Source organism: Pristis pectinata, chromosome 4 (assembly GCF_009764475.1).
Source record: "Pristis pectinata isolate sPriPec2 chromosome 4, sPriPec2.1.pri, whole genome shotgun sequence".
In the NCBI taxonomy this organism is placed as follows: domain Eukaryota; kingdom Metazoa; phylum Chordata; class Chondrichthyes; order Rhinopristiformes; family Pristidae; genus Pristis; species Pristis pectinata.
The window spans coordinates 89,118,908-89,263,086 of record NC_067408.1 but is presented as its reverse complement, the minus strand read 5'-3'; the positions used below and the strand labels follow the sequence as shown (position 1 = coordinate 89,263,086).

At 40.7% G+C, this 144,179-nt stretch overlaps 1 long non-coding RNA gene across 4 annotated transcripts; it reads right to left on the bottom strand.

Moving 5' to 3' along the window:
- Positions 1–27,655: 27,655 nt before the first annotated feature.
- LOC127569968 (uncharacterized) lies at positions 27,656–105,354 on the bottom strand. Of its 4 annotated transcripts, none has more exons than XR_007956277.1 (7): positions 105,248–105,354; positions 74,869–74,951; positions 73,359–73,438; positions 63,197–63,271; positions 44,874–44,980; positions 30,236–30,346; positions 27,656–28,401 (listed from the first exon to the last, which is right to left on the bottom strand). It is a non-coding gene; the product is annotated as an uncharacterized LOC127569968 (long non-coding RNA). The 4 variants fall into 4 exon arrangements; XR_007956276.1 differs by lacking the exons at positions 27,656–28,401; positions 30,236–30,346 and adding exons at positions 33,478–35,884; positions 40,826–40,971; XR_007956278.1 differs by lacking the exons at positions 27,656–28,401; positions 30,236–30,346 and adding an exon at positions 33,478–35,884.
- Between the last annotated feature and the right edge of the window lie 38,825 nt (positions 105,355–144,179).

Below are 144,179 nucleotides of genomic sequence, written 5' to 3'. Positions count from 1 at the left end.
GAAGTGACTGCGGCCAAGAGGGAAGAGAATACGTTGCTGTCCAGATTAGCAGCAGTAGAACAATAGTTGGGCAGCTCATGTCGCTGGATGATAAAGGAGACGGGTTGGAGGGGAAGCTGTATTAAAATTAGTGGTAAGATCAAGAAGGATGGATTGTACACCCGAGAGACAGTGTGCTTTGGGAACATCAACTATCAGTGTTAGGAAGCCGAAAGAATTTGACCACAGACCTGAAAGGAATGTCAGACTGAATAGTTTAGAATGTCACTTGGAAATAGGAGTGGCTCAATGTTGAAGAAGTGCATGAAGACAACAAGGGAGGAGGACAGCAAATGAAAATCAAACAAACTGCAGATGCCGGACATCTGAAGTAAAGCAGAAAATACAGAAGACACAAAGCAGGTCGAGCGGCATCTGTGGAAAGAGAAACAAAGTAAATGTTTCAGGTCCGACAGGCAGCATCTGTGGGAAGGCTCAAGTTGTGTAGCAGGAAGAGGAGTTGTGAGGAGGAATAAACTGAATGGGATCTAGGGAGTGTAGGTGAGTCATATAGACAGAATAAACTGTACTGGGTGGGGGCAGAACTACCTAATGTAGGATCTGGGTTCTCTGATTGACAGTGAGATGGGATTCACACAGACTTCCAAAACTGCAAAACAGACACAACCGCTTATTATAGGTGGCTCCACAGTTATTGCTACTGGAAGTTTCTAAAAACAGCTAACAATTCAAAGCACACTATGTGACATGGTACCTACAGAGGCAGCAGTTTTACAACAACCGTACAACCAAACCAGCACATATACCCATTGAAAAGCTGCAAGAATGTAGCCTCAAATGTGTCAAGATTGGAAGGAGCAGGGGAGAAGATCAGACTGAGAAGAAGGTGATTGTAGTTTTAACCTTGCTCCTCAAATCTTAAGGGATTTCTGGCATTGGATTTTTAAGTCCAGGATAGAAGTGATGTGGCAGATAGGTTAAAAGTCAGCCAATCATGGTAAAAAGTAACTTGGAATTGCCTGCTGCAGAATTAGATTTTATTTTATGCAACTTACCAGAAAACAGGTTGTGGAAGAAGTATTGCAGCTGCATCTGAGGCACAATTTAGGGTGTGAAGCCTGAAAGAACCACAGATTTGCGTCATCCTAATTCTCAACTCTACTTGTATTTTCCAGTGGTAGAAAAAGCAAGGCCGAAAGCCCATTTTTAGAAGGTTTTCAAAATCCTTTCAGAAATGCCTTTTAATTATACTTTTGTGTTAAGGTGAATTTTAGAGACTGAACGCTTATGTTTTTTAACAAAACATCAACTATAAATGAGATATGAATAGAGGATTTGACTTAATGACTGACTTCTTTGTAAATATTTCCTGAACTGTGTTTAATTCATTTATTTCTCTTGGATTCAAGCACAGATCCTGTGTCTGAAAGGACAGTATTCTGACTCACCGTATCAATCAATGCCAAGGGTAATCTGTGATAGCACTATATCCTTTCATAATGTTTAAAGAAATATTCACAAAAGCAAAAGTCGGTTGAGTTCAAGGGATTATATGAATTTCCCAAAAATCTTTACAGTCTCATGAGCATGAGGATCTCTACTAAACATATAGTTAACTACAGAATAGGGGAGGTATTTTGGGGCTAAAATCTCTTCAACCTTATGGCACACACAATATTACACCTCCTCCCTTCCATAACACCTTCTCAAATGGCCAGAAATTCAACCAGGATCTGGCTAAGTCAGGCCCAAAGCCTGAATCCCAGAGTCTGTGGTCTACATGGAACAGCAACCTGGTTAGGGAAGCAGAGGGTCCTGGAAAATGCAAACCTTTTCATGTATTTCAAAATTATTTACAAGTAATTACTTTAGTTTTTTAAATTGTAGTCTCATTATTTTGTCCACCTTCTGAGTTAGATGATGGATAACCTGGTGTAAAAAGTAAAACATCCTTTCCTGATCAGCCAATGCTGTTTCTAAAGCAGAAAAACATGCCCTGGTATCAGCTGGCAATCCAATGCTCAAAAACTGCACTGCAGCCCAGATGATGCCACTTGGTTAATGTCTGATACACTGTGCTCTTGAAAATCACCGTATCTGTGTGTGCATCTTGTAATCACAGCTCTTATGCAAGAATCATGCAACTTGTGAAATTCAGCTAACACATATCAAATGCCATGTGTGTCACCAAGCTCTACTGAGTGCAGCCGAGTACAGTGATTGCCTCAGGGCTGCCAGGAGGCTGGTGGAGAATATCATTGTATGCTGATGTCTGCACCACTCCAGGTGTCCAGTGGTGCTTTCTAAAGGGGGGCACACTGGGTCCTTAAGATCATAACCTCCACATCTAAAATGGGACTACCATCATCCATACAATGGCCAATCCCAGTACAGGTTAGTCCTGGAAGTCTTGAATTTCATGATTTCTTTAACCACGACAGACTCAGTGGTTGTGTTACCTCTATTTGTCTAGCTATCTGGGTCCAAAATTGATTCAAAAATAATTTCTTTAACAATGAGGTATCAGATAATCTTTGACTTTGGTAAATCAATGTTGCCACATGGAGCACTATCACAAAGTCACAGTGAGAGGCAGTGGGCGGAGAGGTTCTAATATCCTGAAAGAGGCCAAAACTTTCAGCTCCATGATGACAACATTTCTCCCTGGACTGGACAGACAATAGATTGTGTATCTGCTGTGACTCAGATCGTTCAGCTGCTCTCAAAGCCTCTGGATCCTTTACTTTAAAACTTTATTTATACAGCACGGTAAGAGGCCCTTCCAGCCCAATAAGCCCGCACCGCCCAATTACACCCATGTTAACCTACTAACCCATATGTCTTTGGAATGTGGAAGGAAACCGGAGCACCCAGAGGAAACCCACGCAGTCACGGGGAGAACGTATAAACCCCTTACAGACAGCGGTGGGAATTGAATCCCGATCGCTGGCACTGTAATAGCTTTACGCTAACCGCTACACTACCGTATCGACCCAACCCAACCCAATTCTGATCATCAGTTAATACATGAGAGTACTCTGCTTCCCAGCAGCAACACTATGGTCCCAGGTGGCATCCTTTATAGTCACCTGCTGGTGACAATAAGAACTGCTGAATAGAACAGTGAGAGTACGGTGAAACACAAAGACTTTGGATGTTCTCTCTCTGTGACTTAATGAAGCAGGAACCTGATCCATCAGGTACTGCCCCATGGGAATGTCCAGGCTGCCCACCACTGAGGTGCTCACCACTTTTGTACTGAAAATAATGCCCTTGTATCTCCACAAGAAGTCAAAGTGAGAGGTTGGAGGTGGACATCATGATCCTCCCCAACCCTTGTATCTTGTCAGACAGGCCAGACAAAGCACCAAGCATTTCCAGATGCATCCACATGGGAAGCAACATTTTAATATGTGCTTCTCCATTGTTGTCCTGACCCATGTAAGGCAGAACCCTCACTGACTGTTAAAGAGGAGCTACAATGTTGGGAGGCAGGAACAGTTGCTGAATGCAAACAGAAAATGCCAGGAGTACTCAGCAGGTCGGGCAGCATCTGTGGAAGGAAAAAAAAGTTAACATTTCAGTTTGAAGACCCATCATCAAAAATGAGAAAAAGAGAAAGGCTGTGCCCAAGACTTTCTTTCTTCCTCAGTTCTGATGAAGGGCCTTCGACCTGAAACGTTAATTGTTTTTCTTTCCACAGCTGCTGCCCGACCTGCTGAGAGTTTTCAGCAATTTCTGTTTTTATTTCAGATGTCCGGTTTTTTTTGATTCTCAGGTTTTAAATGCAGTACTGCGCAACCCTCAGGCACCTCAGTCCCTTTCCCAGAACATTCCCACTGGTTGTGATGGGTTAAATTGATCCTTCAGTATCCGTTCTAGTTTTCAGTGAGATGAACATCTGGAACCTGTTTTTCTAGGAAAATTGGGCAGGGAAGTGCAGTAAAAATGTGTAACCTCTCCCTCTAGGCAGCTGGCACACAAGTTTCCCAACCCTTTGATCTAATTGCAAACTGCTCAAGCCAAGCGTCTCTCCACGTTAAGTACATGTTTCTTACCCAGCCGGTATAACCACAGCAATGCCAGTCTTTGGATGGAGTTGATGGTGCCAGACATGTTGACAGACCTCCCTTCCCTCCTCCATTGCAGAGGGGTATTCCTGTGCAGGGTCGAAGTGGAGTATGGGTTTATCCTGCACAGGTGGTATCTCTAGAGATTCTAAAATAAAAAGGATAAAAAAATCGGACACCTTACACTTTTAATGATACAGAAGGAGGCCTTTTCACCCATGCTGGCTCCCAAGAGATCACTCCTATTAGTCCCATTCCCCTTCTTCCTATTTCCCTGTATCCCTGCAACATATTCTCTCTCACATGCCCATCAGCTCTCCTCTGTTTCTTTCTAACATTAACCTAAGCAACAATTTATAAGTGCCAACTAACCTACCAGCAAGTCTTTGGGATCTAGGAGAAAACTGGAGCACCCGGAGGAAGCTCACGAGGTCGTCAAGATGACGTGCAAACTCCACACAGATCCCTGGAGCTGTGAAACAGCAGCAGTAACTGCTGCAACATGGTGCCACACTTTCCTGGTAATGGTGAGTGCACGGTATTATCAGGCAGAGTGGCCAGCACGCATGCAGATACCCACACACTCATTGGTCTGCAGGAAGGAAGCATAGAAATAGCTCAGGAGATCCTTGCTTAATATATGAAGAGCATTTGATGTCTCTGGGCCTGTACACAGAGTTCAGAAGGATGGGTGGGGGGGGGGGGGGGGGGGATCTGATTGAAACCTACCAGATACTGAAAGACCTGGATAGAGTGGATGTGGAAAGGATGTTTCCGTTAGTAGGTCAGTCTAGGATCTGAGGATACAGTCTCAGAATAAAGGAATGTCCCTTTAAAACTGAGATGAGGAGGAATTTCTTCAGCCAGAGGATGGTGAATCTGTGGAATTCATTGTCACAAGAGGGCTGTGGAGGCCAAGTCTTTGGGTGTACTTAAGACAGAGATTGATAAGTTCTCGATCAGTAAGGGGGTTAAGGGTTACGTGGAGAAGGCGGGACAATGGGGTTGGAAAAAATCAGCCATGAATGAATGGTGGAGCAGACTCGATGGGCTGAATGGCCTAATTCTGCTCCGATATCTTATGGTCTTATGGTGTACTTCATACACCCATCACAACTTCATCCTTGGTTACGATTACAGCCTGAGTTACCCAGGTGGCTGTAAGGAGGAAGCTGGTGGGAAAAGGAATGTACAGTTAATGTTGAAGGAAGGGAAGAAACCATTGGAAATGCAGCAAAGATGATTAAGACTTTGTTAATTCATAGGGCCAAATTAACACACTAATTATATGAAACAATAGCACAATTCGGAATATGTAGGAGAAATAAATTATTGAACAATATGATAAGTGAAAACTGATGAGAAGTATTCTGAGATTTTGTCAAACTTAACTCAAAAGCACTACAGATGTCATCTTGCAACATGTACAATGTAGCAGAATCTAATTAATGAGTATAAATCTCATGCATTTTTTACCAGACACAACTGCGATGGCAGAGATTCAGTGCTGAATTCCTGTTTATTTTGGTTGGCCACACGCTCTGTTAATCAGTGATTTAATCTATGGCGTGAAGATTGTTTAATAGACTTTAATCCCACCAGAGTAGAGTTCCCAGGACCTCCACAAATGATTCTGCTGAGGCCATGCATCTCTTTATCTGCACACTAAGCGGCATCGTTTACTCAGGAGTGCCCAGAGAAAACAAAAATTGAGGAGTTGCTTTGACTCAGGACATGGTTGGGGAGAGTGGAGTTCAGACAGCAACCTCCTCTGAGATTCACTTTAACATTTAATTGCTGCCTGTTGTGTCCTGTCTCAGACCTGTGTGATATTAGGACTGGTGGGTGGAGCAAACACTGCGAGGGATGCACGAGGAACCCTTTGCAATGTTCAGCCTGTACCCGTCCTGAGCGCTGTAAAGGCTGCTACCAGGTTTTGCTGCAATGTTTGACTTTATGTAAGTATTCCCACTGGCAGAAATGGACCTTGACCTTAAAATGTAAAGCAGAGCTGGAGCAGCTGCCCTCACTGACTGTAAAAGGGGAGTTACAATGTTGGGAGGCAGGAATAGCATCTGAATACAGAATTGTGCCCTCTGGCACCTCCAGTTTAGGGTTCTTCTGCCACTGGAGAGGGAGGGCCAGGGTCAGGCGAGAAAGCCCCTTAAGTATTGTAAATACGGGATTGGGGTAGCCCCCCAGGGACCCACACGAGTGGCATCGGTGCTGTGTTTTTTTATATAAAAAGGTAGCACTAATGATGGATCTGTACACGAATGTAAAGGTTTGCACTGTTTTATTGTTGTATATAGTTTGTTTTTTATGATGAATAAAGTTTATTTTGGAATAAAAAAAAGTACATTCCCATCAGCTGTGATGGGTTAAGTTGCTCCTGTAGTATCCATTTCAGTTTTCACTGAGATGAACATCTGGAACCTGTTTGTTGGGGAAAATTGGGCACTGAAGTGTCCCTCCCTAAAGCTCTCTCCTCTCTTTTCTCATTACGACACTCCTTAAGATCTACCTCTTTTGATCACCTCCTGATAATATCACATGGCATAGAAACAGGGCCTTCACTCCACCAAAACATCAACCACTCATCTACACTGATCCCATTTTTTTAAATTCTCCCCACATTTCTGCATCACTGGGTAGAAACCCACAGGGAGAAGGTTAAACTCCACACAGACACAGTGGAGGTCAGGATCGAACCCAGGCCACCAGAACTGTTAGGTGGTAGCTCTACTAGCTGTGCTACAGTGCAGCTCATATGGCACAACGTCAGATTTTGTCTGATGTTGGTCTTGTCAAAATCTGTATAAATGGGGACTGTTGTTGATTTAGATGTGATTCAATTTCTCAGCCAGAATTCCAGAAGTATTTGTAATGTTTTGCAAGCATTGTGAAAGCTTGCTAGTCCACTGGGATATTCCTCTGTTTGAACAGAAGGACAGGCAATGAAAATTTATTATTATCATGCGTGAAGATGTGTGTGAGTCATAGAGATAACAGAATTCAGTTAGAAAGCACACTGCGCCAAATCAAACTAACCTTCAAAGACCTGATCACTATCTGGCATTCCATTTGTCCCAGACCTGACTTCTTGTGCTCTGTGGAACAAAGCTGCTGTATCACCCTTTTAGATTTAGAAAAAAATGAGCAAAATGCTGACTTTATACCAAAGCACATTTATGTTTTTATTAATTTGTGAGAGTAAAACACAATACAGGTGACTCCAGTCTGTAAGAATCACTTTCCACCCATGTCAAAAATATGGAATTCCTATCGCTTTAATGTGAGATACCAATCTAAGACTGAATATAAGTAAGTTACTCATGTTGAACATTATAGGCTGGAATGGCAATCTCTTATATCCCTCCTTTTTTGGTAAACATTAGTTCAGAGGGTAACATGTTTTAACAGTGTATAGTCTCCTGAAGTGTTTGACATGTGCTTTGGAAGAAAGAATAGCTGGATTAACTCCATTGCTTTCTTTCCAATGTCATTCTTACATGAAGGCATGCACTGGTTGCTTCCACAGATGTTGTACAATATTTTGCTCCTTTGACCATTCTGCATGTTTGAAACCAGACAGGGAGACTATTCAATCATGAGATATTTCTGCCAATCTGCCATCTATAGTGTACAAGGATTTTCATCAGATACCACTGAATAACATCTGACTAGGATTCATAACAAATTTATTCTCCTTGTTGGTTACCATCAGATGGTAAACCAAGATATCAATGCAGACTGGCAATCAAGCCAATCACTGTCAGAATAAAGGTGCTCCTCAATGAAAGACAGATTATAATATGGATAACAAAACCAATGGAATCTGAACTCTAGAAATTGATCTCGTGTGCCTGTATCTTTATGTGCAAATTGTATTAAGAACTAATGTCTGCTTCGCTAGCAGAAATTGGAGCAATATTGTGAAATGCACAGCCTTCATTTTTAACTTACAGTAAAACAAGGAGAAAATCCCACAGCAAACCAGCTTTGTTACTCAAATTAAAGAGTCCTGCTGGAACACTAATGTTCTGGTCCACAGACTCTGCCTCAATCATTGTTTTCTGCTGCAGTTTTGTCCACAGGCATCACCTGCAAAAATCACAGCATCTCTGTACAAGCACCTAAGTGCAAGATGTTGTGATCACTGGCCTCTTGATATCCAGTGTCTTGCAATAGCTTGGAACCATTTATACACAAGGCCCTTTGGGCCAGACCATTGTGTGGAGGGAGCCCATCCAGTGTTCCCCTGTTCACTAAAATGGCAGCCTTTATTCTGGCAGCCACGGGGAGTGTTCATTAAGGATCTGACTCATCCAGTGGTTAACATGGGAACGATGCAGCAATTGCAGGATCTGCAGTAATTGCACGATCTGCAGTGAGCTGCTACTGGCAAATTTTCTTACTATTGATTTTAACATGTTTTTGTGGAAGGACTAAAAATTGTTGATGGTTTTCACCATCACTGCATAGGAATCATTGTATCATAATCACAGTATCACTGGCAAAGGCTAATGTTATACACTTCACTATGATCTAAGACTCATGATTGCCTTTGATGAGCAGATGAGGGAGTCCATGGCAATATTGAACAGGAAAGGTGAGAGAGGAGTACCCTGTTTCACTTCCTTCTTGATTGGAATAGTGTCGCGAACTTTTTGCCCAGCCTTTATAAACCATGGCTGTGCCATAGTACAGGTCTTCTGCAATGCTTTTCTTCCAGTAAATAATCTATCTTGTGGACAAGCTACATGAAGATTTTTCCAAAAGGAAATATTTCTTACATATTGCTACATTGTTGTATACATACACTTGAGAGAAGGAAGAAAATGGTATTTGAAATTAGCTTAGTCACCATTCAAATGTTGGTTGATATGTTCTGTAATTTCTTTTTGATTTTTAAATGTTCACTGAGAAAAGTTTGTGATATTTCTTCCTTATTAATGGGTTTTGCCACTTTTTGGTTCAGACAAATTTTGGTTTAGACACATTTTGCCAATGTTAATTGATTGCTAATTTAATCAATTAATGACAACTAGAGCATTTGTGATTTGTCACCCGACATAATTGTGATGCCTTTGAAAAAGTGTTGAATGGGAGGAACACCATTGATGCAAGAAGGATAGGAGTTATAACTAGTAGGTTTGAGTGGTATTGTGGTCTCAGCAAATTGTCTTTTGACCCCTGCAACATAGGGAACAGCTAATAAATCTGAATCCCTGTTTGATTTCCCATCCATTGCAGACTTCTAGTCCCTATTCAGCATTGATAAGTTTCAGCAAGAGTGGGGTTTGGATGATGTTTTTGAGGCTCCGGAGTTAAAATTGGCCTACCCTCTTACCAGAGAACAGTATAGAGCCTGCCGTTCATCTGCCAACTCCTGCTGGATTTTCACTCCTTACTTGCAAGTGCTGTCATAAATAGAGGGAACTTTCTTCACAAGCTCGGTTGAACAAAGAACCAAATGAAGAGCTGTGCCATTTGTTGGAAGGACACTTGCTGCTAATACGGACAATAGATCTGGCACAGCCAGTGGAAGTTTTAGTCAGCTGTGGATTCATTCCAACTTTACCTCCTTCCCGATATGTTATCATTTAATCTTATAAGGATGGTGCTTGCATTCACTTCTTCCAGTACCATTGTCATCAAACAAGAAGTCTTAATTTTGTACTGTTACTTATTGCTTCATAACACACTCCCTGTGGATTTAATCACAATATATAAATGTCATTAGATATAGAACATAATGACATAATTATGTGCATAAAAGGCATTAGCACCATGTGATGGAATGCCTTGCCAATAAGCTAGAGTGAAGTGTACACCCTTGTTTTGATGCTCCTATCTTCAGCTTAGAGTTTGCTGCCAGTTCAGTGTCGTAGAAAATGCATCCCAAAAATATAACATTCCTCATTTAGCTCTGGCAAAAGCTACTACTGGTTAGAAATGTCTTCTGAGGCTTTCAAAATGCATCCAGAATTTCTTCCCCTGTTACAGCACTTTAATTGGCCCATTCTTTTAAAAACCATTTGAATGGAGCTTTCTATTCCCTTGACTAGAATATTCCATTTATTTGCCAAAACTTCCAACTGGATCTGGGAAAAATTATGTAAGTGGGCTAACTCATGAAATTTGAGTGATATTGATATATTGCTGTAGTGAATTGTTTAGAGAAAGGGTGGAAAAAACATTCAATAGTATTAGCAGCTCCACCATATCACAAGATAAGTACCTACTCTTTTTGCTTGATCTCAAATGCTCCCCTTTTGATATCTCATCATCTTTCTCAATTATGGCTTTTTCTGGAAATAAATCTAGGACTTGAGATTCCTCTTTTTATTGATGGGGATATGATCCATTTGTAATCATAGTTTGCAATTTACTACTTAAATGAGTATAACAAAAGATTTGCCTTTGCACAACTTTTGAGTCTCAAGGTGTCCAAAAGAAATTTAAAATCAATGAAGTATTTTTTGAAGTTTTTTTCACTGTTTCATTTAAGGAAATGTGACAGGCAAAATGTGCACAGAAGCTCCCACATGAAAGCAGGGTAAAATGCACTGACTCAACGATATAACAAATTGACTGCTATCAAATGGGAAGATTTTCTAGGCAAATATGTTTTTGTGACATTATGGGATGAAAATCAGCCAGGACACTTGATAGATATTCCCCATCCTTCTACAAAATGTGCCATGGGATCTCTTAGGCTAATTTGAGAGGTCAATCCTGCCCGTTGTTTAAGGTCTCATCTAAAATACATCACCTCCATTGCAGCACTGATGGAGTGCAACACTTGGGTAAGATATTAGTAGCATTTAAAACAGAATCTAACAAAGAATTTGCAGCCAATGAGGTACTTTTTGAAGTACTGTAATGTAGCAAATGTTGGAGCCAATTTGTGCACGGCATGGTGATAACAAACCATTAAGATTGAGGGGTAAGTATTGGTCAGTGCTCCTTATAACCTTTGACCTCTTCCTCAGTGTCATAGGATCCAAGAGAGAAAATGAGGCCTTGGCTTAACATTTCACCCAAAAGTGAGCTTCTCCAACAACGTTATATTTTCTCAGCACTGACTTAGAATGTTAGCCTGGAATTTTGTGCTCAAGTCTCTGGAAAGTTACTTGAACCCTGAACCTTCTGACTCAAAGGCTGGAGTGCTGCCAGATGAATCACAGACAAGGGTTGCTGTTGATTCATGTGCAACTTTTTGTGAATCTAGCTGTACAGTTCCATTGTGTTGTAAAATGTATTGGATGTGCACTTCCATAACTCAAGTAGTTTCCCAGTTCGGAAAAATTGTCTTCAACCTGAAATGTTAATTATATTTTTCTTTCCACAGACACTGCCTGACCTGATAAGTATTTTGAGCATTTCTTGTTTTTATAACTCAAGTAATCTTCAGCTAGAAGACAGACCAATGTCTAACCATTGTTTGTTTAAACTTGTTGCCAGATGTTCTGTTCCTAGGTTCGACTGTTCAGCAATACTAACGCTCAGCATGATAAAGTAATGTGTGGAGAATAAGCCAGCATTGCTTTCAGTCATTGTGATACTGCAGTAAGTTCAGTAACATTGTGTTCATGTTCTGGAGATTGATGAAACTGTGACTTAACTAGAGGCAGTGCTGGTTGGTTATGATGGTGGTGTATAGACCTGTTTTAAACATCAACAATTGTGCTAGGAAACGTGCCTTGATTTTTTTTGCCCTTTTTCCAAATTCTGTATTTTTTATCTTTGTAGTCAGACCTGTGGTAACATTGAACGTGCTTGCAGGTCTCTGAGGTAGTCTGAAAGGGAGAGAACTACTTAAAAAATACAAAAATAATGCATGATACTACTATAAAACAATGAGTCGGGATATATTTTGACCCCATTAAAATATTCACTCTCCAGACTATCAGAGCACCTTGGTTTGGGATCTATAGGATACAATGCAATTACTCACCCAACTCATCAATAACACCTCCTACACCCATATTCTTTCCATCTATTAGGACCATGAAGCAGGCACCTGAGAAGAGTACCATCTGGAAGTTCATGTTAGGGAGGCATAGACTGAATTGGAGTGAGAAAGTGGAGGGTGGGGAGAGATCTAATGTGTATAAAGTAATGAGAGGATTAGACAAAGCAAACAGGTAGAACCTATTACCCTTTACAGAAGAGTTAATAAGTAGAGGTCACAGGTCTAGGTAATGGGTGGATGGATTAGAAAGGAATTGGGAATTTATTTTTCCAAGTAAAGACTGGTGTTTATCTGAAACTCATTGCCAGAAAGAGTGGTGGAAGTAGAAACACTCATCATATTAAAATTATGCCTGGATGAGCAATGAGCACTTTAACCTAAAGAGCTGTGGATTATGATCAGGGAAGTAGGATTCCTCAAAATGCCCTCTTCATCTGGATGGACACAATGTGCCAAAATGGCCTCTTCTGTGCCATAAGTTCCCATGACTTCCAACCATTCAGCATTTTGACACTTTTGTTTTCTACCATCAGATCAAAATCCTGGAACTTATAACAATACAGCGAATATCTTTATCACAGCAATGCCAACATCTGATAAAGAATCTCACCTCAGCACGTACAGTTGCACTGATTTCAGTGCAACTTTTCACATGTGGGTGAGTGCAGCCAGCAGCCATGTTTAGTGCTGGTGAACAAAATCATATTCCTTTCCTATTTGCTTCCTAAATCAAACAATAGACATTCCCTGCCCCTTACTCTAGCCTCTTGGCTGCTTTCCTTCCTCGAGAAAAAGGATTTACCCTTTATCGGGAGGAAATGAAATTAATGATAAATAAGATGGTCTCAGCTCAGTTTGAGGTGATCTTTGCCAATTTAAGGGGATTCCACGGACGTCTCTTTGATATTATTGCATGAGACTAATATGACTGCCATGGAATTTTAGCCTAGTGAACTCCGATACCCAAAGGTAAAACAGCATACTACATCAGGAACAGCGTACTATCAAGTCAAACACATCAAAAATAGCACACAGGATTGTCAAGGCACTCAGTGGTGTACAGTTTACTCAAGGAGTGTAAGGCTGGTATCACAGGTCACTTTGTAGAAATTGTCCTTTTCACAGGATGGTGCATTTTACAGTTATAGACCCAGTTCTTTTACAAGTTTTTTTACATTCTTGCAAAACAGATCTTACTGTGTAGTGTTTTCTTCAATGACCAGTTCAGACATTTCTGGACCATTCTCCTAAGTGTGCTAATTGGCCATCCTCATCTTGCTTTGCTGATCTCCACCCCCCCCCCCCCCTCCCCCCATGATTATTCACTTGTTTTCTTTTAAATATAATTGATGTTGAATTTATCTGTTCAGTTTGAAAGTGAAAAAAATTCAAAACAGTGCCTGTGAACTTGTGGCTATAGCTGTTTGTACTTTGTCTTGAAAGGATCGCCTCTGGTCTCTAGGGACAAGGACTTTCTCTGTGCACCAAAACCAGAAGCAAATTTACAATCTTATCATGTTCACTGATTATTTTGTTACATGTAGCACTCAGAAGCTCCACACAAGTGCAAAATTATGTTTTGGATACATGACAATATAAATTCTTGAGTTAAATCCAATGTTTATTGTGTTCTTTCTTTCCATTGTTTACATTTTTTATCCTAAGGAATAATTGTAAATTAATGACCATTTCTAGTCATTTTGGCAGTTATCTAATGGTTGTTGTTATGATAGAAAACAAATGCAATGCAGCTGAACCTGTGGTCACCGTTGAGGACGTAAGATCAGTCTTCCGGAGAGTGAACACGAGGAAAGCATCTGGCCCAGATGGTGTCCCTGGCCGTGTGCTCAGATCTTGTGCTGATCAGCTGGCAGATGTATTTGCAGACATATTTAACCTCTTCCTGCTTCATTCTCAGGTTCCCACTTGTTTTAAGAAGACCACTATCATGCCGGTACCGAAGAAAAGCAAGGTAACATGCCTCAATGACTACCAACCAGTGGCTCTGACATCCACCATCATGAAGTGCTTTGAGAGGCTGGCCATGGCACGCATCAACTCCAGCCTCCCAGACAATCTTGACCCACTGCAATTCGCCTGTCGCCGAAACAGGTCTACAGCGGACATCATCTCCCTGGCCCTACACTCAGCTCTGGAGCATCTGGACAGTAAAGACACCTACGTTAGACTTTTGTTTATTGACTACAGCTCTGCCTTCAATACAATAATCCCAAGCAAACTTGTCACCAAACTTCAAGACCTGGGACTCAACACCTCAATCCGTAACTGGATCCTTGACTTTCTAACCAACAGACCGCAATCAGTGAGAATAGGCAGCAATACCTCCGGCACGATTATTCTCAACACTGGTGCCCCACAAGGCTGTGTCCTCAGCCCTCTACTCTACTCCCTATACACTCACTACTGCGTGGCCAGTTTCTGCTCTAACTCCATCTACAAGTTTGCAGATGATACCACCGTTGTAGATGGTATCTCAAACAGCGATGAGTCGGAGAACAGGAAGGAGATAGAGAGCATAGTGGCATGGTGTCATGACAACAACCTTTCCCTCAATGTCAACAAAACAAAAGAGCTAGTCATTGACTTCAGGAAAGGGGGCGGTGTACATGCACCTGTCTACATCAACAGTGCTGAGGTTGAGAGGGTTGAGAGCTTAAAGTTCCTGGGCATGAACATCACCAATAGCCTGTCCTGGTCAAATCACATAGATACCATGGCCAAAAAGCTCACCAGCGTCTCTACTTCCTCAGGGGGCGAAAGAAATTCAGATTGTCCCCTTTGACACTCACCAACTTTTATCGATGCACCATAGAAACATCCTATCTGGATGTATCATGGCTTGGTATGGCAACTGCTCTGCCCAGGACCGTAAGAAACTGCAGAGAGTTGTGGACACAGCCCAGTGCATCATGGACACCAGCCTCCCTTCCTTGGACTCTGTCTTCACCTCTTGCTGTCTTGGTGAAGCAGCCAGCATAAACAAAGACCCCACCGGGTCATTCTCTCTTCTCTCCTCTTCCATCAGGTAGAAGATACAGGAGCCTGAGGGCACGTACCACCAGACTTAAGGACAGCTTCTACCCCACCGTGATAAGACTATTGAACGGTACCCTTATACGATGAGATGGACTATCACCTCATGATCTACCTTGTTGTGACCTTGCACCTTATTGCACTGCACTTTCTCTGTAGCTGTGACACTTTACTCTGTACTGTTATTGTTCTTACTTGTACTACATCAATGCATTCTGTACTAACCCAATGTAACTGCACTGTGTAATGAATTGACCTGTAGAATCGGTATGCAAGACAAGTTTTTCACTATACCTCAGTACAAGTGACAATAACATACCAATACCAAGAAGTTTAAAGTGTTTTCCAGAGTAAAGGCTGCAGCGGTTCAATTTTTTTCAGTAACTTGCAGATTTAATAATTCCTGTTTCTGTTTATTAACGATAAGGACAAAAGATCTGATCAATATTCAAAACAGACCTTTCTGATGAATCTAAGTTGCAAATGATTTCCTTGTTGCGTGTGACTGCCAGAGAAAATATTAAGCTACTTCAGTTCTGCTGCTGAGATCATCCAATGGCATTCTTTGGGAGTTTGGGGAGGGGAGGGGAGGGGTGGGGAAGGGATAAGTTTGAAACAATTTAAGAACTAAGCAGACGCGATTTAAAAGCTATCACAAAACACACATACTTAAGGAATGCAATAAAAATAATAGTCATGGTGATCAGTTGCACTTTCACACAGAGTTAAGAGTATTTGATCAGTTTGTTATCATAAAGAGGTAAAACAGGTCTCACTTCATCATGGACATAGAACAGTGAAACACAAGACTCGCATCTGTCTTTATGAACTCAAAAAAGGAAATATGGACTGTTTACAAGGCTTGGAGCAGTTTCTGAGATAATTTTTATGGAAAGAAATATTACTTGGTACAAACCCAAATTGTTTTGCTGCCATTGAACTGCAGGAGGGAACTGTACTTTTATTAGATCATCATAAATACTCTGGCTCCACTCAGTTAAGCCTGAACTAAACTGAATTTTGGTGGTCTGTCATTCCAAGTGTGGAGTGTGAGTATTCTGGTTCATATTATTTTGAGGAAACAGATCATGAAACATTTCACTTCAGTTATTATATTGTTCTCCAAAAAAGGTCACAAAAAATATTTAGCAGAGTTACATCTTCATCTCTCCTAGCTGCAGCACAACAGTGTTAATGTTCCTCTGGTCCCACATCTCCTTGCAGCCTTGCTCCATCTTATCTCCATGACTCCTCCAGTTCCACAGTGTTCTAAGATCTCTGTGCTCTTCCATTTCTGGTCTCTGAAACATTTACTGTTTTAATTAAGATAAGATATCTTTATTAGTCACATGTACGTCGAAACACACAGTGAAATACATCTTTTTGCGTAGTGTTCTGGGGGCAGCCCGCAAGTATCGCCACATTTTCCGGCACCAACATAGCATGCCCACGACTTCCCAACCTGTACATCTTTGGAATGTGAGAGGAAACCGGAGCACCCGGAGGAAACCGATACAGACACGGGGAGAATGTACAAACTCCTTACAGACAGTGCACTCATTTTTTGCCAAGATGCATTTTCAAACCTGCCTCTTTAACCAAGCACCTGATCATCTATCCTGATATCCCTTTATGTCTTAAATTTTCTTTGATTACCTTTCCATGCAGGTCCTTGGGATCGACACAGCACCAGCAGCCTAAGGACTAATTGCCTCAGGGGGCAGCCTCGGAGGTGAAATCCGGAGCACAGTTAGAGCTACAAGCCTGGAAAAGGTTAGCCTGGTTCCGGAATTACATGGGGAGCAAATACAAGGGACAGGCTGAGTCAAGCGTGATCTGGCCCATAATGCTTCATGACATTTAGTCACATTTCATTCATATTGAGTACCTGAAATCAGAAACTGGTCCATTTCTTTGCAGTGGCTCCGTGAATCAGACAGATCTCAGTTCTAAACCCATCTTCGCTCTGTTGGAATTTAAAAGCTTTGGACAAAGTGATTCTAATCAGAGTATCAGTAACTTGCTTTGTTTATCTTATCCTGTAACAGAATCCATTCCTTCTGAAGAAAGTTTATCTTCCCACAAGAAAATGCTTACGTCAAAAGTGCTGTTACCAGAAATTTTCTGCTCCAGCTAACTGATCCCAGACTGATCCAGAGAGAGAAATTGTTTGAGTCATGTACTTTGAAAACCACAGCCACAAACTATGAAAGTCAGCTCAGTAATTTTTAAATATTCCACATTAGTACTTACAATGAGATGATGCAAGGGCCCTTTCAGACAAAGCTTGTGCATTCGACCTGAAGAGGAAAGAGAAACAACTTGCACTTCTCGGAAACATAATTGTATCCCTTTTCCATTCTTAAATGCTGTTTACTCTGATCAGAATGAAAAGAGGTTTACTCTGCATTTTCTGCAACTTCACACTGCATTTTTATACTATTTTTCATATCTTCTTAAGATATAGGAGAAGGCAATTCAACCCACTGAGTTTACGCTGGCTCTAAGAACATTCCCATCAATCCCATTCTCCTACTTATTTCTCTGTAACCTATTCTCTTTCCTATGCTAATTAACCACCTGAGTCTCCTCCCACCCATCTACTCTGGGGGCAATTTGCCCACCAACCAGCATATCTTTGGGATATAGGAAGAATCCGGAGCACCTGGAGGAAACCCACTTGGTCATAGCAAGAACATGAAAACTCCACCCAGAGAGCACCCAAGGTTAGGACTGAACCTGGGATGAAGGAGCTGCGCAGCAGCAGTATTAACTACTGAGTCACCTGAGCAAATAAGAGCAAAACGTTTTCTAAATGGGACGCACTCAGCCACTGTGCACCAGTGGTGAGGAAATGAATATTTAAGATGATGGATGGAGAACCAGGTGGGCTGGATGGTGATGTTCTTGAGTGTTGTGGATTTGACCCTCAATGTTGAAATGAAAGGAATCAATAATTCAGTGACAGCTTTTGAGACTGTGCTGCATCAACCTCAACATACAATTAATTGATCTACTCTCCATCATGACAACTGTATAGAACCTCTTCCATTTACTTTGTTCTTCACAATTATATTTTTTAATGTTCATTTTAAGTAACTTTATTTCTATTGAGGAGATTCAATGGGAATTAATTAGCTGCCTCCAATCATCCTGTTCTCCAAGGGTTCAAGAGAGCAGTTACTATGGCATTGAACTCAATATGCCTTTTGGTGTAATAAACTTGGAGTAGATAACTAGGAAAGCCCAGCCCATTAGCAACCTTTACTTGCTCAGTATTGATGCTGATCAATCATCTGTGATGATAAATATGAAAAACCAAAATCGTGAAGCTGAAGATAATTACACCGCAGAGCACAGTAGAATTCAGTCCCCATTTTAATGTAATGCATTTTGTCCTTGTTTTAATATTTTGATATTAATTGTGGTTAAATAACAAAAGTGACAACAATCTACTGAGAATCTGGGTCAAGTAGAATCAGCTGAAACACAAAGTGTTTCCCTGCAGTTAGGTAATAAGGAGATGTAAAGCTCAGGGCTATGACTGGTGGGAGGATCAAATACCATATGAAACACTTACATTGACAGTTTCTATAATAAATGAAAACAAAGGAATGTGGAACGTAAAGAAGGCACTAGAGCAGGGTTCATTGTAGAACTTGTTCACCTGTTAAATGGCAGGGTCAGTGCTAAAAGTTGTTGGCATCCTGAGAAGATTTCCAGACCAAGTTCTTATAATTCTGAAGGTATGGCTCATTAAACAGAAGTATAGGTGAATTTATTGCCAACAATGCAAATTAATTAATGTAGCATTTAACACAGACACTTAATGATACCATTATACTATAATGAGTGTTTACATAATGTGAAGTGGTAATAATGCAATTGATGGATTAGAGAATACTGTTTGCATTACATGGGCTGCAATGGTTAGAAAGCGATCGCGATCAGGAAAACGTGCTTAAGTCTCTGCTTCAAAGGCAACTACAGCCTGTTCTGCTATAATCCAACTTTCTATAACATGAGGTTTCTTAAAACTGTAATTACCGTGTTATAGCAGAACAATCTGTATTCTTTTTTGTCTTGTTTCTCCTACCTTTATGATATAAAATAATCATTCCTCCAGAGCATGGGTGTGAAGATTGAAGATGTTTTTCAAAGATGCTAATTTATTCATCTCCCAAGATCTGCAAGTCACTGTGAGGTCAGCATTTATTGCTTATCCTGAATTGCCCCTGAGAAGTGGTGGTGAACTGCCTTCTTGAATCACTGCATGAGTGATGAAGGTATTCCCACAGAGCTATTCAGTTAAGAGTTCCAGGACTCAGATGCAACAATAATGAAGGAAAAGCAATGTATTGTCAAATAAAGTCGGTGCAAGTTGGAGAGGTACCTACAGGTGATGGTGTTCCCATGAATCCCAAACTTTTGTTGTTCCTCACAGCACAGCCTGCGGGTTTGGCAGATGCTGTTGGAGTAGCCAAGTACCTGTATTGTATTTTGTTGAGGGCACATACACTACAGCCACTGTGCAACAGTGATGAATGTTTAGAATGTTTAAACTCACTCTTGTTGCCTAGAGGTTGTTGAGTGAATGTTACTTGCCATTTATCAGTTCACTTCTGAGTCTTGTCTTGGTCTTGCTGCATGCAAGCATTTTCTTAGAGGTTTTGAAAGGAATTGAACATTATGCAATCATCAGCAAACATCCCCAGTTCTGATCTTATGATGGAAGGTCATTGTGAAGCACCTGAGGATAGTTGGACCTGGAGCACTGCCCTGATGATCTCCCATCTTAGGGGTGGGATAATTGACATCCAACAGCCACACGCTCAACCATCTTCCTTTGTGCAAGGTGTGATTCCAGCCTTTGGTGTGTTTTCCCCTTAACACCCATTGACCTCAGTTTTACCAAGTTTCCTTCATATAACCTATTTTTATCATAATGCACCATTTTGCAAAATAAAGATCCTGCAATGAGCAAGGGCTGGAAAAACAAAAGTATCCAGCAAGATTCCTGTGTGTGTGCAGACTTTGAGCATGGTTGAGGTGTGGTTTATTAGCCAGCCTTTCTGAACAAATTCCATGGGACTGTATCTCAACAAGGAGACAGGAAAAGAAAATTTGCTAAAAAAAAGTATTAAATTTGTAAGTTATTCTATATTGCAGGGCTTTTTTTGTCCTCTGAGTTTTACTCAACAACAAATTTAAGTGGGAAATGTAATCATTCATTTAGTGGTTTAATCTTAAAAGAATAAAACAGAAGTATTGGACATATTGGACATATGTTATCTACAAAAGTGATTAGATTTCAAAAACATGCTGCAGTTTCAAGTTGACACTTGGCAGTGGATAAGCCACATTTAGTGTACTTAGCATTCAAAAGCAGATATTTAGAGAACATTTCGTGCTTGGCTTGAATTCTCTATACCAGTGTTATGCTTGGATCAAGTTAACTACATAATGGGTGAATGGAGATGTGGTTGATGTACTGGAATTCTGCACTTGCATCAGAGTTATGCTTGGACTGACTAAGGGTTTACTTGGAAATGACTGTACCACAGTCTCAACAGAAAATCAAACACTTAGATCTCCATGTAAATTGAAATCTATTGATTGTAGATGATTGCAAATCCTATTTTTGGTTTCTTTAAAAGTTCTTACAAACTATTACTGCTTCAAAACTGTTCCCCTTATTTTTGAAGTCGAGTGTATAACAGTTTTCATTGTGTAGATTTGCGTAAGTCCTGATGCTTTGATGAAAGTGTGGAATCTGATGTAGGTCATTTCTCACAGATTTAACCACGTTCCTTTTTACATCTTTAGCCTGCAGCAAAATCCAAAGAAATGACAGTAAACGAACTAATGTACAGGTTCACTTCCTACAGAACTAAAGATTATATTCCTATTTTTCCAGAGATTTTATTCCCATATTCCTGTTACTATCTCCCCACTAAACAGCAACCCTCAGCACTGCAGTTCTAAAGGCAGTTTTACTCTGCTGCAGAATATTTCATAAAATGGAAAGCTATTTTTATTAAAATAAAATCTGTCATTAATTAACTTTGAAATGGTCCTGTGACTGTTATTTTGAAATATAAGAAAATAATGATCTTCCTATCTTAAATCTGACAGATTATTCCCTGCAGGTACTGATTAAAAATTTATCTAAGGTGGAAGATCTGTGGTTCTGGTGAACAACTACTGAAGTGAGACATTGATGTCAATGATGCTCAGCACCTTCAGGAAAACAGGCTAGCAAGTTTGGGACTTTGGTAAGACTGTGAGTGCTGCAGACAGAGACTCCAAATGAAATTCCGTTGCTGTCTAAATAGTCCTCTTTGTCAGATTAGTAAAACCAAGTCTCTGTACATATCCTGAGTTTTAGTTGTTTTCAGACAGAAGCTTTCTCCTAACAAGAAAATGATATCATGACAAATTCCAAATAGATCCCTGGATGTTAGTGGTGTGCTTGGGCTTTATCTGTAGGAAGTGCTGGTAGGCTGATTGATAAATCATCCCTTACTGTAGGTTAATGGCAAAAGAAGAATCAAAGGAGAGCTGATGGACTCGTGTGAGAGAGAATAGGTTGCAACGGAAGGAGAAGGTGAATGAGACTAATGGGAGCGATCCATTGGGAATGGGACTTATCAGAGTGATCCCCTGGGAAAGGCCTTCTTCTGTGTCATTATAAGAAGCCAAGATTGCATATAAGATAAGATCTTTATTAGTCACATGTACATCGAAACACACAGTGAAATGCATCTTTTGTGTAGATTGTTCTGGGGGCAGCCTGCAAGTGTCACCATGCTTCCGGTGCCAGCATAGCATGCCCACAACTTCCTAACCCATACGTCTTTGGAATGTGGGAGGAAACCGGAGCACCCAGAGGACACCCACGCAGACACGGGGAGAACGTACAAACTCCCTACAGACAGTGGCCAGAATTGAACCCGGGTCGCTGGCGCTGTAATAGCGTTATGCTAACAGCTACACTACCGTGCCTGCCCGAGTGATCACCCATGTAATCACCCATGAGTGATGATTTCACATTTATTATCTTCACTGTTAGATGGTCAATACTTCATTTGTTTTGCAGGTGTGATTCTGTTTCATGTTGATGTAAAAATAACATAGAATAAAATTAACAGCCTTAATTTTCACCTGGGAAATAATTCCAGCAAACAAGTCAGGAAGACAGAAGATTTGTTATAACTCATCTCTTAGTTAGCAATATTTGCACATTTGCCTTTGATCAGTGATTGTAAGTTCAAGCCCCACGCCAAGGATTTGAATAGTTAGTGCTGACTGAAGATTCAGTCCAGGCCTACCTCTTTCAAAGTCCTGTGAGAGAGCTGGGATGTAGCAGGTCCTTGGGATACATTCGCTTCAAGATCACCAACTTCCCTAATGTTAATTTGTGACTAATACGTAGTTTCTTCAGTTCCTCATTCTTGCTAGACCCCTGGTTTTCTATTATTTCTGTCAGAGTGTCTGTGTCCCCTTCCATGCCCCGCAACCTCTCTTAATTCCTCCACCCTCCACAATGGACCATGCAATCCCATGCTTTGGTCCACCAGGTATCTCGGTTTAATGTGTTCACAGAGCTGTGAACAATTTCTAGCTCCTGGTTTTGGGTAAGATGTAGATCCATCGCCCTTTATGTCTAATCAGATCATCATGGGCATTACCCAAAGAACAGCAGAGGAGTTCATCCACTATCCTGTCCTGGCCTTCCCCCTCAGATAACACTGCCAACAGCAAGTCAACGTCAGTTTTCTCACTGCTGTTTGTGGGACCTTGATGTGTCTTTGCCACAACATGACATTGACGACTGAAGTCACTCTCTGGCTGTGCAGATGTCCTGAGAACAGGAAAACTCCATAGAGATACAAGTTCTATCTTTGCCATGCTGTCCTGTGATTTGCATGGTCCCACCATTCAGGTGATTGAGAGGAACTATTTCCAGTTTTGTCCAGACGTGATGGTGTCCAGGGCTTGCATAAGGACTCCTTCAGACTGAGGGCTCAAATCAGAGACTACAAAAAGTCCAAAAATGTGAATTTCAGATTTCTTACTTTGTGACCTGGCAGATCTGTGGACTTTGTTTATCCCATATCCATTTGGCCATGGTCATTATGAACTGGTCACAGGACTGCAGTATGTTGTATTTCCTCCCTTCTCTGGTCAGAATCATACCAGGTTGTGTGGTTGGTCGTAGGTACAACTAAGACACCCCAACCACTGGGAATGCCAACCCTCATCAGGGGGATTCCTGGAGCTTTCATCATCTCTAATCAGTCCAACCATTTATACTTACTCTTTCTCCTCCTTTCTCCAATGGTTTTATATCTAAAGGACGGAAAATGAATAAAACACAAAACCTCTTCAAGCAGCTCTTTGATTTTCCTCCCAGCTGTGCCCAGGAGGTTATCCTTTAACTCCGGACTACACTGGAGAACGGCCATTCTTGGACTTCAGGCAGCATTCTTTGTCCCTGTCCGTTGCCAGGGCAAAAAAAGTCCCCAAAAGCTCAGCTCCTTCTTGTTTAAATTAGCCCAGCCTTGTAGAACCTATAAGAACAAGTTTAACTCCATTCCTCAAAAACTGGTGAGGTTGCTCTGAGTGGGACATAAAGCTAAAAATCTGACATAGGAAACCAGTGATAGGTGAGTCCAGGTGAGAGGGGGATGGTAAGTGGGTGGGGGAGAGGGGGAAGATGTAATAAGCTGAGAGGTGATAGGTAGAAGAGGCAAAGGGCTGAAGAAGAAGGAATCCGGAAGGAGAGGGCAATGGACCATGGAGTAAAGGATGGAGGAGGGGAGATGGGCAGGTCATCAAGGCAGGGGAAGGGAGCCACAGGAATAAGGGAAGACAAAGGGGTTGGTGAGGGGCGGGGGGGAGAAAAAGGAGGGGTGGGGTTCCCGGAAGTGAGAGAAATCGATGTTGAGGCTGTCAGGTTGGAGACTTCCAAGGCGGAATATGAGGTTTTATTCCTCCAAACTGTGTCTGGCCTCAATGTGGCAGTAGAGGAGGCCATGGATAGACATGTCGGTATGAGAGTGGGATGTGGAATTGAAGTGAATGGCCAGCGGGAGCTCCTGGCTGTTGTTGAAACAACACTGCTGTTTCGTGATTTCAGAACAGCAACTTAGCTCCTTAAACGACTCACTCCCCACCTCTGAGCTAATATTAGCTGAAGTGCCATGTTAGGTGTTGCATTTGCTTGGTCTCATGTTAATATGCTTTAAAATTGACATTGTCATTCCAGCGATCAGAATTATTTTTGCTCAGCAGTGGGTGAACAAGAAGCCAAACAACAACAGTGACTGAGAGGTCTTTAAGAATCAAACATAGCCCAGGCACATTTTAAATATAAAGTCACGCATAAACCAATGTTAAACTCTTTATTCTCACAGAGATTTTTATTTCCCAGAATACTGTTGATTTAATTTGAATTATTTTTCTGGTGTATATTTTTGAAATCATTGTTTCTAACAAATACAAGCATGATGAAGCCAAAAGATTCTTCCATAGCTCAAAGTCAGTCTTAAGTGCCTGCCTGTATATAATATTGTTTGTCATGTTTTTCATTAAATGCATATCTTTCGGTCTGCCTAAAATAGTCTGCTTAAAGTAGTAATATCGCCAATGTTATGGAACTTGAATCAAATAAGAGGTTACGAATGATTATTACTATTTACTTTATCATTTATTATACTGAACATTTGGTTTATCAGTAAGCATTTATAAATATTAAAAGAAAACCTTGCAGTCATCAGTAATTCTACTCCTTGTATATGACCACAAAACAGTGGAAAGCAGAGCAATGCAAATCACCGCTGATACAACGAAGCAAAAAATACTACTATGTGAAGCTGAAACAGCTTCTATGATGAACAGTAGTGGTTACCAAGAAGTAATTTCAAGGTTAGAACATAATTCTGTGGCTCAGGTGACATTATAAACTAATTATGTGTTGCTTTGATGGTTTATGAAATCATTTAATCTCCACAAGACCTAAGTGCTTTATAATCACTGCCAGGCCTTTGCTATTCTTGATATACTGTAGCTCAGGGCCAAAGAAGAACTAACATTTTCCAAGATTTTCCAATATTCTAGCAGAACAGAAATTGCCTTTTAACTTTATATTTCTTTTGTGCATCTTTCAGGACAATCTAAAATAGCTATTATGATAACAGAAAGGAAAATATAAATTTTAATTTCTTAATCAAACTCATCGGCAGTAAACGCAGTCTTTAAGAGCTGGAAAGCTATAGAAAGCAATAGAATATAACATTTTTGTTCTAACCAACTCCCTTCATTTGTTTCACATCCAAAACATGCTTATGTTGGCATACAGCAACAGCCAAGTGAAGTAATGCAAACACTTGCCAATTGGAACGCAAAACATCAGTGTACTGTGTTTAAAGCAGATGTTGACATAAAACCCAGTTGCCAGCTCCCTCACCATGGTAAATGCAATTTTGGACAATTGAGCCGTTTTGGAAGTATAAAGTTTAAAACATTTTCTGCTCCGATGAACAGAAGATATTTTGTCCATCGATATTTTTAATGTAACCATCCAGTTACTTCCTTTTAAAATATGTTTGTTATAAAATTTCTATTGACTTTCAAGGCACGTATGAGGCATGTAAAGTTTTAAGTTGCCGCAATGAATCAAAAAAATACTTTGGCAATTGCATTCAAAGAACAGATTTGGTAGGGTTTTTTTGTATCTTCTAGATAACAATGGCAATGGGAAAGAGCAGCTGAAGAGAACAAAGGAGTGGAGCTTGTATTGTACATAGTCATGTTTTTAGTTAAGTAACCTGAGTGAAGTGCCAAAGCCACAAACATCGAAGCAAAACTTAAGATAAGTTAAAGCAAGTAATTTGACACCAGCAGTTTTAAGCTTCAAATTCTTGAGGAAAGGAAACTGGAAAAATATTATGGTCCAGAAATCCATACACACGGTACTGTTATTTTCCATGCCAGGCTATTGGAAACAGGTTATTTCTGGAATGGAGCAGGATTGCAACGATTTCTGGCTCCAGAAGTTTTGCTGAGCACATTCACTCATATTTATCAAGTGATTTTCAGAGCAGACCACTACAAGGATGATGTGCTTTTCCTGGGAAAGTGGGTCACTTTGTTCTGAGGTGCACCTGTCATTGGGCGTGCTCAGAACAACTACTTTTTAAATATCATTGCTGCCTGAACAGGTCCCACAACTGGGAAACCACTCAGGTAAGTTCCCTTAACATACCTCCTCCCTTTCAGGACTCCCCATTCCCATGTCACCAATATTCCTCCCCTCCTATCCAACTGGTTGAATCACAACTAACAATCTGCTGGAGGAACTCAGCGGGTCAGGCAGCATCTGAATCACAATCACCCCGGCTTTCTTATTGTCCTCTACTTCCTTAAAAGACTTTTTGAGAAAATTTGCTATGTCCCCGGTGACTCATACCAATTTTTACAAATGCACGATTGAAAGTATCCTATCTGGATACATTACAGCTTGGTATAGCAACTGCTCTGTCCAAGACCACAAGAAATTGCAGAGAGTTGTGAACGCAGCCCAGTCGATCATGTAAACCAGCCTCCCCTCCATTGACTCCATCTACACTTCCCACTGCCTCAGGAGAGCCACCAGCATAATCAAAGGCCCACTCACCCCGGTCATTCTCTCTTCTCCCCCTTCCCATCAGGCAGAAAATACGAAAGCTTGAAAGCACATACCGCCAGGTTAAAGGACAGCTTCTATCCTGTTGTTGTCAGACTCTTAAATGGACCTCTCATACGCTTTCATATGAATTCTTGATCACCCAATCTACCTTGTCATGACCCTTGCACTTTTATTTATTTACCTGCACTGCACTTTCTCTGTAGCTGCAACATTATATTCTTCATTCTGCTTTCTTTTTACTACCTCGATGTAGTTATTTATGGCATGATCTGCCTGGATGGCATGCAAATAAATGCTTTTCACTATATTTCAATTCACTTGACAATAATAAACCATTAATAATAATAAACCAATAATAAACCGTGAAATCTGCCCACAGCTCCCTGATTGCCCGCTGAGTCCTCAAGTATTCCCTGACTGTCCCCGCTCCCAATCACCAGCACCAACTTCACAATAACCCCTGACTGACCTCAACTGCTCCTGACTTCCTGTTCACCTTCTGACCCCATGAAAACCCCCAAGATCTGCCCCTGCCCCCAATTCCCCAGCCCCCTGGCACTGCCTAGGTGCAGACACTCCAGTCATCTCCAGCCCTAGTCCTCACCCAACCCCTGACATTGGCCATGATTCAACCACCTGAGCTGATCTCTGGCTGAGATCTGATCCCTGAGCCCTGACTGCTACTTCCCACTTCCCATTCACCCTTGCTCCAGGCCACACTCTGCAGTGGTGTGAAAGGAAGCATGTAGGGGCTATTCAGTAGCCCCTGGTGCCTTTGTTGCTGAATTTTTGTGTCACTAGCCTACAACCAAACAGCACACAGTAGACCGTACACAATCAGTACTGGTATTGGTATTAGTTTATTATTGTCACTTGTACCGAGATACAGTGAGAAACTTGTCTTGCATACCGTTCGTACAGATCAGTTCATTACACAGTGCATTGAGGTAGGACAGGGTAAAAGCAATAACAGAATACAGAGTAAAGTGTCACAGCTACAGAGGAAGTACATTGCAGGTAGACAATAAGGTGCAAGGTCAAACAAGGTAGATTGTGAGGTCAAGAGTCCATCTCATCGTATAAGGGAACTGTTCAATAGTCTTATCACTGTGGGACAGAAGCTGTCCTTGAACCTGGTGGTATGTGCCCTCAGGGTCCTGTAACTTCTGCCTGATGGGAGAGGAGAGAAGATTGAATGTCCCGGGTGGGTGGGGTCTTTGATTATGCTGGCTGCGTCACCAAGGCAGCGAGAGGTATAGACAGAGTCCATGGAGGGGAGGCTTGTTTCCGTGATGCACTGGGCTGTATCCACAACTCTCTGCAGTTTCTTGTGGTCCTGGGCAGAGCAGTTGCCGTACCAAGCCGTGATGCATCCAGCTAGGATGCTTTCTATGGTGCATCGATAAAAGTTGATGAGTGTGAAAGGGGACGTGCCAAATTTCTTTAGCCTCCTGAGGAAGTAGAAGCACTGGTGAGCTTTCTTGGCTGTGGCATCTATGTGGTTGGACCAGGACAGTCTATTGGTAATGTTCACTCCTAGGAACTTGCACCTGACACATCGACCTTGGCGTCAGGGAAAATCTAGATCGTCGTACTCTGAGGCTCTAGGGAGTAAGGGATTAGAAAAATAAGTATGTATATGTATCTTTTAATTTCTGCTTCCATTTAAGGTACACATTGTTAATATTGTTCTTTTTAAAAAAAATTACGTCTATTAAAATTTCCTCCCCACATATTCCAATTTGCTCAAAGCAAACAAGGGAAACTCAGAGCTGAGAAGGGGGAATGTGAATTCGAAAGCAAGGAATGTGGTTGGAAGACTGTCAGACGGAATTGGCCAGTGACATGTGAGGGGTGCCTGTGAAGAGAAGCTGAATTTTCAGTTTTTATCCCTCCTCAGGTCAGAGATGACAATTGATCACTGAATCTGGGAAACAGCCTTTAAATCTGTCTGCTCTGCCCACCTGCTATAAAAATCCTTGGTGTCAGCTATATAGTGGTGTGAAGCATTCAATGTTTCCATGGTGATAATGTATTTTGCAATATATTGCCCAAGGTGTTCCTGCTGATGTTGACCCCTAACATTGGGAGGCCAGTTGCATGAATTAAGTGTTGGCGTACATTTCTGAACACTGCAGTTGTCTATACCCAGATTCCAAACAGGTCAGGCTCCAAAATTCTCAGGAGAACGGAATTAGACAAGTGAACGTGCATATGTATCTGTTAATTTCTGCTTGTGTTTAGGGTGCAGTTCTGGTAAATATCACTCTTCTTGTAATTAATATCAAAATTTTGTCAACACAGGGTCCAATTAACTCAAGGCAAAATGACAATATCAGACCTGTAGAGACAGGGAAAGTTTTTTCCATCAAGGGATCTGCACTGGGTGATGGGCCAGATCAGCCTGCCCAGACCCAAAGCCCCTACACTTCTGTTCTCGCAGGGCTGATCTTGCTGACTCTCCACACCCATGAGTGAGGAAGGTACTCCTCAAATGAGGTACCACTCCAGGTGTGACCTTGGCAGGTCTTGATAGTAGGCAAGAGCTGGGGGAAGAAATTTGCCCCACCTTAAGTTCAGAGACATTTAAAAACTATTGATAAGATAAGATTTCTTTATTAGCCACATGTACATCGAAACACACAGTGAAATACATCTTTTGTGTAGAGTGTTCTGGGGGCAACCCGCAAGTGTCGCCACGCTTCCAGTGCCATTGATGTAAATAATTTTAAACATATTATCAATATTTAAAAATATTTAAAAGTTAAAATGAATAAAGTTAATTGAAAACATGCATGTAAAGCCATATAGAAATAATTAAAGACTTTAAACTAAATTAAATTAAACCAATAATTTGTCTTCAAGTCGGCTAGCCAAGGCTCCAGATTGAAATCAGTGGGCTGTCAGATTCTGCAGCAGATGTGATTGATGGAGGATCTGAAGGCTAATTCTCCAACACAACATGGCTCCACTTGTCACTTGCAAAGTAACGAATTTTGACGTTTAATGGTTCAGATGTGCAAGCCTGTAACTTACTGAACTTTAAATGGCTGAACAGAACCTCCAATCACAGCCAGCAGGATTTGCTGAAAGCTTAGTTGCTTCAGCAGATCACGATTTAGAAAGGCATAAGCCATCCCCTTTAATTCATATATTGAACATTTCCTGCAGTTATTAAGCAGTTCTCAGCCTTCCCGAGGGTAATAAGAGGTGAAGGGCAATAAAGGTTGAATAAAGGGCAGAATTACCACATCTCGAAAATAAAATAGGAACATGGGTCATGGAAACAGTCTACAAGTCCAAGGGGGCAGAAACTCAATTTCTTTACATACCATTTTAATCATTTTTGAACAATTTTAATGGTTTTGCAAAATACTCTGACTTCTCACACAGAGACTTGCCTGTAAATGCAGCTGGTGTTTAATTACTGTTCCTTACCTATGGTCTCACAATATTCAGTGATACCTAATCAAGTTGATTTGCAACATAAGCAATGAACTTTAATGCTGATCTCTAGACCCTCTGGAGGATCTGCTGTTTAAATGCAGCCTGAAACAATAATAATAAGATAAGATAAGATCTTTATTAGTCACATGTACATCGAAACACACAGTGAAATACAACTTTTGCGTAGTGATTTTGTTTTGGGGGGGCAGCCTGCAAATGTCGCCACACTTCTGGCGCCAACATAGCATGCCCATAACCTCCTAACCTGTACGTCTTTGGAATGTGGGAGGAAACCGGAGCACCCAGAGGAAACCCACACGGACACGGGGAGAACGTACAAACTCCTTACAGACAGTGGCCGGATTTGAACCCAGGTCGCTGGTGTTGTAAAGCATCATGCTAACCACTATGCTACCGTGCCTGCCATCTGCAGCTGACACGTAATTGAGGCAAGGGGGTACAGTAAAATGTGATGAAAAATGCAGAAGTTCACAGGAGATGTATTTGTGGGCTGGCAAGAGGGGCAGCTGGGTTGCCATGCATTTTGATGTACAAAACTATAAAACAATATGTTTTTGAAATAGTACTATGGGAAGCAAATTTACCTTAAATAGTAACATTTTAAAAGGAGTAGCAAACCCTATAAGCAGAGTTTGGAACCTAGGGAGTTGTAGGAATGTGAGATTCTTGACCACAACAGCTCCTGAGGTAAAGTCCATCAGTTATTTCAAAAGAGAATAATAATTTGTTGATGAATTTGATTATTATGAAACATGATAGGGCAAATGAACTTTGATTATGAGTTGTTCAGTGAAGCTTTATTTCTAAAACTGAGTTTGCATCTGCCTCATTCTGCCACCTACCTTAATGTTGACTCTCAAGATTGTTGTTACAAAAACATAAATATTGATGCAGGTGTAGGCCATTCAGCCCCTTGTTCCTTCTCTACCATTCAATAAGATCATGTGTTATTTTTTACCTCAGTGCCATTTTCCTGACCTATTTGCATATCCCTTGATTCCCTGAATAACCAAAAATCTACCAATCTCTTCCTTGCATGTATTCAGTAAATGACCCTCCACATTCCTCTTGCACAGAGAAATCCAAATATGCTAGAAACTGTCTCACTGAGGGCCTAAATAATTGTGGTAAAATGTCCTTGCTCTTGTCAAATCCTGTCCCAATAACATGCTCTTTGCCCTCCTATCTACTTTCTGTATCTGCACGTTAACTCTCTGTGATTCACTCTCTGCTCCCTCTGAACACCAAAACCTTTCAATCTATCAGCTTTCTCTCCTTCCACCAATGTAGCTTGAAGTTTCTATTGTAGAAAATAGCAGCAAACTCAGCACTTCAAGTGTGTCTGGAGCTGCACTCGTTTAAATAAGTGGAGAGTGTTCCAACGCACTCCTGATATATGCTGTGTATACAGTGCAAGGACTCTGGTTAGTGGGGGTCATTCTGCTCAGAACACACAATTATTATGCTGTCCTTTTGGCACAATATTTACTTGGCTGGTTTAGTTAAACTTCTGGTGAATTATGACCACTCTGAAAGTTGGTGGTGGAGGATTAGGTGATAGTATTGCTGTTGAATGTCAAGGTAGATGGTTAGACTATCTCCAGAGAAGTAGCAAATGGAATTGAACATAATCCACTCATCAGCAAACGTTCCACCTCTGACCTTCTGATGGAAAGTCATTGATGAAGCAGTTGGAGATGTTTGGGCTTAGGACACTCCCCTGAATTGATGCCCTGGAGCCGGGAGGACTGATCTCTGACAACCACAACCATCTTCCTTTGTGCAAGGTGTGACTCCAGCTGTTGCAGAGTTCTCTGTTGGATTCCGAATGGATCAAACTTCTTTGATGTTGCACCAGGTCAACTGTTGCCTTAATGCCAAGGGCAGTCATTCCCTAATTATCTCTGGTGTTCAGCTTTTGGTCTGGAACCAAGTTGTCCAAGTGAAGCCCAAAATTGTGAGCAGGTAATTAGTGAGTAAGTGATACTTGATAGCATTGTTGCAACAGCTTTTATTACGTTGCTTGTGATGGTGAAAAGGCAGATTGGCTGGCAATTGGTTTGGGTTTGTCTTACATTTTGTGGACAGGTCATCCTTGAACAATTTTTCATGTAGTCAGGTAGGTGCTACAGTTGTAGCACCTTGGCAAGAGGTGCAGTTGGTTCTGGGGTACAAATCCTCAATGCTATAGCCATTCACTTGTTTTCTTGGGCAGTCCATCAGATCAAGGATGCCTTACTTCCAATTTAGTTTTGAGGTGACTGATGAGGCCAATGTGGAAACTGCAGACTCTTCCACAGATTGCTTACTTATTATGACACAGAAGGAGGCCATTCAGTCCACTGGTCCTTGCCAGCTCCCAGCAGAGGAATCCCATTTCCCTCTCCCTATTTTGTTATTACTTATTCCCTCACACATGCCTATCAGCTCCCCTTTGATTCTTCACCACTTACCGACACTAAGGGGTAAGTTATTGGGGCCAATAAACAGGGCATTGCTAATAGGACTGACAGAAGGGTGGCTTGTGAGACGGTGTGCTCCATTTATGTTGGGCTTCCATTAGGGGAAAGGTGAATGGCAGATGGAACCAGAGGGAGGGAGGAGTGGGGGGAACCTGTGGGTGAACTGTGTGGGTAGTGGGTGGATGGAACTAGGAGGGGGAGGGGGATGAAGATGAGAGATGGGGGTAAATGTAAAATTAGTTTCTGTGATCTGTTTTAGTAATATTGGTTGAAGGGTTAAGTATTGGCTTTTACAGAAGGGAAAACTAGCTCTCTCTTTGAGAAGTGCTATGGGATCGTTTATGCCAACCTGGGGCATTGCATTAATGTCTCAGCAGAAAGACGGCACCTCTAACATCGCAGGACTCCCTCCGTACTTGGTCAAAGTGCCAGTTTAGATTATGTTCTGACTGGAATGAGACCTCAGCCTTCTGACTTAAAGGTAAAGGAGGCCATTATTTAGAGTTCACACTCCAGTGACTAATAATATTGAGCCGGCACATATTTTCTGGAATATTAGCATTATACTGGTGAATATGTTAAACAGAAATTGACTTTGGAAGGAAGAATTTCTGCAAAAGCAAGTTAATTTGCTGAGCACAACTTTAAGTAAGTAAGTAGCATGATTTCTCTTTCCATCAGATGTATTTTATTTCAATTTATGTCCATAATTACATTTCAATGTGAAAGAGGATTATAGTGTCTTGAATCTCCAGGTGAGTGCAACACGTGACTCTGAGAAGTAACTGAGAAACTGCTGAACATTACCTACAGTGCTTCAAAAAGAAAACAAACTTCAGATCTCTTTAGAGCTGAGGGTGTTTTGGGGGATGGAAACTTTTGTTGGCTGCCGTTCAGATGAGATTTATTTAATAGCTTCACTAAAATCTCGAGACTAATTCAAAAATGAATTATAAACAGCTGCTTGAGTTTTGCTAACTTGCTGCATCACATGGTTGTGGAAAGTTAATTCCTGATTCTGTCAAAGGCACCACATGTTGGAGCTTTATTTTTCATTGCAGCTTGACAACTCTTTATTTTACACATTTCAGCTTTCCAGATTAGAAAAAAGAATGAAATACCATGTTATTAATTTAAGAAATATTGATGCTTTTGCTTCTTCCTGTCAATATCTGAATGGGGAAAAGATTTCTATTAATGCTGTTTATGGCAGTCCCTGGGAACAATGTAGCAGTTACCTAGGGCTTGACGTCCCCTATCTTTTCTAGCTTTCACACTTGGCACCATCAGATCCTCAGGTAATTTGAATAAACTGTGTGGTGGATCCTGATTCCATGATGGAATACCAGCATTAGGGTTGGGCAGAGGTCAAAGGAAGATCGGGGGGGGGGGGGGGTGGGATCCTTCTGAGCAAACGTTAGAACTTACCTTTACCATTGCAGGCACAGCTATGTTTGAATAAATCTTTGAATCGCAGTGCAATAATTTGGTACTTTTACTTCCAGCATCCAGCTGTTAGACAACCGAACATGATTAAGGTGCACACAGTGTAGTTGGAGCATGAGGGAATCCAGCTCCATCTCAAGTGGTATCATCGCTGAAGCATCAGGCCCAAACACAGGCTCAAGTCTGCTGAATGGGACCTGCCTCCCCAGCTTTCTCACTCAGCACTGTAAGCAGAGCAAAACCATATTAATCCGAATAAACAAGGTTTTTCCTATCGTTCAGGCTACATGAGGGAAGGAGCAGCTCAAAAGAATTTCCCAGCCTTTGATCAAAGCTCAGTAACCATTCATTAAATACAAGCGGGCATTGTGTATGGTGCATAGTTGACAGCTGTTTGTTTTTCCACATGGTGTTCCTGTCACTCATTTTCTCATGCCTCTGTCCAGTACCGCACATGGTGAAAGGAGGTGTTTCTGATGCCTGGTAGCAGGGAAATACTGCTGGAAGCTGGTTACTGCTGTCTGGAGGATAGCATGAAGTTCACAACCTTTAGCATTCCTTTGTATGCATATGTGGTTGAACATGTTATATGGAAGAGAGCACTTTAAACAAAAATTAAAACACTATTTTTCAATTTATATAATGTGGATGTAGCTTACAGACATCGCTTCTTCCTGGGCAAGTAATCATAGAACCATAGAACCATAGAACAATACAGCACAATACAGGCCCTTCGGCCCACCACGTTGTGCTGACCTTTAAACCTCGCTTGAGACTATCTAACCTTTTCCTCCCACATATCCCCCTATTCTAAGTTCCTCCATATGCTTATCCAACAATCTCTTGAACTTGACCAGTGTACCTGCCTCCACCACCACCCCAGGTAGCGCATTCCATACACCAACCACTCTCTGGGTGAAAAACCTCCCTCTGATATCTCGCTTGAACTTCCCACTCATTACTTTAAAGCCATGCCCTCTTGTATTGAGCATTGGTGCCCTGGGAAAGAGGCGCTGGCTGTCTACTCTATCTATTCCTCTTAATATTTTGTACACAATATCATCAACAAGATCAAGTAGCACAAGTTGTAGAGATGGTTGATCTCAGAAAACGTCCGGCTTTCGGCAAAGTGCTTTAAAATATATTGAAATAATCTCATTATTTGTTGAGCAAACTGAGGTTTTGCTGATCGAAGAAGCAATGTCTCCCTCAAGTGGTCCAATGCTGAAGGTGCAGCAAATAGATAAAGATGTGTCAAACAAAACAGGATTCCATTTCAGCGGCTCCCGGTCAATAGGAAAGCAACAAAAGAAAAAGTACGATGTAAATATACCTAGAATTAGTTCAAGGCATTATTGGGAACAGCCTATGAGAGCTGTCATCTTCAGACTACCTAGAATCACCTCAAGACATGTTTGGCCAGGCTTGTGTGCAGTTTTCCCTTAGACAGGATTAATCTGTAACTCAGAGATCTCCATAGATGAGAAGAACATCTATTTGGAGATCACCTTTAATTACATGGTTTATAAAGCTACTGTGGAAGTAAACATAAAGTCAGCATTTCCCTTGGGTTGATCAAAGCTGCTGTTTGTACACATTTTTCAAGTTTTCACCATACTTCACACTGAGAATGTCTTCCAACTGCAGCTATAATTTGAAGTCTGGATTTAGAAGACTACAGCGGGTTTGGAGCAGAGGGGTACAGTATTATCTGCGAAAAATAAGAGTACACATCACTGAAGGTATGTTGAAGAAAGTAATTCAGATAGCATAATTCTTCTGGTCCAAATGTTTACCTTAAGTTTACCTTTCAGTTTTACCATACAAAGAATAACATTAATGAATAAATAAAACATTTTCAGACATTCCGTCATCTGCCGGGTGGAACATACCAATCTTTAGCACAGGAGGTTATAAGAAAGTTTCTAATGGTTTGAAACCAGACATTTTTTCAAAGCAGATGTGGAAGATTCTTGTATGAAATTGGCACCATAATATCCCCATAAATACTAGTGAGTAATTTCCCCTTGTCGGCATGAAGAACTCTCAAATAAAAACAGAAAATGCTAAAATACTTGGCTGCTAGTCAGATACTGTGTAATTGTTAACCTGTTTGGTTAAGTTCCCGTTTGGATTGGTTAGTATAAAAGGAGCAATGCTAAGTTTGTGCTGTGCTCCAAAGATCAGACAGCACCTTCCTGCAACAAGGTATATGGCTGGGGATCATTTGTAATACATTAGCCTGAGCACTTAAAGGTGAAAATATCTGGCTCCACCATCTCCAAGGCACAAGTCAGGAGCACAATGGAATATTCTGCGCATATCTGGTTGGGTGTAGTTCCAGGTACACTCAGCAAACCTGACACCATCCAGGACAAAGCAGTCTGTTTGAATGTCAACCCATCCAGCCACTGTACTTGACGGTGGCTAGTGAGACCAGGATCAGCTTGGTCAGGTTTGATGTTAAGAATATAAGAATATAACATGTAGGAGCAAGGGTAGGTCATAGAGTCCTTCAAGCCTTCCTCACCATTCAAGAAGATTATGGCTTATCACTTGATTTACCTCGGCTATGAATGTATCCAATGATTCAGCCTCCACAGCTGTCTGAGGTAGGGAATTTCAAAGATCTACATCCCATTAAGAGAAGAACTTGTTCATCATCTCCATCTTAAATGAGTATTCACTGTTTCTGAGTCTTTGCCCCCAGTAGTAGATTTCCACATGAGGAAACATCCCCTCAGAGTTTATCCTGTCAAGCCTCCTGTTTCAATAGGATCACATGTCATTGACAATTAATTTTGCTTGTCCATTTTTCTGGTATCTAGGAGTCACTGGTTAGGGCAGCATTTATCGTCCATCCTTAATTAAAGATGGTGGTGTGTCACCTTGAACAGCTGCAGTCCTGGTGAAGGTACTCCCACAGTGTTATTGGGGAGGAAGTTCTAGGATTTAGCCCCAGTGATGACAAAGGATCAGCAATAATGCGTGACTTGAAGGGGAACATGCAAATGGCGGTATTCCCATCACCTACTAATAGTTGCGGATTTGAGAGGTGCTGTCAAAATTGCCTAGGTGAGTAACTGAATTATATTTTGTGGATGGTACACACTCAAGCCACTGTGTGCAGGTTATGGAGAGAATTAATGCTTAGGTGGTAGGTGGGTGATGTTCGCATTATCCTGGATAGTGCCAATACTCTTGAGTGCTACTGGAGCTGCACTTAACTGGATAAGTGTAGAGTATTCCATCGCACTCCTTATATGTCTTGCAGACGGTGAAAAGGTTTTGGGAGGCCATACTGGCACAGCAAATTGGAGGAGAAGGGACACCTCGCCTCTCCACTCTCAGTCCTGATGCAGGGTTTCAACCCGAAACATCGACAGTTCCTTTCCTCCCACAGATGCCACTCGATGCCCTGAGTTCCTCCAGCAGATTGTTTGTTGCTTCAGATTCCAGCATCTGCAGTCCCTCATGTCTCTGCTTTGTTGGAGATAGTCATTGCCTGGCACTTTTTTGGCACGAATGTTACTTCCACTTATTAATCCATGCCTGAATTTTGTCCAGGTCTTACCGAATGCAGGCATGAGCTACTTCATTTGCTGAGGAGCAGTGATTGGAGTTGCACATTGTACAATCATTAATGAACATTCCCAGTCCTGATCTATAAAGCATTCAGACAAAGAGGACAAATCTGTGCTGACTTGCTGTATTGTTTGTAGGTTATAAAGGCTTCTCAAGCATAGATGATAACAGGACATTGTTGAAGGTTAATTTCCTGTTGCATAGAAGCCCAGGAGAGATTAAATCAGGCAGGTGAACCTAAACAAATTATTTCAATGGAAGTTTTGTCCTCCATGTGTGGACTGCAATAAAGCTTTTCATGATTCCTGGCTTATTCTTAGAGAACCACTTTCTAAATCAAAACACCATTGTCATCATTTCAGGGAAATGACATTTATAAACATATAAGAAAGATAATTGAACAACTCCCTGCGACCCTATACAATAAACTGGTGAATTGAACATGTCTTCTCACTGCAGCCTATCACTATTTCTATCACTTAGCACACTTTTAACCTCTTGCATGTGAAAAGTTTGTCACCTGTGACCCTGACCCCCTACTCCTCAATGTTGCTATGTCAGTGTGAATTAGTTGTGAGGTTTTCAGTTCGAATTTCCAGTCAGGGAAGTGACATTTATTTCAGCATAAGCAATCCTCCCTCACCTTAGAACATAGAACATAGAACAGTACAGCACAGAACAGGCCCTTCTGCCCACAATGTTGTGCGGACATAGCTAGTCCCTCCTACCCACAGAATACCCATATCCCTCTATTTTCCTCTCATCCATGTGCCCATCCAACTTCCTCTTAAAAGCCCACAATGAATTTGCCTCCACCACCCTATCAGGCCACGCATTCCAGGCATCCACCACTCTCTGAGTAAAAAAACGTACCCCCTCATGTCTGTTCTGAACCTACCCCCTCTCACCTTAAATGCACCTTCTCGGGTCAATAGAGAGTATGGGCAATAATGTGACCTTGCCAGTGCTATGTGTGACCTGAGAACAATTTAGAGAACAATGTGTTTGCCCATTAGATTCTGATCACTCAGTTGCTGATTAGACCTGATTGACGCTTCAGATGAACTTTGTGAGACCAGCACTTTGACTGGTGACTCTGATGACTGGACTGGACTGATTGCTGCTGTTTCTCAGTATTTCAGCATGTTTGCTGCACCCATACAGCTGCATCTTATCGTCACCCATCCACCATGTATTTGCAAGCTCAGTGCCCAGCACGGGCCTTCCCTTGGGTCTGCCAATGGATGTGCTGGTTGTGGAAAAGGAATAGGAATTCTACACGGAGAAAGAGGTGCATGTGCTTTGCACCTGAGGCACATGGGTCTCAGGAATGACACACTGTTACCCAAGCACAACAATCGGGCCATTCAACAGAAACCTGGCTAACCCCTTGCAGACACAAAACATTCTGCAGATGCTGGAATCTGGAGCAGTACACAAAAAGTGCTGGAGGAACTCAACGTCCATGGACGGGAATAAACAGTCGACGTTTTGGGCCGAGGTCCTTCATCAGGACTGGAAAGGAAGAGGACAGAAGCCAGAATAAGAAGGTGGGGGGCTAACCCCCTATGATTGAGTGAGGAAGGAGTCACTAAGTTATACTGCCCAACCACACCTGGCCTCCGTGTTTTCCCCGAGCATCAGAAATCCAAATATATTACCTGTTAAGCAGGTGACTGAACCTCCAAATGTTTAGACGTCCATGACTGCACCATTATAGGCGTAGTCTCGGACAGGTTTTGTGCGTACATTAACCATGCAGGATTTCAATTTGTCAACGTACAAATTATCTTAAGCTATTACAACAGACCAATTCAAAATACCCCAGCAGTGACCATGATGCTTTCATCTTGTGATAGTTCATTGTCGACTAAGTGAAGAAGGAGAAAGAGTTGATGAAGACCGCTGGGCTATTCAGAACCCCTACAAGTGGCAGGGAAAGTGGGCATCATTGGTCTGATGACAAGTATGACTGGTATAGATATAGCAGCACTCTCTAATGCCTTGACAGATCAGTTCTGTTTTTTGGTTGCTGTGTTACTTCGCCTGTGCTAGAGAGGAAACTCTTGCACCAGGATAAGCTGGAAGTTGAGCTTGTGGTCTTGGCTATTGAGAAGGAAGGAGAGGGGTCGTAGCCATGGTTGATGCACAGCTGGACAAGCTGGTGTTATCAAGAATCAACAGGATTTCCAGTTTCTGCATGAAAATTCCTTTGGCCCTCCCTGTGCTATATTCCCCCCGTAATATGTTCCCTCTCTTTTCAAAAGCATTCCCTTTTCCCAAGAGAATTAGGGAGGAAATTCCAAATCTGGAGTTATAACAGTCAATAGTGGATCAATAAAAAACTGCTGGAAGACTGATATCTCTGAGAGCAGTGGGGCAGCTGCAGGTTACAGGGATAAGTAGGGGTAAGGCCATGGAGGGCTGTGCAAATAATGTCAAGATTTTTAAATTGAAGTATTGCTTAATCACAATTCTCTGTAGATCAGCAAATATAGGGGTTGTGGATTAAAAGGATGGTGGAAGTTCAGAGTTTGGATTTTATATTGTACGTAAGTGTTACTGCACCTTTAAGACTTTGACACATTATTGGACGAGACCCTGCTGTTTCATTGAGAGTCACTGATGGGAGGCCAGTCAGAAGTATATTGGAATAATTAATTCTAGAGATAACAAAGGCGTGGATGAGCATTGCACTTGCCAAAGGGACAGAGTTGGGCAATGTCTCAGAGGTGAAGGTATGTGGTCCAAGTCAATCAGGAGATTGACTTAATAGATTAATTTAAAACATTAACTTGCTGTTAATTTATTGGGATTTATCTCTAACCATTTACTTTGCTTTAAGAAAAATGGGAAAACCATGTGTAGGATTCTTGCCTATCTTAGTAATAACCAGCATAAAGAAGGAAAGGTCATTTCACTCAACTATTGCAAGATTTTTTAAATATATTTCAGTCTGCCAAAACATCCACAAAGAATGTGGTTTGTTGCTCAAATGAAACCTCATTTACAGATAAAATACCCCCCTACTTTTGAATAGTATCTTTTACAAATTCTGAAACAATACCTTAAGCTTGCATTACAAAACCACAGAATGTATGTTGAATGTATTGTCAAATAAAGTCTTTGCAAAATCAGTTTCCATAGTTTCTTTCAGCTTCAACGTGGCCCAAGAGTTAGATGGTGGTTTTCAAGGCTTTATTGAAATATTTCCTGTGTATAACAACAAAAGCATTGTGCCTTTATATTTCTCAATATCTCTGGAGTGTTACCACTTGTTAAAGGGCCAGATTTTTTTTATAAGCTTGTTATTTAAACTTACTTCCATAACTGTACCAGTCTCCAGACTCCTGCATGAATCATTATGCTCTAAGCAAATTGCATGGATTGCTTCAGTCTGGCTATGTAGGATATGAACATCTGGAAATTTCCACAGTTTAACAACTAGGTGACACTTCATCAGTACAGCTGTTCTTTAGGGCCTAGTCTTCTGCCACTTAATGGTGGAAATACTGCAACTACTAAATAGTTTAACTGACTGAAAAAGAAAACACTAAGGAAAACAGAGAGGAGCAGAAGTTCCGGAAAAAGAAGTTGCAAACAAGTCAGACGTTCCAATTGGGGGGTGGGGAAAAGATCAAAATCTGCCTTCCTGACTGTCGATGTGAAGTGTTACATCAGCCCTATTGAGGATCATGTTGAGGTTAAATACAGGAAAAAGATGACCACATCCAGCTTGTATTCTTGGGAAACAGACTGTAAACCAGAGCTTAGGGTCTGCCCACAGTACACGGACTGAGCTCTGAGATGCTCAAGAACCAGAAGCAGAAGATTGTAAAAATCTGGGAGGGTCATAGGTCACAGAGATATGGAGGGCTGAGACCATGCACAGATCTGAAAAGAAGCATGAGGATTTTAAAGTTAGGGTGTTACTTAAATGGATAAGTTGTCAAGTACAAGGATGGTGGTTGAACAGGACTTGATGCAAGTAAGGACACAGGCAGCAGCCTTTTGAATGACTTTGAGTTTGTAGAAAGTGGAGTGAGGGAGGCCAAATGGGGGGTGTACTGGAACAGTCAAGTCCAGAGGAAGATAAGGCATGGATGATGAATCCACAGCGGATGAGTTGAGGCAGTGTGGAACGTTACAGTGGCAGAATTAAGTGATCTTGATGATGGAAGGGATATGATCTCTGAAGCTCAGCATTAACGAGCTCCTGGCCAACTTCCTGATCAGAATGGCAAGAACTTTGAAACATTTGCTCCTCTTTGGAGCCTGAGCTTCTGCGTTTCTGTTTCTACATCTCATCAGAGCAGGTTATGAAGGTTTTAAGGCTGCATTCATTTTTACTGATCAAACTAGAAACTATCTAGTTCTATCTGGAAACTTATTTGCCCATGAGGCTGCTAAACAAGATAGGAGCCTATGGTATTACAGGAGAGGGACTAGCATGGATAGAATATTGGCTGACTGGCAGAAGGCAAATAGTGGGAATAAAGGGGGCCTTTTCTGGTTGGCTTCTAGTGGTGTTCCGCAGGGGTTGGTGTTGGGTCCGCTACTTTCACGTTATATGTTAATTATCTGGATGACAGAATTGATGGCTTTGTGGTCGAGTTTGAGGATGATACAAATATAGGTGGAGGGGCAGGTGGTGTTGAGGAAGCAGGGAGTCTGCAGAAGGACTTGGACAGATTGGAAGAGTGGGCAGAGAAGTGGCAGATGGAATGCAGTGTAGGGAAGTGTATGGGCATGCACTTTGGTAGAAGGAATAAAGGCGTGGTCTATTTTCTAAACGGGGAGAAAATTCAGAAATCAGGGGTGCAAAGGGACTTGGGAGTCCTAGTGCAGGATTCCATAAAGGTTAATTTGCAGATTGAGTCAGTAGTAGGGAAGGCAAATGCAATGTTAGCATTCATTTTGAGAGGACTAGAATATAAAAGCAAGGATGTAATGCTGAGGCTTTATAAGGTGTTGGTCAGACCACATTGAGTATTATGAGCAGTTTTGGGCCCCATATCTAAAGAAGGATGTGCTGGCGTTGGAGAGGGTCCAGAGAAGGTTTATGAGAATGATCCCAGGGATGAAAAGGTTAATGTATGAGGAGCATTTGATGGCTCTGGGCCTGTGCTTGCTGGAGCTTAGAAGGATGAGGGAGGTGGGGGGGGAGGGATCTCATTGAAACCTACCAAATATTGAAAGGCCTGGATAGAGTGGACGTGGAGAGGATGTTTCCAGTAGTGGGAGAGTCTAGGACCAGAGGGCACTGCCTCAGAATAAAAAACGTCCCTTTGGAACAGAGATGAGGAGGAATTTCTTTACCTAGAGGGTGGTGAATCTGTGGAATTCATTGCTGCAGGTGGCTGTGGAGGCTAAGTCATTGGGTATATTTAAAGCAGAGGTTGATAGGTTCTTGATTAGTAAAGGTGTCAAAAGTTACGGGGAGAAGGCAGGAGAATGGGGTTGAGAGGGAAAAATAAATCAGCTATGATTGAATGGTGGAGCGATGGGCCAAATGGCCTAATTCTGCTCCTATATCTTGTGGTTTTATGGTCTTATCTTGAAATTAACTACTATTCCTCACAAGCAAATCATGACTGGCAATAATTGGTTTGTACAGATCATCATCACTGATTATTCACTATACTGTGAGACTTAATTTCACACATTGGCACTTTCAATTGTCTCAGACTTAATTCCATTCTCTTTCACAAGATACTGAGGTGGTGCAATCAATTCCTCATAACTTCCAGGACAGTGGTTAATGTATCCTCTTCAATCCTCCATCTCAATATTTGGAATTGTTTTAAGTGTCGGCTTATTTAAAGCATTCAATGAACTTTGATGGTTATGGTCAGATATAAATGCTTAACTGTTTGTGAATATCATATTGAGCTTTGAGGAGAATATGAACTTTGATGCATTTCTTTATGATTAAAGTTTGTTTTAAAAAATAGCCCACATGTGCAGATTGATTCCTGTTTGTACATTTTGGCACCATCTACACCATGTCCAGTGATGTTCTTCAAGTCTATTCCATGACAATCCACATTTCCTTTAAATTCTCACCATTGGCAGCTGTGCCTTCAGCAGCATTGACCCTTGTTTGGAAATATTTCCCTAAACTTTTCCACCTCTCTTCCTCCTTTAAGATGGTACTTTGATGCTGATCCATTTTATCCCAGTCTTACCGTCTGTGACTTATTGACAAAATGTAACTGATAACACTCCTCTGAAGTGCCTGGAACATTTTGTTGCATTTATGCTGGTATATAAACACACATTGTTATTATTGTTCTTGAATAAGCAAAACTCTTATCTCATACCAATGTTTAAACTGAAATCTATGACCATTAAAAATCTGCTATTCCTGTTAATAGTGCAAACTCTACAGATGATCCATATTAATCTTGATCAACACAAAGTCACTTCCATAGTTTAAAAAATTCAAGTCAGATTTCTTTCCCCAAATCTATTTTCTATTAATTTTATTCATGTATTAATGAGTTTCTGGAATAAATTTTGAGAAAATTCAGCTTTTGGCAACATGCTGCATGATTTCTGATTAGTGCCAAGAGCTACCATTCTGTGCTCAATCAATTAATGTAACAGGTTTCCCATATAGTGCCTTATCAAGTTTGCCCATATGACATTACTCCATTAAAATTCCAATCATCCTTTGAGATGTGTTCCATTAGATTCCAGCAATCTCGCGTCTTGCCTGAAACACAGATTACTGAAGCCCTTCAAGATTCTAAGCCATTTTGGAGTAGCCCAGGAATGAAGGTAGGAGACAGAACCTCTGGTTGGCTCCTCTGTTCAATGAAATCATGCTGGCTTGCACCTTTCCTCATCTCTTAATACTTTCAAGCACCCCCCCACCCCACCCCATCCCCACCCCCACCCCCACAAAAACAAAATCCTCGCAGCCTGTCGTTGCTGTTGGAATGAGCACACTTTAATGTGGATTGGCAAGTTGTACGACTTTATGTATTTAGGTATGCACCAGGTATAACACATTTTTTTAAAAAACCTTGTTCTCTCTTTTACTGTGGGCTGGACAGTGCTTTTGCATCTAACATCTCAGAGGAAGGATATTAGAAAATTAATTACTACACCTTGACAGAGCTTCAATTCATTCAATTTGAATTTTCTGGATTAGTTCTATCTCCCCAGGGTTAGATCCTGGTCTACAGTCAGCTGATTCTCTGCCGTGTCAGGAACTCTAATGAAAACAAATATTAAATTAAAATGTTTCAAAAACTATATTGCATATTCTAATTGAAATTCAACTTTCAGCCTCTGTTCACAGAGGTTGAACTTCATTAGCAACAAGGATTTGACTGATGTTATGGACATTTTTGTGTCAAAAATCTAAATATTAGTTGGGAAGAAGTTTGTGTGTTTAAGAGAATTTAAAGCTAAGTAAAAGCACATGAAATGTGCTGAGTTAATTTGTTGACTTTCCTTTTGTTGCATCTTCAATGATTGCTCATTTCCAACTTATTGTTACCTGATTCCTCATCAAATCACATTCCTTCCTTGTTATTGGATCCAATAAGGCAATAGATATCTTGGCAGTCAACCAGCCATTGTGGAAAGATAAAATGACTCGAAAATTTGCTGTCGCCAATATAGCTGAATAAAATCTCAGTAACACTAGTGTTGTTGCTTGGACTAAGTAGTGTTGTTTGGACTAAAAGCTTCAAACCTTGTTATTTTGGGGTAGATTGAATTGTAAAACTGATTCTGGTCATCGTGTATAAGAGTTCAAGTTCCTTTGGTAAATGCTGCAATTTAAAAAAAACTTTAAGAAGAGATTTCTTCCTAAATAACCTCATGTACTGCAATTATGCAAAACCCATTTGTCTTTTCAGAGGTCATTTAAAATCTCCAGCACCTGTGCTTTATTAAAGCCTTGAATTGACTAGAAGTGTTTTATAATGGTCTGGAGGCTTACTCACCAGCACAACACTAAACCAGCAAGGACAAGTAAGCTTGAGCAACATTGGGGGATTGGAATATTTGAGCAAATTGCTTTATGCGTTCAGCTCACATCATGTTACAATCTGGTAGTATATTAAATGATGATGACTGACAAACACCCAAGCTAAAAAATGAAACTATGCATCTGGTATAACTCTTTATCTAAACTTTAAACACAAAAATATCCAAAGGCTCATTCAGGTCAACTTTGGATGAAATAATCATTGATATCTTTCACTCGCGGACTGTGTTTGAAAAGACGGATCTATACTTAAAATATCATTGCAATCAGGGCAGTTTATGTATATCTCATTGCAGTGCTTAAGCTTGCACATTGAACAAACAAAAGTCTATACTTGCCGTTGTTGACACAGGGAAATGCCACTCGATATGACTCTTATAGCCAGTGAATTTACAGTCATTAGCTAGTTTTGCAAATGTTTTCTGGTAGGAAAATAAAATCTGCTTTCAGGTTCATCCAATATGATTGGTAAAGGGTGTTTAATCATGGTCCTCAGAAAGACACAAGATTCTTGAGTTCTGGGTGTACACGTAGGGGAGTCAGGGAAAGAAAGGGAACATTGATAATGGGGTCATCAAATGAAAATAGTACAGAAGGAGCCTGGGTGCAGGGGAACACCAGCGCCTTTAAGTTCGCACGTCATCCTGACTTGCCATTCCAGTACTACTGCTGGAGCTCTCAGAAGTATTGTGGGAGGACCTGCAGTGCATGACTGCAGAGATTCAAAAGAGCAGCTCACCACCACTTGCTCAAGGGCTTTTGGGGATGAACAGTAACTTGCCAGTGACATCCTCGCCACAGGAATGATTGAAAATTTAATGCAGCACTGAGATCCTAACTCTGTATTAGAGCAAAAGAGGCATCCGTTGAAGATTATGTTGAAGGGTTTAACAAACTTGGCAGAAGATCTTAAGTTTTCCAAATACTTTTCTTCTTAGAAATGCTGAAGATAATGTACGATCTATAAAAATACTCTACCAGCCTACAGAAAAACTACTTCAATACATGCAAGTCTGAACCTGAATCGTTGCAGTGCTTTGGTTTCACTTTGTGTAAATCAAGTGTGGTCTTAAAATGAGGCTTACAAGTGCCTGCTTTCCCTAGGTATTTTACAATTGTAAACTCAAGGTAGGTTTTACTGTAACTTAAGGTAGGTTGTGAGAGTGTCATTATAATTTGCTCTCCAAACATTTAAACTGTCGAGTGAGATGCTCTCCTCATGCAGAAAACCACACGTGCTTTTGGGCAGAAGAAAGAAAACTCCACTCAAGGTGTATAAACAAGGCAATAGCCAACTAGAAGCCAAGTCAGGACCTTGCAAGTCAGTGCTGGTGAAGTTTTGACAAAGGTGCTGGGATATGACATTGGGTACCTCTAGTGCTGACTTAATCATACGTTGCTGGGTCAGCCCTGTTCTTTGCCTGTTCTTTGTTGATTCATGTAGTGACCTTCTTCATATCTCATACTTTTTATGATATAAAGGCAACTTGACCCAAAAATTCTGTGCCAACTCTGAGTGGTCCCATGAATTCTGTTCCCCCGCTAATTCCCCTGCAGCCTAATTTTTCTCTCACATGTCCATAAATCTCCTGTCATCCACCTACAGTAGCAAATTAACCTACCAATCCACACATCTTTGTCATGTGGGAGGAATCCAGAGAAAACTGACAGTCATAGGGAGAACATGCAAATCCACACTGACAGCGCCCATTGACAGGATTGAACCTGGGTGGCTGGGGCTGTGAGATAGCAGCTCTAGGAGCTCCACTGTGTTTCCCACTTCCTCCTCCAGCGACTTTACAAGTGGTGCATCATGCAGCACGAGAGGACAACTCTTGGAGCTTTAGCCAGGTTGGATTGCAGAGCGTCACATGATTAATTGTTGTGCTCTTTGCAACAAACCCGCTGAACATTGAATAAAATCTTTTCTTTTCATAAAGAAAGTGGACCTGTGGAGTGGGAGGAAAAACATGGAGAAAACGGGATGCAACTCATGTTTTCCTATATTTTCAACAATTCCATACGCAGAACAAAACTATTCTGGATGCTGTCAGCCGTCCATGAGGAAGGGTGGAAGTCTCCTTGCTCGATATTTATAAGAGAAAATATCTCATTTCATAAAGAAAGTCAAAATAAAACATTGTGTCAAATCAGAGGCAGAAGTGGAGTCTAGAAAGGTGACGGTGAGGAAGAGCTGGCTTTATTTATTTTTTGGATGTGCCTTCCTCTTATAATTTCTTCCACTTATGGGCTTAATCTTCAGATGCAAAATTACAAATAAATTAAAATCAGGCATTGGGATTGGGACTATTCCTTCCAAAAAAAAACCATCATGAATGTCTGGAGTTTGTCTTTAAAATATTATGGTCGTTTCCTGTGTTGTGTTACAGATTAGGCTTTCCCACAAAATGTGGTCTTGGTTTGATTGCTGTTTCCAGAGGCAGACTGAACAAAGGGCAGGGTCTTGACATCTGCAAACATTTTTATGCTCTTCAAACTAAGGCCTTCTAGTGCTGGGGAATGGTACACTTCCTATTTCAAGGAACAAAGCCTGATCTATGCTTCTTGGGGGGGGGGGGGGTGGGAAAGAATGGGTAGGGTTCAAGATTTTTACATGGTGCAATTTAGGAATTTAATCTGAAATCAAATGTAACTTTAGGTTGTACTTAGTGCAAATCCATAAATATCTTCTGTGTTCTCTGTGAGTATAAGAGCATAGGCATGGAGGATGATGGTAAGCACAGTGGCTTCAAATCCTATGTAATGCATGTATTGACATCAGCCATGCAGCTATAAGGCCTGTCCAATAATGCTGGGTATTCACACTGAAGCACATCTTAAATGGCAAAGTGAGGTCTGCATTGGCATTAAAGGATCAATCTTCCTTGGTCCAAGTTGTCCACTAAGTACATGCTGTTCCCATCTTAATGAGAAGACAGGGCAGAAGACACAATTTGTGCAAGGGTTCCTGAAGTAACTGGAAGGTTGGCATTAAAAATGTCCTGTTCAAGTGGCTTGCAGCTAGTTTAGAATCCCTTTTTCTGAGTTCTGGGTGTATACGTAGGGGAGTCAGGGAAAGGGAAGGAACATTGATAATGGGGTCATCAAATGAAAATAGTACAGAAGGAGCTTGCCTCCCATCAGTGACAAAGTCATTTGAATCCCCATTGTTTGAAACCACCAGCACTGAACCCTGAGTCAATCATATACCTGAGCCCTTCACTCCAACACCCCCCTCCACAAGCCCCAAACACCCATTTGTTTTGCCCCCACCCCCTGTCAATGTTGTCCTTTTCCTTAATGCCCCAATTCCTTCTCACCTCGGCTCCAGGCCTGATTCTCTAGAAGCAGTACGGAGCCCAGCCAAGGAGAGATGCCCAACCACAGCAAAGTCTGGCAATATTTAAACATTGGGTGTGGTGCAAAACAAGCAGCTGACCTGCTATAAACCATTGACCACCCAGAAGGGATGATCACATTGTCTATTCATGGCTGGAGGTTGCATTTAAGCTTGTAGTTGTTTCTCAATATCTGATTCATTATCTGGCTCAGTTCTCTGTGTGTCTGGAGCAGGCCCAGTGGAAGTCATCATAACATAAGAATATAGGAAACAGGAGCATCCTAAGCTGGCTCCTTCATTCTACCTCAGCACCATTTTTTAGCGTTTTCACCATATCTCTTAATTCCTGTAATACTAAGAAATCTATCGACCTCTGTTTTAAATGACTGCAATGGCTGCACCTCTGCAGCCTCCCACGGTTCACCCCACTCTGAGTAGACAAATATTTCCGCATCTCAATCCCAACTGTGCACAATCAGAACGTGACATGTCAGAAGCAGCAACTATAATGGGTGTATATATGCACTAAAAAAATTACAGAAACAATTGATTTAATTTATTCCCAATCAAATTCCTCCTCCTCCTCCGTTATTCCCAATATGGTTAACAATATTGGTTAACAATTCATCCTCTCTGCAGTGCTTGATATCATCAAAAACACATCTTCTTCCACGTCCTCAGAATAACAAAGTGATACAGTGGTCATAATTACCAAAGCATAGCATTGCAAATCAGGAATTATGTGCCAACTCTCAGACAAAAGCTAAATAAGTGCATCTATTCACAGTAGCTGCTAAATGCTGCAGCTATTCATTATGTACAATAATGGCATGTTCACTTCATTTACTAGTTCAAGGGGAAGATGGACAAAATTAAATGTGGAATATAGATGAAGTTTGATATAATTTCTCTGGCTGACTGCACTAGTTAATCACTAAATTGCATAATTTAAACAGTTAGCATTTAACTAGGTCTTGATTCCTATTATTAATCTCTTTACACTTTTTTCCAATCGGTTTCCACCAGCATTAAACTGTAAGAGTTAGCGTAGCAGGAACAATTAATAAATACCATATCTTTATACTGTGCATTTAGTTCAATGTCTTTAGTGGGAAATAATTCCTGGGACAAAATTTCCTGCCCAATTGCTGAAGGGAACACCATATCAAAAACCAAAGCTCCATCTACTGGGCATTAATCATTGATAAATGTTGATAATTATTTGAAGTTTCCAAGGCAAAAAGTCCACAGTTCTTGAGTTCTCCCAGCTTGATTCCTCTTGATCTCAGCAAAAACATCACAGCCTTGGTTGGGACCTGGATTATGTCAAGACCAGGTTGTACCTTCTCAAAGGCAACAAAAGATTCACCACGATTTGGGATGCAGGATCTGGTGAATTAAGGAGTTTTTACTGGACATGAAGGAGGTTACTTGCCATATCCAGGTTCCATCCATTTATTTATAAACCATACGTTTCGCCACAGCTGTTCTACTCTGTGCAGTTCTGGACAGCATGCTTTAGAAAAATGTAAAGGTTCAGGAGAAGCCTCAGAAGAAATTTATCAGAATGATTCCAGAGATGAGAGAGACTTTAGATACATGAATAGATTTGAGATTCTGGGGTTGTCCTTCCTGGAAGAGGAGCGTGCAAAGATATTTGATAGAGCTATTTAAAATCGTAAAGTTGTGGACAGGATGGAGGGAGACTGTTGCAATCGGTGAAGGGGTAAGGAAGTAGGGGACATGGAATGAAGGTGATTGATAAAAGAACCAAAAGTGACTTATTTTTTAAACATTGAATATTTAGGTCATGTATTGCACTGCCTGGAATAATAGTGGAGGCAGATCCAACTGTTCAAAACTGAGTTGGGTAAGTGTTTGAAAGGAAATGATTTTCAGGGTTATGAGGAGGTGATGCTGGAGTGTACCTTGCTGCTTATATTGAACAGTAGAGACTTGACAGACCAAATGGCCTCATTCTGTGATTCTGTTGGGTAGGAGTTGAATGGACATATCTCCAATCTATCCCTCCTGCTCCTTTCCCTCTGTTCACTGCATTAGGGTCAATAGATTAAGCAGGGTTATTTCCATTTTTCTAAGGCCTTGAGCTACTTGTGGAAAGCAATATTAATTAAATTCATTAAATGAGTTATCTGCACGCTGCTTTAGATGCTTCATAAACATAATAAATGGGAGCTGGTCGAACATCAAACCCTGAGGCATGTAACTTGCTGTCTATAAAAATCAAAAATTCCAATTCCAAGTCTTCTTCCACCCTAAAGAGGCAGGGCTGATGGGACAAGCTCTCCAGCAAAGTTTCAGTCCCACTATTTCCCCATCCAGAGAGATGTTATTGTGCAGATGTAAATGCCATTCATAGGTGTAAAATGGAACCAAATGCCAGTCGATCAGCCTGCGGCAATGGCTGTTTGACAAACAGTTTCAAGAACATGCAGGCATTTCCTTAAAAAAAAAACTCTAATCTCAGGCTATCCTAGAACATCTTAATGAGAAGACAAGGCAGAAGACACAATTTGTGCAAAGGTTCCTAAAGTAACTGGAAGGTTGGCATTAAAAATGTCCCGTTCAAGTGGCTTGCAGCTAGTTTAGAATCCCTTTATCTGAATTCCATTCTGAGTTAATGTCTATTTTCTCAGTTATTAAAATGGTTGCAAAGTGTAATCAACTATTTTGTTTTAAAGTGATTTTCTGGTTAACTAGGAAACATAATAGAAGGTAAGATGACTGCAGACAAGATGTATCACAACAGAAATGAGGTCAAACTGTTCTGAATATTTTCAAAGTCACTAAAAATTCATAAAATTATACCACCATGCACATTAGAAAACTCTTCTGCAGAAGGAGATATTACTTTACCTGCAAAGGTGCCTCTGCTATTTAATGTAAGAAACGCTCTAATCACTCTGAAATCTTGGAAGTTTCATGGACCTTTAGCAAATGAGCAATATTTTCTACCTAGGACCTATCCAGTTAACAGAAGTTTCTACATCCTGCATTGCTCCTATAACTTTAAGCTGGGTGTATGAGCTAGATTATATTTTTTTTCAATAGGATAGAATGGAAAGAAATGCCTATTGGATGCATTCTGTTTGCCAACTTGGCTGAATTGATATTTTGAGGTCACTTCTGTTTTTAACTTCCAGGTTATGATATCAGATTTAGATCATTTTGGTCAGAAATGCTGCCATGGAACATGTAATTGCTAACAACCACCACACGGTGTCATGAGAAACTTTTTTAAATACTGTAACAAATAGTTTTATGAACTAGCTATTCAACTACGTTCCCACATCACCAACCCCTTCCCTTTCACACATTACAAACTCAACTATTTCTTTTTGTAAATTTTTAACATCAAGTAAAGAAGAATATACCCCCTAAGCGGATGAGCAAGACTTGTCATATCTATAAGTCCTACATGCTGAGATATTTCTCCCTATTATAAAGCTAAATGTCCCCAACCCAAGCTCTGCCACACCCAGCACTCTTTGCTAATTTAGAAGTTGACTGATGAGCCAATGCCAAGCCTTGTGACAACGCTATGTTGATTCATGCTCTTAATTTCTTTCTTCTTTTTGTAGAGAAGCCTCTCCCTTTCTCAGAATCTAATAGTCCTTCAGTTTATTCAGCTAACTATGAGACTTATTTGCATGGGAATCAATAAGAAAACAATAACCTTGACAGGAGTATCAATCTACTCATTCATAAAGCATTCTCATTTCCATTCATGTGCATTTACATTCATTGAAAGCATGGGCCTAAGTTCAAAGGCAGCACCTTGCCTCTGAGTCAGGAGGTTATAAGATCGAATCCTAAACCAGACCAAAAAGCTGGTTGAATAATCCAAGCACACTTGGAAACAGGACTGAGGGAGAACTAGACCATTGGAAGAGCTGTGTTTTTTTTTTGGAGGAATTTTTGAAGAGGTTTCATCTGCTCTCTCACATAAAAAGGTCAAATCTGCTATTTAGAATCAGAAATAGAGTTCTCTTGAGTATCCTGGCAAATACTTGTCCCTCAATTAATATCCCAAAAATAGACTGGAGGAGAAATCTATCTCTGTCACAAGCACTAGAGATACAGGAATATTGCAGGTTCTACTTACCTCCTCACACCAAATTCTATTGACTACTAACTGCCTCTGAACAGACTTGTCAGTCTAATTGAGACCCTAATTTTGAGAAAGCCCCCTGCCTCCTGTGTGGGCCAAATTCAAGTGCACCATATTTTGTATAAACAAGTCTTGGTACTAGCAATCCACCTGTACCTATCTGACAATGGTATTACAATAATGCCAACTCTCATACATTTTATATTCATCTCTTCACCTCACTTAAATCTGCTCTAAATTCATACATAGCTCCAAATTCCCATATATCACATTCTTCTCCATCTCTTTGCCCAAACTCAGATGTCAAATAATTGCCAGAAAACTGAAGCGTTTTACCATTGAATAACAACCTTCGGTTATCACGTTAACCATATTGAAAAGAATCTGAAGTGTCTACTGCAAATTGAATTGAATTTACACCAAAAACAAAAAAAACATTGTGTTTTTGTGGATTGCACAATGCCTAAAAATTGGATAGCATAGCACATTTCTTTTGGTTTAATGTGATGGTAAATCAACTTAACCTAGGCACTTGTGATCATATAAAGTCAAATTATCCCCAACATGAAATCTGGCCTGGCACAAAAATGCCTAACGCTCGGTTGGATGTGACTGAGAGTTCAGGCCTCTGTCACAAGTGATTTTTATCCAGTGGGGCTCTGACCAAAACAGTCACTGCACCACCTCATTAACACCGTATCGAAATATCTTTTGGAGGCACTGGAATGGTCCTCTAGAGGACTGAAGCAGATTGGTGTTATGTTTTGATGTTTGCACTGTTGCTTTTCTGAACTCATAACCTGCAAGTTGATTGAAAGTGAATATATTAATAGTCTAGTAAAAACTGATATGGTGGTTTTATTTTGTATTTGATAACAGATTTGGTTAAGTGATATAGAATCATGCAATGATACAGCACAAAAGGCAAGCATTTGACACATTATGCTTGTCATAGAGCAATCCAAATAAACCCCCACCCTTGCACATTCCCACTTACCTTGACAGCACCTTCCCTTCAAGTATTAGTTTAATTTTCATTTTGAAAATTACTACTGAATCTGCTCCTCCATCCTGTCAGGCAGTATCTTCCAGATTACAGCAACTCACTGAATTTATTTCCCTTATGTCACCTCTGGCTTTTTTTGTCAGTTAATGCCTTGGTTATCAATTTTCCTGTCACTGGGGAAAAAAAATCTCCTTATATACTTGATCACAGCCCTTTATGAATTTGCATTTCTCTGTTATCCTTAGCCTAAACATTATTGTTAAAAATTGACTTGAGTTCTGATGTCTTTTGAAATCGAAAGACAATGCTGTTCTAAACTCCTACTTTAAATGATGCTGCTTAGTGTTGAAAATGCTCTGTTTACATTGCATCTTTGAACAAAATTCAGGTAAGCAAGCTTCCTTGCAAGGAAATCTGTAATTTTATATATTTGCAAACAGAAATACACAACCTCTGAGATTCATGTCATCTCCTACTGCTTCTTCATCTCGAGGCTCCCTGATTGACTTAACAGTTAGAAATGGCTGTGTGATTGCAATGTATTTGCAACTCTGCTCTCAGTATAGGGGATTCAATTTCGCACAGGATTCCCTGTGGTCCACTGCAAGCCCAGATAGTTTTTAGAAATCTTCATGTTGTCTTTAGATTTCTCACAGAATAAATAGATTTATTACAGCACTGAAGGTGCTCATTCAATCCAACCAGAGTTTGCCAGTGTTTTATGAGATAAAAGTCCAGCTAGTTTCATTCCCTGCTTCTTTCTGTGTAGCCCTGTAATTTTCTTTCCTTAAAGTACCTATCCAATTCTTTTTTGAAAGCCACAATTAAATCCCCTTTCACCAACCTTTCACTCAGAGAATTCCAGGTCATAAGCAAGCTCTGCATTCTGTTGCCAATGGCTCTCTATTATTCTCCTTATTTATCCAGATCCTTCATGATATCTGACCCTTTAATCAGCTCTCCTCTCAACTTTGTGTGGAAATAATTCAACCAAACAACAAGTCCTCTACCTCAGAAGTTAATGCTGTTTTCTTCTCTATACCCATTGCTGAGAAGTTCCAGCACTTCCTGTTTTTATTCTGGATTTCCAGCATCTGCTGTATTTTATTCTAAACTATTAGGTCAAGTACATTGCAATCTCAATATGGAGTCCAAGATATACAGAGCTATTCCTCATTCCACTTTCTCAGGCTCACTGCACAGTTAAAGTGATTAGTTAAATCCTATTATATTGTTGTTCCAATGACCAATCATTTTTTAAGAATGTAGTGTAATGTGTTGGGATTCAAGGACATGTAGGACCATGCGGTCAAAGTGAAGCTGAATCCTGAATGTGAGTTCAGTCCTATATACAAGTATGTCCATAGTTCTTTACGATCGAAGGAACAGTGACAATCAACACTGGCAATATTTGAAGTGATTCTCTTATGTAAGAGCTCTCACATGAATGACAGTCCTAATGTTTCAACTGTATGCAGTATCTGAATTAAAGAATTCCTCTTTCCTTATTCAAGAGACAGTGAGTCATTCAGCACAGGAGCCTGACGAATTTCAGTTGAAATTAAAGCTTTATTGAGGCTGAATATGAAAGCTTTATTAGTGGTCCTTGAACTGATAGTTCCAGATCAGCTAAACTGTTGCTCCTTCCTTGCACTCTGTCATCCAAGACCCAGGAGCATGTTGTGATACATGGCTGATCATGCACTTGCAAAAATATTTGCTCATGTCCCATCTTGGCCCTCGGCCTGGGTTATATGAGTAAACTACATTGAATTGCTATTCCTGGAAGTTAGTCATCTGTGACAGTGGAAAACGTATGACTTTGATGAATCATTCATTTTTCCCCCATTTTTATAAAATAAAAATTAACTAGTTTAAAAGCGATACAGAAAGTTTGCTCAGAACTACCAATGTGAGTGTTCTGTCTAAGTAACTTGCCACTCAGCCAATTATTACCCATGCCCTTCAAAGAGCAGGATTGCAAGCAAAGGTTAAAGAAAATGTTACTGCTGGTACATTGCTGGAAATGCTATTTTCTAACAACAGTCTTATATTCCCAGCCTAATTGTTCCAAAGAGAAAGAACCTATTCCTTCATGATCCCTTGACCACACAACCACACACATATCAGAACAAATACCTGACTGACGGTTGGATATTTGTTCTCAGGGATTCTTTTGCACATTACTCTCCCTACAAAGTGCACTGGCCAAGAATTTCCTCTGCATGGCCCCTGCTTTTTCAGAGCTGCAAGACCCTCTACATCCCCAATATGGGAGGCAGTGGGAAATGTGCAGACTCATTATAAGACTGTTGTGCCCCACCTGCTGTACTGGAAAAAGGCACGACATTCAGTACCCATACCTGAAGGTTAGTTACCTCAATTGCAGCTGCTCTCTTTGGACATGCCAATGCCTTCCTTAAAGACCAAGTACAAGACAAAGTGCACATCTGGGTAAGGCCACATTTGGAATACCGTGTTCAGTTTTGGTCACCCTGCTGTAGGAAATATGCCGTTAAGCTGGAAAGAGTACAGAGGAGATTTACGAGGATGTTGCCAGGACTTGAGGGACTGAGTTGTGGAGAGAGGTTGTGCAAGTTGGGACTTCTTTTCATTGGAGCATAAAAGAATGAGGGCTGATCTTAGAGAAACAAAGGACTGCAGATGCTGGAATCTAGATGAAAAACACTATGCTGCTGGAGGAACTCAGTAGGCCAGGCAGCATCTGTGGAGAAAAGCAGGCAGTCGACATTTTGGGTCAGGACTGTTGATAGGAAAAGGGGAAGCCCAATATATAGGGCCCAATATATATCACCTGGTCAGTGCATTATGAGGCAAGTCACACAGATAATAACAAATTTGGTATACTTGGAACCTTGCAGTCTAATGGCATGAATATTGAATTCTCCCACTTTAGGTAATCCCCACCCCCCTTCCCCACAAACACCACCCCCCCCCCCCAACCTTGCTTCTTCTCTCCTTTCCTTTCCCAGCCGCCTCTTTTTTCCTCCTTACCTTTGACCCATCCCCCAGTGGATCTGCTCTCCCCTCCTCCCCCGCACCTGCCTGTCACTATCTCTTACCACCTTGTGCCCACCCCACTTCCCCTCTTTTGTCCACCTATCACTGCTCTGCTTTTCCCTCCATATATTGGGCTTCCCCTTTTCCTATCTTCAGTCCTGAAGAAGGGTCCTGACCCGAAACATTGACCGCCTGCTTTTCTCCGCGGATGCTGCCTGGCCTGCTGAGTTACTCCAGCATCATCGTGTTTTTCACCTAGATTCCAGCATCTGCAGTCCTTTGTTCCTCTTGGTATACAATCTTAACACAAGCAATAGGAGCCCAGTTTTCATTTTCAAGGCACCTAGTGCCTGATTCAGGTGGACACTCTGGCCACTTGTAAGATTCTCCTTTATTACCCAAAAAGGCTCGGATTTAACATAAGAAAGTCGAATCAGCCCCTTAATAAGATCACTGAATGGCAGAACAGGTTTGAGGGGATGAATAGCCTACTCCTGCTTCTACTTTTTATGTTCTAATGTTATGTCATTGCCTCTTCCTTATACTAACCTATATCCCTTATTTACATTAATAAGAGGTTGGCATTCTCCTGGCTAAGGTAGCTTTACAGATATAGCTAACGGCACGAAAGCCTCCAATTGCAATTTAACAAGGTAAGAAGATACTAACCTTGTTCTGAGCTCCTTATTCTTGTTGCTAGACTTCTCACATAGCCTTCATTTGTATGGGATTAGGGCTGGGCCCTAGTACTATTGATTTAGGATGTCTAATCTCTTGAGGGGAGAATATAAGGTGGACGCACCATACATTATTGCAACTTTATTTATATGGGTTAGAAGGTCTGCTTTCTACTTGCAGACTCCATCACCAGGGCAAATCTAGAAATCCCAAGGCAAGGCAAAAGGAGCATGTCTGTCTCTAACTTTTCCTGTATTTTGCATCCAATACTAAATCTTCCTTCATGGTAAGATGAAGGAAGTTGCTTCCTTACTGATCCTAAGTGATTGCTGAAGATAGTTGCTTAGGGAAGAGATTTTTGCAAATGGATATTTGATTTATTTGCTCTATTTGATTTAAATTTAATTTTTAAATTTTATCATTCCACCATGGTGCTTTGGCTCTGAGCAATGGAATTTTCTTAATCTCTCCACCTCTCCTTCTTTCTTTTTCAATGTTCCTTAAAAAATCAATCATTTTGACTAAGCTTTTAGTCATTTTGCCTGACATTTTCCCTGTGTCTTGGTGCCAAACTGTCAATGTGATAAAGGCACTATATAAATGTAGTTTGTTATTGTTTGCTGCTTCTTCCTGCTGCTATTTTCTCCAGCCAGAATGGAATTGCCAGAAGAAATCAGTTTGTTGCCAGCAGCCTGTTAAGTATCCAGAAAGTTGTATGGCCTCCACAAGCACTTTAAAATCACTGACATAGCAAAAAGACACAATTCAAAACAAGGAAAATATCTCCTGAATCTATGCTGTGCTTTCATTTTAAATTCAGCTCAAAATGGGTTCCTCATGATTTCCACCACCAGTTTTGGTATAAGAGTTGAGGAATTAGGGGTTGCAATGGGAGTAAAGCTGAAAATAGGTTTGAAGTCTTCATTGTATGATCTGACTCCAGTTGGCACCCTTTAATGAAGTTCCCACAGCAACAGTTTTTCAGACTGCAGGAATGTGTTGCCTAGCAATCAAAGGGTTTTTTTTATTCTAGAATGGAGAAATGAACAAACCACAATATCTGGACAAAATATTAACCGCATTTTAAAATCATTAAGGTACTAAAAAATTACAATCCAATACAAGAAACTTGATTTCTAAATCTTTGCCATTGTTTTACCCAGTAGCAGGTGAGGACCTAGTTAAATATTCCAGAAAGATCTTAATCCAAATAGAGGTAGAAAATTGCTCACTGCCAAATCAACAACTGTTGTCATATTATAGGCAAACACTAGACACAGAGCCTCACCCAGTATTGTGTTATTCTGCACAGGATTTAATTTACAAGTATTTAATATGAACTCCCTTCCGCAATATCCACTTTACCCCTAACCCTGACCTAAATTCATACCTTACATTCTTTAAGGGTGGGAAGTAGGAGGTTAATTTTCAGATTTTCTAATTCACTTGCTTCTACCAGGTTCTAATGGCATTGGCAGAACCTCATAATATTAGGGCTCTTGCATACAGCTAATCTCAACCAACATAGTTCTGGCTATATAGCCCTCATCCTGGCTGCCAGCAATTAGCTCGTGAGGCTTATCTTCAAATTATGATGAAAGACTCTGCTCTTCAAAGATTCTGGCAAGAACTGAAGAACTGCAGAAATCTGAGAATGATAGTGAAGTTGGAGATCATTTTTGTAAGAGAGGATGTATATAATTCCAGATTTTTTTCAGATGATTCATATGATGCCTACCCATCTGTCCCTATAGACGAAAGAGTCACAGGTCTGGTAAAAACTGTCATGGTAGTCTTGGTAAGGTGTTGCAGTGCATCTCGCAGATGCTGCACCCTGTGGTCACAACATGCTGCTCACAAAAGGAGCGAATATTTAGGCTGTGGAAAGGGCTGCTCAGTCTGGATGGTATTGAGCACTTTGAGTGTTGTTGAAGATTCACCCATCCCAGAATGTGGAATGTATTCCATTGCCTTGTAGGTGGTATGAAAGTTAGGGAATTCAGGAGGTGAGTCACTCACTTCAGCCTCACATCTGTTTTTATTTCTGTATTTGTCATGTAGCTGGTCCATTTGAATTTCTTGTCAAAGGTGATGCCCAGGAAGTTGTTGTAGGAAGACTTTTTAATGGTGAGGGTAAGTGATAAGACTTGTATTGGGTAGTCAAGTCAAATCAAATTTATTGTCATGTGCACAAGTGTGATGAGGTGCAGTACAATGAAAAACTTGCCTGTAGCAGCATCAGAGGCACATACAGTAGGTACAGACAACACACAGAGTATATATATATATAATTATACCATACAGTGTATGTATGTAATATATACATAAATTATACCATACAGTGAAAAAAGATAAGATAGACTGTGCAAACACAAAATCTTAGTGCAAAAAATTAAAGACACAATCAAAGACAAGTCCATGGTAGTGCAAAGAGTTGGTCCGTAGTGCTCCATTGCTGAGGGTTGTGTAGGTAGGTTCAAGAACCTGATGGTTGTAGGAAAGAAGTTGAATCTGGTGGTGTGGGACCTCAGACTTCTGTACTCCTGCCTGATGGTAACAGCGAGGAGAAAGCATGACCCGGATGGTGGGGATCCTTGATGATAGAAGCCACCTTCTTGAGGCAATGTCTACTGTAGATGCTGTCAATGGTGGGGAGGGCTGTGCCTGTGATGGACTGGGCTGTGATCACTACTCCCTGCAGCCTCTTGCATTCCTGTGCGTTGGAATTGCCATACCAGGATACTTTCAAAAATGCATCTATGGAAGTTAGAGTACTTGGTGACATGCTGAATATCGCTAAGCTTCTAAGAAAGTAGAGGTGCTGGCGTGCCTTCTTCGTAATTGCATCAATGTGCTGGGCTTAGGACAGGTCATCTGAGATGTTAGCGTCCAGGGTATGCCCAGTGATAGTAATTGGGTTGTGCATCTTTTATTTGCCACTTGTATGCTCATGCCTGAATGCTGTTGAGGTCTTGCTATCACAAGATCACAAGATCACAATATATTCAGGAATGGGTAACTTTATTACCTATAGAGCTATGAGTGGGCTGAACACAGTGCAATCATCAGAGAATATCCCCACCCTGACCATATGCTGTAGGGAAGGTCATTGATACAGGTGATTGAGCCAAGAACCCAGTCCTAAGTACCTTCTGCAGAGACGTCCTGGGGCTTAGATTATTAACCTCCAACAATTGTCTACCTTCGTTTTTTTTACTTGATTTCAGTTGGCTTCAAATTTACTTGGGCAGCTTAATGCCATGCACATTCTAAATTCTTTTACCCATACTCAAAGCAAGAGTATGGAGAAGAATTTGCTGAAAGGACTTGTAGGTGTTTGGTGAATAAATGCCACTTGATAGCTTTCCTGGTAACACCTTCCATTGTGATTCGACTGATGGGGTGATAATTAAAGTTGTTCCACAGTTTGACTATGGGACAATTTTCCACACTGTTGACTAGATGCCAATGTTTCAGCTGTACTAGAACGTCTTATCTAGGGACACAGCATAAGTTGTCAGCAGTATAGCAACTGTGCAATATTTGCCTCTTCCCACTTTGCCCACGGTTAAGCTATTAAATATATTTAAGGCTGAGATAGAGTTTGGGAGTACGGGAGAATCAAGCATTGCTAAGGTCAACAGTCAGAATGGCCATGATCTTGTCGAATGGTTGAGAGGCTATTTGACCTACAGCTTATTGATTTTATTTTATTTCCTCTTGTATTCCACATGAATACATTGTGGCATTGGCATTGCAACCCCTCGCTAAATTCTCCGATTATTCCTTTGGTAGCAAGTAGAGCTGGTAGTAGTGAAGGACAGAATTGACTACAGTAATTAATGTTTAATGAGCCAGGTATTCAAGTAATACTACACTTCCACCCCTGTAAGAACCACTAAAAGAGTTAATTTTTACCTTCACCATCATGTGAACTGAGGACTTGAGAATTTAGAGTGTTTGCTTTGCAAAAGTAGTCATGCAAAACCTCATCACAAACTCAAAGCAGACACGTTATAATTGTTTAAGTTTCCTCAAAAAACTATGCAGCTATTGAAGGGTTTGCTATTTATAAATATATTGCACTGTACAGTGCAACTCTATCAAAACAAAGTTTCTCAGACTTTCTTTTTATGTTTAGCTGGTAATTCCAATAAACAGAGGACATTGCAGCTCTAGGATTCCACTTTCCCTCGGATGTCAGGACAGGCACTTTCAATGCTGACCACAGTTAGATTTATCTAAAGCTCCCCAGAAGTGTAATTGCACTTAAGAAGTAATGATGGAATAGCGTCACATTTATAAGTCTTCTCAATGCAGCAAAAGTTGAAAGCAGACATTCTAAAATCTGACTGGACCACATCAAGTACTAACTGCTCAGTCTCTCCACTGCCGAAACTGTTTAGTTTCCAAAGATCATCCTGAGGAACCAAATCCCAACCTCCTTTCTCCACCGTCAATTGTTGTCTTCAGTCCTTCTTGTCCAACAGTAAAAGAAGCTTTGGGATTTCTTTGATGTCAATCTGTGTTTTGTGTGGAAATGTAGGCAGTTCTATGCATATGTCCACAAGAAACAGAGTGTAACTCCGCAGGTAATTACCATTCATTAGTCTACTTCTCAATCGTCAGCAAAATGTTGGAAGGTATAGTTGACTTGCTATCAAGCAGCACTTACTTACTAATAATCTGCTTAGTGGTGTTTAGTTTAGGTTCTATCAGGACCACTTGGCTCTGTACCTGATTATAGCCTTGGTCCAAACATGGACCAAGGAACTGAATTCCAGAGATGAGATGAGAGGAGAGTGACTGCCCTTTGACATCAAAGCAGCATTGACTGAGTGTACCAACAAGGAGCCCTGGTAAAACTGTAGCCAATGGGCATCAAGAAGAAAACACTCCACAGTCTGGAGTCATACTTGGAATAAAAGAAGTGTTTTGTGGTATTGGAAATCAGTCACTTCAGCCCAACTCATAGTGGAGGAGCTTCTCAGCACAGTGACCTCAGCCCAGCTGTCACGAGCTGCTTCATCAATGCCTGCCCTTCCATCATAAGGTTAGAAGTGGTGATGCTCTCTGATGAATGCACAATGTTTAATTCCATTCACAACCCCTGTGAAGATGAAGCAGCCCAGCTCCACATGTGGTAAATCTGGGCTCTGTTCAGTTGAGGTTAATAGGTACCATGTAACACACATGCCACTACTTTCAGACAATGAGCACCTCCAACAAAAAAGAAATAAATGTCCTCACATTTACCTTACAGCATTTTCCTCATTGTTGCTGGGTCCAATGTTGAAATTCCCAAAGCAAAATATTGCACATGCTGGAAGTCTGAAATGAAACAAAAAAATGTGGGAAATACTGAAATGTCTAAAAACCTCTGCAGGGAGAGAAACAGATTTAACGTTTCATCAGAGTGCCCTAATACTGAAACTTCCAACACAGGCACACTGAGGATGTACCATCAGTGAAACCTCTGTTGCAGTTCAAGGTGGCAATTCAGCACCACCTTCCCACAGGCGACGAATGCTGGCCTTGCTGGCCAAGGCACACTCGGTGAATGAGTAAGAATGGGGAACAAAAAGGCCCAAGCATTGCCAGGAATTGATCCTTGCCCTAACCTGTATATTTGGTGAGAACATCCAGCAGCTATTATGCATCTACAGGTAACTCATAGTTTGAGAAAGGCTAAGTAAAAATTACATGCCTCGTGATCCTGAGATGAGTTCTGGTAAGTTGCAAGGGTTGGTGATATAATGTGATGATAAATCACCAGAGTTATAGAATTATGGGGAGTACTCCTTTCTCCTGGCTCTATGGAAATGCTGTTCCTAACTTAATTCAAAATTTACCTTTAGCTGGAAACAATCAAGGTGATCAGTGATCGAAGAATCCTAAACTTGACATCTGTTGACAATTTTTCTCGGGGTGCTTTAACAGGAATTAATTCCAGTTGACAGGTTAATTAGCTACTGTAAATTTACTGCCATAGGTGGATGGCAGAAGAATCGTGGGAAGTTGTTGGCCATATGAGAGAGAATAGGTTGCAGTGAAATAAGTGGGGGAATGGGACCAATGGGTATGCTGTGAGAACCAGTATAAACCTAATGGGTCAAATGGGAAAACATGAATTATCATTTTCAAAGATGACTGGCAGTTATTTTGGTCACTACCAAGAAAATGATCCCCCATTTTTAGTAACACTTATTCAAATTCAGCATTGCCCTTTGCAGACATAAGTTGGGATGGGTTGTCCCTACTTAACACAACATAAACTGACACAATTTATACCAATCTCTCCCAATTTCATTTAGCAACTCAGACTCTAAACCATTCTAGTGTTTCCAATTTATATCAATTATGCTTAAACAACACACTGGGTTTTCGGAATCGCCACTTCTAATTCACAGCAAGAACCGGCTTGGATTCTACATCCAGGCTCTGCTTGGTTAACTAGGAGAGCAGCAGGGGACAGGGTGGGGCGGGAGGGGTCATTATTGACTTCAACATTTCTGGGCTAAGGAACATGCTTTAAAAATACTTGGAAAATCTGACTTCCGATCATTTTAAGGACAACCACTATAAAAACTACACGGACATAACTTCAGATGAGAACACAATGATGATGATGACTGCCTCAATCAAGAATGTGACCACACCAGCCATCTAGGCTCTGGCCTGATGAATGAGTGTGGTATGGAGGGCAGGGTTGGTGCCTGTGGAACCACATACCTGGATGAGTCAGTACCTTCCAGGCAGAAGTGGAGAGGTTGTTAGAACAAAAACAATGCTAATTTGCGAGAAACACCTGCTTAATACTTTCTCAGGGTCAGGCATTTGAATTGTACAGCACCAATACACCAGTAGAGGTTGCTGTTGGTGTTATACAGACCTTTAGCTTATCAATTGTCTAGAAGAAAGTGAATTTCACTTGAATTTAAATATATTAATCATATTTATTATATATTCAAAAATGGACCTGGAACTGACCAACTTTGCTAAGTAATTAGATACTTGTTCTGTAAACATGAGCACATCACTTAATGTCAAGTCACAATGAACAATGATTCTGTGGTACTCTGCCTGAGGAAAAACTATTTATGTGGGAGTTTTTGTGCTTCCCACAGGGATGAGTAAAAGGATATTTTATGTAATAAGTGGGTTGACATGGCAATGAAATCTTGCTTACCATGCACTGTTCCTGAAAGCCAGGTGAATTTTAACTTCCCATAAAATGCTTGTATAGCAATCAGCTTGTGGCTTTAGCCACAAATCCACTGGAAACCAGGAATTGCTTTGTTGAAACTGGTGTTTGAGAGGACCATGAAACTTAGGCGCTCTTGTGTAATTCAGGGTGAACTGGCCATTCCTTGAGGAAGTGTATGGCCATAAGGAATACAAAGACATGGCTGGTCTGAGGGATTGAGAAAAAAGGTGGAAAGGAGAGATTAGGATGTTGGTGTGTATGTTTAGGTCAGTGGCAGGTTGTCTCTGGTTTGTCTACAGTTTGCTCGAAAAAAAATTCACAAAGGGAATTGAAATGAACGTGAAGTCCCATGGACTTGACGGCTGAATGTGACAAATGATACACTTCCAATACAGGCTGAGTGCCCTACTTCCCTGAAGTACTGAGACCTTCATGGGGTTGAATTCTCCAGCTGTTTTCAGCATGTTACTTGTGTATAAGTAGTGCAGGAAAATTGAGTTCTGTGCTATTAAAACAATTCTGCTGGCACACATTGTTAAACTGTTCTGTAATCTGTGACTTCCAGCCAGTGTTGTGGTGACCCTGAGCTTCCTGGGTTCAAATGGGTCAATTAGAAGGAGGTACACAAGAGAGAACAGTTGGCAGGATCAGCCTATCAAAGTGTAGCAATATGTTCGAGTCTAAAGCGACTTTACCCACTGACATCTACAACCAAGAAACACTGTGTAACATCCTATCATTTGTACTTCTTAATGCTTCTGACAGGAGCAGCCCACAGGCAAGTTCTCAGATTCCTTACCACCTGCTGTCAGAGCTTCTTAGAAGTGATCTGACAGTCCTTATTGGTAAATGATTTTGTGTCATTGTACTGGAGAAAGCAGATGAGCAACACAGGATAAAGCTAAGCAGAATCAGGCACTATTTAAAGCAGACGCAATCCATCAGACATTCCCCCACCCCCCCCCCCCCCCCAATTACCCCAGCCCACACTACCTGCATCCACCATCACGATACACATCGAGTCTGCATAGCTTTCCTAAGGAGCTTTATAAATGGTGCAGGGGTTGGTGGTCTGGTGCCTTACCCTCTCCACAGCAAAGCTGAGTGTTTCTCCACACCACCTTTGAATGGTGGGGGGAGGGGGGTTGCTGAGTAAGTAAGTTTGAGAATCCCCTTTGCATATCCTACCTGTGATCATTTACATCACTTTATTCTGCAAGAAGATGGGGCAAACAATATCAATCCAACAGCTGAACTGTGTGTGCCATGGGATGGGAAGGATGAATTGAGAAAGGAAGGAGGGAGGGATGGGAAGGAGTATGGGAGCATTTGGGGGAATGAAGGTGATTAAAGGGGACCTGGAGAGCTAAAAGGCAAGATGTTCAGTTGTATTCAAACAGAATGCAATGTGATGGTTTAGTTGTGTCAATGTTGATTTAAGAAGGTCTGGTTCCCCAAGTGGTTATGGAATTTAAGGCCAGCGGGTAACTTTGTCTGCTCCAAGAAAATGAAAACATCTTCAGTATTTTCTGCAGAGTGAGGGGGTTGGATTATTCGAGGAACAGCTTCCCATCTTCGATGCAGCCATGATACAGCACCTTGGAAATCAATATTGAATCCAGTAACTTCAGATAACCAACCTTTTTTACTTGTGTTGGAACTGGGCAGCTCTGATGTAAGATCATTCAACAGTAATGTTAACTCACTTCTGGTCTCTCCGCAGATGCTGCCTGATCTACTGAGTGTTTGTGGCATTCTCCTCTGTTGCAGATTTCCAACAACTGCCAGTGTTTTGTATCTCACAGTTCCAGCACTTTTCCGCTCCCATTCATCTTTTTCATTTGCACCCCTCAGACAAACTAGCAGTAATTAACAAACATTCATCACCCTCCCTTACATGACATGAACTGCACTTGTGTCAGCTGGACTGTCTTGTTCACCACCCTATCACAGGCATGCCCTCTGCTCCATCCCACCCTGTATCTGCAGCATAAAACGTGCTTGTCTTCTCACCTTTCAAGTTCATTGATCTGAAGCTCTAGCCCTGTTTCTCTCTCCACAGTTACTGTCCGTCCTGCCGAGTATCACCAGGATCTTCTGTTTTTATTGCAGCATTTTGAAGCTGCATGGGTTTCCGTGCAGTTTGTAATTATGCTATATTACATGGGTATTTAAATGAGAGGAACAAGAAACCCAAGTGTGTCTCCATCTAAAAACTGCTGGTGGGAACAACACTTCTTCAAAGCGAAAATTCTCCTTTCCTCTACTGTAAAAAAAAATTTGAATCCTTCATTCATTACCCCACTGGTAGATTGATTAGAATTGTCAAGTTCAAATCTTCAACTTTGTTCCTATTCCTTTTCTTTCGTGTCAGTGAGAGGACAGGCTGAGGGGCCAGATGACCTACTCCTGTTCTTATTTTCTTGTGTGACTGCTCAAAGTGAAAATCTATGTTTAACTAGCTATACATTTCATTATCAGGCTTTCTCCTCTCCACCATTCGATAAGTTATCATTAAGGATGCCTAATCTTACTGAGGAAGCATTCCAAACTGGATTTAAGGCATCCTGGTAAAACTGAAGTCAATGGATCTCAAAGGGAAAACATTTCAGTGTTTGGAGACATCTCACACAAAGGAAAGATGGTTGTTGTTACCAGAGGACCATCATCCCTGCCCCAGCTGCAGAAGTTGCTCAGGGCAGTGCCCTAGGCCCAACCAGCTGTTCATCAATGCCCTTCCTTCCATCAGAAGGTCAGGAGTGGGGGCATTTATTGATAATTGCACAGTTCAATTTTCAATTCAAACCACAGTTTACAACTCCTCAGCAACTGAAGCAGTCCATTCCTGCATGCAACAAGACTGAGACAAGATACAGGCATGGGCTGATTAATGGCAAGTAACACTTGTGCCACAAATACACCAGGCAATGACCAACTCCAGCAAGAGTAAATCTAACCACCTATCCCTGACATTGAATGACATTACCATCACTGAGTCACCCACTACCAATATTGACCAGAAACTCAGCTGGATCATGACCATGGAACAGGTGAGGGTCTGGGTATCCTGTGGTGAGTGACTCGGATGAGACACCAGTCTTAGATGAGTATACCATAAACAATTGTCAAGAAGCTCACACCATCCAAGACAAAGCAGCCCAGCTTGACTGGTACCCCAATAATCTCCCTAAACATACATTCCTCCACCACCAGTGGCTGCAGTATGTACCATCTACAAAATGCACTGCATCAACTCACCCAGGCTACTCCAACCGCATTTTCCAAACCTGCAACCTCTCTCACACCAAGAAGAGTAAGGGCAGCAGGTATATGAGAACATCACCAATTGTAGGTTCCCTTCTAAAGTGCACACTGTCCTGACTTGGAAATTTATCGCCAGTCCTTCATCGTCATTGGAAATATACCCTGAAATTCCCTACCCAAAAGCACTCAGAGTATTTTCAGCAGAAAGACAATCTTAAGAAGGTGGCTCATTTCCTCAAGGGCAATTAGGAATGGACAATAAATGCTAGCCTTGCCAGCAATGCCCAGTTCCCCAAGATAATTTTTTTAAGAAAATCGACCACATTTCATGGTAAAAATGAATGCTACACTGGAGCAGTCTTCATTTAAGAAAGATCAATGTGAAATGTACCCTGAATTTCTTGTAAAGGCATAATAAAATAATATAAATTATATTGACATTCATGACAGAAAAAAATGAGTACATGCTTCTACTTTCTTCGTTTAAGCAAAACACCAGAGGAACTGAAGGAGGAGGTGAGTGACCAGACTATGGGTTACCTCAGCAATTTAAAATTTGGTATTAACTAGCTGCACTGTTACCACAGCAATTTCCTTTTGCACTGCTTGCCTTGGCTGCCCTAGGACACAGTGCAAAGTTAATCTTTTACTTCCATTCAGCAACAAAAAGCACAATGTTAAAATGTCACTTAGGCTCAATGGTAACACTCTTGCTTCTAAATTAGTTGGTTGTGGGTTCTTGCCTTAGCCCAGGACTAGATTACACAAATTAATCGGACACATCAATATTGCATTATCAGAAGTCTTTTGGATCAGATATTAAGTTGAGGCTTCATTTGTCTGTGCAGATAGATGTAAAAAAAACTTAGCTATTTTTACACTGCAAGGAATTCTCTGAATTTTCCAGGCCAATATTCTTCCTTCAACTCACACCACCAAACTAGGTTAACTGATTATTCATTTCTGTTCAAATTGTGTGCTAACTTACTGCTGTATCTGTAAGTGAATTGTAATTGTAGTTCAGAAAAAGTTCATTGCTTTAAAAATACTTCACATCCTGAAGATATGGGGAGAGCGTTGTGAGAATAAGATCATTTGTTTTCTTAGAAATATAGGCCTGAAAATTGTAACGTATCTGAAAATGTGTGTGGTGCAGGAAGCCCATGCTGGTCTTGAGGAAGACCCCAGGCAACAACATAATGCACATGGCTCCACACTTGGTAGACCAGGGCTTGCATGACAAAATGCACAGAATAACTTTTCCTCCACAACCATTGAGCATAGTAGGTAGTGGAGATTGTGAAGGAAGTGAACTGAAGGCTGGATTAGGGCAGTTAGTGTATGGAGATGATTGGAGGTTCCAGCAGACGGATATTTTGGGGTCATGGTGGGCAAGGTGAGGAGAGGATTACAGTGGTTGGGGCAAGATTGCAGGGGTAAGAAGGGTGAGAAGATTGTGCTGTGATGGCGATTGCCAAGCAGGGATCATGGGTCATTGGTGGCAAAGGGGAGTGGAGTCAGAAAACTTGAGGCAATCACTGACCTGGGTACAGATGTACATGGCAGCAGCCTCTGTAGGTGCAGGCCTTTTGCTAAAGCAGGCCTTAACCCTCTGTCTTATCTGCTTCAGTGTGCAAGGCCCATGCCATTCATGGTTCTTGTCTACACAATACAATTTCATCAAATGTATGACACTACTGTAGATGTCCAGCTCCTCTACGGATTTGCAGACTATAGGGCGAATGCGTACCTAATTTCAGGAAGTGAACCAAAGCCACACAACATGCCTGATTTAGCATTAAAATATTGTAAAATGTTCTCAAATATTTGGCCACTATATTCATAAAAAAGTAGTTGACAAATGTTACTTTGTTTTTCACCAATGACTAAAAGGATGACTGAAATCCATAATCATGCAATAATATTACATTGAACATGATGACTTTATAGTCTCATTTTCTAAAGTAAAATATAATTTGTCAAAAGTTTTCTCATACATACTTTTTTATTTTAAGTGCTGTTAATCCATTTGGTGTATGAAAGGTGTACGGTTTATTCATACAAACACCAATACTGCCTTCAAGGGACAATTCTCAAGCAACATGAAACACTGCATTGGAAGTTGTAGGGAAATATCAGTGATATGCCAATTGATCACATTTCTCTTGAGTACATATCAGCAAATTTATGATTCCTATGCAAATATGGAAGTGCTAAGTTTAGCAGCCAGTCTTACTCTGGAATCTACCTACTAAACCCAATTGTGGAGGTACTCCTTTAGCTTGAACACCCCAAAAAGAAGCTTACTTTCTCTTCTCAGAATGAATGTAATGATGCTCTTAATTCCTTGTTGCTTTACAAGTTTGGCAGAACCACGATTAGTAAATTTACCAAAAAATATTTCATTCTCATACAATATGATGTACAATAAATGGGTTTAATGTCAAAGTCCACTTAAAAAGATTCTTTTCTAAGGCCCTCATTAAAATTCTACTGTAAAACTGATGCCTTTAATTAGTAATTAAGTTTACTGATTCTCCTGACCACACTGCATGGAACGGTAAATAGACCACGTAACAGGAAAAATAGAATAATCAAGATTTAGAATTAGTTACAAACAACATTGTGGAAACAGGGCTCTTTACCTAGCTCAAGTGTGCTAATTTTTATTCTTCACATGTACAATGGTCCTAATGTTTTGTGCCTGCCTGTGCCCTTAACATTTTATGGAAAGGGTTATCTTTGTAAGTCCAGTGACCTTTTTCTTCCTTTACTACTCTTTTGAATGAGACATGGAAACCAATTAATGATGACCAAGCAGTCACTGAACCAATGCCATGCCTCAGTGTTACCAAAACCTTGAACTGGTACAACCTTCAGATTAAAGTTACAGCATCATAGAGTCATAGAGACTTACAGCATGGAAATAGATCATTCAGCCCACTATATCCACACCAACCTGTGGACACCCATCAGCACTAATTCCATCTCCCAGCACTTGGCCCATACCCTTCTATAGCTAAGCAATTCATGCTCATCTAGAAACTTCTTAAATGCTGTCAGAGACCCACTTTCCACCACTCTCTTGGGCAGTGCACTCCAGATACCCACCATCCTCTGGTTGAAAAAGGTCCCTCTAATATCCCCTCTAAATCTCTTCCCCTTATCGTAAATCTACGTCCTCTTGTTTTGTCTACCTTTAATATGGGAAAAGTTTCCTGCAGTTTCCCCTATCCATTCCCCTTATAATTTTATATACCTCAATCATGTCCCCTCTTAACCTCCAGGGAGCACAGATCTAGCTGCTCCAGTCTCTCCACATAACTAAAATGCTCCAATCCAGTCAACATCCTGGTGAATCTATTCTGCACCCTGTCTAGTGCTATCACATCCTTCCTATAATGTGGCGCCAGAACTGCACACCATACTCTTGTTGAGGCCTAACCAAAGTTTAAAAAAAATTAGAGCATAACCTCCCTGTTTTTGTATTCAATGCCCTGACTAACGAAGGCCAATGATCAAACAGAAAAAGCTGGAAATGTTCAACAGGTCAGGTAGCTTCTATGGAGAGAACTGATGATTTGATGAAAGGTCATTGACTTGAAATGTTAACTTTTTGTTCTTCTCTCTCCACGGTTGCCGATTCACCTGTTGAGTATTTCCAGTATTTTCTGTTTTGTATCCTATAAATTCCAATCCTGCTCCCTCTCAGCAAACGTTTGGACAAAGTCACTAAATATGACCTCAACCTTTTATGCTGAGATTCTGTTCTAGTTATTGACAACTAGCTGGGCAAAGACAATTCTTCCAGCCTCCAACTCCCACTTGTGATTTGTCAAATCGAAGCCCGTCCTTTTTCCATGGTTATAGTCTGAGGAGGAAGTCTGCCTTCATCTAGGTTGTTCCTGCCTCCTAATATTTTACAGTTCTGAATCAGGTTGTTCTTCTCTCCTTCAATCTTAACACCACTGAAAATATGATTCAGGGACCTGATGGTGACAGTGTGCTCTGCTGCGCTCCAGTGCTAGTCCCACTGGAGCTGTGGTTTTCCAGGGTGACCCAACCACCCATGCTGTCACAGAAGGAGTAGCTGCCAGTAATTTATTTTCCCTTTTATTTGTGGGCAGGGAGCCTCCACTGGTTCAGTCCCTTACTGAATATCCACAAACTAAAGACATTTGATTCTACTAGGTCCCTGCAGCTGACTGAGGATTCCTCCGGTCTCGCGCTTGAATTAACCTGGAATTTTGGCACCCAGAATTCATTATTTTCTGTACCCTTGTTAAAAGATCAATGACATTTGGAAGGCACATTACCCAAAAGTGTTTTATTTCCCCAATTCTGTATTGTGTCCCTTTCTAAAATAACATTTATTTGTATTTGTTTTTCATTATGCTGCTTACTAATGATTAAGAAAATTTCTCCTGCTTATTGTCCATAGTTCTTTAATCTTCATCTCTTTTAAACTTGTTAAAATTATCTTCAAATGGCTTTTCTTAGCCCGCTACTTAACTAGCTAATACTTCATTTTAGTCATAAACATTAGTTAGTTCAGCAGCAGGCTAAGAAAAGCCACTTTCAACATCTTAGGTACAGTTTGAAACAAATAACCTTATAATGTATACACAGCTTTGAAAGGCAGAATGAGGATCCAGTGCTTGCAGTAATTACAGATCGTATAAGAACGGCAATTACTCTGAACTGTGACACCATAAGGAGGCAGATTGCGTGCCATTTCAAGCCAACAGAAACTCTGCTTTATTTTGAAATAGTTTGCTTAAGGAGATTCTTAAACATGGTTTTGGGTTTCTTGGTGCAAAATAATGTGTAGATGCAAGAATAATGAAGAGGATGATTGCAGTCATGGGTTATAAGCATAAATCACTCAAAAGTCATTTGGTTATGTGACGTGGATACATAATCAGAGCATTCCACTTTCAAACTCACCCGAATCCATCAAAGGATATTTCTGGAGGTTTGTGAGAAGGAATTCATTCAGAATTAACTCATTGTTCACTATCTTCTTCCTATGGGTATAAATATTTCCCAATCAGCAGGTTATTGAACTCTGATCTTTATCATTTTGGTGTATAGCTTCTGCATGGATGAATTAGCAAAATGCAGATTTGCAGGGATTTTAGCACTTATTAACCAGGACCAAAAATCTGAATGATTGTACAAATGTAAATTTTACTTGCTTGTTGAGTTTCTTGCAGGTTTCAAGATTCTGGCAGGTGATCAGAAATTCCAGGAGCAGTTCTGCATAATTACACTCAAGAATCTTGGTTTTGTTTGTCTAAGAGTGATTTATACAACTGCTACCATCAAATCCTGAGCTAACAAATGGGAAATTGTTCAAACTTCCCTCACCTAGCTGCTATCCAGAACTTCTACTGGAACACACAGTGTCCCTGATGCCAAAAGAGGAAAGATAGTATTTGCCTCTGATGCCATAGTGGAGGGAGCCTCCTGACAAATTGTATCTGGTTCTGCACAATAACACTAGAGGCTGTTGGCATCCGTAGAACAGAACCTCGGTATCTGCAAGGAGGGGGGAGTATAAAGTGCAAGGTAATATCCATTCCAGACAAGAACAAGTGTAGCTATTTCTCTTTCAGGTTCAATAGCACCACCATCATTAGGATCATCAACATCTTGGGGCAGAAGCTCAACAAGACCTTTCCACCATTTACAAAGCTCATGGGAAAGCCTGATGCTGGCCTGAATGAGTGAAGCTAAAATAATAGTTTAAGAAGATTAGAACCATCCAGTATGGAGTGGTTTGCTTGATTTGTTGCCCGAGAGCTGGTTAAGTGTGAAATCTCACCAATGCATGATGCCTGGCTTGGACACATTTCAAGTCAACGTTCTTTCATTACCATTGGGCCAAACACTGGAACTAATCACTCAGCATTATTACAGAAGTATCATCACCTCAAGGACTGTGGCGGTTAAAGGAGGAGGCTCGGATCACTTTCTTGAGGCATCCAGGAATTGGCAATTATTAAGACACATGCTGAGAATGATGTTCTCATTTATTCAGAAATCTTCATTTGTTTTATTCCAAGTAATATCCTTAGAATGGACTTCCCCTTACTGTTTAACCAAGCATTTCAAGTGAGAAATAAAATATTAACCTTTCCACCATTGAATAAGTAAAAGATGAATTTATTTGAAAAGTACAAGCAACATGGGCTTTACGAGCAAGAGCTGTTCCACCATCTGCCAATTGACTATGATTGGAGTTTAATCAGGAAGGAGTTAACCTTTTACTTTCAATGGTGCAGGAGGATAAGACCTTAGCCTGTTTAGTGGGCTGTTTAAGCTTGCTGTGTGGATGTGTTGCCTTTGTGACTATGAAAGGAATTCACGGAATTACACACTGATTACTGTTTAGTGCTGGCATGGTGATATGGCTGTAAAGGTATGCATTCAAGCTAACAGAAACCCAGCCCACCTGAATGATCGAAACTACTCCCACGCATTTTTCACCTGTGAGTTACAGTCGTGGGAAACCCTCCAAGGCCTTAAGTTGCATAGCTGCTAAAAAAAAAGGAAGTTATACTTTCAGGGTAGTGCAGCTTTTTCACATGTTAAACAGACAAAACATTTTAAATGAACATTATTTGTGCATATTAATGAACATAAATACATGTTCCACATAGTTATTTTAAAAATTACTAATTACGAACAGAACAAAATCCATATACTTAAGGCTTTCTGTTGCATGAATCCACCAGCTTGACTTTCACTGGCCACAAACCCTCTTAAGGAAGAAGAGGGGAAGGTAACTGCACAGGTGGCTCTGCAGTGGGTGCCTGGCTCATTCAACCATAAGTCTGAAGCATTCCTTGCCTGCTCCTGATTAAGCAGCAGAAGTCATACCAAAAGGACATTATCAAGTTAAAAGAACTTAAATGTTAGCTGTATCTGTCTTCCTTCAGGAGGTGAGTTTCCAGGGTAGTCCTGGGTCCCCTTGCTAACTAATGAGAATCCTAACCTGCAGAAGGCAGGCTATTTAAAATATAATCATTTTTAAAAGTAAATACGGCCCAAGGCAGTCAGTTATTCTTAGTATCACCATCATAGCTAAGGCCTATCCCTGTAATCCACCTCTGACAACTACTAAACACTACTGACAAGTACTTTGTCACATCATAATCTCTATCAGATTTATTTACTGGGTGTTTTAATATATTCTGCTCCAACAATGGAAATATCGCTTGAACAAGTCAGTTGGAGGAGCAAACTATTCTTTCTCGAGTTCTGTCTTTAGGTAGTAAGTCAAGGTGCGTGGCAGCGGGTAACTCCTATAAATGCCAGCAGGACTTGTGCTTCAGGGAAACTGAGCAGTGTAGCACTAATAGTTAAATAATTATATCATTTGTTCCAATAAAGCATGCCCCACCCTAACCACATATGAATGGGTGTATCAAATATGCATGCCATGAATAGTTACCTTCCATCCACATAGACCTATGGTACTTTGTAAGATTCCCATGATTGTCCTTTATATATCAAGGTACACCATGTAACTATTTTCTTTCCCATTAACTAACTACCTTGTTACCTAACTTCATGTTGTCAGCTGCTACTTTGCACATTAAATCCTTCTATTTACTATACCTGCATGATTCATATTACAGCAACCACAGCCCCTATGGGTAGCAGATACATTGGCTTCCCTGTGGGCCCTCCTGTCACAGTCAGCTCCTGTGCCTCATTTTGTTAGATTGCACATGGAACCAATGGGGGAAAAGCCACGTGCAAAGGAGCCCCTCTTACTCCCTTTGAGGAAATGGCACAAGAGGCCTAAAGTGGTGAGACTGGATAGAAGGATGGAAGAGATAAAGTGGTTTTTAACAGAAGGTTACTTTCTAGGGAGACATTGGAAAATAGGTCAAGCAATTTTCAGCACAGGAAAGATTTAATAATCTTTTATACCAACCTAATGAATTTGTTTTCATTAAATTGTAGTACTGTCTGATAGTTTTGGCAAGTGAGGAATGATTATGAAAAGTGTTATAGTATCTCAGGATGACAGCAGTCAGCATTCTTTCACGTCACAACTAGAAAATTAAATGGGCAATGAAGGCAGATGGAAGATTGGATGGTGGAGAACATTGCTCACGTACTATTACCAAAGAAAAGCAACAAAGTGACAAGTATTAACAAAATGCATTTAGGGAAAGAAAATGTGGTTACACCATTTCCAGGCAGTGTTCTTGTAATTGGGTTGGTTCTGGACCTATGGGCAACACAAATTAAATGGTTATTAATACAGGAAGAGATGCAAAAGATGTATGAAAAGATTTGATTTCTTGAGGGCAGTTAGAGGAGATAACTATTTACACAGGGAGTGAGTGTGATAACTCTGGGAATGTCTGTTCCATGAGACTGCCCTTCAGTAGTTGTCAGAGGTGGACTACAGGGTTAATTGTCTCTTTTGTTTTCTGTACTCATTTCCTCTGTGTATCCTATGCAGAGTTTGCATTAGACTGCAAAGTTATGAAGAACGCAGAAATGATGGTGATGATGTGTGGCTCTTGCCTGTACTCACTGTGAGGCAACCTTTGACCAGGGGTCACAAACCGTGGCTGCAATAAGCTCGCTATACTTTCATTTTTTTTCCAGATTTAATGCAAGGGTGGGGATTTCATTGCTATCCAAAAAGTGAGCATTCTAAATTACAGTTAAAGTTCTCCATTGAAATACAAAACCTATAAACCTCAGCTGTTGAATTTATATTGAGGAAAATTAAGAAGTTTTTTGCTTCTAGCATGAACGAGTGAACAGTCCACCATCTCCAATTGGATCCCACCACCAGAAACATCTTCCCCTCCCCTCCCCTTTCCACATTCCGCAGGGGTCGCTCTCTCCGCATCTCCCTTGTCCGCTCATCCCTCCCCATCGATTCCCGCTCCAGGCACTTATCCCTGCAGCCATGCTAAGTGTCGCACCTACCCCTACACCTCCTGTCTCACCACCATTCAGGGCCCTAAACAGTCCTTCCAGGTGAAGCAGCACTTCACATGTGAATCCATTGGAGTCATTTATTGCCTCCAATGCTCCCGGTGCAGCCTCCTGTACATTGGTGAGACCCGACACAGATTGGGGCTCTGTCCATCGTAACAGCCAGAATCTCCCGGTGGCCAGCGATTTTAAATCCACTTCCCATTCCCACACTGACATGTCTGTCCACGGCCTCCTCTACTGCCAAGTTGAGGCTAAACACAGATTAGAGGAACAACACCTCATATTCCATTTTGGTAGTTTCCAACCTGACGCATCAACATTGATTCCTCTAACTTCCGGTAACCACTCCCCCTGTTTTTTTCTTTTTTTCTTTACTACCCCCACCTTCAGTTTTCCCTTATCCCTCTGGCCCCTTTACCCCTTCTCTTTCCCCTCCCCTGCCCTCCCGACCTGCCCCTCATCAACACTTTCCTCCCTCTGGTTCCCCACCTCCTTCCCTTTATTTCACAGTCCACTGTCCTCTCCTATCAGATTCCATCTTGTTCAACCCTTTGCCTCTTCCACCTATCTGCCCTCTCTGACCCCTGCTACTGGAAAACACCATTGAGAGCTGATAGTCAGGTCTGGATTACACGGTGCTGCACCTAGCATGTAAAACTTAATCCCACAATGCCCACTGTCATATTGAAATCTTCTGTTTCTTTATTACATTTACTTTTCAAATCACTTGAGTTTTAAACTGTTAGCCATCCATAATCTACACTCTAGATTACGTTCATAAGTGTGGGGAAATCGCCTTCATAGCCAGGCACACACACTAACCCAGTGTTTACAAAACACCTTAAGAAGCATTTCAATAACATTCAATATCCTTTAGACATTCAGAATTTCAAGAGGGCTGGAGCAAAAAAATCTGGTATGCACTGAATGCATAATTAGTTCAATCCTGATGCCAAACAAAATGCAAGCAAAAGTCAGTAAAGCAAAATAACAGAGTGCTCAGTAATTTGATAAACATTATTTGAGTAACTTTGAACCAGATAAGCTGACCTTTCCTGATGACGCAGTTGATTGTACCATTTCAAAGTTCATAGATGAAAGGCTTGAGCAGATAAGTTACCCACCCACAGATTACTCTGGTCATTTCGGTCTCTGTGATCTCTTCTGACTGCATCATAATAAAATGTACAAAGTCACGGTCATAAAATTCCAACAACTCTCTCTGACGACAAGTGCCAGGCTGTCCAAATTGTGCAGTGATCACTGCTGTTCCTAAGTGTAAAATATCTGGTTAAAACTATATTTGCTGCTCTCTGCAAGACAGCTCCAAAGAGTATACTAGAGTGTCACTGTGATTCAGTATTGTTCCTATTTGGTTTCTGTAATATAACAAACATTGTAACATTACCTCAATGAATAGTGTGCTCTCTTCAGGTTAAATCTTGCCAGAATCAAAGTGTGCAATACCAGGAATTGCTTCCATTGCTGCAATGCGGAACTGAATAATTAATTTCTTTCAATTTCATTTTTGGAATTTGAAAGACACAAGTTTTCTTAAAGCTGGAATTTAAGACTCAAGGGTCAGTTTTAATATGGGTCACGTTCGGGTCTGGTGGCAGAAACCTCCACAGAGACTTCAGCCTGAAGCCAGTAGGCCCAGGACATTGGCCAGATTTAAATACGACTGCGCTATCCTCCAAAGTAACATTAGGTCTGGGAGGAGGGAATAGAAACTGTGATCAGAGACCCAGAGTACCAGGGAGACGCGACAGTATTCCCCATTTTCGCAGGAGTACAGGGAGTTAATTTCTGCAGACAATACTGGCAAGTGGATGAGTAAGACAAAGTGTTGGGAATGCACAAGAACTGCTTGCAGGGTCCAGGTGAAGCACATCTGCTTCTGGTCATCAAAGAATCTGCAGGGAATGTGAATTTAAATACTTACTTTGGCCTTTCTGATGAGTCTCACCAGGTCTATTATTAGGTTTGGTTCCATAAGGGTCTCCTGGATTATTTAGTTAAAATAGAATGGGAGTGGCAATGATATCAGCAGGCCAAAACTTTTGAATGTGAAGTAGTTACTCACCTGACAAGGGCAAATAGCTCTATTTGTGCTTGCAGTGAGGGGTCAGGATGGTAGGAACAGGAAAGCGACATGAACACATGTCATCCCCAACTGCAAATCCCTCCCCAGACATCTTAACTCTCCATCTGCACAATTCCCTCACTGACAAATTATAGCTAAAGTTAGCTCTCCAGTTCCTTGTGCAAACCTTACCATTTCACTAGGTAATATAGCTGGGGACAATCTTCTACAGATGGGCATAGTGCTGGAAAAAATACAATATGATGTTAGGCCTCATGTTAAGGAATGACCCACACCTACTTCAGTCCTCCCTTTGGATTAAATGCAGCAGGTGTTCTGTCTTGATCCTCAGACTGTGGCTAAGCAGCACCCACTGACAAGGGCATGTTAAAAATTTTAACTGTTAAAATAAGCATTTCTGTGGAGCTATACAAAGGAGATGGTTGTGGATTTTAGAGTGGATCCCAGCATAGGATACACTCATAGAAACATTGTGGATTTCAAGTACTTCAAAGGCTGCATCACACTGTACGCAGTGGGATGATTCCACAAGATTCAGCTACATTCACCAGTCTGTGATTTTGAAACAATCCCTTGCCATTGTAATGCAGGACCTAAATGACATCCAAACTCTGACAAGTGCTAATTTCCGACAAGAAAATCTCAACAAGAGAAAAGTAATTCTTCTCCCTTTGATATTTAGCAACATAGTCATTTCCCATCAATATCTTAAAGTCACGATTAATTAGCAACTTAATTCAGCCAGCCATATCAATGCATTAATTACTGAAGAGAGGTAGACGTTAAGGAGTCTGTAATGAGTAGTACCTCAAAGCCTATCCAACAATTACAAACCTGAAGAAAGCAAGGTGATGGAGTGGTGAATCTCTAGAATTCTCGACTCAGGCAGATGTGGCAGCTTGATCACTAGAGGGATTTTAAGATAACTTTTTGAAAAATCATGGAATTCAGGGCTCTGGGGAACTGGCACAGCAGATGCCTGGAGCAGATCAGCAATGATCATATTGAATGGCGGGGCAGGCTTGAGGGACCAAGTGGCCTACTCCAGGTGTTCTTGTGTACTTACCTTTTGTTTGGATGGTTGGACCCATACAACTTAATGCATACATGATTATAAATAATATTCAAAATATATATAGGGAAAATTACTTCAATTGAAATTATAATTGCAGGATAACGTAACTGTTTTAAAGTTGTAATAGACAAATTTAGGATTCTTATATGGAAATTTTCCTTCAAAAAATCAAGTAGTGCAATCACTCAGTTAGAAATATACATGTGAAAGCATCCAGAACCCAGACCATTTGGAAGCTGTACTACCAAGATTTGGGGGTTATTCTGGACAATGAGCAATAATGGCCAAATTCAGGTACAATTCTATGATCTTATGTATCGCAGCAGTTGCAATGGCAACTTTTGCAGCAACTTCTTTAAAAAATGTTAAAGCATTTTATCAAGTAAGATTTTCGCATTTCCATTCTGCCCTACTGTTTCTCATCCAGCCTGCCATTAAGTACAGATTTCATTGTTTTATTTGTTATTGACAGAACAATGATGTTTCTAGACTTAGCATTATTGTAAATGTCTGGTGTTGTCTCTGATCTATTACCCAGTTGTTCCTTCTGGATGACAACCAGTTATCCCCCAGATATTCAGCATTGTCTCCTTCATCTGACCTGGGGAATTTGTTCCTTTTCTTAATAATTATTTCTGCTATACTGATAAAAAAAAGTCCTCTAAGATATATGGGCTGCTTTAAAACTTGAATAGCAAGTTAAAATTGATCACTTCACTGAGTTCAAAACTTATGGAAATTTTTCATTTTTCATTTAGGTAATCTGCAAATTTTGTTATTTGTATCCATCAGAATTTATCATTTTTCTTTTTTTTTACCATTAATTGACTTATTAATCTGTTTTAGAATATTCTAAATGAAGGAGGTATCAAATTCATTAGATCCAACAACATAATGTTCCAGACTTGTATCTGTATCAGGCCTAGAATCTAGTGTTGCTCTGCAATAGCAGTACAGCCTAACAATTCCTGTTCTTTAAATTTCTTTATGTCCATCTGCTGAGGGGCACCCAAGTACTTAGTAATAATGCAGCTTAAAAATTCAAATGTTCACTTCCAGGAAGAATGCACTTGCAGAGAGTAGAATCATTCACATTAGTTGAGCAAATGAAATTGGTTCCTGTTTTGGTGTTAAGCTTGTTCTGCACTAGCAGCAGATTTTCTGCTCCTGACTTTCCGCTGGGACAGGGGTGAACTTCTGGCAAGGTACTGAAAATGGCCTTTCCTATGAGTGCTTAAATTTGTTTTCCTATAATGCACAAACTTTACTTTGCAGAGCCACTTAGATCCTACCAGCCTGATCTAGAGTAAACATCTTCTTACACTGAAGGATCATTAAGTAAACATGTATTTTTGTTAAAGTTTTCCAAACAGTTTTCATTTGCTTGATTCAAAGAAATAAGTTCGGATGGGTTTGGAACTTGGCACTCCTTGACTGCTTTCCCAGCTCCAGGATATCCTCTTTTAGATAAGAGGAATAAAGACATTTATATAGTGGACATCTTCCGATCTTACATTGCATGAAAGAACAATTATTTTTTACTTTAGGATAGATTCCCTTTTTCTTCATCCCTGTCTAAAGATTACCAACTATATGTCTGGCCAATTCAATCTGATTTGGAATCAGTCTGGATAGCAATTGGACTCGGAATCAAATCAAAGTGCTTTGAATGAGAGACCATTCATCAAAGCAAGTTCGGTTTATTCCATTTTCAAAGAAAGGAAAATCAATGCCAAAATTTTCTTTGTTTGTGCTTATCAATTGTAGGCAGATGGGCTGGAAAATTCTGGTGTACTTTTTGTTTGCACATATATAAGGATTGGATGTTGCATTTAAACAGGAGTGGCCTTTCCCTTTTTGAAAGGTCATTTTTTACTTTTTTGATTTGCGTCAGCATTATGAAGATACAGTACAGATTAAACACCAAAACAAAGATTCCCTCCTCTCTGCATTCCAAATGTATCTTTTCAACAGTCTCATGATTGTCCTCCCCATGGTCCTTCAGTGTGTTACTTTACCATTTTCCATACCAGCATTATGTGGCATCTCTGAGTGATACTGTCATTCCTTCTTATTAGAGCAGGTTTGCTGTACCAAGTCCTTGGCCCCTTTATGGACATGTTTTATTTTGATTTCTTAAATCTTATCCAATTATAAAAATTGCAGTTTAATTCTGAAGTGAATTCAGTGAGACATCAAACAGTTATAGCACATTGGCTTAATGCATCCTTTGAAGTACCAATGTGAGTACTCTTTGTGCCTTTACAGAGAGGTGCTTGTAATTTTCCATGCTGAAAATCTTACCTATTTGTGAGATACCTTCCTTGGTGAAGTTACATTTACATTTGATTTCTTCATGTATCTTTTGATTTGGAAATAAATGTATGTGCATCTACTGTAATCAGTATGAACTCTATCTCATTGCTTGTTCACCTAAAATATTCTCCTAGTCTAAGGCCTTGGATAATTACCATACAAGAAACTCCTGAAATTTTAAGCTCTATGTTCAAGAAGTAATCTAATATATAAATAGATGTGAGGTTTCTAACTAATCTTATTTGAAACATTTTCACCAGTATTCCAGGGATGTGAAAATTGAGGAGTGGGGGTGTGGTTAACAGTGTACCGCAACTAGTCTGTCAAGTGATATGGAAAACTGATTTAAAGATAAAGCACGGAATTCCTCTAGTACAGTGGAAATAATGTGGAAAATTACAAGCATCTCTCAGCATAGGCACAAAGAGTACTCACATTGTACATCAAAGGATGCATTAAGCCAATGTGCTTTAAATGTTTGATGTTTCACTGAATTCACTTCATAATTAAACTGCAATTTTTATAATTGGATAAGATTTAAGACACCAAAATAAAACACGTCCATAGAGAGCCCAAGGACTTGGTAAAACAAAACTGCTCTAATTCAGAAGGAATGAGAGTATCACTCAGAGATGCCACATAATGACCAAGAATGTAACATGATGTCACATACTGACTAAGGAATTGATTGCGGATTACAGGAAGTCGGGAGAACACACACCAGTCCTCACTGAGGCAGCAGCGGTGGAAAGGATGAACAGCTTCGAGGTCCTGGGCGTCAACATCTCAGAGGATCTATTCTGGGCCCAACACATTGATGCAATCATGAAGAAGGCACACCAGCAGCTCGACTTCATTAGTTTGAGGAGACTTGGTACGTCATCTAAGACTCTTGCAAATTTCCACAGATGTATGGTGGAGAGCATTCTGACTGGTTGCATCACAGCCTGGTATGGAGGCTCCAATGTGCAGGATCGAAAGAGGCTGCAGAGGGTTCTAGGCACAGCCAGCTCCATCATGGGCACAACCCTCCCCGCCATCAGGGACATCTTCAAGATGCGGTGCCGCAAGAAGGCGGCATCCATCATTAAGGACCCTCACCATCTAGGACATGCCCTCTTCTCTTTACTACCTTCAGGGAGGAGGTACAAGACCATGAAGACCCACACTCAACATTTCAGGAACAGTTTCTTCCCCATCAGATTTCTGAATGGTCCATGAACCCTTGAACTCCACCTCAATATTCCTCTTTTGCACTATTTTGTTTATTTACTTTTGGTAACTTATAGTAATTTTTATGTCTTGCACTGTACTGCTGCTGCAAAACAACAAATTTCATGAAGTAGGTCAGTGACAATAAACCTGATTCTGATTCTAATGCTGGTACGGAAAATGGTAAAGTTACACACTGAAGGACCATGGGGAGGACAATCGTGAGACTAGTGAAAAGATACATTTGGAAAGCAGGAAGGAGGGAGTCTTTTTTCTTGTATTTAACCTGTATTGTATCTGATCTGACACTAGCTGCGATAGTACAAAACCCTTCCGTTTCCCAGCAATGACATTCACCATCTTGTAACATACAATGAAAAGTCATACTTTAAATAGCCCAAAATCAAAATGCAGCAGATGCTGGAAATCTGAAATCAAAGTAGAAAAAACAGCCCCTGTTGCAAGAGAAACAGAGTTAATGTTTCAGGTCAATGACTTTTGTTCAGAATTCCTGACATTCAAGAGACTGATGCAGGGTCATTAACTCTAAACCTTAACGTCTGAAGCACATTGATCCCACATTGATTGGTTTTCACAGAAGCAAAACAGAAATAAGCTACTTTTTCTGAAGGGGCTGGGGTGATGAAGGGGAGTGCAGGAAGGGAGTCACCCAGATCATTCCCTCACACATTTTGGTGCATGAATTAAAAGGAACTTAGATAGGGGGAGGAAGCCGTGGTAAGAAAAGAGGAGTCCAATAAAGATGTGAGGGAAGAATAACAAGGGAAGAGGAAGAAGGGAGGGAGTGAAGAGCGTAGGATGGTGAGGAAAAGGACAGTGAAGAGTGGAACTGATGCAGAGCAGAGTAATAAACTGGGGGCAGGTAACCACTTAGAAATTGTGAAAGAGTTAAAAAAGGAGGAAGATGAAAGGAAAGAGAAATTAAGCAAGAAGGGATAAGATATCCCTGTGCTCTTTGTTTTTTAATAATGTGGTTTTTAAGTGACTCATCAGACTCAGTTTTTTAGTGAGGTTTATTGTTAGCAGAATAAAGCAGATGACCAGGGTATCACCTTCCTTCGTATTGGTTTAGTTCATATTTGAAGGACTGCACAAATAAAGGACATAGGGATAAAGTCCTGAACACAAAGAAGTTTCATAATTAACACTGGGCCAACAACTGAGGCAATAGATTTAAACCTATTGTAGTCAATCTCCTCAGGAAGCAGGTGACAAGACGACAATAAAACCCTGATAATCCAGCATCCTATTGTTCGGAAATCCTGACAGTTTGTCATCTGGCTCACTCATTGGTTCAGGGAGTGAGCTCGGGATCCAGAGTACAAGCGGGGTGTGTGGCAAGAGCTGGGGATCCAGGGTACAGCTAGGACCAGGGTACGGACCATGGGCCAGGAGTGCAACTAGATCCGGACCCGGGGTTTGGAACATCAGGGTTCAGGAGCATGGGTAGGTTTGCAGCTGCAGTCCAGAGTGTTTGTATATTCCTGCTACCTTTAAACTTAACAGGTTCATTGGAAAATGTACTTTACTGCTGTGTAAGATATAAAAGAAGTGAAAATAAAGTAATATCCAATAGTCAAAAAAATCTGTTATTCCAGCATCACCAAAATCAAGAGGATGCTGGATTATTGAAATTTTACTGTATTAAGTACCTGATATACATATATTACAGAACTATAAATAATCTGAAGCAGACATGAATTCAAAACAATTTCTAATCTGAAAGTATTACTTCAGACTTTGGTAGAACATGTGGAGACAATGTTATCCACCTGACTATTTCTGCAGCAGTATCTCAGAGCTTGGAAAACATTTAATAAATATTTCAGGGATAATAGTCACTCCATTGTGCTTATTCTTTCACAGACCATTGACTATGAGCATCTTGCTCACAGCAGAGTAGCTCAATAGTTCAATGATGAAATAACTTTCTGTCAGGACACCAGCAAGAGTGCTAGCCAGAGATTTTCCTTATTACCCTCCACTCGTGTTAAATATAGTCTGGACTAAAACATAACTAAATCATAACTAAAACATCCAAAAATGCAGCTTTTCCCAGTTCAACTCAAAAAGAAATGATCCCTCCCAGGAGGTACTTGCAGTTTCTCTGTAGGATATGGTTTCACATTTATCAACTTATTTATCAACATTTATCGCATTATTAGAAGGCTGATGTTGAAGGCAATCTTTTTCTTTTTCAATCTTTTTATTGAATTTCAAATTAATTCAAATTGATGTACATAACATTAATAATTATACATATGATGCAAAGAGATTGGGATAACAATAATAACAGTTAATATTTATACTCACAAGGAGTAAAATATGTAATCCAGACCTCCCGCATTCTTGCTAAGTGTACATGATGGGAAAAAAAATTGAAAAGAAATTTGATTATATGAAAAAAAACCATGGCCATTTATCTGATTCCGCTAACCGTATGATTGCTTTTGTTACATTAATGGCCAAACGATCCATTTTGCTTAAATGGAAGGATCCAATACCCACTACTACTTTTCAATGGTTCTCTCAAACTATATCATGTTTAAACTTGGAAAAAATTAGGAGTGGTACTGTCGATCCTTCGCTTAAATTTGAGGATATTTGGAGTCCATTTATTCAATATTTTCACATGATGTAGATCCCCTTTCAATAACTTTCCAACTTGGAGGAACGGAGTTGAAGACATAATATTGCTCTGTTTCTACTGAGAAATTTTAGCCCAGTTTTTTTTTTCTTTTTTTTTGTTGTTTGTTTTTTTTGTTTAGTTTAGTTTATATTGTTTATAATTGTTCTTATTGATTTGTTTTTTTAAATTTATATAATAAATCTTTTTCTTTCCTTTCTTTTATATTATATTCATTTACTAAGAGATCATTGGATCTACAGATTTTTTTATGTTTTATTGTTCTTTATGACTATCTATGCTATGATTGTTATCCTGATCTCTTTGTATTACATGTATAAATATTGATGCTATATATCAATCTGTATTAATTTGAAAACTAATAAAAAGATTGAAAAAGAAAGAAAGAAAAAAAAACCAAATCAAAAAAAAGTATAATATTAAACAAAAGCAAACCAAAAACTTCAAAGAAAACAAAACTGGACTGATATTCCTTCGATTAAAAAAAAACACATTCTTACGTCGTCAGCTCTGCTCCTCTATATTCAAAGGTTATTGAAGGGGATGAGGGCAATCTTAATGGTATTTAGGATGGGTGTCATTTTTTGCAAATTAGGATTGATTCACAGTTAGAAGATGCAATGTAAGTACATTATTCATCCACCTCCTATTCTAATTTTCCCTTCGCTCTGAGCAAAACCCAATGGTATTATTCCCTCTGTTAACTTCCTATGTGGTGTATGTATTTGTTTGTGTCTCATGTACATTAGATATCCAATTGTTACTTCAAGTTTGGTACTGCCAAAAAAATTGTGCCATGTGTTTAGCTATTGCAACTTCTCTATTCAGTGAGAATCCCAATAAATAGACACGTTTCCTTGATGCTCCTGGTACAAGTGAATAATATACTCCACAATATGAGTACAAGATGAACTCAATTCACTAGGTCTCCTGAGCAGGACTGTTCCCCCCCACCCCCATAGCAGCTGTACTATTGTAACCTTAATATTGATTCAGCTGACTCTAAACAAGAACGTTCTAAAGGATGAAGAGGTATTATAAAGACATTAATATAGGAGAACCTATACTGCTAAACATAGCATATGAATTTGTACTAAAAAAATCTCCGTTCGATTAACATTCCAGTAAGAAGTTTGTTGTTATCAATATGATTTGAAAGAACAGCAGAAAGATCATCTGTCTATTCTGTGAATTTAACTGCAAAGTTAAATATGCTACTGTTAGACAGGGAACAAAATAATTCTTGCACATGATGCTCCATCAACTATCCATTTAGTTTCAATCAATCATAACTGCCTTTAGTTTATGTTCAATTACCTCCTGTTTAAACTGTGGCTTTCTGCTTTCAGGTGAACCTAAAAGATTCCTCTGTACTATTTTTAAACAGAACAATTATCGCCACAGTCAGCATCATTAAAACAGATAATGTGATCACCATCACCCTGCTGTTTGTGGGAGCTTACTTTGTCTACACTGACTTCTAGGTTTCCTTTATTAAAGTAGGGACTGTTCTCTAAAATCTGCTTCATTAGTAGTAATGCACTTAGTGAAAGATTGGACATAAAGGCAAGTCTTTCTTTTAATCAATTCATAATGAAGATTACTTGATCAAGCAGGCGATTGTTTGCTTCATTGCACCAGTCTACTGGAATGTGATCTGGAAGCCTGTTTCAAAAAAACATATCTAATTCATTTCTAAAGCTGAAACTGATGCAAGGTTCTGGTTGTGGTAGCTAATTTACTTTAAAATGTATTTATCTGATACAGCTAATGTCATTTGAGAAGGTAGTTTCTAAAAAACCAAATTGCTTCAAAATGGCTTGGAGATAAGTGAAACAACAGTACAGTTTGTAATTGATAAAGTGAAATCATTGATGACTTGTTCTTTTCTATTTTCCAGTTAGCTTAGTAATGTAAAATCTCTGCACAGTGAGCCTCTATTGTTTCATTTAGCAATTCTGTATTTTAATAGAACGCACAAGTTGCCCGGTTTACTGTACTGTGTTTATCGCAAGATAAGTAATATGGGTCAGTACTTCTTTTCATAGAAATCAGCACTTATTACTAAACTAATATACACAAACTCCATGACATATAATTGAACCAGCTTTTTGTAATATTGGATGGAATAACAGAGGAAACAGTTGAATTAGATGCAAAAGGCTCTATATCTTATTATTTAACTTTAATCCCTAATGCTAATTCCTATAACTGCATTAGAAAGTCTGGAATCTTAATTAGACTTTCTGGCAATTTTTATGGTTTTCGTTATGTGTTTTCTGTCATATAACATTTGCAAAGTATATATTTTTTGTGAATGAATGTTACAAGATAGTATTAGATAAATATACACCATCATACAAAGCTAACTATGCATAAATGAACAGAAGCCAAGAAAAATACAGATTCAATTAACTCATCATTGTACTGCAAAGTGGAATTTATCTCTAAACCATCCTATTATGTGATCAGCTCTGTCCAGTTTAGTTAATATACTCTTCTGGCATAGTTGACCTCTTCAGTTTTCTTTGTTTTTAAATTGAAAAAACAATGCATTTACTCCCTACACATTCAATAATAAGATTTGAATTGTGTAAATGGATTATGTTCTGCAGAGGGGCAAGAGATATCCCATTTCAAACGGGAGTGCGCCTATTTGTACTTATACACAACAATACTGGACATGAAAAGTGGTAGAACACATTAACAATGGGATGTTGTATCACATATCAGACAAACAGCTAATCCTTTAAGCAGCTATGCTGCTGGTCCTTCTATTAAACATCACCCCCTTTTCTATAAGTTGACTAAACTATGGCAAGTCAATCATGAAAAGACAAATCATTCTACCTTTTATACCATGTTTATGATTTGACTCATTTATAAGATTTTATTTAGTTAGCCTTCTTTATTAAATATCTTACAGCATTGCCATGTTTTTGAAGACAGAACTGTTTCCTTTGTAAACTTGCCATGCCCCATTTCCCTTCTGTTTGGTAGTACTAAGAATCAGTAATGCTCTATCACCGTGTGGTGAGGAAGACTTAATTAAACTTAGACATGTTACCACAGTAACATGTGAAAATAGTTTACTGGGAATCATTCATTTTGCCACTTCTATGAAATTATGAATGTTCAAAAGAATATACTATTCAGAGAGACAGTGAAAACAGATTTGTAGAACTTCATTGTCTAAAACTAATATTCTGCAACTTTGCAGCATTTTCATATGCGGAAATAGTTTACTGCAGGAAATCTAGTTTTCATGGATTTTATTAGATTAGGTCATACTACTCATTGACTTTTTGTTTTGAAGGACTTGTGAAACACCATGCAAACAATTGACGCATGATATTTTTGAGCATGCAATTAAATGTCGTCAACTGTATTTCAGAATTTGAGTTGTGAATGTTTATGTGTACAGTTTGTGTGTATATAAAACAGGAGGTAGAGGAATAGTTTTTCATCACTCCTGGTTATTACTGGTGTGACTAGAATGCAAATAAAAGTTGAGAATGATGTAAAGTTGGTTGTGACGTCTTGCTGACAGTTTTACAATATCTAAAGTCAGCTGAACTTGTTTAACAGCTTTTAAAGGATCACCTGATGGGAAAAAAAGCTTTGACAACACCTTTTGAATTTGGGCAATAATTCAATTTTTGCTGCTTTTACATCATGTTAAAATCATGCAGGTAATAAAGATTTATACTTTTCATGAAAACAGTGCGATTAAGGGAAACTTGAATACTGTTAGGTTTAAGTGTAGCGCAAGAAGATGTAAGATTAATTGAGCTTCTGAAGTTAACACAAAATTAGGGGTTCAGCCACAGCAATGCATTCACTGATGAATCTTGATGGGAATGAACAACCTTTTCACATCAAGTTGTTTGCTGCTGTCCATCCAACTTCTCTGCAGTTCAACAGTTTTCTACCATTTTCTACAGTTGAACATCAATGCCCAGAATTGGTCACCTACAGAACCATAAAATATTTCCAAATGCATACATTGTTAAATATTACTGCAACCCACAAAACATAACCAGCCTGTTATATGTTCTCAGCAGGCACTCAAAACTGAACACGACAGACTAGATGGAACTTAATCAATCTATTATTCACATTCATCTTTCCTCCCATACTGTGTGCCCCTGATGGGAAAAAACAAAATGCCATTGGTCTTTTTTTGTCTTTACCTAACTATGTTCCCATTTCTGGGAATCACATATTTGAAGCTCCAGTCATCTCTGTTCCTTCACACTCTTTGGTAGATTACCACTGAGAATATAACTTCATTCCTTGTTACTCCCAAATATATTATTTTATTCTTCCCCACATTAAATTGCATCACCCATCTACTTCGTAAACCAGTTTGAACATCTAAAATATTTTAAATTATTTGCTTCACCCCCTACCTTTGTTTGGTCAGCATTTTCAGATTGTGCTTCCAACACCCAAGAGAAAATTTATCTGTAGATTTGTTGACTACAGAAGCATTCTCAATACTAACCCAGGCATATCCATTTCCAATCCATTTGCAATCCAAACAACACCCAAACTCTTTGTGTACTGTACACCAATCAATTTTCCATCTATGCAGCTACGTATATTTAGTGTTGTACAAAAGGGGTAGTTTTGTTTTTAAACAGATCTCCTAACAAGTACCTTATCAAAACCTTCTGGGGACATGTATGCACTTCATCCCCTTTGGCTAGCACTTCTGTCAGGAATTCTAGTAAATTTGGCAGACGTCATCCTTAGGGAATCCATATTGACTCTCCTTCAATCACCATCATGTAACCTGGCACCAGGCCCTGGCTCTCCTTGGCAACTGCTCATCAGGAAAACAGAGTAAATGTGATTAACCAAGTTATTGATGGTCCCAGACATAAATTCTCCATTCTGGTAACCATGGCATTAATGGGAGAGCTGTAATAAATTATTTGAAAGGCTTATCCTTCAAAAGTGTTAACTGCACTGATGTTGATATACCGAGTGTAGATCAGGCAGATCAAAGCCAGCCACTAATCCTGTCATCAAATGCCATCACTCACCATTACTTCTGGGCCAAGTGAAAAAACAGGCGCAGTATTTCGTGATTGAACTACTTTATAGTGATACCATTTGGCAAGTAGATCTACTATATACATTGTCATTGGGTCAAATACAGCAAATTGCCATGACAGTGAAATTTCTGCTTTGAACTTTTCAATTCCAACTTTGATTTAGAAAAAGAATGTTCTTCTTTAAGGGACTCAATGGTCTGTTGAACTATACCCATTCTAACTCAACATTTTCAAGGGTAGGACACCAAAAGCTGCTCTACTTGGAGAAACTAGCAGTAGATAATGTTGGTCCGAGGAAGTGCATGATATAGTTTTCACATCTGATTAGAGAACCGATTGATTATTTTTCCTCAATGGAAATGATGCATAGGATTTGATGCAAAATCTATTAGCTTGTATTGGTGGATAATAGAAATGCAGAAATAAAATTGATACATTGACCAGCACTTGAATCAGCAAGGCATAGCAGGTAATGGACCAAGTGCTGTTAAATGGGTTTAGTTTGGGTGGGCCCTTGATATTCGCTATGGATTGCAAGTATGGGGCGTTGCACTTTGGATGATCAAATGTAAAGTGAAAGTACACTGTTATGGCAGGACATTCAACAGCATTGATGTACAGAGGGATCTTGGGGTCCAAGTCCATAGCTTCAGAAAGGGGCTGCATAAGTTGATAGGGTGGCAAAGATGGCATATGGCATGCTTGCCTTTATTGATCAAGGCACTGAGTTCAAGGGTCAGGAAGCTACTATATTGCAGTTTTATAAGGCTCTGGGTAGGCCACATCTGGAGTATTGCATTCATTTCTGGTCACCCTATTATAGGAAGGATGTGGAGACTTTGGAGAGGGTGAAGAAGGGGTTTACCAGAATGCTGCCTGGATCTGAGGGCATGTGCTATAAGAAGAGGTTGGACAAACTAGGATTGTTTTCTCTGGAATGCTGGAGGCTGAGGGGAGATAGAAGTTTACAAAATTATGAAAATGTCTAATACTAGAGGGCATGCATTTAATGTGAGGGGGGAAAGTTCAAAGGAGATGTGCAGGGCAATTTTTTTTACACAGAGAGTGGTGGGTGCCTGGAATGCACTGCCAGGGATGGTGGTGGAGGCAGATACGATACAGGCATTTAAGGTGTTCTTAGATAGGCACATGAATATGCAGATATTGGAGGGATAGGGACCACGTGCGGACAGAAGGGATTCATTTATTTAGGTATCATTAGCTTAATTGGTTCGGCACAACATTGCGGACTGAAGGGCCTGTTCCTTTGCTGTACTGTTCTATGTTCTATGTTCTACAAGGTGGGCCAAAGGGCCTGTTTCGGTGTTCTATGGCCTTTTAGAGAGTGAATGAAAATCTAAAAGCTCAGATGCCAGAAATCTGAAACAAAGACAGAAGATGCCGGTCAGCAGGTCAGGATACAACTGTAGAAAGAGAAGTAGAGCTAGAATTTCATCTCAAAGACCCTTCATCAGAATTGGGAAAGAAAGAAAAAAGTTTAGCTTTAAGTTGCAGGAAAGGTTGAGGAGGGATGGATAGGAAATAGGAAACATCTGTTAAAGGTTGAGGCCAGGGTTGCTCTGTGAATGAATTGTCAATGGGGTAATTAGGGGATGGCAAAAAAGTGTGATGTGTTGCCAATAGCAGGTCAGGATGTACTAATGGGGAGGAAGCAAACAAATCTGAGCCAATATCACAGCTGGATATCTTGAGCAAAAATGACTATTTCTGATAGAGAGACAGAAGGTGAGTTATCAGAAGTTGGGAAATTCGAGATTGAGTCCAGATGGAAGATGAGATGCTGCTGCTCAAATTTGCATTGGACCTCTTCTTTTGGAGAGGATTGGGTGCATAGAAGAGTAAAGGTACGCCTCACATTTTACTATTGATGTACAGAAGGTGAGAACTTCACTGGTAACATGAGGAACTCCTTTGCAGACAAAAGTAGAAAATGTAGATAACACCTTTAACATAATTCAAGGAATATGGCACCAGCATAAATGATATTGATTAAAGTACAAATTAACTAAAATACTTGCAAATATTAACTTGTTGGCATGAGTTTTCATGTTCAAAAGAACCGTTTATTGACCAACTTGGGATATTGTTCATTTTGAAATTTCCCAATATGTTTCACAATAAAGCTAAAGTGTGCCTCTGTAATATCTGCTGCAGTCAATATATATTGGTTATTTCATGGGTTGTTTCTGGGGCTTGAACAACTTTAAACGTGGAGTTTTCTAGTCAAGAAATAGAAATGCGTAGGTTTTCAAATCTGTCAACAATTGCATATTTTTTCCGAAGAGCTGCTTTGTCAATAAACAGTAATGATAGATTTTTTGAACTATTAAGAGCTCTAGATTTTCCCAGTAAGATATGGATACATATTCCCCTGATCACTATGGGCAAAAACATGCAGTGCAGGATAAAATGTTTTCCATAATTTATAGTCACATTGGTGTATTTCTCTCACATTAGTAATTGAATAAAAAATATTCTGAAAAATTACTGGAATAATCATGAAATCAAAATAAAAATCAGACTGAGAGAAAAAAAACCTCCATTCACCAAGCCAGCTCCATCCAAACTTGAAGTGTGATTATTCCACCAAGGATTTCCTTTCCAGACCTTGCAATGCTTGAGGCCACACTTACTCCCTTCCACAGAGGTAGCAATTTTCTCTAAAAATTGATGAAGATCTCCATACTGTTTGCATTGAATAATTTGTGCAAATGTTAGACACTCACTTGACAAAAGATAATCAGATTAACTACTGAAGAAATGCATGTGTAAAGGGTTGCAGAGGTTATAATGGAAAATGGTATCATTCAGAAACACCCTTCACTATGAAACTTGCCAGGAGGGGTGTGTTATGGTATCTGAACAGAGAAATTATATTAGTTTGCAGTTAGAGGATTTGAGGTGTATGTGATCTTTGAGGATATTCATTTTAAGACTATCCATCAGACAATGACTTACTCTAACACAAATGTCATGCTTCCACCCACACAGAAACCAAAAATCCATTATCAGTTTGAACCAACAGATGTAATTCAAATTGACAGAATCTATCCTTGCCAGTTTAGATAGATTGAGTGAGTTGGAAAAAGACTGGCAAATGGAGTTTAATGTGGGGAACTGTGAGGTCATGCACTTCAGTACTTTTGTTTAACACTGTTTACATCCTTGGTGGGGGGAAATCCCAGAGAAATTAATAATCATTAAGCACATTTGACATATAATTAGTATTGAAGAAAAACATGACAACATATCTGCTCACAGCAAGGTCCCACAAACAACAATTAGATAAATGGCCAGATAATAGGTTCTTACTAAGTGAGTTTTGATGGGCGATATGTATTGACCAAGACAGCAGGTGCTTTTGTTCAAGTAGTACAGAGGGCGCTTTTACCCCTATCTACAAGGGCAAATGTTTCTTCTGACTGATAGTAGTTCAACATTCCCTCCATACAGCTCTAAAGTGCCACCCCAATTTATATCCAGGACTGGGGTTTGATTCCACAACCTGTTAACTCAGAAGCAAGGATGTTATTAGCTGAGCCAAGATAAATGCCTATATTAGTCATCAGCACCACCCAAGAAGGGCTCTAAAATTTCCTCTCAGGTTGTAAAACTTAGCAGGTTACTATATGAGAAGATTTGTGGAATGAAAGGCACACTTGTTTTCTGTACAAGTTTGCAGCTCATCCTTGTGGAATCACAATTATCAGACAGGTATTTCACCTTAGAACTGAATTGCAAGTCCCTTCTTGAAGTTAGAGATGCTCTTGGGTGATTGTGTTGATATGGTATTACACTCACTGAGTTCTGTGACACATCACAAGTTGCAGCTTTTTCCAACACCTGTCTCCAAACCACAGGCATGTTAAACACCTACCCTCATGATCTTTCTATACCAACCCTTAACCCTTTCGCCGCACCTAAAATATAGAGTCCTTTCATAAGGACACCATTTAGAACAGGAAAATATGATACCAAAGACTTATCGTTTGATTTTATTTTTAAACATCTTTTGCCTTAATTTATCACTGGATAAGCAATAATTATTTGTGCTGAAATTTATTCCTGTTCAACACCAAAGATGCTATACAAAAGCTCAAGAACACATACAAGGACACAAGAAAGTTGGAGCAGGGGTAGACTATCACACCCTTCAAGCCTGCCCCACTATTCAATATGATCATGGCTGATCTATGCTGCTCTTCTGTGCTATTTCTCCATACCCCTCTATTCTTCAATCCATCAAATATTGATCCACCTCTAACTACTTGTTGGACCTGCCTGCTAGCTTTTTATGATTCATGCGCTAGAACACTTAGATCTCTCTGTACTCCACCCGCAGTCTCTCTCCATTTAGATAATAATCTACCTTTTGATTTCTCTTGCCAAAGTACATGATCTCATACTTCACCATATTAAATTCCATTCCCACTCTTTTGCCCACTCACTCAATCTATCTATATCCCATTGTAGAATCACAGTATCCTTACCACAACATGCCCTTCCACTTCTTCTTGAATCATCAGCGAATTTGGAAAACTTACATACTGTTCCTTCCTCCAGGTCATTAATGTAGATAGTGAACAACTGTGGGCTGGGAACTGATCCCTACGATACTCCACTGATTACCTCCTTCCATTCTGACAAGGACCCACTTGTTCCAACTCGCTGCTTTCTATGTGACACCCAGTTTTCAATCCATTCTAACACGCTTCCTCCAATACCATGGGCTTTTGATTTATGCACCAGCCTCCTATGTGGCACCTTGTCAAATGCCTTTTGGAAATCTAAATATACTACGTATACAGGTTCGTCTCTATCAACCCTCCTTGTAATGTACTCAAAGAATTTGAGCAGATTTGTCAAACATAATTTACCTTTCATAAAACCATGTTTAATTATATTCAACTTTCCTAAATGATTAGCTATTTCTTTGATTATTGATTCTAACATCTTGCCAACAATAGCTGTTAAACTAACTGGCCTGTAGTTCCCTGACTTCTGCCTTTCTCCTTTATTGAACAAGAGAGTGACATTTGCCGTTTTCCAATCTTCTGGTACTCTCCCAGAGTTTAGAGAGTTGTGAAAATTTTCAACCAATGGGTCCACTATCTCTGCAGCCACTTCCATTTAAACCCTAGTATGCACTCCATTGGGTCCTGGCAACTCGTCTGCCTTTAGCCCCCTGACTTTCTATAATACTTTATCACATGTGATTTGGATTTTTGTAAGTTCTACCTTGTTATTTGAAATTAACCCATATGATATCTTTGGGATATTAGCAATATCTTCCACAGTGAAGACTCATGCAAAATATTTATTTAACATATCTGCCATCTCTTTATTTGCTGTTATTAATTCACCAGCCTTGTTCTCCGAAGGCCCCATATTTACCTTAACTGCCTCTTCCTATTTATCTATCCATAGAATTTCTTACTGTTTGTTGTTTATACATGCAAGTTTTCTCTCAAAATTCTTGGGTGTTTTTTAGTCTTCTGCTGCTGGATCCTAAAACTTACCAATCTTCTGGTCTACCACTAGTACTTGCCACTTTGTATACCTCTGTTCTCAATTTAACATTATCCTTTACCTCCTTTGTTAACCATGGATTGTGCCTCTTTCTCATGGAATCCTTTTTAATTGGCTTAAACTGAAGCATTATAGACCAGTTGTTTGAATATCTGCCACTGGCCTTTCTCTCAGCTTGTTTACCCAGTCCACCTTAGACAACTCCTCCCTCACATCATTATAATTGTCCTTATTTAAATTGAAGACACAGGTTATAGCCCTATGGCAATCATCCTCAAACTACATTTGGAATTCTATTATATTGTGATCATTACCCCAAGGAAAGCTTTAACCACAAAATCCCTTATTAATCCTTCCTCATTACAAAGGACCAAATCTAAAATAGCATATTCCTGGGTAGGCTTGGCAATGTCCTGTTCTAAAGAGAAATCCCAAATGCTTCTATGATATCCTTGCCAGTTTGTCCATCCAATCAGCGTGTAGATTAAAATCTCCCATGATAATTGCAGTTCCCTTCAAACATGCCTTGGATATTTCCCCATTCATGCGCTCACCTATTGAGAGGTTATAAGGTTGCTTTAACCCTACCTCTGAAAGCCAGTGTTGAAAGCAGATAACTAGGGCATTTAAAAAGTGTTTACATAGTATACGATATTCAGAAAACTGACTGCGCAACAATATTTTGAGATTTACAATGGGCAGGCACGGTAGTGTAGCGGTTAGCGTAATGCTATTACAGCGTCAGCGACCCCGGTTCAATTCCTGCCATTGTCTCTAAGAAGTTTTTACGTTCTCCCCGGGTCTGCGTGGGTTTCCTGCGGGTGCTCCGGTTTCCTCCCACATTCCAAAGACGTACAGGTTACAAAGTCGTGGGTATGCTATGTTGGTGCCAGAAGTGTGGCAACACTTGCGGGCTGCCCCCAGAACACTCTACGCAAAAGATGCATTTCACTGTGTTTTTTGATGTACATGTGACTAATAAAGATATCTTATCTTAAATGCTGCCCAAAATCAACATCCAGGCCCAACTTGCTGCTGGAATAAAGTGACCTGAGGCTCTCTAGACGAAGCAGTCTCAATTATTTTAAGTGAAATTACAATTAAACATTTAGAAGATATTAGGGGAAGAATTTTATTCATCCCAAGGAATGATACAGACAGCGCAATGCACTGACCAGGTGAGACTACCCCTTGATGAGAATTCCCTGCCAGTTCACCAATGAAGAAGGAGTTTTGGGTAATTCATTAAAGGGACTCGGGAGTTGTGTGTTAATTGGTCACATTTAGATATAGGCCTGGTTCTTGAGAATTCATCTATGCTCAAATTCAGCCAAGGCTCAAAGCAAAAGCATATTGTTTTATTGAATTGGCCTTGCACACCAAAGACTTTTTCTTTACACACTGATTCAATGCAGAGTGTATGAAGGGTAATGGGTAGGTTGTGGAGGAAAGGGGCTTGGGATTTGGTATAGTCGAGAATTGGTAGGGAGTGAGAGATACCTGCTGGTGATCAGTGGTGGTGAAGACTTCCATCATGGGCTGGAGGGCAGGGGGAGTTGTGGGCGTTGATGAGTCATTGGCCTGTCACACTGTGGTCAGTGAATTGGTGTGGGGGTGTTTGAATTAAATGATTAAAAACATAATAAAAAATAACAAATGGAAGCTGGAGTAGGCCATTCAGACTTCATGATTTCTCAGCCATCCAATAAGATCATGGCTGATCTTTTACCTCAAATTTTCTATCTTTTTATCTTTTAGCTTTCTTTTTCTGTGGCAGTCAGTAGTCATAGCATGACAACTTGATTCCTATTCCTCTCCCTGAAGCATCTCTTTTCCCCAGTTTTCAATCCATGTCAGTATATTACCCACCGTTCCACCTGCTCCAATTTTGTTCAATAATCTCTTGCATGGCACCTTATTAAAGACTTTGTGAAAGTCCAAATACACCATATTATCTTGTTCACCCTTTTTTTACTCTCCTAGTTATAACCTCAACAAACTTCCATCAGATTTGTCGAACATGATTTCCCTTTCATAAATCCATCCCAAACCTATAACTATTTTCTAAATGCCCTGTTACTACTTCCTTACTAGATTCTGGCATTTTCCGCTCTACCGGTAAGGCTAGTTCCCAATCTCTTAATTTTTTTTCTTGGTGAAAACCTTCATCTGGCCCGTTTGCCACCAGTGTCTTTAGGGTCCCTAATTGAGTTTCTGTGTTGTCAGCACCACTCCCACCCAGCTACCTAGATCCTGGTCTAATTGCTTGTCTTCAATCCAGCCTTCTCCCACCTCCCCAGGACTGACCCCTAGAACTGGGTGATCCGTGGCTGGGAGCCATGGACTGTCAGATGATCATGGATGAAATAGGTGGTAATGTAAGGATCATGGACTTACTGGAAATGGGGGATTGGATTGGTGGGGATCTGGTAAGGAACATAAATTTAAGACCTCCTGTCTGAGTCATTCTCCCAGCTCCGGTCTGGCACATGCTCAGAGATGCCCCCCTTTAAATTGTGCTGCTATAGATTCAGGATGACACAGTGGTTCATCAAGTAGTGCTATTGCCTCACAGCTCCACAGACCCAGATTCAATCCTGACCTCTGATACAGTTTGCATGCAGTTTGCAAGCTCTCTCTGTGACCATGTGGGTTTCTTGCTGGTGCTCCACTTTCCTCTCACATCCCAAAGAGGAGATGGAAGTTTGATTGGCTACGGTAAATTACCCACCTTGTACAGCTAAATAGCAAAAGAACCAAAGGGAAGTGAATTGACGTGTGAGAGAGAATAAGTTGTTGGACCACAGGGAAGTGAGGAGTGGGGAAATGCGACTGATGGGATTGCCGTTCTGGGAACAGGCATGGACTCAATGGGTCAAATAGCCTCCTTCTACACCATACTAAATAAGTAAGCAGCACAATTAAGACCTTGTTAGGCTAAAAGTGCCAAACAAAGGATGCACTTCAGAACAACCTGATCTAATTCCTCCTGCCAATGCTGCAGACAAGAGCAAATGAAGTTGTTAAATGTATGTCTGATGGGGAAAGCTGCTGATCCCGACAAGTACAACTAGAAGTGTTCAGTGAAATTCTCCACTGTTGTGATTCCATTAGGAAACCATACTACTTGCATTCTTCTCCAGGAAACATCTACTTTCATACATGTAGTATTGAAAAAAATGGTGTTCTGTGATTGAATTTCTAAGCACATCTTTCTGAATCACTACAAAATTTGTAGTAGTGTGATGGTTAAGTGTTTCTCCTTTTAATGGTCATTAAGTGAAATCACAATTTACCTCTGTCCAAAATGTTTCTCCATGTTGTTCCACTACATTTAGGTGTGCTCTTGTAAATACATCATTTGAAAAGAATGTTGACTCTGAAACCTTCATTGGCACATGCAATTTTAAGGGTATGATATAATTCGACCAGAGCCTTTCTCAACCAATGGTTTACTACTAACTAACAGTTCAAAACATCATCATCAGCCCCTACATGTGGAGGTAAGTTTCTAGAGCAATGTTATAAAGTGTGTGATAAACTGAAGCATCAGAGACCACTTGCATCCCAAAACCACAGGCAAACCATGATCACCACTGTGTTGTCTGAGTGAGTAATACCGGAGCAACCTTATAGGAACACACTAGAGAAACCTTTGTGGACTGGAACTGACATCATGAGTTACTCCAACATCTGTTGTTTGAATATTTTTGATGTCTAAACATGTAAGTCACTGGTTTTGGTACTGCTGTTCAGTGTGACTGGCCTGGGAGATTGAAATTAAAGTGATCAGAGAATTCTCAAAGCAGATTTAATAAATTGTAACTTGAAGGTGCCGGTGAAATACTTGGTTGCTACAAACACTGGAGATTAGACAGAGGAAGGATTGTAAACAGAATATAAAATATTGAAGTCATTAACTCCTTAACAGTATTGTCTGGTACAATAATGTATGAACATTATACCACATGGTCTGCTTATTTCTTAAAGGTACCCTTCACTCACATTACATTGATTCTCTTTTAAAAAAGAAATAAATCCATACTAACCACTAATTATTATACATGGGTATTACAATCAGTTAAATTTTAAATACGTGTACACCATTAGAAATTCAATAACTCACAAATTCAATTGATGTTTTGATCTTTTTAACCACTGTGATCTCCTCCTCAGCAATGGCACATTTCTTGTCCCTGAAGTGTCCCCTTCAGTTCCCTCAATTCTGGTGTATCACCTCTCGCTGTAGACTTCCTGTCATTGTCAGGTTTCCAGTATCTCCTGGTCCATATCTTGCCCGGAGATGGCTGCATCATAGACCTCCTTCCTGAAACTTAAATCCATGCTTGCCCTGCTGCATTGTTCTTGACCACCATCCCCTTGGGCATCCTGTGCGTGCATCAGTTGATCTACATGAACCTTTCCACTTCTGTTGCTCATTTTTCACCATGTAGTCCCTGAGTGGGTGGATGGTGCCACATGCCACCACAATCCACCCATAGCACCACAAATGCTATCAACCACAAGCTTTTGAAATCAAATAGCCCCAAAAACGATGGTTGGAATCTCCTTTTCAATCTCTGGAGCTGAGGGTTGGGCATGTGCACAGAAACAGTAACTCACAGCCTGATTCCATCTCCTGGGTAACGACAGCACCTACCCAGTAGCTGGGAGCATCATATGACAGTCACAATAGCTTCTACATGTCGTATTGGACAAAGAAAGATTCAACCATAGAACCATAGAACCATACAGCACAAAGCAGTCCCTTCGGCCCACCATGTTGTGCCGTCCATCAAACCACCCTCACACTATCTAACCCTTTCCTCCCGCATGTCCCTCTATCTCACATTCCTCCATATGCCTATCCAACAAACTCACCACCAACTGGGTTGTTGGAGTTGTGAGGAACACTTCTACTAGCTGCACCACTGTGTAGACCTTGTACCAGACTGAATAACATTTCTCTGAGAAGCTGTAACACCTCCCCATACACCCGCAGAATGGTATTGTGGCTCAGCTCTGGAGTTGTACTGTGTATTGTCCCTTCAATGAGTGATCCACACCTGTATCCATTGCCATTTTCCCTGGATGGCCATTCATTGTAATGAACATAGGCTGCCTCCATGGCAGTGAATATAATGATAATACTTTGGGCTGCCTGGTGTGTTTGCAGTACCTGCTTCTATGGAGCACTTTTCCATTGTCACTTTACATCTTTCAGGCCCTTGAGACCCAAGAATTTGCCGGCCAAGCTGCTTTTGGTAACCACGTGACACAACATTATGGACAAGAAAAGGGGGATAATGCCATTACAGTCCTTTTTTGCTTTCTCAACTCTTGCACTTCAGAAACCTATGTTCAAAGGGAACAGCCTCACGTTCTCATTTACACACTGGTCCCTGATCTCACCTCAGGGATATGCACTTACTTTGACCTATTGCTGACATTTTTGATGTTGCTGACAAAGTCCGTTACAGATTTCCTTGTTCCTTCTTCTCCCTCTCTTTTTGAACTGTACACTATTATCACTCTGTAAGCTTGCAGTTCCATAAATAAGATCAAACTAAAGTCCAGAGCGTCAGGGAAAGTTAGGGATGGGGTGTCCAAAACACCTTAAATTCTTCATTTCATTTCCACCTCCTAGACAAAGCATTTAAAATTCTTGGTTGGGTGTTCCTACTCTGCATTGCTCCAACTCATGACTGTTGCTCCTCCTTGAACTCGCTTTCCCTATCAGTGCTTATGACTTCAGCTCTCGGCATCTTCCTGGGGAACTTTTTACTGAAAACTCTCTGCCTCACCAGCAACTTCACCTTTCAGACTTTCCTCAAAATCTACATCTTTAACCTAAGCCTTCTGAAATCTCACAATGAAATTTAGAAATAGGGAACCAGATTATTTAGAATTATACCCAGCTCAAATCACAAGTAGCTTTGGAAATGAGGGTAGAATGCTGTGGGAGAACAAACACACAGATAAAAACTTCAGTTTATTAGAATTCAAGTTTATCATGAGATACAATCTGACTCTGCCAACTCAGACTCTGTATTGTTGCATTAAGTTCGAGAGATGAAAGTTAATGGAAGAAATGAGTGGGTGTGATGACCCTAAAATGATAAAGGGCCATCAACCTCAGAAGCTTTATTTCTTAGAAATGGAATATGTTTCAATGACATTTTCTTTCAAGGACACATTTTGCAGACACTTTTAACAAGATTGATAGAAATTTGCTGTTTCCACAGCTGCCTTCTGGGCTCTACAAGTTACCTTAGAGATGGTAAATGGTCTCTGTGATGCATATGTCAATTTTGTCAGACATTGTACTGGTCAGGCATTTGTAAATCAATAAATATCTACAGGAAGTAGGCTGAGCGAGCTAATTGGGAGGTCAATCGTTGTGCCACTTAAGTCTCCCACTCCAGCTGATGCCTTCACTTCTCTCCACACAGCTGAAAACATATCCAGCAGTTAGAACCATCAGGTCGACCACAACCTGTATCACTAGCGCTATTTAAACAGATCATCAACAACTTACAAGTTATTTGCAATTGACTTATCCGGCTGTTGGCACTGTTCTATCAATCTTTTTTCTTTTCAGTACTTGTTTCCAGCCATAAAGGTGTAGTACTTTCCCATGGTATGGTACCAGGCTGCACCAGCACCTGCATATCATTTTTCCTTTCCCAGACAAGCAAGTTTTTCATCATTATCTACTCCCAAGGCTATGGACTGGTACCCTTTTTCCTTTCTCAAAACATTCCCACATTCCAAGCTAACATCATTTTGTCTTATAACCACCATTTTGTGTCGCACACTTTTGCACATCCCAAGAAGGAATCAAATATGTCTTTTTCCTCACAATCAGTAAGTATATTTAAGCAAGTCTGTACTTGAAGAGCTTGACCTGCAGGTATGGTAGTGTAGCACGACACGGTGGGCCGAAGGGCCTGTTTTGTGCTGTATGGTTCTATGGTAGCGGTTAGCGTAACGCTATTACGGCGCCAGCGACCTGGGTTCAATTCCGGCCACTGTCTGTAAGGAGGTTGTACGTTCTTCCCGTGTCTGCATGGGTTTCCTCTGGGTGCTCCGGTTTCCTCCCATATTCCAAAGATGTACGGGTTAGGAAGTTGTGGGCATGCTATGTTGGCGCCGGAAGCGTGGTGACACTTGTGGGCTGTCCCCAGAACACTGTATGCAAAAGATGCATTTCACTGTGTGTTTCGATGTGCATGTGACTAATAAAGATATCTTATCTTATCTTATCTTACATAGAGTAGCATAGAGAGATGCTACCCAGAGACAGGCCCTTTGGGCCACAGAGTCCATACTGACCATCAACAACCCATTTACACTAATCCTACTTTAATCCCATTTTTTATTCTCCCCATATCCTCACCAAAACTCTGCAGACTCTACCACCCACCTACACACCAGGACCAATTAATTACCCTACCAAAGCACGTACCTTTGGATCGAGCCTGCAATCACAGGGAGAACAGACAGCAGCCAAGGTCAGGATTGAACCAGGTCTCTGGCGCTGTGAGGCAGCGGCTCAATAACTGCGCCACTATGTTACTACTGCGGAATATCAGGTATGAAAGACTTTTTGCCTATTTCATGGTTGTTGCAGAAACCATTTGTTCCCAGATGCATACTGAAGGTAGCCCTATGTAGGAGCACTGGGACAGGCAAAGGCAAGTGAAAACAGGCACTGAGGAAGTGCACAAGGGTGATTTACTCGCTATTTGGAAACTACCATGGTTTCTTTTAAAGATGTGCTTTGGGATGCTGATTTTGTGGTGGCAATTATTTATCACATTCTAGCTACAGGAGTGGTATGACAATCAGAAACAAAAGGAAGATTACCTTTGCTGCCACCTCCTTTTCAGGGCATCACTTTGGAGCAGAGAAAGATGTTCGCTGAGCAATCCTACTTCAGGAACTATGTACTGTATGAGATTCCTGCATTTCAGAAAGGAAATCTTTGCTAAGATCGGCCAACTGATAGAGATGCAAATGTAACTTCAAAACAGGCAGGTCATTGACTGCAGGCACATTGCATTGTGCACACAACATCTAACCTCTGTACTATCCCTTGTGCTGTTGTGTGTCCATAGTAAGGAATCTGTCCTGGGTAGCCTGATAGTAATCTCTTAGTCTGCTCTGGTATCTACAAATAAACCATAATGACAAATCAAAGTGTGGGTAATGTGTAGCAAGGATTATTAGCATGGCCAACAACTTGGACAACGTACCTGCTGCTTGAACCACTCTGAAGCCCTGCTCAGCTGTTCGGCTGCATGGTACTCAACTTTGCCAACAATAAAGCATGGCCCTTGCTACAAGTGTATGGTGAGTAATTGAGGCAGAGAAGGAGGGAGGGTGGGACTGGAAAGGAAGAGGCAACTTAGAGTATGAATCCAACAATCTTCCTTTAGTTACTGATTATCATACCACTCCCGTAGCTACAATATGAAAATCATTGCCAGCACAGAATCAGCATTCCAAAGCACATGTTTAAATGAAACCCTGCTATTTTCCACGTTACAGTTAACAATTAACAGTGAACAGCTGACCTTGGGTGACAACAGTTTGAGCTTCCACTGCTGCACTCGTGCTTTGGATTGTTATGCTTGTGCTATAATGGGGGCTGCAGCATCAGCCATCAGGCATCGCATCATGGTGGAACTTGCACAGGTGCCAATGGATACATCCCCCACTCTTCATTGGGAATTATGGGCTCGAGGCTCTGCACAAAGCCCTTTGGATGCTGGACTCTTGTTTCCTGACAGTAAATGCAGGTTTCCTGGCAAGTTTCTTGATGCATGGAGCGTTTTGTTGTTCGGACCCATTATTTACCTTCTGTAGCTTCATTAGCTGAGTCCCCAGAGTAAGACTCCTGTGAGACCTGTGCTGCTCTGGCCCTGCCTTGGTTGCAGGCCCCTCATGCCCAGTGTCTCTGGCTGCTGTTTTCACTTCATTGCTATCCTCTAAATGTACAATGAGAAAGTGAAAACAATATAGAAACCGATTTGTGTCCTGAGCAGAACAAAGAGTGCAGGGCAGCTGCAGTAAAAAGTGATTTTTTTTCATTTTTATTTAGGCAAACGCACTGGCAATTCAATGTTTTATATAATACTGCACTGTAATATAACACCACTGTTGTAAAACACATTGTGAGCAATTCCATGGGAGATCCATCATTTTGAGATTTGTGATAAGTGTTTGCCTTAATGAAGGCATTCATTTTTAAAAGCATGAAATGCTTTTAAATTTATGCCTGATGAATACTAAAAATCAAGGCAAAATGCTCAATGGCAGTGTTGCTCAGAAACTGTAAGTGTTTCCTTAATTCAATACATAGCAGTCCCTCAACCCATCTGAAACAGTTTATCATTTACTGTGACTCTCTTGACATGACTCTGGCCTCCCCAGCTCATGGAATGTAGGTTCACTGACTTCATGAGTAATGTAATATGTGGACACACTCTCACACACTCTCACACACTCTCACGCACTCTCACGCACTTACCCACTTGCCTCCTTCTTGCTGATCCTGGAAGCTACAGAAGTAGCTAAGAAGATCTTGTACAAAAAAAGCCTGGCCCACATCCCCAAGTATCATAGAAGCATACAGCACAGAAACAGGCTCTTTCAGCCCACCTCATCCATGACAAGTGTGGTGCAATAATCCCATTTGCCCACATTAGGCCCATAATCCTCTACACCTTTCTTATCCAAGTTTTTGTCCAAATAGCTTTTTAAATGTTGTAATTGCATTGGCCTCTACCACCTCCTCTGACAGTTCGTTCCATACAATCATCGACTTCTGTGTGGAAAAATTTGCCCCTCAGATCTCCTTTAAATTTCTCCCCTCTCACCTTCAATCTGTGCCTTCTAGTTCTAAATTTCCCTGCCCTGGGATAAAGACTCTATCCTATAAGATCTATCCTATCTATGCTTCTCATCATTTTATAAACCTCTATAAGGTCACACCTGAGCCTCCCAATTTCTAGTGAAGAAAAACCCAGACTATCCAATCTCTCCTGATGACTATAGCCTTCTATCCCAGGTACCATTCTGGTGAATCACTTCTGCAAGCTCTCTATTGTTACCACATCCTTCTTATAGTGTGGCGACCAGAACTGAGGGAGACAAAGTGATCTGGGTCAGATAGGACACAACCTTCTGGCAAAGCGTATCCAGCAAGGAGTAAGTTGGAAAAGTTATGCCCACAACGTACCTCTCCTAACAAAGTGATTGGAATATGGTCTTGTGTAGACAATGATATAATCTAACAGGTGCCTGTGCGATCCAGGCACTGGCACCTGTGAGATTATATCATTGTCTACACAAGAGATTGCAAGATTGTCTGCATCGACAGCTTAGTGTCAGGTCGCAACAATTGTTGGACTGAATGCCAACTAACCAATTCCGTTATCTCTATTGCCTAAAAAGCAATGGCAGCAACAGAAATATTACTACAAGAAAGTCAATGTTGAAGGTCTCAAAGATACGGGAAAGAGAACTCTTCTCAGAGACCACCTGATGATTCCCAACCCACAGAGGCAGCCGAGTCCATAGCATCAAAGGCTTTTCTGAGGTTAAAATAGGTAGTGTATGAGGAATGGTTATTGCTGCTCCCTGCAATTCAAGGAAATGTTCTTCAGTCACTGAGAGGAGGCAATGATATTCCCTGTTGCAGGAAACAAGGAGACCCCTCTGTAGTTACTGCCATGAGCTAGAGTGAAAGCAAGTCATCCTCAATCTCAAGGGACTGTTTAAGAAGAAGAAATATCTGAACCATCCACCACTTCATAATGCCATTCACCTCACTTTAGTAATCCTAGAACTGAACTTTTACAATTGGCTCTTGAATTACCTTGTATGAAGTAACAACACCAAATTTTCCTCTCAGATGAATGATCAGCTTGTGCCCCAACATGTCGCAAAAAGAATATGGCACAGTTCTGTTCCTGATAACTTCTCATCATATCTTCTCAGCGGAAGTGAGAATGTTCATTGATAATTATATTGGGGTTATTGATATTGCATAAAGTTAAAATCCATTCATGACTCAGTTAGTGAAGCAGCCCATGCCCCAATGTACTATGAGCTAGACAACATTCAAGCATGGACTGAGAAGTGGCAAATAATATTTACACCACCAAAATGCCATCCTAACAAGAGAGGGTCTCTCACCACCTACACTTGATACTCATGGGACTTACCATCAACACCTTGGGAGTCACCATAGACCAGAAACTCAAGTGGACCAGCCACATAATTTACTGTAGATACAAGAACAGGTCTGAAGCTCAGTATCCTGCAGCAAGTGACTTACCTTCTGACATCTCAAAGCCTTTCCATCCTCCACGAGTGTCAGGTCAGCAGTGTGATGAAATACTCTCTACTTGCTTGGCTGACGACAGCTCCAGCAAAATTTAGGAAGCTGATCCGTACAAAGTAGTCCACTTGATTGGTACCTGGAACTTTCCTTCCTTCCACTGCTGATGTGCAATAGCTGCAGTGTGTACCATTTACAAAATGCTCCGCATTTACCCACCCAGGTTACTCTCACAGCATTTCCTAAGTTTGTGACCTCTACTAACAAAGAGGACACAGGCAGCAGGTAAATGGCAACACCACCACCTGCATGTTCCCTTCCACATTCTGATGATATTGAGTGTACCCATTCTAGAATCCTAAACTTAAGTCAAGACCTTAAGTTTTATCAGTTGTAAGTGTCTACTAGTGTCCTCACTTTAAGGAGATTATACTGTATCAATTTATATTTCAAAGACTAATTTACTTAATAACTTTAGTCTTTTCTGAAGGAGATTAGCTGTCAATAATCACTATTTCGAACAGTGGGTCCCTCCTCCCAACCAAGGAAGAGATACTTTCAGCTAACAAAGCAGATTAAACACAGTTACTTTATTTTAAATGGAGCACATTTTATTTTGAGTAGTAAATTCTAACAGAGATTATAATTCCACAAAGGATTTCCAAAACACAAGTACAATTCTTACGAATTAGAAAAACATACCAATGAGTTGTAGGTGAAGAAGTCGTCTGTTGCAGAAAGAAGGCTCTGGGAAGAAACCCTTGTTGGACTGAGGCTGAGGAGTGGATTCTATGTCTTCGTGTCTGTAACTCCTACCGCCCATACTAACGTCTAATATTTATATCATTTTTTAACCAATCATCTAGAAACAACCTCATCTGCAAGTGATGTTTCATAACTACAGTGATCAGGTCAATTGGATGGTGCTTCTTGATTAGGTTAACATGGACAATGTCATTTCTCTTGATTAGGTTATAGTCTTAGTTGGGTCAACGTGGACAGTATGGTTTATCTTGATCAGGTCAAGATGATGGGCAAAGAGTACTAGTTAGAAATTTAAACTATTTAACAATAAACATCTTGACCATTGGACAGTTTATTCTGCTGTGCTAAAAAGCTGAGGTTAGCAATAGGCAACTTGGGCCTAGATGGTGAATATCCATCACAACGTTGCATGCCACCTTGACCTGGTAATGCATTCCTTCATTGTCACTGGATCTAAATCATGGTATTCTCTCTCCAAGGTGGCATCTAGGAGTACCTTCACCAGAAGGACTTAAGCAGTTCAAGAAGTTGGCTCACTACACCTTCTCGGGGGCGCACATCCTGAAAAATGAATTTAAATAAAACATTAGGCATCACACATTGGTCTAAAAGTAACAAACATAAGCTTCTGGTAAATCTCACAAAGCTTTAAAACGTGTATTCAACAATTTTACTCTGATACAGTGGATGATTAAAATTCTGCTGTAATTTCTCCTCTATTTTCAATTATCTATTACTACTTTGTAGATTGATGAAAGAACAGAGATTATACAATATGTTACAGAGCAGTCGACAGTTTTTTTTGACCATAAATGAAGCAAGATATGTAGCATGAATTTTTTTTAAATATTTACCAAATGACCTGATGATTGGTATTATCACATCAATGGCAATAAATGCAAACTAATGATTTTAAACAAAGACATTGTGGTTATTAATTCCTATTGCCATCACATAGTCAATAATCAACTGATCTCACAGTCTAGTGTTTAAGCATCGAACATAAAACACAGAATAGTACAGCTCTGGACAGGCCATTCGGCCCACAATGCTGTGCCGATCTTGATGCCAGTTTATACTAAATGTCCTCCTCCTATGTATCATCAATATCCTTCTATTCCTTTTATATTCATGTGTCTATCTAACAGCCTCTTAAATAACACCAAACAGCCTGCTTCCGCTACTACCACCGTCACCCTACTCCAGGCACCTACCACTCTCTGCATAAAAAACCTGCCCCTCATATCGCATTTAAACTTACCCCAAAAGCATGTCCTCTGGTGTTTGACATTTCTACCCTGGGGAAAAGATTCTGACCATCTACCCCATCTATGCCTCTCATAATTTTAAAAACCTCTATCATGTCTCCCCTCAGCCTCTGATACTCAAGGGAGAAGAACCCAACTTTGTCCAACTTTTCCTTATAGCTCATACCCTTTAATCCAGGCAGCATCCTGGTAAACCTCTTCTGCATCCGCTCCATAGTCTCCACATCCTTCCTATAATGGGGCGACCAGAACTGCACACAATACTCCAAGTGCGATCTGACTAAGGTTTTATATAGCTGCAGCATGACTTCCATACTCTAAAACTCAGCACCCCTACCGATGAAGGCAAGTATGCCATATGCCTTCTTTACTTCCTTATCCACTTGCATAAACACTTAAAGTGAACTATAGACTTGAACCCTAAGATCCCTCTGTACTTCAATGCTATTAAGGGGCCTACCATTAACTGTACCTCCTTCCTCCTCCTCAATCTCAACAGGTCCCAGCACATTAGCATGCCCCACTCCTCTATCACTATCCTCCAAATCTTTCTCCTCAGTAAATACCGATGCGAAGTACTCATTTAATACCTCAGCCACTTGCTCTGACTCCAAGCACAAATTCCCTCCTTTATCCTTGAGTGGACCTATCCGCTCTTTAAGTTATCCTCTTTTTCTTGCTGTAAGTATAAAATGCCTTGGTATTCTCCTTGATCCTGCTCGCCAAGGACACTTCATGGTCCCTTTTGGCCTTCCTAATTGCCTGCTTGAGCACTTTATATTCTACAAGGGCCCAGTCTGATTTTAGCTTTCTAAACTTTACATATGCTTCCTTTTTCTTCCTGACTAAATTTAGAACCTCTCAGATCATCCAGGGTTCCCTTACCTTAGCATCCTTGTCCTTACCAGAACATGCCGATCCTGAACTCTGATCAGCTGGCCTTTAAACAAGTCCCACATGCCAGACGTGGACTTGTCCAACAGCAGCTGCCCCCAATCAACACACCTTAGCTCCTGTCTTATCCTGTTGTAATTTGCCCTCCCCCAATTTAGTACCTTCATGCAAGATCCAATTTTATCCTTACTCATAACTATCTTAAAACGTAATGAGTTGTGGTCACTATTCCCAAAATGTTCACCCACTATCATGTCTGTCACTGGCCTGGCTCATTTCCCTAAACCAGGTCCAGTGTGTTTTCTCCTCTAGTTGGACTCCCCACATACAGTTTCAAGAAACCCTCCTGGACACACTGAAGAAATCCCACCCCATCTAAGCCTCTTGTATCCAATCTAAATTCCAATCAGTACTGGGGAAGTTAAAGTCTCCCACTATGACAAACCAGTTGTTTCTGCACCTTTCCATAATCTGTCTTCATATCCATTCCCCCACCTCTGAGTGGCTACTGGGGGGGTCTGTCAGCATATAATCCCATCAGCGTAATTTCACCTTTTTTATTTCTGAGCTCCAACCAAATACCAAATTGTCTCTGTAGATGAGCCCTCCAGTGTGTCCTCTCTGACTACTGCTATGACATTCTCCTTTATCAGTAGGGAAACCTTTCCACCTCTTTTACCTCTCTCTCTGTTACATCTAAAACAACAAAACCCAGGAAAGTTGAGCTGTCAGACCTGTTCCTCACGCAACCAGGTCTCTGTAATGGCAAGAACATTGCCCACTGAGCATTGGAGGGAGGGTTTGTGTTGAGTGCAAGGCAAGATTTTAACTTGGAGAGAAAAATTCCACTCCTACACATACCAAGGTTTCTGTTAGTACAGAAATAAAACATCTAATGATAATTTACTCATTATTCATAACTTAAAGGTTCTTAAACACCATAAAACAGAGTATGGAAATACAATTTTTTTCCAGCACAGCCAGCAAAGAGCAGAGACTGTAACATATGGCAGAAAGCCCAACCTCCCAGTGGCTGTTTCCAAATTCTCAAGATGTTTTTACATTTTAACTTCCGCTTTGCAACAGAGCAGGATAAAACTTGGCCCTCAACCCATTTTTGGAGTGCTGACCTGGCGCTATATTATAGAAGAAGAAACTTCACTCAAGAAACCCCAGCAGACAATAGCTCAGCTAATAGTTCAAAACATCATTCAGAGGGTTGGTTAAATGTTCTTGCACAGGGGATGAATTCAGCTCTAACCACTGGAGTAAGCATAGGATGACGAATGCCAAGGAGAAGCTCACTCAGTGGAGTCAACACAGCTTTGATACAACTTCCCTGGTGAAGCAGTGATTCTGAAACTTAGAAATTAAATAGAAAAGGCTGGAAATGTGGTCAAGCAGCAGCTGTGGGAAGAGAAAAAATTGAGTATATGTTAAAGATTGATGACTTTTGATTTGAACTGTCCAGTTCTGATACAAACTAGATTACCTGAAATTGTTGAATTCAACATTACGTACTGGACAGTTCTGATGAAAAACTGTTAACTCAGATCCTCTCTCCACAGATGCTGGCTGGCTTGCTGAGTATTTCCAGCACTGTTTTGTTTTAGATTTCCATCATTTGCAGTTTTGTTTCTCTCAGCTCGAGCATTTTGTTGTTTTTATTTTCTCTCTTTCTTTCTCTGTTTTCATGCAACTCCTTCTACTTACACTTCATCCAGACAGCTCAGCTGCAATTAACAATCTTCTCCTCCTTCTCTCAGCTGTCACCGACACCTCAATCTCTCTTGTCTGCAGCCTCTCACAGACATTCCTTTGTTCTCTCCACTCCTCCCTCTTCTCTGCAACTTATAAACCTGTTTGATTTTGCAGTTTTTCTCAGTCCTAATCAAAGGCCATTGACCTAAAACATTAACTCTGATTCTCCCTCCATAGATGCTGCCTGGCCTATGGAATAGGCCTGGGGTTTTCTGTTTTTATTTCAGATTTCCTGTATTTCAGGGTTTCTTTTTGCATTTTGGTTTCTGAGACACTGTTTCTTGGTCAGGAGGAGGTATAATGGTCAGTTCCTGAACACAGCTGTGATGTAGGGCCTTGTGCAGCCTCCATTCATTCTGCCACTTTCTGGAGTAACTTCAGAAACATGGGCTCTCTCTTGCTGCTGTTTCTATACCTCATCAGACAGCCATAATGACAGCCTCAGGTGAACACACACAACCAGCAGTAACTATCCAATGTGTTGTAAAGGTGATGTTGTTGTCACACCAAAAAGTAGAATATGAACATCTTATAGAACCACAATTACAGTCCAAACCAGACCAGCAAGTATCCTAACAGCTTAGGTTGATAATTCAGACGTTTTCCTTTATGGAGATGAAGATCATGTTACACCATGCTTCTGAGAACTGCTTCTGATGGTGTCCACTGTGAATTACTAGGCATGTTAATGAACTTACAAATCAGGCACTGGCACAAGGGATTCTCAAACGGGCACTTCAGTTAGTTCCATGTATAATTTACTTGGGCACCTGAGGCACCTCAACATGGTGACTAATCCACAGTGCAAAATTTGACACTGTGGCATTTGTTTTTGGGAGCTTTGGTGCCCTTTCAGTCCAAAATGGTGCCTATCACCTGTAGATTTATGGTACAGATCATACCAGATGTCATTTTGGCAGGTGCAGCTTGTGATGCTAATCAGCATGTAAAACTAATTTGGCACCAGCATTGCCAATTGGAGCTCATTGTTCTAGCTTAAAGCCTCTCCTAACCTCCCTAAATTGGACACGAGCTCAGCAGGAGGAAGATACAGCAATCACCACTCACCTATTTGAAAAGGTCAACAGCTACTTCCATGTATTTCTCATGGCTGCTCATATGATTACACGTTTCATGCTTTCTAGAATTCCTTAAAATTATTACTTCTTTAGGGAGTAGCTTGGCAGTTGCTTCGGACATCCTGATCAAAGTTTTTCACTGGCTGTTGCTCTCGGATACGGGTGCATTCAAAGACACCCCCTTTGGAACACAGCAAGATTGGGAGCTTCAGCAGAGGTCACACACAACAGGATGAGCAGTTACAAAAGAGGAGGAGGAACTGACATCTACTCAGATTATTCAGGGAGCAACGTCTGTCCCTGAAAGCTCAGCGGGGAGCACTGAATGAGATGTCCACCCTGAAATCTGCCACCTGGCCACAGCCTTGGAGCAGGGCAAGGATACCTCTGCCAGTGGCCATGAACTTCTATGCATCAGTGCTTTTCAATCCAGAACTGCAGCTATTTCCATCTACAATTGCACAAGGGAGAAGGCTCTTGCACGCTATTCACAGAGTCGAATGCATTTCATTTACTCTCGCCAGGTTGCAGAGGGGCAGAGTGAGCAAGCAAGGATTGCCGGCTTCCCCAGGATGCATGGTGATAAATCAGCACATAAATCTCAGAGGTCCATTTCAACTCAGATGTACTGTAACTGAAAATGTAACCAGCTAGTGTCTAATCATGGGGCAGAAGATACAGAAGCTTCAGAACATGTACCGCCAGGCTCAAGGAACAGCTTCTAACCTGCTGTTATAAGACACTTGAACAGACCTCTTATATGATAAAGATGAACTCTTGATCTCACTACCTACCTCGTCATGGCCTTTGCACTATATTTGTCTACCTGCACTGTATTCTGCATTCTGTTTTTTTTCCTTTTGTACTACCTTGATGTACTTGTGTATGGAACGGCAAGCAAACAAAAGCTTTTCACTGTCTCTCGGTACATGTGACAATAATAAACCAATTACCAGTTACCAAACCATGCAGATCAGTCAATTGTATGCTGGCTCCTGTTGCAATAGCATCAATTTATGGCAATCCACTCCACCATCTGCATTTGAGCCACTAATGACAAACCAAAAATCACCCAGACAACAAGAGATGAAAGAGGTCAATGGAGGGAACTTTGTTGCGCCTTGTCCAAGCTTGTATAGAATGTGCGAGTGGACTACACACCTTTGGTGGTAAGGAACTGCTGTAACCTTGATCTCAGCTGCTGAGGAGTCTAATGTTGGAATGTAATCAAGGAATTGCTATTGAGCAGCTGTCAGCAAGGTCAGAACTTTGTGTGCCCGGAAATCCTGAACGTGCTGGCATCTACAAAGGGAAATGCCAGCATTTCCATGTGGAACAGTTGGTATTTCCTTGCAAATTCCATTAAGTTAGATTATCTTAAAACATTATTATGGTAGAAGTTCACCTCATTCATTTACACTGAACAGTCTGGTACTGGTTGTGTACAGTACTCCAGATATTTGATTATATTGACATCAGTGGGATTGAATTTGGGAAGCAGAATGTATTGTACAGCCACTCCCATATTCTTATTTAGTCCAGGTGATTGTGGATGAATTTCTAATCCACTGACTCATACATAAAGTATTTCATTATTTCTTTTTAATCTAACATCTCACAAAGGTTCTTCCCACAGTTTCCTATGGATCAAGGACTTTTTATTCTTTAGGACTTTTATTAAGAGGGATTGTAAGAGAATTGCCTTTATGTCTCAATACAGTTTATTTCCTGAATGAGTCAGGCTAGAATTTGTGCTGTGAGTAAAATAGATTCCCACCCTTCCTATAATCCAGTGAAATGACTGTACCGATAGGTGTGGTTCTCATGTAGAAAGTGCTTTGCAAGCTGCTTAATAAGTTTAGAAATTTAAAATCAAAGCTTGTATCAAGCATGTTAACCAGATTTGTTTGGCATAAAGCTTGTATTTGATACAATGGATGTCTTTTGGTTCAAGTTTCATTGTTATACAGTTTTATAACAGCTAGGCAGCAATTTTTTTTCCAGAAGCAAATTTAAAATAATTGAATATGCTGATAAATGCAATTATGAAGCATAATGTTCAGTTATCCACCAACACCTGAAAATTAACTTTGCATCCTCACTAAATATGAATTCAGTTGGCCAAAGTAAGCCATCAAAACTGATCAAAAGACGTTTGCCACCTATATAATTCTTGCTTTGTATCGGACCCGAGAATTCTCACAGCTTTGTGAAGAAAATCCAGCTGATCCTGGTGAGTGTTGTCACAGACCTTCATGCATTAGTTCTGTCCAATCCAGAACTACAGATCCCAGTTTTGCATCTGTTAGTTTCTGGTTTATAACGTTATAAAGATAAAGTTGTATGCACACTAAAGATCTTAATATCCCCATGTCAACATACGTTGCCCCCTTTGCACAGGAAGGGATTGTCAGGCACACTCTGGAAAAGGATAAACATTGCAGCATCTGTGCCTACGCTTGGCAATCTCAGGCCCACAACTGTTTAAAGTGGAGAACAAATGTTTGGATGATACTGAGTCTAGAATCTGCATTGGGAGCACACAAAACACCTCTATAAAGAATGGAAGGAGCACATCACCTCACGAACCATCCACCCACTTTCTCCATCAGGCACCTTCCATCCCATCTGTGCAAGAGTCTGTGATTCCCACATTGGCCTCACTATCCACCTCAGAACCCACAAAACCAGAATGGAAGTGAGTCACCCTCAACCTCGAGGGACTGCCTTAGAGTGGTTTCCAAGCACAACATTACACTGCAGGTGTATGAGAGCTGTGGTGTTGCAACCACAGAGGCATGCATTTGGGTGTCCATGCTTCTGATAATTACTTCCACCTGTTCTAAAATGATCAACAATCCTGTGAACATGGGGAAGTGCAGGCAAATATTTAAATTATCAAACTTAGTTAAAAACAAGTTATGCAAAATAATTTGTCAATATTCAAGGTGCTTTTAAATTATTTTAATATATCCACTTTTGATTAGTTTTTTTAAAATATCAATGACTTGAAGACATCCACAAACAAAGCAAAAGCCTGTGAGCGTGCCAAGCTGTCAGAGGCTGTTGAGTGGATCTGCAGGGGTGGGAGTGGTGGTAGTTAGGCTGTCCAAAATCACCTCTCTACTCAGAGCCTGCTCCACCTCCACCCAGAAGGGTCAGCTCATTTGGTTCTCCCACTCCAGAAAAGACAAGTCCAGGCAGGTGGGCACCATGGTAGCAGATCAAGTCCAGCACAACCCAGCCTGTTCCTTCACCTGAAACCAATAACACAATATTAACATGCCTGCATCAGGCCAATACATTTACATCAATAAATTATCAAAACATTATCATGTTCACAATTAAGCATTCAATTAACTTGCAATGAATTCCTTTGAACTTGTAAGTGAGCAATTAGTTTGCATGACAATCCATTCATTTTTTTATGCTAATAAATTTTACTGTCCATAGATCACAGGCAGCCCCACTGATTGAAACGTGTTGGATTTTTTTTGGACATTTGAGATGATGGGTTTGTCCTTATGTTTTGGTTCCTCATGCCATTTAACTAGATCATGGTACCTCAGGTAGTCAAACCATAGAGCAGTTGGTTTAACCTCAAACAGGAAGAGTTCTAGAAACAAAAATCAGGGGTAGAATTAGCAGTCATCTGGACAGCTACGGATTGATCTTAAAGAAACAGCACTGATTTGTCAAAGCTAAATTGTGTTGAATTAACTTAGTTTTGTTTTTTGATGAATTGACAGAGGATTGATGAGTGAAAAATGATTATACAGTCTTCCAAAACTGCTACTTTATAGCTTGTCATCAGTATTGAAGACCATGGAATGAGAGGAGCTATAGCAACATGGGTAGAAAATTGGCAAAGTGACAGAAAAGAGCAGTAACAAAAGTTTCTCTGACTGGAGGAAAGTATACAATAGAATTCCCCAGGGGTCAATACTAGAATCGCTTTTCTTAATGTATAATGACCAACCTTTCAGATGACATTAGGGTTGGAGTTGTGTACTGGCAGAGGATAATAATAGACTTCAAGGACCCCTGCAAAGACTAGCAAGACTGCTAGATAGGTACCAGATGAAATTTAATGCTGAGAAATGGAGTGTTCCATTTTGGTTGGAAGAATGAAGAGAGACTAAGCTACAAGGCACAGTTCTAAAGAAGGTTCAAGAACAAAGATCTGGTGACATTTGTATATAGGTCATTGAAAGAGGCAAGGAAGGTTGACAAAGTAGTAAAAATGTACACGACATCCAGACCTTTATAACAAGAGGCTGAGAGTACAAGAGCAAAGAAGTCCTGATGAACCTTTACCAAACATTTTACCGTGACTGAAGAAATGCACCCAGTTATGGGTACTAGACTTTACAGAAAGTTGTGAAGGCTTAGAGGAGGGTGCAGAAAATTATCGAAATAATCCCAGGGTTGAGGGATGTGGATGAACTGGAGTATTCTCCATAGAAAGAAGATTGTGAGGATCTCTCTTAGAGCTATTTAAAATCATGAAGGGTATGGACAGAATAGGTAGAGAAAACTGTTCCCATTGGCAGAGACATCAAGAGCCAGAACATGTAGACTGAAGATGATTGCCAAAAGCAGCAAAACCAATTTGAGGAATTATTAAACACAGCAAGTGGTTAGGGCTTGGAATGCACTGCCAGGGGTAGGAGAGGAGGCAGGTTCAGTTGTAGAATTTAAAAATGGAGCTTAGTTCAAGTTCTTGAAATGAAAGTATTTGCAGGTTATGGCAAAGGAGTGAGACTCACTGGATTGCTTGTACATAGATCCAATATGGTCTTGATGGACAGAATAGTCCCTTTCCATGCTGTAACTTTTCTAGGATTCTGTTTGGAAAATATTTACATGCACTGCTGCTCTGATACAATTTCTTAACCCTGACATTCACTTTCACAGTGCTAATAATTAAATTGAGTGGCATCTGGTGGGGGCCAGGAGAACAGTGGGAAATCTGCCAGAGTTTCCAGTAGGAACTGAGTTAAGATTAACTTTTCTGTACAGTACACTAATCCAGATCTAATCTAGAGCAATCCAGTTATAGAGTCAGAGCAATACAGCACAGATCCAGGGCCTTCAGCCCAACCAGTCCATGCTGACCATTCTTCCCACCCATCTAGTCCCAACTTCCTGCGTTCAGCCCATATCCCTCTAAGCCCTGCCCCTGCATGTACCAATCCAAGTGCTTCTTCAATGATGAAGCAAGAAATTCTGCAGATGCTGGAATTTACAGCAACACACACACACACACACACAAAATGCTGTGTGTTGCTCTTAAATGATCCTACTTACCTGCCTCAACCACTTCCTCTGGCAGCTCATTCCATATACTCACCACACTCTGCATGAAAGTTGCCCCTCAAGTCCCTTTTAAATACTTCCCCTCTCACCCCAAATCTATGCCCCTAGTTTTGGCCTTCCCTACCCTGGGGAAAGACTGCTACCTTCCACCTTACCTATGCCCCTCATGATTTTATAAACCTCTAACGTCACCCCTCATTCTCCTATGCTCCAAAGAATAAAGACCGAGTCTGGCCAACTTCCCTACGAATCAGGTCCTCTAGTCCTGGCAACAACTTCAAATCTTTTCTGCACTCTTTCCAGTTTAACCATGTCTTTCCTATAACAAGGTGACCAAAACTGTACACAGTACTCCAAGTGCTGCCTCACCAATGACACATACAACTGCAACATAACGTCTCAACGCCTGTACTCAATGCCCTGACTGATGAAGGCCAGCATGCTAAATGCCTTTTTCAATACTGTCTACCTGTGACACTGCTTTCAACAAACTATGCGCTTGTACTCCAAGGTCCCACTGTTCCAATACACTCCCTAGTGCCCTACCATTCATAGTACAAATCCTACATTGGTTTGATTCTCCAAAAAAAAATGCATCACCTCACACTTACTATTGAAATCCATTTGCCACTCCTCAGCCCACTTCCCTAACTGATCAAGATCCCCCTGTAATCTATGATAACCTTCTTCACTATCAACAACACCTCCTAATTTCGTGTCATCTGCAAACTTACTGATCAAGCCTTGTGCATTCACATCCATATCATTTATATAATGAATGAACAACAAGGGTCCCAACACCGACCCCTGCAGCACACCACTAGTCACCAGCCTCCATTCCAAGAAACAACTTCCACCCACCACCCTCTGCTTCCTACCTCTGAGCCAATTTTGAATCCACCCAACTAGCTCTCCCTGGATTCCATGGAAATTAACCTTCCAGACTAGTCTACCATGCATGACCTTGAAGGCCTTGCTAAAGTCCAAGTAGACAACATCCACTGCCTTACCCCAACTTTTGGTTACCTCCTCAAAAAACTCAAAGTCCTGTCAACCAGGACCTTCCACGCACAAAGTCATGTTAACTCCTCCTAATCAGACTGTCTATTCAAATGCTGGTAGATCCTGTCCCTCAGAATTCCCTCCAGTAACTTCCCCACTACTGATGTCAGGCTGACCGGCCTGTAGTTCCCTGGCTTGTTCTGTTGTTTAAGAAGGGTAGCCAGGACATTAACCACCTTCTAGTCTTCAGGAACTTCACCAGTGGCTAACGATGTAGCAAATATCTCCACAAGGGCCTCTGCAATTTCACCTCTAACCTCCCATAAAGTCCAAGAATGCACTCAGTCAGGCCCTGGGGATTTATCCACCTTAATGCTCTACAAGGTGGCAAATACCTTCTCTGTGGTAATAGGAATGTCTCCAAAACATCTCCACTAGTTTCTCTTATCTCTTGAGCAAGGATTATTTTCTCCTCAGTAAACACCGAGGAGAAATGTGTTAAAAATCCCACCCATCTTCTGCAGCTCGAGACATAGGCAGCCCTGCTGATCTCCAAGGGGACCTACTCTCTTCCTAGCCACCTTTTTATTCTTAATATAACTATAGAACCTCTTGGGATTTTCCTTAACTTTACCCACCAGATCCATTTCATACCCTCATTGCCCTCCTGATTCCCCTCTTAAGAGTGTTCTTAATTTTTTTAATAGTCATCAAGGGATTCACTCGTCCCCTACCTCCCAAACCCAATGTATGCTTCCTTCTTTTTCTTGTCCAGAAGGTCAAGACCTCTCATCGGCCAAGGGTCCCCAAACTTTCCAGGTTTACCCTTCACCCTAACAGGAACATGCTGCTCCTGGACTCTTGATATCACACTCTTAAAAGCCTCCCACTTGTAATTTTTTCCTTTCCCTTCAAGGAGGCTCAATCAATCAACCTCTGCTAAATCCTGCCTAATTCCCCCCAAATTAGCCCTGTTCCAGTTTAGGACCCTAACCTGTGGATCTGTCCTATCCTTTTCCATCACTATCTTAAAACTAATAGAGTTATGGATTATGGTCACTAGAGCCAAAGTGTTCCCTGACGGCCACTTCAGTTACTTGCCCTGCCTCATTCCTCAAGGTCCAGTATTGCACCCCCCACCCGCAAAGTAGGTCCCTCTATATATTGACTCAGGAAACTTTCCTGGACACAGCACAAATTCGACCCCATCCAGGCCTTTAACACTGGGTAGTCCAGTCAATACCAAAAAAATCTCCCACTAATACAACCCTATTATTCTTATAACTATGAGCAATTTCCCTACACACCTGCTCCTCATATTCCTGCTGACTATTGGGGGTGGGGTGGGTCTATAATACAGCCCCACTAGAGTGACCCCCCTCCTCTCTTTGTTTCTAAGTTCTACCCATATGGCCTCACTGGATAATCCCGCAAGAATGTCATCTCTAAGCACTGCTGTTATGTCCTCCCTTATCAAAAAGACAACACCCCCTCCATACTTAACTGTACCTCTGTCATACCTGTAGCATCTGTATCCTGGAACATTGAGCTGCCAGTCCTGCCCTTCTCTCAGCCATGTTTCTGTTATGGCTGTAACACCCCAGTCCTCAGAGCCAATCCACGCTCTGAGTTAGTCTGTTTTACCTGTTAAACCTCATGCATCGAAACAAATGTAGTTTAACTGAGTTGTGCTTTCTCTGCCTTTACTGTGGCCCTGGCAATCCTGATTACTGAACTTACTCTCACTGGCTACTGCTTTGTCCTATGACTTGCTCCTGCTCAGGGTCCCACCACCCCCAACAATCTAGGTTAAACCCTTCCATGTAGCACTAGCAAATTTCCCTACAAGGATATTGGTCCCTTTCTGGTTCAATTGCAACCAGTTCCTCTGGTACAGGTCACCTCTACCCCAGAAGAGATCGCAATGGACCAAGAACCTGAATCTGTCTCCTGCACCAGCTCCTCAGCCACAAATTCACCTGGCCTATCTTCTTATTTCTGACCTCACCAGCATGTGGCACCAGGAGTAATCTGGAGATCACTACCCTCGAGGTCCTGCTTCTTAACTTCTTATCCAACTTCCTATACTCATTCTGCAGGACCTCATCCCTTGTTCTACCTATGTCATTGTACCAACATGTAAAACAACCTCTAGCTCAAGAATGTTCTGCAACTGCTCAGAGACATCCTTGACCCCAAGCACCAGGGGTGGCAACACCATCCTGGTGTCTCTTTTGTGGCCACAGAATCTCCTTCCTGTCCCCCTCACCGTCAAGTCTCCTATCACTATCACCCTGTCTGACTGCACCCTTTCCCTCTGAGCTTCAGAGACAGTCACAGTGCCAGAGACCCAACTACTGCTGCTAGCCTCTGAAAGAACATCCCCCTCAACAGTATCCAAAGAGGTATACCTGTTATTGAGGGGAGTGGCCACAGGGGAACTCTGCACTGACTGCCTACTCCCCTTATTTTTCATAGATGAGACTTTTACTGAGGTGGTCACCCACTTATCTGAAGTCTCTACCTTCGGTGTGACCACCTCAGTAAAAGTCTCATCTATGAAGTTCTCAGCTGATCCCAAGTACACCCAGCTCCAGTTCCAGTTCGTTGACCCAGTTTGTCAGGAGCTGCAGCTGGGTGCACTTCCCACACATGGAGTCATCAGGGAGACCATGAAGTTCCCACATCTTGCAGGAAGAGCATTCCACTGCCCTAACTACCATCCTGCCTACACTGAATCAAGTACTAAGGATCAACAGCAAAATAAAACTTTACCCATGCCTCCTCACCAAAGCCTTTTTAAAAGATCCACTCTCAATCCCTCTGCCTTCACCTTCCACTCCCACAATGACTACTCCAAAATGGCCACTCTGCTTGAGCCTACCTTCTTTTTACTGGCCGCTGTTAATTAGCTAATTAACCAATCAACTACTAACTAACAATTAGCAAACTTGCCGCTCTTAAGTTCCTGTAAATTGAAACTCTCAAGCTAGCCCTGAGACCTACTTCTTTTAAACTCTCCTGCTCTCACTCCAAGTCCCGAGTCCTAAATAAAATCTAACTTATGTAACAAACTTTCTTAAGGACCCATTGGGTTGGCTTCATCCAATCTGATTGGACTGTTTCTTTAATGCAGTTTGTTTTATAAGCCTAGAAATTCTATCACACAATGCAACGTTTATGTGCACCATGCAAAGCAGTTTTGCAAAATGTGCTGCATGAAGTTTGCGATTTTTCTTTTCCTTCCAGGTTCTTGATGCTTCTGATGCATGAACATGTAGAACTGTCCAGGCATGTAACACATCATTAACAATGAGAGACACACACCTGTGCACCATTCCCAGGACTTTTCCACCAAGCATAGAAGAAACTTAGAAAAATAGGCCATTCTGTCCTTGGAGTCTGCTCTGCCACTCAAAGATCATGGCTGATCCTCTATCTCAATACCAAATTCCTTCTCTCCTTACACCATTTGCCTTTCGTCTCTAGAAATCTATCTCCTTCTTAAACATATTCAACAAATTGGTCTCTGCAGCCTCTATAGTGGGGAACTCCATAGGTTCAGCACCCTTGAAATGAAAAAGATTGTCCTCATCTCAGCCTCACCCTGTATCTTGTGTGGTATGGGCCACTCCATGCAGCAGTGGGCCCATGTGAAGTTTGCTTCAGTGTTACTCAAAACAGAGCTGTCAGGATCAGTTCTGGGCACTCACCTCAAACAAGCCTGAAAACTGATCCCCAGTGATGAATGTCCATGCCCTGCCCCCGTCATCAAACACTGTACCTCCCAAATGATGCACCATAGAAAGCATTCTATCTGGATGCATCATGGCTTGGTACGGCAACTGATCTGCCCAGGACTGCAAGAAACTGCAGAGAGTTGTGGACACAGCCCAGGGCGTCATGGAAACTATCCTCCCCTCCTTGGACTCTGTCTTTACCTCTCGCTGTCTTGGCGAAGCAGCCAGCGTAATCCTGGTCATTGTCTCTTCTCTCCTCTTCCATCAGGTAGAAGATACAGGAGCCTGAGAGCACATACCACCATACTCAAGGACAGCTTCTATCCCACTGTGATAAGACTACTGAATGATTCCCTTACACGATGAGATGGACTCTGACTTCACGATCTACCTTGTTGTGACCTTGCATCTCATTGCACTGCACTTTCTCTGTAGCTGTGACACTTTACTCTGTACTGTTATTGTTTTTACCTGTACTACATCAATGCACTCTGTACTAACTCAATGTAACTGCACTGTGTAATGAATTGATCTGTACGAATGGTATGCAAGACAAGTTTTTCACTGTACCTCAGTACAAGTGACAATAATAAACCAATACCAATACCAATACCATCCTGCACATAGGCAACCTGACTAAGACCTTGATCAGCCCTTCAAATGTGAATCATAGTCTGCTGCCCCTTGCCTCTGATTTCTTTGACCCAGCCCTCAAGATCTCACTGCCCCAGGGGTAACTTGAGCCTTGCACTCTTCTTGCCTCAACCAGAACCTTCCATCCCAGGACCAACTCCCTCCTCATTCCCACCTCCTCCTCCACCAGCCTCTGATATGATAACAGAGTGCACAAAGGAAAGGCCTTCCAGCACACAAGGCCTAATCCAGACACACAACATCTTTGGTTTCATGTCTAGTGTGACTCCTTGAATAAAGTCCATCACGCAACTTTGATTCAATATGGTTTTCCAGGAACCTAACAATGTATAGGCCATTATTTCAAAGTTATGACTCAATCAATGAAAAGCAATAGCTCAAGATTAAAGTGGAATATTCACCTTCATTTTGTTCTAATGCTCAGACAATCTCTTGCAAGAATTGTGTATCAATAATGTGGCAGATTTGAACATGCTGTTCGCCTATAGCATAGCAGGTACTCTTTCATAGTTATGCAATACTCAATAATTAAAAACGTCCAAGAACTCTAGTGAACCTCCTTGTTATACTTTCTTACCAGATCACAAAAGAAAAAAAAATCACTGCTCTGTTGCCCATCTGTTAAGACCTAAAATTTCACAGAACATAAATAAGCATTACAGCAATAGTTGTTATTTTCTTGTACAATTGTGAATGTGAAAAGAGAAACTAAGGGAGATGTTATTGTGTGTTAACAAAAATGGAGATGGAATGGAATGAGAGGCTTGACAAGCCACAATTGTCTTGGAAACTTGAGAAACAGAGACAAAGGTTGAATGAGTCTGCCACCAAACACCGATTCTTCTGCAGGCATGCTCGGACAAACCTTCCATTTCACTTCAAGCCTGCCAAATGGGCACACACATTGTCAAATCCCTCCTATCAAAACTCCAAGAACTGCCTCTCTAAGAGCTAATAGGTTCATTCTTGGTGGAAAAGGTTCACACTACAATAAGGACGATAATCCAAATAGGTAAACAAGGATGAGAAAAAGAAATCATTGCAGCTCATCATCTTGTATAAATGCCATTAAATCACCATCTGTCGGAAATAATGTGCCCTCTAATCAAATCTTGCTGCAAAGCAGAACAATTCCATGCCAATTTCATGTTAATTTGATCTTTCTAACTGACTAGACATCTCTATCTGTGCCTGAAAAGGAGTCCTAATACTGTATGAACTTTTTTATGTTTTTACTTTGTCTGAGTGAAAACCCATTAATATTAACATCCATAGAGAACCAAAGAAATAGATGGAACTGATTGTACATTTATCTTAGTTAATAAAGGTTTGATACTTCATGCAATATTTGCTTCTAGCTAATTGATAGATGATGAAAACGTTTTTGAAAAACATATACAAGCTTCCTTCATGCCCAATACAATCCCATATTGGATCTTTCATGTATATGGGGCATGGATCTGGTGTTGAATAATTAAAGGTACAATATTAACTGAGGGCTTAGGATTATTAACAAGTAAGTTAATAAAACATATACTATGATATTTATTTAACCTACTTTGGGGCAGCACAGCAGCATAGCTGAAAGTGACCTGGCTCCAATCCTGACCTCTGTTGCTATCCACATGGAGTTTGCAATTTCTCCCTTTGACTATATCACTTTCCTTTAAGTGATCTGTTTTTCTCCCACATCCTAAAGGTGTGCAGGTTGGTAGTTTAATTAGCTGATTTTGATTGCCCCTAGTGAGTAATGAGTGGTAGAATCTGTTTGGGGGGGGGGGGGGGGGGGTTGGAGTTGAGGAGGTATAGGGAGAATAAAATATGATTATTGTAAACGGTCAACGCACATTTGGTGGACCAAAGGACCTATTTCTGCACTGCACGACTCCATGTAATGGAGTTATATTTTTGATAATTTAATTATAAATGTTCAGACCTGATGTTTTTCTCTAATACTCCTCATTTGAAATGCTTTGAGTGATCCATTTTTTTAAACCAGGTCTGGTTGTTGTGTCACCTATTCATTAAGAATTGTAAATCAATTCTTGATTGATAAATTTACTCTCCAAAAAAGAATGAATTCAAGATAAATTCACTGATGCTCAATATACCTGAATGCTAAAATAAAAGCTTTGTGCAATTCAGAATGGATTAGAAGGATGGTGGGATGATAATGGAGCTGTAATTATCTGTTACCCATAATATTCCATTGACCACTGATAATAATGTGCCAAATGTGGAGAAAATTACTTCCGGCATTTTTTTGTTGCTGTAGCTGAGATTGGAGGGACAATCAATCCGGGAATAATTTTGTAGTTGTTCTCATTAAAACTGTTTACCTTGACTTGTGTTGTCAATGTGGCTCCAAGGTTAATAGGAACCCAAGACTTCATTAGCAACACTATAAGAATGAAACATATATAACACCAATTAAAGGATCAAGGGTACAACTTGTTGTGAAATTTAAAAGTTGCCTGTTAACTTCTACCATTTGTCAACAAATGCAGGATTCTGGACTAGACTGTTCGGATATTCACTCAAGTTATATTTTGACAAAGAATATACAGCTTCCACATAATTGACACTCAAGCTGCAGATTCAGTCTCTGAATAAGCAAGTTAAAAATGAATGACGCTTTATTCCCATTAAGCTAAAGTGCAAATGGAGCTGATTATGAACATTTTTTTAATGTAAACATGTGATACTGGTTGAAAATTGCTCATCCTGTTTAGAAAATCACTATTTGCTTAAAGGTTCCATTCTTATTCTCATGATTTCTTCCAAGCATGCTACCGAAAGATGGGTATGTGAAGAATATTAAGAAGTTCGGGGGAACTTTTTCCCCTCCAGTTTATTTTGCTTTATCCTGGTATTTGTGAATTCTTGGCTCATTTTGCTGGCAAGATCAGCAACTACACGTTCCAATGTATATTTTGTTCTGGGATCTACTGATCAAAACTTGCTTATGCATGCATGGCAGTGATAGGTTTCCTAAAAGCAGCTGGAACAAGGCTGCTTAACAAGACCTTGTAATGTACTGTACAGACCTGCAGGATTGCAACAAGTGATAATTATGAATTGTAAAGCCACAAGTCTATTTATGCTCTCGCTTCAAAAATCACACTTTTAAAGAACAATTTTATGGCTTTCCTTTTGACTGGTAATCTCACCATCCATTTAAAAGTGAAATACTTTTAACTTAAAAGGTCCATTAATTTAAACTAAATGTTTGAATTAATAGTTGGAAAATTGTGTATATCTGTGAGTGAGGTCCTTTGCCAAAAATGTAACATGGGGAAGTTGTTCTTTGTTACAGCCTGAGTTACAATATGAATTAGTCAAGGATGATAGTTTCGTAAGGGACATCATGTTGGGGGGCATTTTCCAGGAGTTATATTTATGGACCAGGTCAAAGTGGATTATATGTGAGGCATGATTCACCTTTAGATCTAAACAATCTGAATTAGGCTTGCTTACAAACAGTATCAACATCTAGGACTGTTCTTCCTGGCTGTAAATTTCACTCCTACTCTAGGTCCCACATGATATATCTTTCCGGCTTTGCAGTGGACATCTGCCAGATGTAGACCGTCAATCCATAGTTCATTACTTTCACAATGCAAGTGTGTGTTATAATTGACAAACTGCTTTAATGCCTGGTCAGATTAGGTAATGGGCCTCTGCTGGAGGCATTCATTAAAAATGTCCCAATTGGGAATTTCAGGTAAGCCCCTATCCTCAGATAATCAGCCCACCTTCAGGAAGCTGTTGTAGGGGGGTGGGATCCGTACTGGAGAGACTGGGGAAGAGGTGTTTGGCTCTCAAATAGAGGAAGCTCGGAGTAAGTACCATAGGCAGGTGATGGAGAAGGGAAGTGTTCAGACAGGCTTGAGATGTGTCTATTTTAACGCAAGGAGTATTGTGAACAAGGCTGATGAGGTTAGAGCTTGGATCAATACTCGGAGCTATGATATGGTGGCCATTACGGAGACTTGGATGGATCCGGGGCTGGAATGGTTGATTCAAATGCCGGGTTTTAGATGTCTCAGGAAGGACAGGGAGGGAGGCAAAAGAGGTGGTGGAGTGGCACTGTTGATCGGAGATAGTGTCGTGGCTGCGGAAAAGGTGGACGTTGTGGAGGGATTGTCTACGGAGTCTCTGTGGGTGGACGTTAGCAACAGGAAGGGGTCGATAACTTTACTGGGTGTTTTTTATAGGCCGCCCTATAGTGACAGGGTTATTGAGGAGCAGATAGGGAAGCAGATCCTAGAAAGGTGTGAGAATAACAGAGTTGTTGTGATGGGGGATTTTAATTTCCCAAACATCGACTGGCATCTCCAGACAGTGAGGGGTTTAGATGGGGTGGAGTTTGTTAGGTGTGTTCAGGAAGGGTTCTTGACACAGTATGTAGGTAGACCTACAAGAGGAGAGGCTGTGCTTGATTTGATATTGGGAAATGAACCTGGTCAGGTGTCAGATCTCTCAGTGGGTGAACATTTTGGTGATAGTGATCATAATTCTATCTCCTTTATGTTAGCACTGGAGAGAGATAGGAACAGACAGACTAGAAAGGCGTTTACTTGGAGTAAAGGGAATTATGAGGCTCTCAGGCAGGAAATTGGAAGATTAATTTGGGAACAGATGTTCTCTGGGAAAAGTACGGAAGATATGTGGCAAATATTCAGGGGGTATTTGTGTGGAGTTCTGCATAGACACGTTCCAATGAGACAGGGGAGTCACGAGAGGATACAGGAACTGTGGTGTACGAAGACTATAATAAATCTAATCAAAAGGAAAAGAAAAGCATACTAAAGGTACAGAGAGCTAGGTAATGTTAGATACCTGGAAGAGTACAAGGCTAAAAGAAAGGAACTTAAGAAAGAGATTAGGATAGCCAGAAGGGGGCAAGAGAAGGCCTTGGCGGGCAGGATTAAGGAAAACCCCAACGTGTTCTACAAGTATGTGAAGTGTAAGAAGATGAGATGCAAAAGGATAGGGCCTATCAAGTGCAGCAGTGGGAAAGTGTGTATGGATCTGGAAGAAATAGCGGAGGTACTTAATGAATACTTTACGTCAGTATTCACTACAGAAAAAGATCTGGGGGATTGTAGAGGGGACTTGCAGCAGCCTGAAAAGCTTGAGCATGTAGATATTAGAAAAGAGGTGGTGCTGAAACTTTTGGAAAGCATCAAGTTAGATAAGTCACCGGGACTGGATGAGATGTACCCCAGGTTGCTGTGGGAGGTGAGGGAGGAGATTGCGGAGCCTCTGACAATGATCTCTGTGTCGTCCATGGAGACAGGAGAGGTTCCGGAAGATTGGAGGGTTGCGGATGTTGTTCCCTTATTCAAGAAGGGGAGTAGGGGTAGCCCAGGGAATTATAGACCGGTGAGTCTTACCTCAGTGGTTGGTAAGCTGATGGAGAAGATCCTGAGAGGCAGGATTTATGAACATTTGGAGAGGTATAATATGATTAGGAATAGTCAGCATGGCTTTGTCAAGGGCAGGTCCTGCCTTACGAGACTGATTGAATTTTTTTGAGGATGTGACTAAGCACATCGATGAAGGGAAAGCAGTAGATGTAGTGTATATGGATTTCAGCAAGGCGTTTGATAAGGTACGCTATGCAAGGCTTATGGAGAAGGTGAGGAGACATGGGATCCAAGGGGACATTGCAGTGTGGATCCAGAACTGGCTGGCCCACAGAAGGCAAAGAGTGGTTGCTGAAGGGTCGTATTCTGAGTGGAGGTCGGTGACCAGTGGTGTACCTCAGGGATCTGTACTGGGACCCTTACTCTTTGTGATTTTTATAAATGACCTGGATGAGGAAGTGGAGGGGTGGGTTAGTAAGTTTGCTGATGACACGAAGGTTGGGGGTGTTGTGGATAGTTTGGAGGGCTGTCAGAGGTTACAGAGGGACATAGATAGGATGCAGAGTTGGGCTGAGAAGTAGCAGATGCAGTTCAACCCAGATAAGTGTGAAGTGGTTCATTTTGGTAGGTCAAGTATGTTGGCAGAATATAGTATTAATGGTAGGACTCTTGGCAGTGTGGAGGATCAGAGGGATCTTAGGGTCCGAGTCCATAGGACGCTCAAAGCGGCTGCGCAGGTTGACTCTGTGGTTAAGAAGGCATACGGTGTATTGTCCTTCATCAATCGAGGAACTGAATTTAGGAGCCGAGAGGCATTGTTGCAGCTATATAGGTCCCTGGTCAGACCCCACTTGGAGTATTGTGTTAAGTTCTGGTCGCCTCACTACAGGAAAGATATGGAAGCCATAGAGAGGGTGCAGAGGAGATTTACAAGGATGCTGCCTGGAATGCAGAGCATGCCTTATGAAAGCAGGCTGAGGGAACTTGGCCTTTTCTCCTTGGAGAGACGGAGGATGGGGGCGACCTGATAGAGGTGTATAAGATGATGAGAGGTATTGATTAGGTAGATAGTCAGAGGCTTTTCCCTAGGGCTGAAATGGTGGCCACAAGAGGACATAGGTTTAAGGTGCTGGGGAGTAGATATAGAGGAGGTGTCGGGGGTAATTTTTTTACTCAGAGAGTGGCGAGTGTGTGGAATGGGCTGCCAGAAATGGTGGTGGAGGCGGATACGATAGGGTCTTTCAAGAGACCGTTAGATAGGTACATGGAGCTGAGTAAAATAGAGGGCTATGGGTAAGCCTAGTAACTTCTAGGGTTGGGACATGTTCGGCACAGCTTTGTGGGCCGAAGGGCCTGGATTGTGCTGTAGTTTTTCTATGTTTCTGTAAAGCAACATGTGATTGCTGAGGCATTGTGTAGATTATGATTACGCCAACATTGTTCAAGTTGGCCTATCAGGACCCATTTGAAATAAATCTCAATGTCTCTAATGCACAATTGCCTGAATTCTGCCTTGCACACGCCACACTTCCATGGATGCTGACTGCCTTGAGGAACAAGAAGAAAATGTGAAATCATTGGGAGAGAAATTTGTCTTTGGTTGCTTGTCTCTCAAGAAAATGAGGGTATCAACTGCTATTCGTACTCTCCTCTTACACATCTGGTACCATGTGATGGAAGTAACTTATATGTTCCATCTCCTTTACCCTATAAATTCCAAGCAATCCCTACAGGCTATGGAATGCATGTGTTATTTCTGTCATGCCACCTTTGTTCACCTTGCAAAATTTAAAGTACAAGTATAGCAAAGTCAAAAATCACAGAATGTTTTTCAAGTCTATTTATTGAAAAGAAACTTCCACATTACATATTAGTTATTTCACCCCTAATGTTACGATCATAGTTTTCATAGGGTTAAATGCATCTAACACAATAAACATTGCAAATACGGAGGCTGTATTGCAAATTCTGCTATCTTTAGAGAGTGACATATTATTTTGCCAAACACCTAACAGAAATGCATGGCATATTGTTAGGCTGATAACTGAGAATCTCATGATGCCGGCTGAATCATTTAGTAAATCCCAATAAAGAAATATACCCAAGAAAGAAACAAAGAACCCTTAATGAATAGTTTGTTGGGCATATTAATCTCCTCCTGATTACCACCTACCATCCTCCCTCAGTGGATGAATCAGTACTCCTCCATGTTGCACTTGAAAGAAGCACCAAGAGCAGCAAGGACACAGAGTTTATTCTGGTAGGGACCTTCAGCAAGAGTGACTCAGCAGCACCACCGACCAAGCTAGCTGAACCTTGAAAGTATGCCTGCCAGATAAGAGGACCCTGGTTCAATGATAGGTGTAGAAGAGCAAGTCTGGAGTAATGCCAAGTGTACAGGCTTTGTTTTTAGAAGTCTTTTCAACCACCTTCAGTTAGAAGTACCAGCCACTTCTCGAGGTCTCCACCGGCAGAGAAGCCAGTCTTCAGCCAAATCATCTTACTACACAAGGTATTAAAAGATGTCTGAGAGCATTTGACTCTGGTGAACCAGTGCTGAAAACTTGTGCTTCAAACTAGTTACACTTTAAGCCAACTGTTTCAGTACAACTTCTTCACTGGCATCTACCCAACAATAAATAAATTGTGTTCATTAAAAGCAGGGCAAATTTAAGCTAGCTAAATACCAGCCCCATCAGCCTACTGTCAATTATCAGTGAAATGATATAAGGTATCACTGAGCTACCAAGTAAAATATATTCAACTATAACCCACTCAAGAGTGCTTAGTTTGAGTTGCCTAAGGTTCATTCAGTTCCAGCTCTCATCATAACCTTGGGTCCAAACATGGACAAAAGGCTGAACTCCGAAGGAGAAACAAGAACAACGGTAACAAAAATACATTGAGTGCAGCATCATGAAGCCATGATAGAATTGAAGTCAATGGAAATTAAGGGGAGAATTTTCTATTGGCAAGCAACATAAGGGAAAATGGTTGTGCTTATTTCAGGTCAAACAAGCCCAAACATCTTCAACTATTTCATCAATGACCACCCTGCCACATGACTATTATGTGGCCAGATAGTCACCGACTGCACAAAGTTCAGTTCCATTAGCATCCTCCCAAATACTGAAACAATCCAAGACTTGACCAATATGCAGGCATAGCTGACAGTACAATCCATGTCACAGAACTACCAGGCAATGAACAATTCCAACAAAGGAGTGGCCAGCCACCTACTCCCTAACAATGGCTTCACCGTCACCAAATCATCACCATCAACCAATAACTTGACGTTAATGTGGCTATAAGAGCAAATCAGAGGCTGGTATCTGTGGCTAGTGAATCACTCATGACTCTCAAAGCTTTTTAGCCACTTAAGGTGCAAATCAAAAGTATAAAATACTCTCCCTTTCCTGGGAGAGGGCAGTTCCAACAATTGTCCAGAAGTTCAACACTATTCAGGACAAGGCAGCCAATCTGCTTTGAACCCCATCCACCATTTTGAATGTCCTTTCCTTCCACCTCTGGTGCACTGTTGCTTCAGTGCATGTCATCTACAGAACTTACTCTGACAACTCAACAAGTCTTCTTCAGTAGCATCTCCAACAATTTCAAACTCTGTCATGGGATCAGTCGGGGCAATGGAATACCACAAGCTGCATGTTTAACACCAAGTCAAGCGATGTCCTGACATTGAAATATATTGCTGGGTTAGAACGCTGGAGTTGTCCATCTCAGGTTGTGGTGGGCGCACCTACACTGCATGGAAGGTTGCTCAGCACCATGTTCTCAATAGTAATTGAATCTTGGCCTTTCCAGCAAAGCCCACAACCAAGAGCAAATAAAAAAAATGCTGAAATTTAAAAATTGGGAAATTGGTTTATTATTGTCACATATACCAAGGTACAGTGAAAAACTTGTCTTGCATACCGTTCATACAGATCAATTCACTACAAAAGTGCATTGAGGTAGTACAAGGTAAAACAATAACAGAATGCAGAATAAAGTGTAACTGTTACAGAGAAAGTGCAGTGCAGGTAGACAATAAGGTGCAAGGTCATAACGAGGTAAATTGTGAGGTCAAGAGTCTATCTTATCATACTAGGAAACCCCTCAATAGTCTTAGAAAAGCAGGATAGAAGCTATCCTGGAGCCTGGTGGTATGTGCTTGCAAGATTTTGTATCTTCTGTCCGATGGGAGGTGGGAGAAGAGAGAATGTCCGGAGTGGGTGGGGTCTTTGATTATGCTGGCTGCTTTACCAAGGCAGTGAGGTGTAGACAGCGTCCATGGAGGGGAGGCTGGTTTCTGTGATGTACTGAGCTGTGTCTACAACTCTGCAGTTTCTTGTGGTCACGGGCAGAGCAGTTGCCATACCAAACCATGATGCATCTAGATAGGATGCTTTCTATGGTGCATTGACAAAGATTGGTGAGTCAAAGGGGCATGCCAAATTTCTTTAGCCTCCTGAGGAAGTAGAGGCACTGGTGAGCTTTCTTAGCCATGGCGTCTATGTGATTGGACAAGGAAAGGCTATTGGTGATGTTCACTCCTAGGAACTTGAAGCTCTCAACTCTCTCAACCTCAGCACCGCTGATGTAAACAGGAGCATGTACACCGCCCCTTTCCTGAAGTCAATGACCAGCTATTTTATTTTGCTGACATTGAGGGAAAGGTTATTGTTAAGACACCACATCACTAGGCTTTCTATCTCCTTCTTGCATCTTGCATAGTGCATAGAAGTAAAACCATCAGATTGCATTATTCAAGCATAAGTATTTTAAAAGAAATTTCCAGGTTCAAAAATCATAACAATGTAAAATGTTTCAGACCTTGTATAATAACTTTTTCTTTTTATGTACAAAGAAAAGCAGATTTCAAATTCAATTGTTCCCACTTACAAATGCCTTGTGTGCAGCCCCTTGCTAAGTAGTAAATGATCTCAAATAATTTGCTGTTGCTCATTAAAGCACCCAGGGGAACAAGAAATGTGAAAATATAAGGGTTCACTTAATTCAGTGAATTTTTGTAAGTTAAGATTTTCCATTGGGATCAAAACTACCTAAAATGCAATAAAGGGTGTGGGTAAGCGGGGAGGACAAGTTAAAATCTTAAAGGGAGTTCACGTGCATGCATATAAGAATTTTAAGTATATGAAGTTCAAACATATGTTGAATATGTTTAATGCCACTGCATATATCCAGGTATCTCCATATGCGAACATGCCATATAAATGGAGGACCCAGGAACAATTTGCAGTCCCATCCCTTCAACAATCATGTAATTCCTCTACATTACCACAAAAATGTTTCAAAAAGAATTTCTAGGTCCTACTTTATTTTTCAAGTCTGCTCATCAGATGTATTTTATAGGCTTTATTATTTGCAAAACATTAGAAACAAAAAACTGAAATTTAGTTTTTGCAAGCTCAGTGTTGCTTGGAATCATTTAACTCATTCCAGATTCAAACCTGAATTAAAGCAACATCCCAACCAAAAGTATGTTTGCAATGTATTGAATTTGATTTTAAATGAGGGTATAGTCTACATGAGGATTCAGAATGCATCTGTAAGCCTTGGAGCCAGATCTTAAGAAATATTGATATAAGTTCCTTAAACCTTGGAGATAACAAATTGTTCTTTCATATTTACTCTTGGGACTGATTCTAAGTAGGCTTGCTGATTTGGAAACTTGACAAGGTTACAAGTAGACATAATAAAAGAAAGTGCTGGTATTATTCAGCAGATCGGGGAGCATTTGTGAAGGCAGAAACAAAGTTAACATAACAGTTATTGACTTGAAACATTAATGCTGATACTTTCTCCACAGGTGCACATGACCCACTGAACATTTCCAGCATTTGATGTTCTTATTTCAGGCTTCCAGCATCTGCAGTTTTTTTGTTTTACAATAATCCAAGATAACTCCTAATAATCCAGACTTTGGAACTCAAGGCCCTCTGTTTCCTTGATCCTTCAACATTGAAGTGGGAAAGGAAGGGGGTCAGTATGGTTGGAGAGGTGGAGGATGCGTTATCTATTCCTTGATTTCCTGTTCACAGTGGACACCATGGACAATTATAGAAGGGAAGCTAAGCTAGGGAAGGATTAATCTTGTATTCCAGTCCTTCTACTGGCTTGCTTATAATTCTCCTTTCCTGTTTCCTCATTTTCAAATGGACAACAAGCACCAATCATGCAAAAAGGTGAAGCTATGACTGACTTCTACTCCTTGGTGTTAGGAGATAAATATAGGGTGTATTTCCAACAAGGCTTTGTGATCCATTTTTGAATACTTCCTTCTCCTCTCCATAAATTCATCAGGACATATATGAAAGAAAACTCAAGGACACTTTTTCAGGGTTAGATATTTAAGGTAACTATGACTCTTAGCTAGTGCATAAAGTCAGAATCAGAATCAGAATCAAAATCATGTTTATTTTCATTGGCATATGTCGTGAAATTTGTTGTTTTGCGGCAGCAGTGTATTGTGAGACATAAAAATTACTATAAGTTACAAAAATAAATAAATAGTGCAAAAGAGGAATAACAAGGTAGTGTTCATGGGTTCATGGACTGTTCAGAAATCTGATGGCGGAGGGGACGAAGCTGTTCCTGAAACATTGAGTTTGGGTCTTCAGGCTCCTGTACCTCCTCCCCGATGGTAGTAACATGCAGAGGGCATGTCCCGGATGGTGACCGTCCTTAGTTCCACCTTCTTGAGGCACCGCCTCTTGAAGATGTCCTCAAAGGCAGGAAGGGTTATGCCCGTGATGGAGCTGGCTGAGCTTAGAGCCCTCTACAGCCTCTTTCGATCCTGCGCATTGGAGCCTCCAATGATACAACCAGTCAGAATGCTCTCCACAGTGCTGGTATTGGTATTGGTATTGGTTTATTATTGTCACTTGTACCAAGGTACAGTGAAAAACTTGTCTTGCATACCTGTTGTACAGGTCAATTCATTATACAGTGCAGTTACATTGAGTTAGTACAGAGTGCATTGATGTAGTACAGGTAAAAACAATAACAGTACAGAGTAAAGTGTCACAGCTACAGAGAAAGTGCAGTGCAATAAGGTGCAAGGTCACAACAAGGTAGATCGTGAAGTCAAAGTCCATCTCATTGTATAAGGGAACCGTTCAATAGTCTTATTACAGTGGGGTAGAAGCTGTCCTTAAGTCTGGTGGTACGTGCCTTCAGGCTCCTGTATTTTCTACCCGATGGAAGAGGAGAGAAGAGAGGATGTCCTGGGTGGGTGGGGTCTTTGATTATGCTGGCTGCTTTGCCAAGACAACAAGAGGTAAAGACAGAATCCAAGGAGGGGAGGCTGGTGTCCGTGATGCGTTGGGCTGTGTCCACAACTCTCTGCAGTTTCTTGCGGTCCTGGGCAGAGCAGTTGCCATACCAAGCCATGATACATCCAGATAGGATGCTTTCTGTGGTGCATCTGTAAAAGTTGGTGAGAGTCAAAGGGGACAAACCAAATTTCTTTAGCCTGCTGAGGAAGTAGAGGCGCTGGCGAGCTTTCTTGGCCATGGCATCTACGTGATTTGACCAGGACAAGCTGTTGGTGATGTTCACTCCCAGGAACTTGAAGCTCTCAACCCTCTCGACCTCAGCACCATTGATGTAGGCAGGTGCATGTACACCGCCCCCTTTCCTGAAGTCAATGACCAGCTCTTTTGTTTTGTTGACATTGAGGGAAAGGTTGTTGTCATGACACCATGCCACTAAGCTCGCTATCTCCTTCCTGTACTTTGCCTCATTGCTGTTTGAGATACAGCCTACAATAGTGGTATCATCTGCAAACTTGTAGATGGAGTTAGAGCAGAATCTGGCCACACAGTCATGAGTGTATAGGGAGTAGAGTAGAGGGCTGAGGATGCAGCAGTACATCTGTAGAAAGAAAATAGTATACCAAATCAGCACTTTTCAATATTAATATAACAACCTTGTTCAATGATTTTCTCTACATTTCCTGGAGATTTGCAGACTAATAGACCATGAGCTTGTTTGTTTCCATTATGTGAGAAGTATGTGACTTATTATCCTTCTTCCAATGTTTAAATGTTTGATTCCAATTCTGCTTGATACTATTTGGCCTCAGTTTAAGCAGCAATAATCTACTGTAAACTCCACCAAATTTCATGACAAACTTCCCTTTCTGTTGTTCAGATCTCATAGTGAAACTAGTAGCATAGCGACCACCACTCCCCACAAGTTAATCAGAAATCAACCATCAGTCTGAAATTGAATGTTTTTCAACTGGATGAAATTTTTATCCTACTGTTGTTAATATTCACCACAATAGTTTGAATCAATAAATACAAGGGGCTAGGGGCTCAGTTTAGCCTGTGTATCGTTTAATGCAACCTTAATTAAGCATTGTGTTTCCTTCTTTCAGCTTTTAATGACTGTTGATTTTATAAAAAATGAAGGAAATGTTTTTCTTTAACTTCTTATTTCTCCTTTATCTCTATCTCTTAATCTAATCTTTTCTCCCTTTAATTTGCTTTCTGCTTTGACATTGAAATAATTGGCACTTTCTGGCTTACAGACTCTGCTGATCGTTATTGAATCTTACACTTCATTGGTTAAGGAAATACACAGTTGTTTGCACTATTCATACGGGGCAGGCGCGGTAGTGTAGCGGTTAGCGTAACGCTATTACAGCGCCAGTGACCCAGGTTCAATTCCGCCCCTGTCTGTAAGGAGTTTGTATGTTTTCCCCGTGATTGCATGGGTTTCCTCCAGGTGCTCCAGTTTCCTCCTACATTCCAAAGACCTACGGGTTAGGAAGTTTTGGGCATGCTATGTTGGCGCCAGAAGCGTGGCGACACATGCGGGCTGCGCTCAGAACACTCTACTCAAAATACACATTTCACTGTGTGTTTCAACGTACATGTGACTAATAAAGATAGCTTGTCTTAAAAAGGTCCAGAAACACTGCACTGTGTGTATGTTTAAATGTTAGCAATTTGGTGCCTGATACTCCTGGGAAAATCTATGGATACATACACATCTTCCCAAAAGGTATAACTATTGGTTTGACATTCACAGCAGTATCATTTCCATTTCTTTTCTCCTTCTTAGTTAGAGTCAAAGAAAATTTCCATTGGTAAGCCATTTCAATTTGGCTGAATCAATGGCTGATTCAATTCTGATTTCTGTGTTTGTCCCTGTTAATTGTGATGTTTGTAAGAACTAAAGAAAAAAAATTTGAAGATAGAACAGGTGACATGAATTACTCCATGACTGAATTTTTAAGAAATCTGTCAGTCCTAGCCAAACAATTCTTTGTTGATCTCCAATTTTTCAAGCCTAATGAATTTCCACTTGCTTAGATGATAGAACAATGAGATTCATTACCTCTACTTTCACTTATATCATTCTTCATTGACCTCAGTGTTTCCTGAATCATCTTTTAAATTCATTTGTTATTAAGGTTTCAAATTTCAATTACCATTCATATTGTACATTTAACATTATAGATTTCAATCAGTATCCTGGAAGGAAATCTGAGTCTCAATTTTGTCCCATTTTTTTAATGCAAAAAAACATTTTTAATGGGTTTTCCCTAGTTTGGATCACAGTGTATAGGGTGACTCACTATCAGATTGCTTGGGCTGTCAATGGATATTTAACTAAATATTACCATTTAAAAGTTTGGGAAACCTGCCTAAATGATTTTCTGACCATCTTTTTCCATGAGTTTTATTGTGATGGTTATTTTGTGAGCTTATGCTATGTCTTCTCAAGAACTGAAATTAGGGGTTATCAATTATTGTACAGTAACAAACTAAGGGAGAACTTTTTCTTTCGTCCTGAGTGCTAAATGGGCATGAGAGGACTGGCTGCCTTTTGTAGTCACCTGATGTTCTGTTTTATTGCTCTCAAGAGAAATGATTATGTGGGTGGTGAATATGACTGGCAGCTGATGTTCTTGCATGCATTTAGCATTAGTGACCAAGGAGAAATTTCTCCCCAACTGATTTTTATGATTAATTCAAATAATTCATTATTATATGTTCTGACAAAAATAACCACTTCCTTACTGTAATGTGGGGTTTGTGTAATATTGAATGTGTAACCCACCAGATGAATGTGAGCAGCTGCTTATATGCAGCTATAAATGTTTAATTGTAGAAGCTTCCAGAAGCTGTCTGGCTTTGTAAATAAAGGCGCTGTATAATACCACTTTCCACAATGAATGTGCTTTATAAATATGGGTGCCTTTATTAGCTTAACCTGCCAGCTACCCTCAGTCTCTTATTGAGTAAATAAGAGCAACACACCAAGACGCTTATCACTCACGACTTGGACAGGAATTACTTGTTTTGAACCAAGTTTGCCTCACTAATATCCGCATCCTCTCCATTGTTGTTTATTAGGCCAGGAAAGGGATACATTTGGACTGGATGACATCTGATGAGATCTGCTGCAACCCCTCCTCTGAATGAGGATACTCTCATCTTTCCTGTACCATTTCTATCCATCACATGTTCATAAATTTCTGATTAAAACATTATCTTTACCTAATCTACTTATTTTTCACATAGAAACAATAGCAACAAATCTACATCTCCACTCATTTCCTAGTTTTGATCCATTTTTACTTGATGGAAATGTTATACGCAGTCCTAGAAAGTTTCCCTGGTACAAGCATATGGAGATGAGAATTCTAATTCCACGCCACCACTATCCTTCCGATCTCATTTCTGGCTAGCCTAGGTTTAATTTTATAAGTGTAAGCCCTCCTCTAGACAACTCACTAGAGGAAATATTTTTTCTGTATCTGCTCTGCTGAATCCTTTTATCCATTTAATCATCTCATTTACATCAGCTTGCAACTCAAGAAATTTTAAACCAAATTTTAAATTCTTAACTCAAGGACTATAAATCAGGTTTATGCAATCTGCATAAGTTAACCCTTTAAGTCTGGAATAATTTTGATAAATCTGCACTGTCTGAAGCTATTTTATCAATGCTTAGTTGTGATCCTTAGTACTGACGCAAAACTGCAGGTTGCTTCTGACCAAGGTCCTGAGCAACTGAAACATCACTTCCTCCCCTTTGTGTTTCGACCTTGTACAAAGAAGGCCAAGATGGCAAAACCCTTTTTGATTGCTCCTTGCTCTAAGTTGTAATGATTTGTTTACACGGGCACTTAAATGGAGCCATTTGCTCCATTCCTAGTCTTTATTTGGCAGTAATAGGAGAAAAACAAACCACTTTTCCCAATGAGTTCATAACAGTGCTTATGCTCCTCCTGAACCCTCTCTCCCTTTTCATCTAACCTTCGGTACCCTTTTCATTTCTACCCCATATTTAGCTTTCTGTTGTGCATGTAAGCTAGTTGACTCCGCTGTTCTTTGTCAGAATGTGTTCCATATTCTAATCACTCCCTTAAAGATATTTCTTCAAACTTTCCCATTACTTCTACTTGCGTCAGCTTTGGCATATTGCAACAAGCTGAAGGCGGCATAGTATATTGAGTTGTGCAAATCATTGTGTTTGCTGCTGTGCATTGCGACAATGCTGGCTCACCAGCAGGAGTTAGCGGGGGAGAAAAATAAAGATGTCTTACACAGCTGAGCAGCACATGTTGCTCTCTCTAGTTTTAACAAACATTATTACAGTGGTGACAAAGCAAAATGAAGGTGAACCAGCATTCTACATGTTGTCTTGAAGTAGATGAGTAACCAGCAACATTTTGTTATTATAATTAAACCTCACAATTAAAATAACAATTTAATGGTTGCTAGTGGCAAATATCATAACAGTGCCAAATACACTTTATTTAGTTTGTCCTTGCATTCATGGAAATCCTGTCAATGTTTTGAACTGGTAGTCTCCACCAACTTTTTTGTTCTATTTGATCTATTTCACTGGCTATGAACAGTAAGTCAAAATGAATGAACAAAATGTATGCAAAGGAATGTCTGGTATTTAACTGTGTCACCAGGTAACTTGCAGATTGCCTCTACACATCTCTGATGGTTCAGGCAGAGACTCTGGTGATCTCCAGTTCTTCATCCTCTTCTGTAGACGTTAATTGAGAGATAGCTGGAGGTTCCTGCAAGCAGGAAGGCAGCAGTGAATGGATGTTTGTGTTCATTCAATGGATGAAGACCTTTTGATGAGTAGGACAATGTAAACTAAAAGAGAGAAAAAAAGACTTGCATTAATATACCATCTTACTCATTTTTCCAAGTTGCTTTTAAATCAATGAAATATTTTGGACTGAGAGTCATTGGCTATGTGGAAAAGTATCAGATTATTTGCACGTAACTTGATCCCACATACATCCATGTCATAATGATCAAACTGTTTTTGAAATATTTGATTGAGTGATAAATATTGCCCAAGATGGCAGGGATAACCCTCCTACTTGTCTTTGAAGTAGTCCAGATGGGCAATTTTGTATACCTGAGGAATCTGACTGGACCTTGGTTTAATCTCTCATCCGAGAAATCAACACTCATAGTGCAGCTCTCTGTCAGTACTGCAGTGGAGTCCTAAGCTGCTAGAATATGAAAGCTTGGATCTCAGCCAAGAGACTTGATAGCTAAAGCCCAGCTGACATTTGGTGTCATGACTAATAGACATAACTGCCTAAGGTTCAACATAGCCCCAGTGTTCGATATGTTGATGGAAAGTGAGTAAATATCGAGAAAGAGAAGGTACATCTGCAAGGTGAGTTGGTCACTATTTAAACAGTGCACATGTTTGTCACAATGATGCCATAACTTTAAGATTAATTTTATAGAAAGAGAATCATGATACCACTTCTATTTTATTTAGAAGAGAGAAAATTGAGCAACCTTCAGGATTATTTTTATGATGAAATCTTTTAATAGATTAAATAAGGTAAAACAATTATGAAATGATGTAGTTGTCATTGTCTATGTAGGAACGGACTGGACAGTAAGGACCAGGAATGAGGATATTCCTGGGCAATTTATGCAGCTAGGCTACAATTTAAAGTCAGAATTTCAGAGGTTCAGCAAATTAGCAAAAGGACAAACCTCTTAGAGACTTAAGTGTGTAGTAGGAAGAATGGCGCAGGATATAGGAGCACGAACACAGAGACTGAGGAGAAGGGAAGCTATTTAACCGAGCTGGTTAAAAAGTTGGTATCAAGAAGGATGGAGCATTCAACAAAAAAAAGTTTATAACTAGAAGTCATGGTTTCATACATTCAATCATTTAAGACTGAAATAAAGAGAAGTTTATTAATTCTGAAGGTAATGAAATTTGTTGGAATTTTCTGTCCCAAAAGGTGATGGATCTTCAGTCAATGATTATGTTAAAGATTAGGAAAAATATCAAAGTATGGGGGATGTGGATTTGATGTAGAGGTTCAATCATGACCTTGCTGAGTAAGACTCAGGGATCTGTATGGTCCACTCCTCCTCTTTCTGATATTCTCCTTTCCTGATTGGATGGTAGTAATATTTAGAATAAACATGGGGAGAGATGATCATAGAAGTGTCTTTCTACAATAAGCTGTTCTTATCTTTTGCTTCAGGAAGCAATTGAATTCTTGTACTATTTAAGGGAAGAAGGATAAATATTTGAAATGGAAGAAGTATAT